Source organism: Sciurus carolinensis, chromosome 3 (assembly GCF_902686445.1).
Source record: "Sciurus carolinensis chromosome 3, mSciCar1.2, whole genome shotgun sequence".
NCBI lineage: Eukaryota > Metazoa > Chordata > Mammalia > Rodentia > Sciuridae > Sciurus > Sciurus carolinensis.
The window spans coordinates 55285460-55429638 of NC_062215.1; the positions used below are offsets into that span (position 1 = coordinate 55285460).

The following is a 144179-nucleotide window of genomic DNA, read 5'->3' on the forward strand; positions in this document are numbered from 1 at the left end:
CGGCGGGAAAAGGGGGTTTAGCGCGCAGGAAACTGGAATGTAGACCACCAGGCAACAACTGCGTGCGGAACTTCCCCGGGGCTTATTTCTCCTTCCTAAAATAATAATAACTTAATAATAATATTATTATAATAATTATTATTATTAAACTATTATTATTATTATTATTAAATACCAGACATCGAACCCAGGGGTGCTTATCACTGAACCACACCCCCAGTTCTTTTTATTTTTTTTATTTTGAGTGGACAGGGTCTCTAAATTGCTGAGGCTCGCATTGAACTTGTGCTCCTCCTGCCTTAGGCTCCTGAGTCATTGGGATTAGAGGTATGTGCTACTGTTCCAGGCTGCCAAGGATTTCTTGCATAGGCAGACACTACCAGGTAGTGGTAGGTGTTCATTTAATGTCTTTTTGAATGAATGGCTCAGCCAAAGGACTGGCTCTTGGCAGCAGGACTCATATTCTCTTGCTAACAGCAGGAGACTAGAACTCCAGCAAAAAAGAACTGCAGAGCTCTATGTTTACTAATCACATGTTCTGTGTGTTGTGCCAACCAGTAGAGTATCTGGCCCTTTCAGGCACTTGGCATTTGTTGACTGAATAAGTTAGTGCTTCTCAAAAAAAAAAAAAAAAAAAAAAAAAGGCTACAGAATGTGGATTCTCTTTATCCTAGTCGACTAAAAACTGGCAGCTTCATAAAATGTTTAGCATACACTTACCCTATTACCCAGCAATTCCACTCCTAGATTTCTACCAGAGAAAAATAAAAGCATATGATGACATAGGGACTAGTACATGAATATTCATAGCAGTATTATTGGTAATAGCTCCAAACTGGAAACAATCCAAATATCCATCAAATGATGAATGGATAAACAAAAATGTAGTTTATCTATGCAATTGAATACTATTCAGCAATAAATAGAAGTGAACTACTGATACATGCTAAATTTATGTAGACCTCAAAAACATTTTATTAAGTAGAAAAAGCTAGATGCAAAAGACCACAGAGTATATGATCCTTTTATATGAAATGTCGAGAAAAGACACATTTATAGAGATAGAAAGCAGATAGGTGATCGCCTGGGGCTGGAGTAGAAGAAACTATTAATTGCAGTTTCAAGACAACTTTTTAATGATAGAAATGTTCTAACAGTGGATTGTGGTGATGGTTGCACATTTCTATACATTTTCTAAAATTAACTGACATAAAGTAGGTGGATTTTTGTTTGTTTGTTTGCCTCAGCAACTTAGGTAGGCCCTAAGTAACTCAGTGAGACCGTGCCTCTAAATATAATACAAAAAAGGGCTGGGGATGTGGCTCAATGGTTAAGCTCAATGGTTAATGGTCCCTGGATTCACTCCCCAGTACCAAAAGAAAAAAGAAAAAAAAAAAAAAAAAGAAAAAGAAAAAGAAAAGTGACAGTAGAGTGGTAGTCAGGTGAAAATAAAGTAAAAGCAAAGTAAGCCTCAAGCAGAAAGCACTCTTAAGAGAGAGTGGGTCATTTCCAAGCAGAGAACTACAAAGGAAACAATGCTGTCTCCAAATTTATTAGTATTTGACATTTACCAAAGGAACTGGGGACCACCTTCTGTACTCTTTGCCAGTCAGGCATTCAATTCCTCCTTCGCGTTGGACAGTGGAGGTTTTTTTACCTTAGTTGGTCCTCCCTGGAACTGTCTTGGTGGTCACCCTATTCAGGGGGTTTCATCTACAAATCAATCCCATGTTAATGTGGGCATTAAGGTCAGTAGCTGGTCAGAAGTTACCTTTATAGGACATGCCACTAAAACATACCCCCTTTTAAGCTGATAGGAGACACTTGACACCATAACTTCTAGTTTTATCTTGACCTTTATGGGTCCTGTCAAGAGTTAGTCCCATAAGACCATAGAATGAATCCAAAATGATTTTCCTATGTACATATATAATACACTATAGTGAATCTCACTATTGTGTACATTTGTAAGAATGGGGTCCTAATTAGAATAAGATATAGTCCATGCTTGTATAGTTATATCAAAAATGAAATCTACTCTCATGTATAATTATAAAGAACCAATAATTTAAAAAAAAAAGAGACCCATAAATTTTTTTTCTTGAGGCACCCCCTCCATTATCTCTTTTACTTTTGTTTTTTATCCTCAAGGTTTGTGAACTGATATTTTTCTACAGGTTACCTAATAAAAATTATTTACTCATCTGCCTTGGCAGTAACTTGAAGAAAACTTGAAGAGTAACTTAAAGTAAACTTGTGATTTGCTATACAATCTACTGCTCATTGTTAGCTACTATCTAACACCACTGTTAGCATAAAAGTACTGAGCCGGGTACAAATTTCATGGGTCAGCAGGGCCTTTATTCAGCAATGGAGTCATGCCTCTGATGGACCCATTTTCCTCATGGAAAATGAGCCCCTGACCAATGGGGAGTCTGTGCTTACATAGGTTACCCTGAGAGGTGACTTAACTAATGAGCATGTCAGTTTAGGCACTCAGGAATTTGGAATCTGTTTTACTGGGCAAGATGGGAGGATCTGGGGTCAGCAGTCAATACCTGGGAAAGGATTTGTTTTGGGAGGGATCAATGCTTTGGCCTCTTCCCAGAGATTGTCACTCCAGACTTGATGGATATCTCTTCCCCAGGGCCTGTCTTATTATGGGAAAGGATCAATGTTGTCAGTGTATTGCCTTCTTCCTCACTCCCTCTCCCCAGGTCACACTCTTTTGGGGTTTGTTATTTTCCATATCTACCACACCTAGCTAAATAGGTGATTTTCATGGTATTGTTATACTTCAATAAAACTATACTTAATTCTCATTTGTCAGGTAACAGGTAGGCAAAACAAAATAGAAATGATGTGCTTTTGTTCACAATTCTGTGGGTCAGTTGGAAAGTTCTGGTTTGGCTGATCTTTGTGTCAGGTCTGATAGGTCTGCTGGAAGTAGGATGGTTCAGGATATCCTCACTCCCATGTCTGGAGGTATGCAGGTACTTTCGTTCTCCTTCACATGGCCTTCTATCCTCCAGTACGCTAGTTTGGGCTTATGCACATGGTGGTGGTCTCAGGGTAAGTCAGCAAGAGGGTAAGTCCCTCAGCATAAGGACCATTCATTGAGTCTCTGCTTGCAAGGTTGATGGTGTAACTCAGTGGTAGAATGATTGTCTAGTATTAACAGGGCCCTGAGTTTGATCCCCATTACCAAAAACAAACAAACAACAACTCTGCTTGCATTACATTTCTACTGTCCTATTGGCCAAAGTGAATCACATGGCCAAACCCAAATTCACAGCATGAAAATTACTGAGTCACATAACAATGTTATAGGAAGAATTCATGGTGCTTTGTTTTGTTTTGTAATATGTCATAAGGGAAAATGGACTAAGCAACTCCCTTACAGTTATTTCTATAGTAAGTTTTATGGCCAGTATTCTGGTACTTACGCTTTTACTCACTACACTGTATACTAAATGGAGATTTCAAGGAATGGTGTTTGAATGTGGCATGTGGGATATAGAAGGGTTCGATATGCAGCCAGGAAGGAATTTAGAATTTATTCTAAAATTCATTGGAAGATTTAAGCTGTTTGGCATTTTAGAAAGTTCTCTCTGATAATAGTATGGAGGCTGGACTACAGACTACAGAGGAAGGGGTTGGAGGCAAAGTAACTAGTGAGGACTTCATCGCACTAGATTGGGTTAGAGATGAAAGGAAGCTGAAGTGGCAGTGGGATGAAGAGAAGAGAACAGAGTCAAAAGACATTTCAAAGATAAATTGGGACTTTGCTGAGCAGTGATGGGGAAAGAAGAGGTAGGGTAACTGAAGGTTTTCCAGAACATCTGGGCTAGGGAGATGAGTTATTTTGTGTCTGTGTTGGCTCTAAAAGTCCTTTTAAGACATATGGACATAATATTCTTTTGCCATCAGCAGTCTCAAATGTAAGGTAGCAATCCAGATTTGGGAAATATTAGCATGGAGGGGATGGATGAAGCTACAGACATAGGTCAGATTGTGGGCTGGGCATAGTGGTACATACCAGTACAGCTACTTTGGGGGTTGAGGCAGAAGGACTTCAAGTTAGAGGCCAGTCTGGGAAACATATTGAGACCCTGTTTCTATACTAGGCAAGGTGGCACATGCCTATAATCCCAGCAGCTTGAGAGGCTGAGGCAGGAGGATCACAAGCTCAAAGCCAGCCTTAGCAAAATAAAAAGTGAAGCACTAAGCAACTCAGTGAGACCCTGTCTCTAAATAAAATACAAAATAGGGCTACAGATGTGGCTTAGTGGTTGAGAGCCCCTGAGTTCAATCCCTTATACTCCCCCAAAAAAGAGAGACCCTGTTTCAAAAAGAAAGAAAAGTATTTATGGGCATGGTCAACAGAGTCAAATTCAGCAGAAAGTTTAAAGGAAATCTAACTGAGGAAATGCTGTTTAACAATCTAATCACCAGAGACCTTTGCAGATCTTGGGATTTGAGTGGTCATGAGGGTCAGAGATGTATGACACGAGGATGAGATGTGACAGAGGCGATGAAAAAGAATATTCTTTCAGGAAGTGAGACGATTTGGACTTGGAAATACAAAGTATGCTCTCCATGTCTAGTTTTCATACTTTCTATCTAGATGATATTTGGAAAATCACTTAACCTCTGTTTTTTCTCCTTTGTAGAATGTGCTAGGGTAGGCAGTGGGGGAAAGGCTCAGAAGCAGAAGGGGGACTTGGGACAGGGCCACTCAAGGGCTTACTAGGGGAGGCCTAGAGTAAGTAAGGAGAGAAGGTGTTAGAAATGCTTAAGCTACTCTGGGGGCCTATTGCATATTGAGAAGGTCTGAGACTGAGTTCGGACAACAGAGACACAGTTTCTCTACGATACCTTTTTTTTTTTTTTTTTTTTCGGTACTGGGGATCGAACCCAGGGTCTTGTGCTTGCAAGTGTGGTGGGCGAGACCCGGGGCCCAGGGTTACGCCACATACATCCAAAGATGGCGACTGGCAGAGAGCCAAAGGGCGTGCTGAATGCGCCTTGAGAAAAACAGGAAGTGTTTACTATTGGCTGTATGATAATTAGTTCAGCCGCCTAGCGGGTGGACAGATATATCTTACATGTGTGCTTGAGCTCATGATCGCTTGACCTTTAATAGGATTGGATGGACATATCTGGTTATAATTGCATATGCATGAGACTGCTTATACATTTGAGGGTGTTATCTGAATAAAGGGGAAGCTGCTTCATGAACCTCTGAGGTATACGTGTCGTTTGTCCCACTGGTCGGCGGCAGGCGGCAAGCGGCGGCAAGCAACAGCAAGGCAAGCATTCTACAGACTGAGCTATCTCCCCAGTCCTCTAGGATACCTTTTATTTACCAACTGGTCCATCTCTACAGAAATGAACAAAATGTAAACTCTGGTCCCAATCTAGGTGATCTCTGGGGGCTCTACCTTTCGAATTGAGAGAGTTGACTCTGGACTCTGGCCTGTGCTCAGCAATGAGAGAAGTAACTGCCCCAGGCTAGGGCCCCCAGGCATAACTGAAGTTTCCAAACTGCAATCTCTCTCCACTCAGCACCAGTGTTCCAGGAAAAACCTTCTAAGTCCAGGACCTAGAGCCTGAATCCACCAAAAGGCCCTGAATGGACGAAGGCTGCCTTTAACTCCTGCTTTTAGGACCTGCCCAGAGCACATACTCCTCTCAGGAGTGAGAGAGTAGTTTCTTCCCGAAGGATCTTTGCTTCTGGGTTGTACATGTGTAAGGCTTCTTCCTCCATGTGGGGGGATTTGTCCATAGAAGAGAATACACCTATCTGATTGAACATGAATCAGGGATCTGAGTCTGCCAGGTCAAAGCCAGATCTGGACATTGGACAACTCACCATGTTGGCAGTACCCTCTATGATGAATTGTGGGATACCCACAGATTATGATAATAACCCAGCAGCAGGAGCAGCTGTGCTGCTTGAGCACTGACTGTGTGCTAGGAATAGAGTTCAACACGTCTGCAGAGATTGTCTCACTTGACTTTCATGACACCGTCAGTTAGGGACCAGTGTTTTCTCCAATGTTCCAATGAGGAAGCTGAAACTGAGAGGTGAAAGAACATGTTCAGCATACTGACAAGGCTGGAATTCTAACCCAGCTCCCTCTAACTCTGACTCTGGAGTGAGAGCTATACTTCTAACTCCATTCCCCTGCCAGCTGCCTGCCCTAAACCTCTATACCTTCAAAGACCATGTCCTGCCAGCTTTCCCCAGTCCACATCTGAGTCTGGCCTCACCCTGCAGTCAGACAAATATGCTCTCTCTAGAATATGTATGTAGAGCAAGAAACAAAATGCACAGGGATTCTTTTAGCTCAAAGTGCTCACACCCAGCTACCTTGAGGAAACAAACTGAGGTGGTGGTGGTGATGAGATGCATGTGCACGTGTGTACATGCATGAGTGTATTATACCCGGGAATCCCTATTGTTTGTCATCCTGGAAACCGTGACTGCTTTGAAACTGGCTGCTAAATTCCCCCTCCTGCCCTCCTCCCTGCCATACCCTGGCTTGGGGCAGGGAGGGAGAGTTGGGAAGCTGGGAATCTCTTCTTTCCTCAACAGAACTGCCCAAACTACAGTAGATGAAAAACCACCAAGTGTATTGTGACCTTGGCATCAGAATGTTCCCAGATCAGTGTCAGGTGTAAGGCCTAATTTGCCTGCTGAATACACCTTGCACTTCCTGCCTGAGGCAGCGACACTGCTGCCATACCCAGCCTCAAGATACTTCAGAAAGCTGATACCCAACCTCATCATCCCCATGCCAAGCCCCAGTCCTGCTGGGGATGGGGACAGTCATGGTTGCTAAACAGGGACAGAGTAAGGGAGGCTGAATGGACCTTGAGTCTAGCAGGTGAAGGGAGTGGGCAGCCAAGAATTTGTTTAGGGGACGTGAGGAGGCCTCTATGAGGGGTATCTCACATGAGCTGAGGTGCCCAGCCTCCCCAGCCTCCCATTCTGCCTCTGTGTGTGTTCCATTGTTCCATCAGACTTACAAAACACAAATTCAAAGGCAAAATTATGAGAAATTTCAAGACAGGGACTGACAAGCATTAAACCCCAAGCATAACGACCATGTGTACCTGTGCTAGTTGCACATCCAGCAAGCAGGCCCCATGCACACTCTATAATCCAGATCTAATTTAAGACTTGGACACCGACTGGTTCTTCACGATCATTGCTGAGGTTCTACATCCAATTACTAACTTCCCGCAATGGTTTTTCTCCTACTAGATAGAGCTTAAAGCTTTCAGTATCTCAGTTATCATTCTGGACTTTCTTACCCTTGGGGATTGGGTGGGGGTGGGAGTGTCCTTAATTTTCTTGCCTATTTTCTTCAACCCATACAGATTCCTGCTTTCTACACGTGATCTTCCTTAGTGGAAATAAGTTGGAACATATTTTAAATTTTGAAACAGAGTCTTATAAAGTTGCTCAGGCCTCACTAAGTTGCTAAGGCTGGCTTTGAACCTCCTGGCTGTGATCTTCCTGTGTTAACCTCCTGAGCTATGGGTTACAGGCATGCACCACCACACTGGGTGAGTTGGATCACTTTTGTTCTGTCCTCTTCTCTCTCTGAACTACCCCCAGAGAACAAGCTAATTGAACAAGATTCATTCTTCTCTTCCCTTCATTATCCTATCTACCCCAAGAGCCGAATCACACTGAATGATTAACAACCATGGGGATAAACCAGTACTGTGGCTTTTGCCTGAAATCCCAACAACTTGGGAGCCTGAGGCAAGAAGATCACAAGTTTGAGACCAAACTCCATGACTTAGCAAGATCCTGTTTCAAAATAAAAAAATTTAAAAAGGTTGGGGATGTAGCTCAATGTTAAAACATCTCTGGGTTCAATCCTCAGTCTCTCTCTCTCTCTCTCTCTCTCTCTCTCTCTCTCTCTCTCTCTCTCACACATACACACACACACACACACACATTCACACGAACCCATAATGATGATCCAGTAATTCCACTTCTGAGTATAGTCTTTTGCCTCATAATGATATTTTGGTCAAGAATGAACCACATACATGATGTGGACCCATAAGATTATAATGAAGCTGAAATAGTCCAATTACCTAGTGGTACTGTATGTTGTAGTGCAATGCATTACTTATATGGTTGTAAACAAACCTATGTGCTGCCAGTCATATAAAAGAATAGCACATACAATTATGCAAAATATGATACATGATAATAATAAATGACTATGCCACTGATTTATGTACTTACTCAACTATAATTTTTATCATTATGTATTTATTTTTCCTACATTTTTATTGGTCCATTATAGTTTACATACTGATGGAATTTGTTGTTACATATTAATACATGCACACAATATACAATATAACAATATAATTTGACCAATATCACACCCCAAAACTTTCCCCCTTTATCATTATTTTATAGTGTACTCCTTCTTATTAAAAGCTTAGGTTGGGCATGGTGGTACATGCCTATAATCCCAGTGACTTAGGCGGCTGAGGTAGGGGATCATGAGTTCAAAGTCAGTCTTAGCAACTTAGTGAGGCCCTAAGTAGCTTAGTGAGACCCTGTTTCTAAATAAAATATAAAAAGGACTGGGGATGTGGTTCAGTGGTTAAGTGCACCTGGGTTCAATCCCTTGTGTTTACTGTGCCTCTTGATTGCATCAAGGTGTCACATCAAGTGACTGACCTAAGTTTGTCTAAGTACATTCTATGGTGTTTACACAACAGTGTGTTATCTCTGTCTTTAAGCAATGAGTGGCTGTGTATTCAAATGAATAGAAAGCAGAGTCTCAAAGAGGTATTTGTACACCCATATTCATAGCAACATTATTCACAATAGCCAAAAGGTGAAAGCAACTCAAATATCCATCAACAGATGGGTAGGTAAACAAGCTGGTATACACATACAATGGAATATTATTCAATCTAAAAAGGAAGGAAATCATAACCCATGCTACAAGGAAGAACCTTAAAAACATGCTAAGTGAAACAAGTCATTCACAGAAGGACAATTATTGTATTAGTCCACTTATATGAAGTTCCTAGAGAGGTCAAGTTCAAAGAGACAGACAGTAGAATAGGGGAGAGAGGAATAAACAGTGTTTAATTGGTACAGAATTTCAGTTGGGGAAGATGAAAATTTCTGGATAGGATGCTGGTGATTGTTGCACAACAATGTGAATGTATTTGATGCCACAAAACTGTACACTTAAAATTGGTTAAAATGGTGGGGTATGTTGGTGCATGCCTGTAATCCCAGTGGCTCAGGGGGCTGAGGCAGGAGGATCATGAGTTCAAAGCTAGCCTCAGGGGGGAAAAAAAAAATGAGGTGCTAAGCAACTCAGTGAACCTTTGTCTCTAAATAAAATCCAAAATAGGGCTGGGGATGTAGCTCAGTGGTTGAGTGCCCCTGAGTTCAATCCCCAGTACCCCACCCCCCCACACGCAAAAGGGCTGGGGATACAGTTCAGTGGCTAGAGTGCCCTGGGTTCGACCCCAAGTAATTCCATAAAAAAAAAAAAGTTAAAATGGTAAATTGTATTTTATGTATATTTTTCTACAAAGATGCAGTTTGTTGTCCCCCAAATTATAATATCTGTAAATCAAGACCTTTGTAAATTAAAAGCAAAGGAAAACCAGCCACCAAAGAATCATGAAGCTCCTTTGGGTCAGCAATAAAATATATCATACAAAATATATTAGCAAATACTATTTAGATAAACATTCAGCCTTTCTTTCTTGGTCCCCATGGGTTACAAGGAGTGATGAGTCAAGTGGACAGTGAAACGGGGGAACCACCATGTTTGCATAAATGTGCCAAGAGATTTAATGACCAAGTTTTCAACAGTCTTTTCTTGAGTCTTGTACTTTCAACAGCTTCACCAGAGCTGTGGCGTATGGATGACTCATCAATTAGGGAAGTTACGGTCTGAAGGTGAGAGAGAGACCTAGGCCCCTAGGCAGTAGCCCTAGGAGTAATGCAAAGAAAATATGGGTGTCGCTGCAAGAGAGAATGGAGCCAGAGGGCTTCCTGATAAGAGCATTTGTCTACTCCACTCATTGCCTGCAAATGACCATGAACTTCATAACCCTAGGGGCTAAGTGGTCCCTGTTTGCAGCTCTGTCCACATGGCCTGCCACATGGTAACATTCAATAAACTTCATTTAATGAAGAGACTTGGGGCCTGGTTCCAAGTTCTGTTGCAATAACACTTCTGTAGTACAGTGGGTTATTTTCCACCACCTCCTCTCTCTTTCTTTCTTTTTTTTATACCAGGGATTGAACTCAAGAGTGCTTAACTCCTGAACCACATCCCCAGTCCTTTTTATTTTTATTTTGAGACAGGGTCTCACTAAGAGGCTTAGAGGCTTGCTAAATTCTGAGGCTGGCTTGGAACCTGTGATCCTCCTGCCTTAGCCACCCAATCTGCTGGGATTATAGGCATATACCACCACACCTAGTGACGGGTTGTTCTGATTAGTTCTGAGACCAGCCAAATCACCAGTCCAAGTGGAAGAACCTGGGATTTGTGCCAGTGGTGACTTGTCCAACTATCCCCAAGGATTCTCTCCTTCAGACAGGACTTATAAAGTATCTTTCTGTCTTTCAACACAAACACACACTCAAAAGGTTTGGTTGAGAAAAGAATTGCACTATAGACTGTGGAGTGCAATAAGAGCTAGTAGATGGATTAGGAGATGCATAGGACCTTCTGGACTTTATCCAAACTCAGTGATGGAAGTATCTGTGCTGATGTACAAGAGAGGGAGTCAGACCAGGGACCTAGAACTAGAGCTGGTGCTGGCTGTGTGACCTTGAGCCAATTCCTTTCCTTCAGAGGATCTCAGTTTTCCATTTAACAAGTGAAGGGATGACAATGCTTTCCAGGTGGGGTGTGATCAGTCCATTTCTCATTCTGGAGAAAACAGAAACCAGCTGTAAGGGAAGCAATTGAGCAAGAGAGATCATCATGAGAATATTCATGTCCTTTGATATAATCATCCCATCCCTTAATATTGATTTCAAGGCAACCATCTAAAAGAAAGAAAAACTTTCTGCAAGAGGATGTGTATTGCAGTACTGTTCATGGTGGGGCGGGGAAAGGAAGCAACTCGTTGGAATAAGAGGAGAATAGTTAATTGGCTGGGGTGGTGGGTGGGTAACCTGGGTTCTATCCCCAGCTCTGCAAAAACAAAACAAAACTGTAGCTACTGCATGAGTCATCCAGTCATCACAGATGAGTATCTTGAAAACACTTATGTGGTTGAGGGATTCTTGTGATGATCCAAATCAAAGTCAAAAGGTAAGATTTAAAAGGACAATAAAAAGAAAATAATGCTCCTACAGAGAAAGACTGGAATGAAAAGAGTAAAGGTGGTAATTTTTACCTTGTTCGGATGTTGTATTCATAATGACCTCTTTCTCATTTTTCAGATCTGTGTACCATTGATGTGTGTGTGTGTGTGTGTGTGTGTTTTGTGCAACAAAAGAAATTAATAGGTATAGCCTGTGATATTCTAATTGATGCCCACAAAGACTAAGGTCCTTATCCAAATGTCTGGATGGCCCCATATTGCTTAGCAACCACCTGCTGAACAGCAGTTGCTAGGAAACCAGAAACAGAGCTGCTCTCCTGAATAATAGTCCAGCATCAATACTACTGCCAGCCTCTTCCCCTCAAGTTCTCTCTGATTGTGTCTCCTTCTCCAGCTTTCCCCTCTGGGTTCCTACCTTCCTGGAGTTAACCTGCTAGTAGCACCCACTGGGATCCTACGATTGTAGAGCCCAGAGCACAGGTGATGACAGTTTACATAGGACTCTTTTGTTTCTGCTGCTCAAGGATTAGGTTCTAGACCAGAGTATGTACACGACTCTAAGTTTAACTTTGTAGTTATCCCATCATTGAAACAAGTATTGCCTATAGCCGCCAGAGGGTCATGGGCCTCTTCTCTGCCTGCTTCTTTGCCTGCTTTTACTTCCAGAAAGAGCATGGACCTCATTATGGGCCTCCACAACCCCAGCAGGCATCTGACTCAATGGAAGCATGAAAACCATGACTCTTGAATGAATCCTTTCTTCACAGAGGTCATGTGGACATCTCACTGTCTCAAGTAGCCCACTTTTCTTTTTTTTTTTTTTTTTTTTTTTGTGGTACCTGGGATTGAACCCAGGGGTTCTTAACCACACCCTCAGCCTTTTTTAAATGTTTTACTTAGAGAAAGGGTCTTGCTGAGTTGCTTAGGTCCTCACTAAGTTGCTGAGACTGGCTTTGAACTCACAATTCTCCTGCCTCAGCCTCCCAAATTGCAGGGATTACAGGAGTGCACCACCGTGCCTGACTTAAGTAGCCCACTTTAATTAATCTAAGGTGAATTCATCCAAACACAACAATCCTGAAAGACCCCCCCCAATTTCCCACCATTGTTAAGAATGATCCTGCACATGTAGATCCTTCTTTAAAATAGACCATATCTTATGCCACAAAGCAAATCTTTTTTTTTTTTTTTTTGCGGTAATGGGGATCGAACCCAGGGTCTCGTGCTTGTGAGGCAAGCACTCTATCAACTGAGCCATATCCCCAGCCCAGCAAATCTTAACAAATACAAAAAATAGATATACTACCCATATTCTATCAGATCATAATGGAATGAAATTAGAAATCAACAATAAAATAAAAAAATAAGCTACTCCAACACCTGGAGACTAAATAATATGCTATTGAATGATGAATGGATAGCAGAAGAAATCAGGGATGAAATAAAAAAATATTTAGAATGAGAATATCAATATATCAAAACCTCTGGGACGCTATAAAGGCAGTGCTGAGAGGAAAGTTCATTGCATTGAGCTCATTCATTAAAAGAATAAAAAGTCAACAAATAAATGACCTAACATTACATCTCAAAGTTCTAGAAAAAGAAGACCAAATCAACACCAAAAGCAGCAGAAGACAGGAAATAATTAAAGTCAGGGCTGAAATCAATGAATCTGAAACAAAAGAAACAATTCAAAAAATTGACAAAACCAAAAGTTGGTTCTTTGAATAAATAAAATTGATTAAACCCTTAGCCAAGCTAACAAGAGAGAAAACTCAAATTACTAAAATTCGTGATCACAACAGACACTACTGAAATACAGAAGATAATTAGAAACTATTTTGAAAATTTATACTCCAATAAAATAGAAAATCTCAAAGACATAGACAAATTTCTAGAGACATGACCTACCCAAACTGAATCAGAGGACACACACAATTTCAAAGAGATCAGTTTCAAGCAATGAAATAGAAGATGTCATCAAGAGCCTACCAAGCAGGAAAAGCCCAGACCCAGATGGATTCTCAGTCAAGTTCTAAAAGACCTTCAAAGAAGAACTAACACTAATACTCTTCAAATTATTCCATAAAATAGAAAAGGAGGAAACCCTTCCAAATTCATTCTATGAGGCTAGTATCATCCTGATTCCAAAACCAGACAAAGACACATCAAGGAAAGAAAACTTCAGACCCATATCCCTGATGAACATAAATGCAAACATTCTCAACAAAATTCTGGCAAATCACATAGGAAAACATATTAAAAAGATTGTGCTCCATGACCAAGTGGGGTTCCCAGGGATGCATACTTGGTTCAACATATGTAAATCAATAAAAGTAATTCATCACATCAATAGATTTAAAGAGAAGAATCATGATCATCTCAATAGATGCAGAAAAAGCATTTGACAAAATATAGCACCCCTTCATGTTCAAGACACTAGAAAAACTAGGGATAGTAGGAACAAACCTCAACATTGTAAAAGCTATCTCTCCTAAGCCCACGGCCAATATCATTCTAAATGGAGAAAAATTGAAATCATTCCTTCTAAAAACTGTAACAAGACAGGGATGTCCTCTTTCACCACTTCTATTCACATAGTCCTAGAAACTCTAGCCAGAGCAATTAGATGGAAGAAATTAAAGGAATATGAATAGGAAAAGAAGAACTCAAACTATCACTATTTGCTGATGACATGATTCTATATTTAGAGGATTCAAAAAATTCCACCAGAAAACTTATAGAACTAATGAATGAATTCAGAAAAGTAGGAGGATATAAAATCAATACCCATAAATCAAACACCGTCCTATACATCAGTGATGAATCCACTGAAAGAGAAATTAGGAAAACTACCCCATTTACAATAACCTCAAAAACAAACAAACAAACACACAAACTTGGGAATCACCTAATAAAAGAGGTGAAAGATCTCTACAATGAAAACTATGGAATTCTAAAGAAAGATATTGAAGAAGACCTTAGAACATGGAAAGATCTCTCATGTTCTTGGATAGACTGAATTAATATTGTAAAAATGACCATACTATCAAAAGCATTATATGGATTTAATGCAATTCCATTAAAATCCCAATGACATTCCTCATAGAAATGGAAAAAGCGATCATGAAATTCATTTGGAAAAATAAGAGACCCAGAATAGCCAAAGCCATCTTTAGCAAGAAAAGTAAATCAGGAAGTAAATCACGCTACCAGACCTTAAATATACTACAGAGCCATAGTAACAAAAATGGCATGCTACTGGCACCAAAACAGACATGTAGATCAATGGTGCTGAATAGAAGGCACAGAGACAAACCCACGTAAACACAGTTATCTCATACTAGACAAAGGTGCCAAAAACATTCACTGGAGAAAAGATAGTCTCTTCATCAAATGTTGCTGGGAAAACTAGAAATCCATATGAAGCAAAATGAAATTAAACCCCTATCTCTCACCCTGCACAAAACTCAACTCAAAGTGGATCAAATACTCAGGCACTAAAACAGAGACCCTACACCTTGTAGAAGAAAAAGTAGGCCCAAATCTCCAACACTTGTGAAGGAACTGTCTTCCTTCACAAGACTTCTAAAGCATAAAAAGTTATATCAAGAATCAATAAATGGGATGGATTCAAACTAAAAGACTTCTTCACAACGAAGGAAGCAACATGAAGAGAGAGCCTACAGAATGGGAGAATATCTTTACCATACACACCTTGGATAGAGAATTAATCTCCAGGATATATAAAGAACTAAAAAACAAACAAACAAACAAACACACACACAAAAAAACCCTCAACACCAAAAATAACAAATAACCCAATCAATAAATGAGCTAAGGAACTGAACAGACATTTCACAAAAGAAGATGTTCAATCAATCAACAAATAAATGAAAAGGTGCTCTACATCCCTAGTAATTAGAGAAATGCAAATCAAAATCACTCTAAGATTTCATCTCACTCTAGTTAGAATGGCAATTATCAAGAATACAAGCAACAATAAATGTTGGTGAGGATGTGGGGGAAAAGGAACACTCATACATTGCTGGTGGAACTGCAAATTGGTGCAACCAGTCTGGAAAGCAGTATGGAGATTCCTCAGGAAACTTGGAATGGAACCACCATTTGACCCAGCTCTCCTACTTCTCAGTTTATACCTGAAGGATTTAAAATCAGCATACTACAGTGATGCAGCCACAGAGATGTTTATAGCAGCTCAATTCACAATAGCCAAATGATGGAATTGACCTAGATGCCCTTCAACAGGTGGATGCATAAAGAAAATGTGGTACCTATACAAAATGGTATATTACTCATCCTTAAGGAAGAGTGAAATTATTGCATTTGCAGGTAAATAGATGGAGCTGGAGAATATCATACTAAGTGAAATAAGCCAAACCCAAAAAACCAAAGTCCAAATGTTTTCTCTAATATGAGGATGCTAATTCACTATGGGCAGGAGCACCTGTGATGGGCTGACAGCTCTGACTCCATGAGAATGTTATAGGCCAGACTCTAAGGGACATGACTAAACAGACTCCATTTTGCTCTGAGACTCCATGTTATGTAGGAAATAAACTTCTCCCATGGGAACACCCCGCCTCTGTACCCATCATCATTTACTTAGTGTGACATGTTTAACAATACAGAATGATAATTCCTATGTAAAGAAAAATTACTCTCTTTTGATTCTTATTGCTCCTAAACAATGTACCATGTGAACAGTGATTGTGTGGATATTAGGAACCATTCTTTAGTTTGTACCTAGGTAAGGGTCATTCTGACCCACTTCCCCCTCTGTCGATGATCTCATGATGTTAATGTGTAATTTTGAATCATAGCAACAGACACTTATGATTAATATGATTTTTGGTGTGGTTGGGGCTGTTCTCCCAATAGCCATTTTTTGGGGCAGTGTGAGACAGTCAGTTGGCCAGCTTAATAAAGACTCTCAAATTTGGACTTCTCAGTGGTGATTGGTCTGTTCTTAAGTTGCGCCCCATAATAGCACCTAGGGAAAAATAGAGCTACTTTATGTTAGGCAGAGGGCAGTGAAGGGAGGGGAAGGGGTAGAGGGATAAGAAGGATAGTAGAATGAACTGGACATTATTATCCTATGTACATATATGATTACATGATTTGTGTGATTCTACATCATATACAATCAGAAGAATGAGAAATTATACACCATTTATGTGTGATGTGTCAAAATGCATTCTACTGTCATGTGTAACTAATTAAAACAACAACAAAAAAAGAATGACCCTGCACTTGTTCCTATCATCTCTACTACCTTGCTCTACCATCACCTTCATCCTGAGGAAGTCATTTTCCACCTCTAATATCCACTGACTGCTCTGTTGAAAAAAGAAAAAAGAGTCAGAGAGATGGACCAGAGTAAACTGATGACAACTATGAAATGGAGCCAGAGAGCATCCTAGACAGGCCCTCCTGGGAATGAATAGTGGTGGCCCTCTTTTTCTAAGTGGGAATGTGAGTGAATGAACTCACCCTGTGTTCAGCCACACACTGGTTCCTTGACTTATAGAAGTTGCCCTGAAATGTGTTTTGGGTCCATCATTGGAACCTAAATTGCCTTTTTCTGACCTACTCACAGGTCAAAAGTGTCAGAGGTATCTCCAAAGTTCATAACCTGAGATTCTGAAGGATTATACATGTCTCTTAAGAACCAAAATATGGGAAATGAACCAGAGGAAAGACAGGTCCTATCTTCTAAGTGGGATGATGGCAAACCTGATTGTCAGTTAAAGAACTCCTGGGTCATGTGTGTTTAATATGCAAGGGTGAGAGGTTTCAAAGATTCAATATACTGCATTTATCCAAGATAACTGCTCCAATACATATGTCACATACTCTTCTCACAAAGTGACTGAAATACCAACCACTGAGAGGTTGGGGTTAAGTTCCTCCCCTTGAATCTTGGATGGGGTATGATTGCTCTCTTAGAGTATGGTAGAAGGGGTGCTATGTGACTTCCAAGGCTCGGTCATAAAAGGGTGCAGCTTCTACCTGTCTTGGAACGTTCACCCTGGGAACCCAACTGCCATGTTGTAGGGGAACTATGCAGGTGTTTCAGTCAGTAGCCCAGCTAACATCTCAACTCACAGTCAGCATAAACCATCAGATATGTGAATGTGCAGCCTCTAGATAACTCAGGCCCCCAGCTTTTGAGCTTCTTCAATTAATCTGAGTGGAACTGAGGCAAGTTCCCATTTTGCAGTGTCTGTGTACAATAAATGTTGTCATCATTTAATCCAGTAAGGTTTAGGATGCTTTAATATATAGCCATAATAACTGGAACAGTGGACAACTAGAAATAAAGTAGAGCATGGTTACATGAGAAACTAGATAAGAGTTTGGAAATCAAGAAGTGACACTATGCTGAGGTTTGTCCCTGCCATAACTCATGTTAAGGCTTAATTCCCCCACTGTAATGTTGAGGTGGTGGGGACTTTCAGGGGGAGAATTAGGTCATTGAACACCACTTCAGAAGGGATTAATGCCCATTTCGTGGGAGTGTGATAGATCCCAAAAGACTGAATTAATTCCCAAGAAAGTAAGTTATTGTAACCATCTAGCCCCCTTCTTTCCCTTTCTCTTCCTCATGCTACTGGTTTCTCACACTTGCTCCCATCATGAGAATGTTCATGATGTTGTGACTCAGTATAGGCCCTCTCCAAGTGCAATTGCCCCTCTACCCTTCAGAACTATAAGCCAAAATAAATATCTTTCTTTATAAAGTACCCAGTCTCGGGTATTTTGTTATAGCAATGGAAAATGGAATAAGAGCTGGATGCTATGGCACACTCCTGTAACCCCAGCAGTTCAGGAGGCTGAGGCAGAAGCATCCCAAGTTTGAGAGTAGTCTCAGCAACTTAGCAGGATCCTGTCTCAAAATAAAAAATAAAAAAGACTGAGGATGTGGCTCTGTAGTTAATGCCCCTGGCTAGGTTCCATCCCTGGTACCAAAAAAAAAAAAAAAAAAAAAAAAAAAAGAAGGAGGAGGAGGAGGAGGAGGAGAAGAAGGAGAAAAAGAGGAGGAAGAAGAAAATAAAATGGGAGAACCACCCTGAGCCTTACACAGCTGTACAGTATGATCTATGATCATCCTAATGGTGGTACAATTTTCCAGTACAGTTAAGGTTTTTCTATCCTTGGTAGACCAACATCTGGCCCCCAGGAAATTTTGTGGATTCACAGCTGTATACACATGTCAAACATCAAATTTTATTCATTAAATATATATATTAAGAAATTGAGGCGCGGGCACCTGGCGGGCGCCGCGGACACAGCAGGGGGAGGAGACACCGCGCCGGCCTGGCGTTCTGGAGCCGTGCTTGGTGTTCCTGAGCCAAAGCTGAACTTTTCCCCAAGAAGTCCCACATTTAGGGGCAGGAGGAGCGGGACAGGGGCGGAGAGCGGAGTTTCTGGAAGGAGCGGCAGCAGCAGCAGCAGCTGCACAACATGGCCTCCTCCACCTCCTCCTCCCCCGCTGGCGCGGAGAGCACCCCTCCTGCGCAGGGTGATTTTGGATCTTATTCACAAAGCTCTAGAAAGCACTTGGACTCGGAGCAACCACTGGGGCTCTGGGCGGCTGCCTGAGGAGGAGTTGCGTGGCGAGCTGTTTAGACCCAGAACTACCGTTTCTGCACCGGGGGGGTTGCCCGGAGGAAGAGGAGAAGCGCGGCGGGTTGCTTGGTATAGGAGTGACTGCATCAGAGCCACAGGCGGTTGCCAGAGGAGGAGGCGAGTGGTGAGTTGATTGGACTAAAAGCGACCGCTCCTGAACACCAGTGGCCTGACTGGAGGAGGAGTGTGGTGGGTCACTTGGTTTCAGAGCCACCGCTCCTGAACCCCCCCGGGGGGGCTACCCCGAGGAGGAGGAGGAGGAACAGGGCGGGTCACTTGGACTTGGAGTGACTGCCTAGGGCTACGGGTGGTTGGCGGGAGGAGGAGACGCGAAGTGAATTGCTTGGGCTCCTAGTGACTGCATCGGAAACCAGGCCGCTGTCCGGAGGAGGAGGTGTGTGGCGGGTCTCTGGGTATCGGAGCTATTGTACGGGGCTCCAGGTGGTGGCTCAGAGGACGGGCCGCATAGCCAGGCTAGGGGCAGAGCAGGGTCCCAGGAGCTAGGTGGCTTCTTGCTGGAAGAGCCGCACAGAGACACACCTAGGGGCGGAGCGAAGTTTCCAGGACTGCGGGCAGATTCTCTGGGAGAGGCAGCCTAAGGAGACTCGTCTGCGAAGGGTGAGGCTCCCAGGCCCAGGAGGTACGTCTGGGCCCCTGGGAACGTTGCAGAGGAAGACAGCCCAGCCCAGGCGGTAGTTGTAGATTGAGGGGAACCTCTAGGAGGGGAACTGATCAGCAAGACGTCCCCACCGAGTGAGTCTTCCCTGCCGGGTGAGGTTTTCCCACAGGGACGGTAAAACCAGAGACACAGGCACAAATAGGACTTGCCTCAGCCCGCAGCCTAGTTCCCCGTTGGATGACCATTGGTCAACAAGTGGAGGCACCTCTGCCCACTATCAGGGAATATACACCACCTAAGGGTCACCACCCATAGAGAGGCAGCTTCTTCCTGGAGCTCCGCATTATCAACTTCCTCCAAGACTTCAGGCTACTGAAGGATAAGAGGGGATATACTAGCAATCTTCAGGGACATTATAAGTCGATAGAGGAAATCTGCAATATCTTAATGACCCACTGATTCCTGAACAATATGAGAAAACAAGGGAAGAAAATGCCCCAAACATATCTAGATGGTACATCAATAAAATCCAACGACAGCATGGCAGAAGAAATGACAGAAAGGGAGTTCAGAATGTACATAATTAAAATGATTAGGGAAGCAAATGATGAGATGAAAGAGCAAATGCAGGCACTGAATGATGAGATGAAAGAGCAAATGCAGGCATTGAATGATAGCACCAATAGACAGTTAAAAGAGCAAATACAGGAAACAAAAGATCATTTCAATAAAGAGTTAGAGATATTGAAAAAAAAAAAAACAGAAATCCTTGAAATGAAGGAAACAATAAACCAAATTTAGAACTCCATAGAAAGCATAACCAATAGGATAGAACACCTGGAAGACAGAACTTCAGATATTAAAGACAAAATATTTAATCTCGAAAGCAAAGTTGAACAAACAGAGAAGATGGTAAGAAATATGAACAGAATCTGCAAGAACTATGGGATATCATGAAAAGGCCAAATTTGAGAATTATTGGGATTGAGGAAGGCTTAGAGAAACAAACCAAAGGAATGAATAATCTATTCAATGAAATAATATCAGAAAATTTCCCCAATATGAAGAATGAAATGGAAAATCAAGTTCAAGAGGCTTATAGGACTCCAAATACGCAAAATTACAACAGACCCACACCAAGGCACATTATAATGAAAATACCTAACATACAAAATAAAGACAGAATTTTAAAGGCTGTGAGAGAAAAGAACCAAATTACATTCAGGGGGAAACCAATACGGATATCAGCAGATTTTTCAATCCAGACCCTAAAAGCTAGAAGGGCCTGGAACAACATTTTTCAAGCTCTGAAAGAAAATGGATGCCAACCAAGAATTTTATACCCAGCAAAACTTACCTTCAAATTTGACGATGAAATAAAATCATTCCATGATAAACAAAAGCTAAAAGAATTTACAAAAAGAAAGCCAGCATTACAGAACATTCTCAGCAAAATATTTCATGAGGAAGAGATAAAAAACAAAGAAGCATATCAGCAAAGGGAGGAATTACCCTAAAGGAACTGTCAAATAAAGGAGGAACCAAGTTGTGTCAAAAAAATAAATAAATAAATAAATAAAATTTTAAATATGAACCAAATGACCGGGAATACAAATCATATCTCAATAATAACCCTGAATGTTAATGGCCTGAATTCATCAATCAAAAGACATAGACTGGCAGATTGGATTAAAAAGAAAGATCCAACAATATGTTGCCTGCAAGAGACTCACCTCATAGAAAGAGATACCCATAGACTAAAGGTGAAAGGATGGGGAAAAACATACCATGCACATGGACTCAGCAAAAAAGCTGGAGTATCCATCCTCATTTCAGATAATGTGGACTTCAAGCCAATGTTAGTCAGAAGGGATAAAGAAGGACATTTCATACTGCTTAAGGGAAGCATAAATCAGCAAGATATAACAATCATAAACATCTATGCCCCAAACAGTGGCTCATCCATGTATGTCAAACAAATCCTTCTCAATTTTAGAAACCAAATAGACCATAACACAATAATACTAGGTGATTTTAACACGCCTCTCTCACCACTGGACAGATCTTCCAAACAAAAATTGAACAAAGAAACCATAGATCTCAATAACACAATCAATAATTTAGACTTAACAGACATTTATAGAATATACCATCCAACCAAGAGCGAATACACTTTCTTCTCAGCAGCACATGGATCCTTCTCTAAAATAGACCATATATTATGCCACAAAGCTAATGTCAGCAAATACAAGAAGATAGAGACACTACCTTGTATTCTATCAGATCATAATGGATTGAAGTTAGAAATAAATGAAAGAGTAAAAAACAGAAACTACTCCAACACCTGGAGATTAAACAATATGCTATTATATGATGAATGGATAACAGAAGATATTAGGAAGGAAATTAAAAAATTCTTAGAGGTAAACGAGAACAAAGAAACATCATATCAAAATCTCTGGGACACTATAAAAGCAGTACTTAGAGGAAAATTTATTTCATGGAGTGCATTTAATAAAAGAAGTAAAACTCAAAAAATAAATGACCTAACACTACAGCTCAAAGCCCTAGAAAAAGAAGAACAGACCAATACCAAAAGTAGTAGAAGACAGGAAATAGTTAAACTTAGAGCTGAAATCAACGAAATTGAAACAAAAGAAACAATACAAAAAATTGACAAAATAAATAGTTGGTTCTTCGAAAAAATAAACAAAATTGATAAACCTTTAGCCACACTAACAAAGAGAAGACGAGAGAAAACCCAAATCACTAAAATTCGGAATGAACAAGGAAATATCACAACAGACACAACTGAAATACAAAACATAATTAGAAGCTATTTTGAAAATCTATACTCCAACAAAATAGAAAATTTTGAAGACATCAACAGGTTTTTAGAGACATATGAATTGCCTAAACTGAACGAGGAGGACATACACAATTTAAATAGACCAATTTTAAGTAATGAAATAGAAGAAGTCATCAATAGCCTACCAACAAAGAAAAGTCCGGGACCAGATGGGTTCTCAGTCGAATTCTACAAAACCTTTAAAGAAGAGCTCATTCCAATACTTCTCAAAGTATTCCATAAAATAGAAGAGGAGGGAACCCTCCCAAACTCATTCTATGAAGCCAATATTACCCTGATACCTAAACCAGACAGAGACACATCGAGGAAAGAATATTTCACACCAATATCCTTAATGAACATCGACGCAAAAATTCTCAACAAAATTTTAGCAAATCTCATACAAAAACATATTAAAAAGATAGTGCACCATGATGAAGTGGGTTTCATCCCAGGGATGCAAGGTTGGTTCAACATCAGGAAATCAATAAATGTAATTCACCATATCAATAGACTTAAAGTCAAGAATCACATGATTATTTCGATAGATGCAGAAAAAGCATTTGATAAAATACAGCACCCCTTCATGCTCAAAACACTAGAAAAAATAGGGATAGTGGGAACATTCCTTAACATTGTAAAGGCCATCTACACTAAGCCCATGGCTAATATCATTCTAAATGGTGAAAAACTGAAAGCATTCCCTCTAAAAACTGGAACAAGGCAGGAATGCCCTCTTTTACCACTTCTATTCAATATCGTCCTTGAAACTCTAGCCAGAGCAATTAGACAGACCAAAGAAATTAAAGGGATACGAATTGGAAAAGAAGAACTCAAACTATCCCTATTTGCTGATGATATGATTGTATACTTAGAGGAACCAGGAAATTCCACCAGAAAACTTTTAGATCTCATAAGTGAATTCAGTAAAGTAGCGGGATATAAGATCAATGCACATAAATCTAAGGCATTTTTATACATAAGCGATGAATCTTCAGAAAGAGAAATTAGGAAAACTACCCCATTCACAATAGCTTCGAAAAAAATAAAATACTTGGGAATCAATCTCACAAAAGAGGTGAAAGACCTCTACAATGAGAACTACAGAACACTAAAGAAAGAAATTAAAGGAAACCTTAGAAGATGGAAAGATCTCCCATGTTCTTGGATAGGAAGAATTAATATTGTCAAAATGGCCATACTACCAAAAGTGGTATACAGATTCAATGCAATTCCAATTAAAATCCCAATGATGTACCTTACAGAAATAGAGCAAGAAATTATGAAATTCATCTGGAAGAATAAAAAACCCAGAATAGCTAAAGTAATCCTTGGCAGAAAGAGTAAAGCAGGGGGTATCGCTATATCAGATCTTCAACTCTACTACAAAGCAATAGTAACAAAAACGGCATGGTATTGGTACCAAAATAGAAAGGTGGATCAATGGTACAGAATAGAGGACATGGACACAAACCCAAATAAATACAATTTTCTCATATTAGACAAAGGGGCCAAAAATATGCAATGGAGAAAAGATAGCCTCTTCAACAAATGGTGCTGGGAGAATTGGAAATCCATATGCAACAGAATGAAACTAAACCCATATCTCTCACCATGCACGAAACTAAACTCAAAATGGATTAAGGATCTCGGAATCAGACCAGAGACCTTGCATCTTATAGAAGAAAAAGTAGGTCCAGAGCTTCAACATGTCGGCTTAGGACCAGACTTCCTCAACAGGACTCCCATAGCACAAGAAATAAAAGCAAGAATCAATAACTGGGATAGATTCAAACTAAAAAGCTTTCTCTCAGCAAAGGAAACTATCAGCAATGCGAAGAAAGAGCCTACAGAGTGGGAGAAAATCTTTTCCAATCATACTTCAGATAGAGCGTTAATCTCCAGAATCTATAAAGAACTCAAAAAACTCTACACCAAGAATGTAAATAATCCAATTGACAAATGGGTAAGGAAATAAATAGACACTTCACAGAAGAAGAGATACAAGCAATCAACAAACATATGGAAAAAATGTTCAACATCTCTAGTAATAAGAGAAATGCAAATCAAAACCACCCTAAGATTCCATCTCACCCCAATTAGAATGGCGATTATCAAGAATACAAGCAACAACAGGTGTTGGCGAGGATGTGGGGAGAAAGGTACACTCTTACATTGCTGGTGGGGCTGCAAATTAGTGCAGCCACTCTGGAAAGCAGTGTGGAGATTCCTTAGAAAACTCGGAATGGAACCACCATTTGACCTAGCTATCCCACTCCTTGGCCTATACCCAAAGGACTTAAAATCAGCATATTACAGAGATACAGCCACATCAATGTTCATAGCTGCTCAGTTCACAATAGCCAGATTGTGGAACCAACCTAGATGTCCTTCAATTGATGAATGGATAAAGAAACTGTGGTATATATATATAATGGAATATTACTCAGCCATAAAGAATGATAAAATTATGGCATTTGCAGGCAAATGAATGAAATTGGAGAATATCATGCTAAGTGAGATAAGCCAATCTCAAAAAACCAATGTACGAATGATATCGCTAATAAGTGGATGATGACACATAATGGGGGGTGGGAGGGGTTAGTGTTAGGGTTAGAGTTAGGGTTAGGGAGGGGGGCAAGAATGGAGGAAGGAAGGACTGTATAGAGGGAAAAGAGGGGTGGGAGGGGTTGAGGGGAAGGGGAAAAAATAACAGAATGAATCAAACAATATTACCCTATGTAAATTTATGATTACACAAATGGTATGCCTTTACTCCATATACAAACAGAGAAACAACATGTATCCCATTTGTTTACAATAATAATAAAAAAACAAATAAGAAACAAAAACAAACAAACAAACAAAAAAAGAAATCGATATATGTATTTAATGAGTAAAATTAAAATTATGTGTTGATCCTATCTTAATAAAGCTGGACATCTGATTTTGTTTCTCTTGGGTCAGCAAGGAGAAGTAGAATGGTTTATTTTATAATCCTGGTTGACAGCACCATGAGAGTCTAATGAAGAATGGTGTGTGTGTGTCTGAGTGGGGGGATGTAGAGCTTCAGGGAAGTCCCACACTCTACAGCACAGGGCCTCACTCTGTGGTCTAATTTGTGGCTGACATTCCTGAATCCAGAGCCTGTCTCGTTCAGCCCCTTCAGAGACTCAACATCCAGCCTTCTGCAGGGTTAGGGGAGCAACATTGCCTTTGCCCTGTGGGCTGGCAAGAATGGGAGAGATCTGGGGCCTAACTCCTGGCTGCTCCTAATATAGACTTTGAATGAATCCTGCTGCTTTTGGCAACTCTGTGCCCATGTAGGAGAGACGCAGGACTTCTGGGTCCTGATCTTTCTTGGGTCCTGCAGTGCAAACTGGTTTCTTGTGAAACTCTGCAGGCTCAGGTTTAGCTTTCCCTGCTGTGCCACAGAAGAGCTTATATTCATCTGCTTACCATCTTCCAATATTTGTGTTGACATTCTTCATTTCTTACACTTTCCTTAGTTCTCATTATTCTGGGATTGTACTTTTTCTATTCTTCTATGGATATTTTAGTGGGATTTCAGGAGGGAACAGGGATAACTAAGTATATAGAATCCATATCAGGACTATCAAGATAGGTACAGGCATCACTACCATGGGGTCTTACAGGTGGAAAGATGGGGCACAACTCCAAATATAATAAGGAAAATTGTATATATCCATAACTAGAAGTACTGCTGATTTCTGTGATATAAATTATGTATATATATTCATTTATTCAACAAATTGTTGAGTTATTATCAGGTGCCAGGGCATGTGAAATGCATTAGTGATTTATACATTAAAAAGAAAAGCAGAAAAAGTGGGCTGGGGTGTAGCTCAGTGGTAGTGTGTGCTTTGCATGGAAGTCTGAGTTTGAAAATCGAAATAAATAAAGTAGAATAGAGGGAATTAAGAGTGTGAACGTGGAATATATCAGAAAGGGTAAGCTTGATTGAGAATATGAGTGAGAGTCAAGTCAAGTTTAAAGGAGGTGAGGGAGTTGGCCATGTGGCTATGGAGGAAAGAATATCCCAGGCAGAGAATATAGTGGAAAAGATGGAGGTGAATCTGTTAAGGAAACTGCATGGCAGGAACAGATGGAGAGGGGTTGGAGAGGTTGGGAGGCAGCAGGTAGAGCTTTGATATTTAATTCTATTTTATAAATTAATCAAAAACCCAGTGTGTGAGAATGTGGTATGTTTAAAAAAATGACATATGACAGTTGGCAAATTGAAAAGGCAGACTTTATTTAGGACTAATGGGGTTTTGTAGAAGTGGAGAAAAATTGGGCCCAACTCTGATTTATAGCCAAGGAACAGAGTGGGGCTTGTGGGAACCAGGGTAGGCCATGGATGGAAAATGATCAAGAAGGTAGGTGCTAGGTTTGAATGTGTCCCCCGAAGTTTATGTGCTGGAAACAATCCCAAAGCAATAGTGTTGAGTGGTGACTGAGCCATGAGGACTCTGCCCTTGTAAAGGGATTAATGCCATTACTTTGGTGTTATTTGGTGTTACTGGCTCAGTGACTTTTTGTGCTCTCCATCAGAAGAATCATATAAAGGCACAACTGTGACAGGGACAAAACTCTACTGGGACTTCTTTTTTTTTTTTTTTTTTTTTTTAGTTGTAGATGGACACAATACCTTGTTTCATTTATTTACTTATTTTTATATGATGCTGACGATCAAACCCAGTGCCTCATGCCTACCAAGCAAGTGCTCCACCACTGAGCCCCAGCCCCAGCCCTCTACTGGGACTTCTTGCTGGAGCAGAAGGGAAACAGCCCTGACCAAGAGAGTGTCCATCTGGTTCCCTGGACAAAGGAAGACAGTTGATCGTATTCATGGGAAAGCATTGCTTGCCTGAATGGGCTAGGCTCTAGGAATTTTAATTGGCTTTGGGCACATTTTCAAAGGTGTTTTCTTTGTGGAAGGGGGTTCAACCTGGAGCCAAATGTCCCATCTCTCCCTGTGTATTCTTCTTTGCCTTGGGATAAGGATGAGTCTGCAGTTGTTATGGAAACAGGTGGGGAATGGAAGAAAACACAAACCATGTGAGTAGCAGGTTAAGTGTCCAGAGAATTTGCTGTTTCAGTGATTCCTCAACATTTTTACCTTTTATGTTGTTCGTCCTTGCAGAGTCAAGGTGAGATCATCCTGGTTTTGTGATGCACCTGATTTCTGTAGCAATAAAAAGACTGAGAGTGAGAGAGTGAGTGAGGAGTTAAGGAAAAGCACACACTGTGCTCTCTTAATCACTAACAAGCTAAGAAAGCATTTGCCCTTCTTGGGTGGAGGTTGATTATACCTCATTCACCCCTTGGGTTTTTTACTCCCTTAACCTTAAGAGATGCTTCTTTTCATAGGGTTGGGGTGCCTACTATCTTAGTGATTGTGGGTGAGTTATCAAGGGAGTAGGTTCTTGATAGAAAGACGAGTTCAGGAGCCAGGTGCAATGGCACACACCTGTAATCCCAATGGCTCAGGAGGCTAAGGCAGGAGGATCACAAGTTCAAAATCAGCCTCAACAACGTATCGAGTCCCTAAGCACATGCAGGGCTGCAGGTCAATTGCTTCTTGGAAAAGAAGAAATGTGGGGGTCAGCACAGTGGGCCATTTTATAGAATTATTTTTTCAATCTGGTGTTCCCACCACTCGCACCTGTCTGTCCCCTAAGGTTGTTATCAGAATTTTTGTGTTTGTAAGGTATAAACCCATAGCAGTACTCCAAACAGCAAGAATGTCTGTGAGCAATGGTCTGACCTAAGTAACACCCGCTCAGAAAGATCCTTTCATCCTAACTAAAGTGGTGCACACAACCACTGAAACCAGAGTTTTGAGATGAGACTAGATTCCCCACTTCACCAATTTCCTCTGGGTTCTTGTCTTGCAAATTTTGAAGAATAAAATCCATGGGCAATCATGGAAGGGAAAAGTAAACAAATGGAGCAGGATTTATTTAAGCAAGAAAAGATAGAACTTTTGTTGACAGCTCAGTCCTTGTCCCCAATTGAAGGACATGGAAATGGCAACCCCCAAAACAGTGGCCTGGGAAGAGGGAGGGAGGAAGAAGGTGAAACATTGATAACTTTGATCCTTTCCCCATACATCCTTTCCCAGTGTCAAGACCAACCTTGGGAAGGAAGAAAACATACCCAGTGAAAAGACAATCCTGGAAAAGGGCAAGCATTGATCCTTTTCCAATAGAACCTTTCTCAGTGACAATACAATAGGCCCTCCATTCTTGTCCTGTAAAAACACTGCCCAGTAAAAACAAATTTCGAATTCTCACAACCTGTTTCCTGAATGCCTAAACTATGTTCTGTTAAAGTCTCCAATGGTTAAAGTCATCCCCCAGTGCGTAACCTACATAAACCAAGACCTCTCCAGTAATTGGGGCCATTTTCTACCCAGAAAGTGAATCCTCCAATGCCTGCCTCTGCTGCTGAATAAAAGGCATAGCTGATCCATGAAGCCAGCTCCCGTTCTAGTTATTTGTACTTTCATTATGGTGCCGAAACCGTTTTGGTTATTTTTGTTTACACCAATGCCAATCCAATAATGAGGACAAGGTTTGGAGAAAAAGGAAAAAGGTTTGCTCCTTTGTTAGCAGAGGAGAAACATAGGGGACGCCTATCAAAGGTTGTCGTTCAGCCCATCAGCAGGAACAGGTAGCTTTTAAAGAGGTAATTCAAAGGCTACATTCCATGCGTTCTCTGTCTGGAGTTGTAATTCACTTGTTAGTTTGTTAGACAGTCATTTATGAGATCTTCTGGTACCATCCCCAAAGTCTGGATTGCTTCGTTCCTGTGGTGGGTGTGTACTCAGGTGTAGTGGGTAACTGACCCAGGCCTGGATACAAAATAAACTAAGGACACTATAAAAATTAGTGTCTGGGAAAGGGTGAGAGTTCTCCTCCTCTCTCCTGCCAGCTGGTTTTCAGGGAACCTAATTAGCACCATTCACTCTTTCCTTTTGGATTGTAAAGGACTTTCCCTAGGACTCAACTACTTTCCTTTGAAGTGTAAATGCCCCTGTGAAGACTCCAGGCCCAAGGCTAGGGATTTACTGAAGGCCTTGTAAGAGTAGCCGGTTTCCTTACTGCACTCTGTTTCTGAAAACACGACTCCCACTTGAAAACTCTTACACACTATTGTATATTGATTTTTGAAATCTTGTGCACAACTATGTATCGTTTTAGACTAGAAAATTTATGACACTAGATAGCCTATAAATGTAAAAAACCGGTAAACCAGTTTTTTTGTTTTTTTTTTTTTCTAAAAAACTTCAGAATCTGAAGTGCTGATCTCCTCAGGGCCCACGGGCGTAAAATAAAATTTGGTTTCTCCTACTCTTCGAGTGCTGTTCCGCTTCTTGCCTGATTTCCCCCAACACAGGGACAGATAACTGCCTAGGATGGGGAAGAAAGGTAGTCCAGTTTCTCCTGAGATTAGGGAGGGGGAGAGATTAGGGAGGAGCAGGGAGCGAGGAAGAGAAACAAGTCCATTTTAAAAATAAATCCCATTTGTTTACAATAAAAATAAAATAAAATAAAATTCTATCTTAAAAAATAAAATAAATTGCAGTGGTAGAGCAGCAAGGACTATATTCAAAGCATAAAGTGGACTACTGTTACAGAACTCTCACCATGTGGGAGGGGGCCAGATAGAAGAAAAAAAAGCTTGTATATGGTTCTGGGTAGAGCATGGAGTAAAAACTATGTTAAATAGTCATTGAAAAAGTACCAGGGCTATCATCTTCCTTTCCATTTTCTTCCTATAACTTCCATCTGGGTTCACCCACACCTTCAGGTTTTCCAACTCTGAAACAAAGGAGTTGGCTGTAAGTGAACACCTGCAGGTGAGCCTCAAGGTCTTTTATATTAGTCCTTGAGGGTACTCATTAATGTCTACCCTTATCCTCCAGGTGCGATTGGGGTTAGGGGCCCATCATCTTGACTGCCTAGTCATTTTACTATCTATTCTATTTTATCCTCATTCACCACCATCTATCTCCCTCCTCAATTTTTTCCCCTTCTTTTTTTTCCCTTTGGCAGCACTGGGGATTGAACCCAGGGCCTTGTGCATGCTAGGCAAGTTCTCTTACACTCTACCAATTTTATTTTCTTAAAGTACCTCCCCATATCTGAAATGATTTTATTATCTATTTGTTTATTAACTAGTTCTTATCTCCTTGCCATTAGAATGTAAATTGCTAGAGGGCAGATACTGTGGCTTTATTATCACTGGAACCTAGAGCAGCCCAGGGCACAATGGAGGTAGGTTTGTCTAATGATTGTTCACTGCATGAGTAACTGTATAGGAACCTCACCTCCATTAGCCTTCATAATCAAACAACCCTTTGACTCAAGTACGAAAACTGAGGTTCAGAGAGATTTATATTGTTCCAAGATCACACAACTAGTGGACAGTAGAGCCAGTGATACCGACGGTTATCAGTGATGAGTTCAGTTTCCTCAAATGTTGGAGTTTGAACATTTGAGAAGCGCTGAGGCAAGTGTAGAAAGCAAATTTTATTTAAAAAATAGTAACACAGACTTCTCCCTGGAGGGAAAAGGGGGCCAAAGCTGGTGATGGATATGGAAAATGACAAACCCCAAAATAGTGTGGCCTGGGGAGAGGGAGTGAGGAAGAAGGCAATACATTGACAACATTGATCCTTTCTCAATATATTCTTTCCCAGTGACAAGACAGGCCCTGGGGAGGTGATATCCCTCAAGTCTGGAATGATAGTGTCTGGGAAGAGGCCAAAGCATTGCTCCTTCCCAAAACAAATCTTTTCCCAGATACTAACTGCTGACCCCAGACCCCCCCATCTCTTGCAGTAAGAACAGATCCCAAATTGCTGAGTGCCCAAACTGCCACCCTCATTAATTAACTCACCTCTCAGGGTAACCTATGTAAGCACAGACTCCACTATTGGTCAGAGGCTGATTTTCCACCAGGAAACTGGGTCCGGTCAGAGGAGTGACCATTGCTGAATAAAGGCTCTGCTGATCTGTGAAGTTTGCACCTGACTAGGTCCTTTGTTGCTAAGGGCTGGTGTCCTGGTAACCCAAGAAGTGGGAGTGTCCTGCCCCTTTTATACACTTAGGTTTTCTTTGTTCTCCTGTCCTCTTCCCCCTTCTCTCTCTCCTTCCTGCCTACCTACATGACTTGGCCCTGGAGATACCAGGTGGAATGGCCGAAAGGTGCGAAGCAGGTGGGCTGGAAGGGCCAAGGTGGAGTGAGCGGGAATGAAGCGGCAGCCCAGGGCGCATTAATTAGCAGCTCCCCATCTGTTCAGGGTGTGCTTCATTAATAACCTTCTGGGAGGAGCAACATAGGCAGGCCATCTTGGTAATCAAAGGGCTCTGGAGGCATTAACATTCCAACCTCCCAGGGGCGGTCTCCAACTTCCTGAACCCAAACCAGCCTCGTGATCTAGTTACCTATCTACACTGACTGCCTATCTTAATTCTTGCTTCACATTCACTATCTGTCCCTCAAAATCCCAGTTGTTGCTAATAGAATTGGAATCCAAAGCAGACGTGCATCTCTGTGTCTCCCACCCACACACACTTGTTTGCTTCTGGTCTTTCTCCTACTCCTAGACTGGCCCCATTTTGGAGCTGGCTGCCGTGGAAACGATTTGGAAGTAGATTTCTTCAGCCTCAGGACAACGAATGTTTGAGACAGGCTGGGGGAGGGGAAAGGAAGAAAGCTTCGTGGAAGGGGGCGGGGCTGGGTGGCCTTGGGAGGGTGTTGGAACTGCAGCTGTGGTGCCCCTCCTCCCGCTCCATCCTCTCTTTCTTCTCATTTCCCGCGCGCCTGGGGTATGTCTGCCTGACCGAGTCCGCTCGGCATGTGCGGACCCGATTCCCAAGGCGAGCGCAAGAAAACCACTCTGCGCCCCAGCACTCTTGCACCAAACCCGCTGCTCCGGTTTCCCCCGATTTCGTTCTCAGAGGTCCGGGGCCAGCCTCCCTCGTTTGCCACGAGAAAGCAGCTGGCCTGCGCCCTCTTATGTAGGCATCTGGGTGGTCACCCTAGGAGGTCCGGGCTGGATGCTCCAAGAAGACGCGGGAGGGCCCAGCGAACTGAATGTCTCTCACGACGTGGGTACCACCTTGTCCCCGGCGGTGCCCTCAGCTTCCATTTGTGTCCTTGAATTCAAATATTCAGGTCCACCGAGTCTTCTAGGCGAGTCGGGAGGGGCAGGCTTGGAGGGTGGGTGGGAATGAAAATAGGTGAGACTTAAGCGGCGTTTTTTGGGGCGTCATCTCGTGATTTGGGGGAACATTGTCTAGTACGCGTCTAGATATAGGTCTCTGGACCTGTTTGGCCCTTGTTTATTCTCCCAGTGAGTAAAGAAAAACTGGTGACTGATAACTGCAATCACCGGAATACGGAGCATTTTGCACCAGAACATCTTTTCTGACTTTATTTGTGGTCTGTTACTGAATCTTACTTTGTGTGCTCAATTGTTGTGTCATTTGAGGAAATATCCCTGCCTAGAGTTTGTTGGCCCACCAGGAAAAGAATGTTCGGGCGTGGGATGGGAGCCCCCAGACATAGTCCTTTGGAAGGTTTGTTCCGAAGCCGAGGGGGTCACCTCACCCTCCTTGGCCCCTTGGATGGGTGATGAGCTTGGGGTAGTGGGCTTGAGGAGTCCGGAAAGTAGAAACCCCCTTGTCCCTCTTATCAGCCTAGGAGCCTGTTGCTTTCCGTTATTGAACAGTCTGCAAGTCGTTGGGTAGGCTCCATGTCTTCCTGCAGAGCCAGATCCGGATAGCGGCCCTCCAGAGAGAGGGCCTCCTGGGGAGAGTCAACCCTTCCGTCCTGTGGGGACCAGAGCCTTGTAGTGCTTCATCGCCCAGAGGAGGAGCCAGTTGTGCCTCAGAGTTGACGCAGGCCAAGGGAGGATACCAGTGCTCAGCGGGTGCCCACCAGAGCGCTTGAAGTTTGTTGGGTTATAGTGCCTCACACCCAGGGGCTCGGGATGATGTGGACTATGCGGTTTTTGTTTAATTTTACCAAAGGCTTTGTCACTGCTGCCGAGCTTGGAGGACACTGGTAAGCCTGAGGAACCGTCCTCTTTGGAGGCCCCTGCTGGACATGTCCTGCATGTCTAGAGACTCGCCAGCTGCAGATCTCCCTGGACGCGGGCCTAGAACTCAGTTGCTGAGTAGAATGAGACTCTGGGAGGCCCTCTGGGGTAAGAGGGAGGGCTATCTTTGGGGACTGTGGTAGCAAGCCTGTGCAGGGATGGGAAGGACATTGAAATATTAAAAACTTATTCATTACTAAAATAGTTCAGGAGAGAAGTGGCATTAAGGAAGGAATGGATCAAACATGCACAAAGGGAGAAAAGACGGCCATATAGAAAAACGAGAGTGAGTGGAAGGAGTGGGAGTGGGGGTGGGGTATGACATACAACTTTTTAAAGAGCTTGGGATTCATTCATTGCTTGTCTGCAGCAAACTTCCACTTGTGCATGCACTTTAATAGGTCCTAATGGTGCACTCTGTGTATGTGCCTGTTTGGCGACAGAAGTAGTGGAAATAAAATCTTTGGATTTGCTTATTCAGGGGATGGGGTCATTACTCCCGGTCACTTCATTGTGCCCAGGGAATCCTTAATGAATGCATGCAATGCTGCTCCAGTTAGAGACCAGAGACTTTGTGAATGTGCTGTTCATATCCAAAGGGCATTGTATGGTGAAGAAATTGTCTTGTGGGGAAGTGAGCAATAATGCTTTGTTTTCCTATGCATTGATCACCTGAGCCCTTTTGCCTTCCTGCAGGCTGAGGACTTTTAGCCCTTGAGTAAAGAAAGGGGTTCTTTCCCTGGTCCGACTGTGACTTCCAAGGAACTGCCTCTTCTCAAGGGGACAGGATGCCTCTTGGAGCAAAGGCCACAGGGAAAATCTAGGGGTACCAAGGGGTTGACCTTTCAGGATTGCCTCTATTTTTTAGTGACTAACCCATCAGTATCTGGGCTCACCCTTTCTTGCCTCATCCCTACCTTTTTTCTCCTAATAATAGACCTTCTCCTGCCTTCCTATAGTCTGTCCTTGTCTTTCCATTAGAGCTCAGCACCTTCCTGTTCTGTTCCTCTGTATTGTCCCCTAGTAATCAATCTAAAGTCTAACATCTTCCACATATTCCTTGATTGTAGGTGCCCTGTTTACTCAGGGTACTACCTTGCTGTTTCCTCACTTAAGGAATGCAGTTTCCTGGTGTACAGGTGTCTACTCACCCCTCAGAAGATAGTTGGGGCAGGGGAGGTCACACTATGTAGTACCCATTTGGGCCCTCTTCTAACCTTAAATTGACAGGGGCTAACAGAGCCAAATTTAATGTTCTAATAAGGAGCTGAATATATTATATTAGTGGGAACAAAATAATGATTTAACGGATCCTGGAAAGGCATAATTGTTCATTAATTTTCTGCCTTTTCCAAAAGAGATTTGAAGGAAGTGCTTTTTTGTTTGTTTGTTTATTTGTTTTTGGTTCTCTGGACTCTTAGTTGCAAAAACTGAAAAAACATTGGAAATAACTGTCGGGGTTTCCGGGACCCCCAGCCTTGAGCACGGTCAAGATGGCGCCTGGCACTGAGCCAAAAGCAGCCAGCTATACAGTAAACAACCAGAGAATTCCAATGATTGGCTAGTTAACGATGTGATTAGAGCATGCCCCCCTCGTGTACCTATTCTATGCCTGCAGCTGTCCGCGGTTTACCTCGTGTGCCCCCCCCCCATTGGTTAAAGTGTATATAAGCCTGGTGGGTGGGAGAGTAAGCGGAAGAAGCTGAGGCACGGAAGAAGCTGGGGGCGGAAGAAGCTGAGGGCGGAAGAAGCTGGGAGTGCGCAGAAGCTGAGAGAAGAGAAGTTGGGAGTGCGCAGAAGCTGGGAGTAAGAGAAGTGTAGGAGAGGGACTGTGCATAATAAACTTCCAAAGCTTCAGACGTTTGTCGTGTCTCTCTCTGCGGCCAGAGGGAACGCGATAATAACTTGGGTAAAAAAGTGGATATGGTAAGGAACCAGAATGTCTCATGAACCCAAGGACACAAATGTAACTTGACTTCAGCCACACAGTGGAAGCAGGGCCTGGAAGGCTGGACAATGTAGGGTGACTACCATCTCCATCCCTCACCCCTGCCCACCTGCTTCATTTTCTTTTCTACTTCAAACTCCTATTCTGTTATTCCCAGGAAATGGTCCCTGCTAACATCTCCTCCATTACTATTCTGCTGGGGTAGGGAGAAAGGGTCAGTTACAAACACAGCTATTTCTGCTATCGTTTAGCATGCCGGGGAATGGAGCAGCTCCAGAGGTATCCATTATACTCTGCCTCTGACTGCCCCTCACGTGGGAACATACACACTCATCAGAACATACAAACATTACACCACCCACACAGCCAAGCTTTCCTTCATCCACACTATTTTAAAGATACCCTGGCTTAATATACCCCTCCTCTGTTATACAAACAGCAAATAGTTACTGCCCTTCGCAATGGAATGAAATCCCCAAAAGTCCATGTTTTTGCAAGCAGAGGTATAGTGGTAAACAGTTCCTCTGGAGGGACTGGCTGTTCTCTTAGTTATCCAGGGAAGTGATTAACTGTAAGGCAAGAGAAACTGGATCACCCCAAGTATTTCCTACAGGAAACATAAACCCACTTCCCACACCAAAGTAATTTTTGTCAGGTGGGTAAAATAGATGACAGCAGACAATTCTATGTGGGGCAAAATACGGATCCTGAAAATAGCTCTTTTACCAGTTAGCTACATACCACTGGTTAAAAGAAATTGGAGTTTCTTGGAATTTGGCGGATGCCACAGGAAATTTTAAAAAATGATTTCAGGGTCACAAAAGGGTGTAGAAGCCTATAGTTTTGCCAACTGCCTGCCTAAGAGTAAGAGATAATGACCTAGTCTCAAATTTATGTTCTTGCTCCCCTAGTGGGCAAGGACAAGTTCCAGGAATCTCTACATTGAATGCATTTCTAGGTCTTCAGTGACAGCAGGCTGTCTGTCCTACTGAGACTTGGGTGGGGATTCAGAAGTCAGCTTTCAAAGGGCTGAATCCCATCTCCACCATTTATTTTTCTGTGGGACTTTAGGGAAATTAGCTAACATCTCTCTGCCTCAGTTTCATTGTAAAACAAGGATGAGGATAATACCTGTCATCATGGGGTTTGTGATGATTAAATGTTTCAACGTGGCTGTGCCATGATGCCCACATTATTCTGGATGTTTCTGTGAAGGTGATTTTGGAGGAGACTAACATTTAACTTGGAGGACTTTGAATAAAGCAATTCTTCCAGCAGAAGAACATTAACTCCTTGGATTTCCAGTCTGCTAGCTTACCCTGCAAATTTTGGATTTGTCAGACTCCATAATAGTGTGAGCCAATTCCTTAAAACCTCTCTCCCCATTATATTGATGGTGTTTCTCTGGAGAATCCTGAGAAACACAGGGTCATGATTAGAATTAGATGAACTCTGCACATAACACTTCTTGAATAGGACAGGGGCGGGGGTCATGCTAACAGATTCTTACTTCAGTGTTCACACATATATTTGAACTTCAAGGATATCTGTGTTCTCTTGCTCTTTGAACAAATCCCAAAGTTACTGAAAATGCCCTGTTACCTTCAGCAAGGGAGCAAGAGACACTTGAGTCTCCCTGCAAAGTCAGACATTCAAAGGTGGCACAGCAGGAAGTTGGAGGCTGTCCCCAGAGACTGCCTGCAATGACTCTTGGTGTTGTAGCACCAACAATTGTGGCACCTCCAGCTGGGAGCTGCAACATGGAGGATAGTCCATTGGGCAGACCCTGACCTAACAGACTACACCTGTAACTTCCTGGTGGTGTGGATCAGAACTTCCTCTAGAAAGCTTCAAGTTTTTACCTTCAAGATGGAATTGATGTGGGGCACAGTGATGCACACCTGTAATCCAGTGGCTCGGGAGGCTGAGGCAGGAGAATCGCAAGTTCAAAGTCAGCCTCGGCAACAGCTATGTGCTAAGTAATTCAGTGAGACCCAGTCTCTAAATAAAAATACAAAATAGGGCTGGGGATGTGGCCCAGTGGTCGAGTGCCCCTAAGTTCAATCCTCAGTACCCTCCCCCCCAAAAAAGAATATATTAATTGATTAGAACTGATTAACAGGGGCTGGGGAGATAGCTCAGTTGTAAAGTGCTTGCCTTGCAAGCACAGGGTCCTGGGTTCGATTCCCAGCACCTCAAAAAACAACAACAAAAAAGAACTGATTAACAGGCACTGTTCTATGCAATTTGATGTCCAGTGTAAGGCAAAATAAGCAAATAGTTTGATCTCTCTGTGCTTCTGAAAGGTTTTTATGAGACCTTTGTTTATGTAGAGAAGAAGTCTAAGACAAATGTGGCCTCTCTTAAGATAGCTGAGGACATCAAATTCAGATGCAAGTTTTGTATCTGCCACATTTAGCAGAAAACTTGACACAGGGAGCTGATCTGAATTCCATCTAAATCATCAAATTTATTATGTATAGCTTTCTTGTCTTTGGAAGTGGAGAGTCAGAGTCTTAGGTGTAGAGTCCTGAGATGCTGTAGGAGAGTATACTGTTAGCAACAGAAAGTAGTCAGTTATCTGGATCTTAGGTAAAAACATCCTTGTCAAAGCATGAGACTCCTCTTCCATTACAGGGCATGTCTAAGAGCTGGGATACAAAAATTTGAGGACATTCTCAGAATCAATCAAATTTGTGGAACATGTTAACAATGTGGTCTGAGCAAGAAGGTCAATGAGTCCAGAAGGTGGCATTTCTGGATCATGCTTATGAGGCAGCTGGGACTAATGTCACAAGTGTGAAATCCTCCCTTTCCAATTTGTTTTATGCTATGCACTGATCCTCTTAGATTCTCTGTGGGGATAGTTGTGGGTGGTTGAGCTATGCTGACCCCCCTCACCTATCCAGTGAGCAGTGAAGCCAAGAGATTGTACCTACCCTTTATTGCTGCAGTAGTCCCTCCCTGCCACCCCCAACACGGTTTCACTTTCTGTAGTTTGTTATCTGAGATCAAATGTATCCCAAGGATATTAAATGGAAAATTCCATAAATAAACAATTCCTAAATTTTAAATTGTGTGTCATTCTGAGTAGCATGATGTAATCTCTCACTGTCCTGTTCTGTACAGCCTGGGAAGTGAATCATCACCTTTTTGTGTGTATACATGCTGCTGCATATGATATAGCCTATTAGTTACTCAGTAGTTGTCTGGGTTATCAGACCGACTGTACAGTATCATAGTCCTTGGGTTCACGTAACTCATTTTCCTTAAAAATGGCTCCAATGTGCAAGAGTAGTGATACTAACAATTCAGATATGCCAAAGAGAAGCCACAAAGTACTTCCTTTAAAAAAAAGGTGAAGGTACAATAAGATATTTTGAGAAAGAGGGACCACATTAATTTAACTGTCTATACACACATATTCTGTTTTATTATTGATGATTGTTGTTAATCTCTCTCTCTTTCTTTCTACTAGGGAATGAACCTAGAAGACTTAACCATTGAGCAACATCCTTAGTCTTTTTATTTTTTTATTTTGAGACAGGGTCTTGCTAAGTTGTTTAGGGCCTCGCTAAGTTGCTGAAGCTGGTTTTAAACTTGTGATCCTCCTGCTTCAACCTCCTGAGCCACTAGGATTACAGGTGTGTGCCACTGCACCCAGCTATTGTTAATCTCTTATTTAGCTAACTTATAAATTAGGTATGTATATATAGGAAAAACATAATTATCTATAAGATTCAGTACTAACCACAGATTCAGGCATCCACCAGGGGTCTTGGAATATATCCCCTGCAGAAAAGGGAGGACTTCTGTACAACTATATGCTTGAAACTGACTCTGAGCACCTGCATGAATTATCTCATGCAACTTAGATAAACCCTCAAGGTCAGGGACACCAAAGAAAAGATCCCCCCACCCAGAAACATCCTACTATGCAGTGGATGGGAAGGGAAGAGGGTGGGGGACTCAAGTGCAGTGGCTGACTGGGGAGGGTGATAAGATCAACTTGTGATTCTGAATCTTGGGCAGAGGTAGTATGAGTGAAGCTTTGCTCTCATGAGTCGAAGGCAACTTTCGTATGTTGTATGTTGTAATACCAATGGGTTTAATTCCTTTTTTCCCATGCTTCATGAATTTTATTATTTTTTAAAATTAAAAAAAAGTTTTTTTAATACATGACAGCAGAATGTATTTTGACATATCATACATACATGGAATATAACTCTCCATTCTTGTGGTTATACATGATGTGGAGTTCACTGGTCGTGTGTTATATACGAACATAGGGATGTTATATCCAATTCATTCTACTGTCTTCCCCATTCCCATCCCATGCCCCCGACCCGTCCAATCTGGTGAATCTCCATGCCCTGCTTTCCCGGCCTATTGGGAATCATTATCCGCCTTTCAGAGAGAACATTCAGCTTTTGTTTTTTGGGGATTGGTTTATTTCACTTAGCATGATGGTCTCTAGTTCCATCCATTTACTGGTAAATGCCATAATTTCATAGTTCTTTATGGCTGAACAATATTCCAATGGGTTCAACTTTTAAGATTATGATTCACTGGAGTCATGGGTGTAGCCCATTAACTTGGAGATTATTAGTAGGGTAGACTCTGGCATCACATGGATAATGTGATGATCAGTGAGGGTATTAAGGGGAATATCCAGAGAAAGTGCCTTCACCATTAACCTATTAATAAATCTTTACTTAATATTCCCCATGGGCCAGGCACTGTACTACGCACTGGGAAGGAATTGAAGGGCAGATCAGACATGGCTCCTGCCCTTAGGAAGCTAACCATTTAAGTGGGAGGAGATGAGCAACTGAAGTAGCAGGGATGATGCCACATCTGATGGGGCAAGAGGGACATAGGGTGCTGCAGGAACACAGGGTAGTGTGGTACCTAAACCTGATGTAAGGGCATGGAATCACTTTCTACAGGAGGACATCTCTCAGCTAAAACCTAGACTCCATTCGCCCTGTGGCCTCCTTCTCTATCCCTCCTGGCTCTAGGAATCCATTTAGAACCAATCTAAAAGCCAAGTCAACATGACAACTGGAGAGGCCCACAGTCCCAGCCCCCACTTCTTTATTTTTCTAAAAAACACAGACAACCTTGACTACTTGGTAACCTGGCCAGTTGCTTGTTTTCTTCTGAAGGATGGAACCCAAGGTGTCACTTTACCCATTCCTAGGCATTGATAAAATTGTCTAGATTAAACAGATCGAGTATGTGTCAAAACATGTAGAAACTATCCCTGGCCCTGAAATTTCATAAACTCTCACAAAAACTCCATGACCAAACACTCTCTCATGGATCTGCCCATATAGAACATTTCCTTTCCTGGTATTCATCTAGAGGATGTTGATACCCTCTATAATAAATGCTTTAGATAGATCACCCTGGCATTTAGTCCTTCCTTCTTTGGAACTCTAACCAGCTCTATCTTGGGGTGATTTGGGATAGTCCCTGGCAGGAATTCCCCTACCACCACTTTTGGGGAAACTGCAGCTGTGAGTTTGCTGGATAGAATAACTGAAAAAATAAATCTTTCCTCCTCCTATTCACAGGTCATTCAGACTCCTCAAATACACATGTCCATTTCCATTGTCTCAAGCCAGAGGTAAACAGTCCCATAGCCTCCCTATTCCTGTGTGCATCTGGACGGGACAAGGAGGATTCTGGGCTTGGCTGCTAGGGTCACAAGACCAGCCTCTTCAAGATCTGCAGGAATCTTGCCAACTTCAGAAGAACATTTCCCGAGATGCTGTTATCCCACCTAGACTGTAGGCTGTGAAAGTCAAAGGAGGTAGTCTGAGTGCCTGTGAGGCACTTCTGGGCAGGGATGCCCATCAGGGGGCATCATCCATAACTTTAGAGCTGGAAGGCAACTCAGATGACAACTTGTTTATAGATGAAGAAACTGAGACCCAAAGAAGGATCAGGCAGAGCCAGGACTCAAAGGTGAGTGCTCAGACTTCAGTTGCTGAGCCTGTCAGAGACTCCTAAGTCTTCTCCCCACTTCTCCCAGAGTTCCACAATCAGGTGAGGATGGATCTCCTTCAAGGCTCGGTAGAGCTTGTCTTTGCAGGACCAGTCCCAGGACCGGCTGAAGCTGAAGAGCTTGCGCATCTGACCTGGCTTGGTAGTCTCAGCCCGTACCTTCTCATACTGTTCTTCGCTCAGCACCTGTCCATGCAGCTTGTCCAAGACAGGGTCCACTGATGTCACTCGGGCCACCAGCTGCTCCCGATGCTGATCCACGAAGTGCAGTGAGCCTGAGGCATCTGGGGGTGAAGTGAGGCTGTCAATGAGCGAGGACAGGCTTCCACTGTAGGCTCTACCTCTGAGCCCACTATTCTAGCTCTTTTTTTATCTCCTCTGCATTTCTGGCTTTCTTCTCCCTCTGGAAAGGCATTTGACCACCAGAAAAGCACCTCAACCCTTCCTCATGCCAGCATCTACCCTCGAATTCTGATGGAGTAAGGAGGAAGGATTCATGATGGATTTTGTGACTGAGGGTGGGGTGCTAGGGCCTCCATGGGCAGGAGCAAGGTGGATGGGGAGGGCCTCTGCCCTGGGCCTGTGCCGCTCTTCAACCAGATCCCTGGTGAGGTTTGCAATGAGAAGGTCCCTTCCTTTCTCTCTTCCCTTCCCTCCAGGACCAGACAGTACACCCCAGGACACAGCTGGTTCCTGTGGTCTCTGACAGTTATTACTGACCTTTGGTGACTGGAGGGATCAGAGTAGCTGCAGGTCTGAGGTCACCTGGAGGAAAAGAGAGATGTAGAAGCATTTGTAATGGTTATAAACATATAGACACACCTTAAAACTCCCACCCACTTCTGAGATTCTTAGATTCTGAGAAAAAATTACAGACAAATTGTGGTAGAATCTGGAGTAAGGCCTGGAAGGGCTTTAGGGATTTATCTAGATGAATCCCTTCTTTATGCATATTGGGAAACCGAGGCTCAGAGGAAATGATCATAGACTAATAAAGAGGGAGAAATTGCTATTGATCGTTCAGATAATTTCTGAACTCAGAAATTAACATCTCAGACTCAAGGTTTTATCCTCTCTTGGCCTGCACTGACTCTCTGTTGGAGAACTATGCAACTCCCTTGTCAGATAGCTTAAACTATTTGACATTCTTATTCTGAGCAAAAATGTACTCTTTGTACTTGTTTGATATTCTATGCACACAGACCAAATATGTGTGTTTTGAATTTAGGATGTCAGAATCAAGAACAAGCAAACCTTTGCACATGGGAATAATGAGTGAATTTTAACGGGAGAGAGCAGCAGCAGCAGCAGCAGCAACAACAACAACAAAACAGCAGCAAATGAAGGGGCTTAAATAATTACTTTCATAGAGGGGAAGGGGAAGTTTGCAGTAGTTCATGTGAATGAGGTCTGAGAGTTTGAGGAGACCCTAAGTTTAGTGGACCCAAAGGGCAAGGAAATGGGCACAAGGACCCAGGCTGTGGTATTGGGGGCACTGGGTCCATTTGTATGGCAGGGTAGGTGTTGGGGGAGGGTGTTCCTCATACTTGATTTTGACTGAAAAATCTTGGAGTCAATTCTGACTCGTGCAATCTGGAGCATCTATTGAAGGTGACAGGATGGCCAAGAATTTAAAAACCCAAGTCTAAGAAGAATGATAGAGGGAACTGGATTGTTTAGCTTGCATCAGGATAGACATGAGGGAGGTCCTAAACTCACTCTTCCAATATCTGAAGATTTTCCCTGGGGAGGAAAGTGGACTTGTGTGGGCTTCAAGGGACAGAAGTAAGATTGATAGGAGGAAGAAGTTGGCTTAACATAAGGAAAAAGAACAACATTGCTACTATTTATTAAGGATCATTGCTTGAGGCATGCACAGACATCATTTTATTTAATCTTTCCAACAATGCTACCAGTTAGTCATTTTGATCCTCATTTTACAGATGAGTAACCCCAGACTCAAATGAGTTTAGTAATTTTCCCAAGATCACTCAGCAAGTAAATGCTGGGGTGGGATTCAAACCAGGTCTGAGACTGGGGCTGGTTATTTCTCCACCTGTGGTTGCACCCAAGACAAGGCTGAGTCCAGCTCATCCCCTTTCCACCACATTGTGGAGCCTGTTTTTGTCAGTCGAGTTGATACCATCGCCATTGTTTGACAGCTGGCAAGGGCTGGTTGTCCCTAGAAGTACTAATTATGGGATTTTGGTTTTGGGGGACATTGGTACTGGGCTAAGACACTGTAAGTTTTCTTCACCACTGAATGTTGGAAGCCATGTATAAATTATGGGTTTGTTTGAGCCAACATAAGGCAGGGAGGCTACTTTTTCTGGGAACTCACTGGTGAAATTCCCCAGTTGGAGAAAGCCCAAATTACGCTGGTGCCCCGCCTTAGCTCATACCCTAGATTCAGATGCAGCTGCCTGGAGATGGTCATAACCTGCCAAACCCCAAACAACTTGTTCTTCTCATCTTTATCTTGTTTTCCTCAAGAAGCCTGCCACACTGAAACTGATGTATTTAAATAAAGGATTTGGGTCTTTTTCCCTTTTTCAGTTCCAATTCCTATCAGGGCTGGAAGATCCACCAGGTGCCACACTTTTAAAACTATCTTCAGTCTATGGTCTTCTGTTCCTACTGATTATTTTTAGACATTTTATTTCCCCAGCCGGTTCACACCTCCAAGCTGGAATCTACTCTACCAGGGTGCTGGTAACCCTGGCACCTGAAAGTTCATTATTTGATTTCCCCTTGTCTATTTTGAAAATACTGACTGATCCTGTGGTGCAATGTCGGCAAAAGTGGCTTAATCCATCAATGGTAGAACCATCTAGGGCTTACTCTCTCATTTCCTATCCAAGCTATCATGAGCAACTGTGTCAAAAGCCTGGCAGATATCAAAATCTGCAGATTCAAGAGCAGTGTGGAGCCAGGTGTGGTGACTAAAATCCCAGCCACTCCACAGACTGAGACAGGAGGATTGCAAGTTGGAGGCCAGCCTCAGCAACTTAGGCAGATCCTAAGCAACTTAGTGATACCCTGTCTCAAAATAAAAAATAAAAAAGGACTGGGAATATGGCCCAGTGGTAAGGTGCCCCTGGGTTCAATCCCAGTCCTGAAACCAAACAAATAAACAACCTTCCCCCAACCAAAAAAAACCCACAAAACAAAAAGATCAGTGTGGAGATACAGCAGTACACAGGAGAGAAAATGGGGGCTTAGTAAGTTAGATGGATTTGAGTTTAAATTCTAGTTATACCAGATGTTACATAACTTGAAAAAAACACGTAACTTCTCTGGGCTATTCTCCTTAGTGAATTTTGAGCTCCCTGGCTACCCAACACTAACTTTCCTTCCCCCACCTCTGAGCTTTCTAGACTTGTCCTGGTTTTACCTGGTTTTAGTAGGGCCTTCCATACTATAGTTCCACCTTTCTTGTCTTTTATTTGCAACTTGATCCCTGATCCCAAGTGGCCAACGTAGAACTCAGAGAAGAGCTGAGGTTTTCCAGGGCTCCGATAGCAGAGCTCCAATTCCTGAAGAGACAAAGAGTTGCCATGTGAGAAGCCACTGTTCATCCTGCAAGTGAGGTCTTTCCTTATCTGATACCTTGTTGGCCCTGCCCAACCGCATAAGGTACCCCATTGACTATCTCTTTTACTGGAATCGGTCTCCATCTTCAGACCACAAATCTCCGAAGGATAAGGACACAGTTGGGTACCTCATGCCTGAGTCAGGGCTCATCCTAAAGGTAGTGCTCACACATCCTAAGGCAGATCTTTCACCTTCCATCTTGAACGAATCTTTCTTCATCTGTCTCCCCTATCTGGAATCCAAATCCCCATGTCTCCAGTCTAGAACCTTTCTTCCTGATAGATACCATACTCAAACCACTTTCAGTCAATAGAAAATTTATAGCCATCCCCTGTTGAAATCAAATCCAAGACAGAACTCATGATTCTCAGCTGTTTTCCAAACATTCCCCTCATATTTCCTCAAACTCAATTAATGGCTGTACAATCTATGGAGCACTCAGGTTCCAAATATAAGCATCATTGTTGATTCTTGCCTTTTTCTTCTCATACACACCAATCTACCAAGTCCTGTTGCCTCTACCTCAAAAATAGTTTCCTTCCTCCCTCCTTTCCTCTCTCCATACCACACTTCTTCCTTCCTTCCTTCCTTCCTCCCTCCCTTCCTCCCTTCCTTCCTTCCTTCCTTTCATTCTTTCCTTCTCTTTCCCTTTTTGTGGTACTGGAGATTGAACCCAAGAGTAGTGTTCTACCGCTGAGCTACATCTCAGCCCTTTCTATTTTGAGCTTGGTTCTTGCTAAATTGCCAAGGTTGGCCTTGTACTTGTGATCCTCCTGCCTTAGCCTTCTAAGTGTCCAGGATTAGTTTCCACCAAAATGGGTTTTGAGAGCAGTTAGACTAATAGTACTTTTTTTTTTTTTTTTTTTTTTTTTTTTGGTACTAGGTATTGAACCTAAGGGTACTTTATCATTAAGTCACATCACAGTCCTTTAAATTTTATTTATTTATTTAAAATTTTATTTATTTATTTGTTTTATTTTGAGGCAGGGTCTCACCAAGTTGTTTAGGGCCTCTCTCAGTTGCTGAGGCTGGACTCAAACTTCCAATTCTCCTGCCTCAGCCTCTGAAGTCACTGGGATTAGAAGCATGTGCTACCATGCCCCAGAGTCCTTCTTGTTTTGGTCATCATCTGTGTTTCAGTTGTCCTGAATCCATCAACTCTTCTCATCTCCATTGTTACGTCCCTAGTAGAACCACCATGAACTCTCACCTGCAGAATTGCAATAGCCTTTTGACTTGTTTCTCTGCTTCTAATCTTGCCTGCTTATCATCCATTCTCAGCCAGAGGCATCTTTATGAAAGTAAGCCAGGTCTTACATTATGTTTAAGACCCTCCAAGGACTTCCTATTGTGTGTAGAACAAAATCCAGACTCCATGCCAGGCCCAAGTGGACCAAAGAGCTTGGGAGACTTTGCCTCTGATCTTACCCCAACATTTGCTGCATGCCCTAAACTCTGCCACTGTCCTTCTTTCTGATACCTGAAGGTGTCAAACTTGCCCCACTTCTGCACACATTCCTTTCATCTGAAACACTGTTACAAATCCTCACATGCCTGAACCTTTCTTGTTACCCAGGTCTCAACTTAAGTGGCAAGTCAGGAGATGCCTTCCCTGACTATTCAGTCACTTTTTCCCCATGATGTACTTGCTTCATAGCACTTGGTGTCACTGTATTTGGTCACTGGTTCTTTAATTATTTGAACTTGGGATGTAAGCTTCCCAAGAGAAGGGATTCACCTGCTAGGGCCACTGAACTATCTCCATTGAAGCATATACTTGGCACTGGGCTAATGTTTGTTAAGTAACTGAATTTTGTCTCTCTCTCAACCCTCCTTAACAACTGACACTGCAGGAAAACTCCAAAATATTCATTCTCGAATTCATACTTTCTAACTCTAAAGCTAGACATCACAGCCGGGCACAGAGGTCCATGTCTGTAATCTCAGCACCTCAGGAGGCTGAGGCAGGAGGATAGCAAGTTTGAGTCCAGTCTTGGCAACTTAAGAGATCCTGTCTCGATTGTGGAACCAACCTAGATGTCCTTCAATTGATGAATGGATAAAGAAACTGTGGTATATATACACAATGGAATATTACTCAGCCATAAAGAATGATAAAATTATGGCATTTGCAGGCAAATGGATGAAATTGGAAAATATCATACTAAGTGAGATAAGCCAATCTCAAAAAACCAAAGGACAAATGATATCGCTAATAAGTGGATGATGACACATAATGGGGGGTGGGAGGGGTTAGTGTTAGAGTTAGAGTTAGGGTTAGGGAGGGGGGCAAGAATGGAGGAAGGAAGGACTGTATAGAGGGAAAAGAGGGGTGGGAGGGATGGGAGGGAAGGGAAAAAATAACAGAATGAATCAAACAACATTACCCTATGTAAATTTATGATTACACAAATGGTATGCCTTTACGCCATGTACAAACAGAGAAACAACATGTATCCCATTTGTTTATAATAAAAAAAAAAAAGAAATCCTGTCTCAAAAATAAAAAATAAAAAGGGCTGGGGACGTAACTCAGGGTTAGAGCTTTCCTGGCTTCTATTGTCAGTAACCACCCTCACCCCAAATCAATATCACTTACTCCTAACTATAGGACATCTATCTGTCTATTCATTAGATAGGATAATCAGGAATCTTTCAGAGGCTGCTGATTTTGGAAGTGGATAACTTCTGCTGAGATGTCAAAATAAGGTTTTCTCATCCCTCAATACCCTTTTCTATCCTTTTAATTCTACTACTAAATCTCTGTCTACAACTCCACTTTGACACCCTCTACAACATTAATATATTCTCCTTTTTTTCAGCCTGTTATTTCTGATTCCCTCTGTTTTCCTTCTATCACTTAAGGAAAACCAAAACTCTCTTAGACACTTTATAGCTACTGCTCTGCATTTAGCTGCCTGTTGGATCTACCAACCTCCCCCTTTTCTTGCAGATAAAAATCTCACAACTAGTCAAGGGAGAATTTTCACTATAGTAAATACTTCTTGTTGAATTTTCACTTGTTGCAATGGGACAATTTGTGACTAGGGAGTGGGGAACACACTGGCCACCAAACTTTCTTTAACAGATTCAGTTGGATTCTGATGTTTTGCTTGATTGGATTTCATAATCTGGGATCCTTTTGGTTTTGGTAATTGTAGTTGTCTGATATATCCTGTCCTGCGTCTTAAATGTTGGTACATAACCACTGTCATTTCAGATGGTTCAAAGACTCATCTTACACTCATCTAACCATGGTTCAACTATAGACCATCATTCATGGAGGCTTCTCTGATCCTAAGCAGCAAAACCTGGGCAATGATGATATCATGAATGAATGCCCAGTAATACGATCTCATCTGCTTTTGGCCAAAGGAGGACAGTGGTACTGAGAAAGAACAAAAACAGCTCCTGGTGTCAGGAGTTGATCTGATGCTTACAGCTAGACCTCAGTGTCATTATAAACTGATTTGATGCTTGCAGCTCAGCCTGGTGGACATACACAGGACATCTACCTTAGACAGGTCACTAGGCAGCCCAGAAAATACCAAACATCCCTCCACCACACACTAAATGACTGCTATTTCTTTAACAATTACAGTTTTATTATTTATTTATTTATTTATTTTAGTACTGGAGATTGAACCCAGGGGCACTCTATCAATGATCTACATCCCCTGCCCTTTTTACAAATTTTTATTGTGTAAGACAAGGTCTTGCTAAGTTGCCCAAAATGGTCTTGAACTTGCAATCTTCCTGGATTACAAGCATGCACCATTATGCCTGGATATATAATAATTGTTGTTTTCTTTAGTTTGTTTCTTAGAGATAAGATTTGTTGACTGCTCAGTCATAGAATTGCTCCTGCTTTCTGACAATATCCAATCTAGAGCAAATCTGTTTCCTTAGACATTCCCTCCAATTATGCATTTGAGACCCAGATCCTAAAGTAGTTTTTTTAACCTTTTACTGAGATGCCCTCATAATTTCCCATGGTGTGTAGTCTCCTGCTGCAACAAATAATAAACCCAGTGTGTTTGATTACAGGTGTGTTCCTGGTGCATTTTGATTGGAAGGCATCAATACCCTGTAGTCCAAACACTTACCAGTGCCCTCAAGTTGAACCCCATCATACTCCCCATCCCAAATGTGATCTCCCTCCCCCTAACTTCCTTTCTTCCAATCTTTGAAGCATTCTTACCTTAAATTCCACTTGCCTTCTGCTCAATCCCAATTCACCTGGTCCCTGGGAAAGCCCTGAGACCTTCCCCATACGCTTTCCTAAGCATGAGTTCTGATTCACTGAGGAGCAAACATCTGGAATGCTCACCTTAGGAATGATTTCCAGCTTCCTTGAAGCAGACACAGTATAGCGGGATCCCAGGTAAAGGGGTGTCACTGGAGGTGGCTTGTGTATTCGGACAAACTGGAACTTCTTTTCTTCATCATCTATGGCCTGAGGAATGTATAGAAAAATGACTAAGGGAGATCTGCCTTACAGAATCTTGTCTGAATAAAGTGAGATGCCTTCCTCTTCCCTGGTATACTGTCACATAGACAGTCCTATGCTTGGCCTCTGCTATGCCAGGGTAGAAATAGGGTCATTGCCAGAGAAGAAGGGAGGATAGAGAAAGGCCACAATTTGGGGCATGGAGGTTTTCTATCCTTTTGACTCTTAGAAAGAGGTTGCAAAAGAAAAAAAGGCTGTCCAGAGGTGAGTGGTGGAACAGTGAGCATAGTTTGGGGGGACTTGAGTGTTGGAAGACTAGTTCACATTGAGCAGAGGGCAAGATTATTCACCCCAATCAAGGTTCCTTCCTTCAAGAGTCCCATCCTTATACCCTGGATCCCTCTAGGAGGCTCTCTGGTTGCATCTCATGTTTACTGTCAGTCTACCTTGCCTTTTTGGTTCTTAGCCTCACCTTCTGAATGGAGCAATCACTAGGGATCAGGTAGAGGTGGAAGGAGGTGATTTCCTTGGGACGGAGTTGATGGTACAGCAGTGTGGTGGAGGTGATGGGGATGAAGCACAGGGCGGTGGGGATCATTCTCAGGAGGATTCCCATCGGGGAGAAGCTGGGGTTTTCCAGGACTGCGTAGTGTGGCTCCACCCTGGCTGGCTTCTCCAGGAACATCCCCTCCTCTTTAAAGTGGGCCACATAGAACAGGGAGATGTCCACATGCCCCCCTGTCAAAGAACCGATTTGAAGAGGTGAGGATTCAGTGTGCTCACAAAGTCAGGCTTGGCTGGGGTAGTAGGATACCTGGGTTTTGGCTCAGAGATCTTCCTGGGAGAAACCTAGAGCTATGGTCTGAATGTTTGGGTCTTCCAAAATTCACATGTTTAGATCCTAACCCCCAAGGTGATGGCATCAGGAATATTTGGGAGGTGATGAGGTCATGGAGGTAGAACCCTCATGAATAGAATTAGCACCCTTATAAAAGAGACCCCAGGGAGCCCTTCTATTCTGTGAAGTTACAACTAGAAGGCACTTTCTAATGAGGAAGAGGGCCCTTGCCCGACACTGAATCTCTGGGCACCTTGATCTTGGACTCTGTAGTCTCCAGATCTGTGAGAAATAAATTTGTTTTTTATAAACTATCAAGTGTATAATATTTTACTATAGCAGCCGCAAATGGACCAAGACACCCAGCATAAGGAAGGAGGGCATGTCTGGGCAGTTCGGGGAGGTGGCTTCAGTGGCCAGGGACAATACTGTCTCCAGGGTGGGAGCACCACAGGAGCACTGACCCTTGAGTCCCCAAACTCAGACACAGGTCCAGCTGCTGGCCCCAGAGCTGGGAAAGAGTCTGACACTATGGTTACCTGTGCTGGTGTGGATTCTGTAACTCTGAGGACCTGATGAGCGATGCTGGCAGGTTTGACTAGGTAGGTAGAAAACAAGGAGGAGGATGGGGTAGTGAGAAAATGGAGTGACCAAGGGCAGCCTACATTGTTCATCTGTTTAGCTACCATTCAAACTGTTATTTTGGGAAGAACCCCTTCCTCCACCATTGTGTGGGTATTGGCAGGAAGCAGCTACTCCCTGGCAGCTATGACACAGGTGTGTGACCAACACTTAAGTGGGTGCTCCTAATCAGGACTCGAGTCTAGAGGGGTGAAGTTCAGATGAAGAGATGGCTGGAAATAATTTTGGCAGTTGCAGTAGGGTCAAGAGTCCAGCGGTTCCCATGGCAGAAGGATCCCACAGGGACTATGATTGCAGTAGAGATGGTTTTGTATTTTCTTGGTGTGACCTTGGCTGTGTCCTTGGTTTCTCAGCATGGTTGGTTCACTGCTCTCCCTCCCTCCCCTTAGACTTGTTGTATAACCTTTTGTTAAGAATATGGCTATTCAAGAATATTCTAATGCATTTCTTTACTTCCTAAACAAACCAGAATTTCTTTCTTTGATTGTAATCTCTGACCAGTGTACCAGGTTGGCATGTCGAAGCCATAAGAGAGAGTTCCAAGAGATGAAGGCTGGGAATGGAAGCAACACTGGCTTAGAGATCAGGAGTTCTGGCTCCATCGCTATTTTGTCAGGCAACCACTGAAATGCAGGTGGTATCTGGGTAGCAAGACATCCATCCAGCTGGACAAGGTCCTTAGTTAGTGTGGGCATCAATCAGAACATTACTGAGTGATATTAATTCTAGAAGGGACCCATGAGGACCATCACTTAAGACCATGCACTTATTAATTGCATTTTTGGATGAAAAATATTACAGTGGTGTACTTCTGAAAAGAAAATCAAGAATTCACATATGAATTTCACCAACCAAGCAATACAGCTATTATGATCATTGTTGCCTTTTCCGTTACAGTCATTCTCTGCAACACTTTTCCCATATATCCATCCTAGTCCAGGTAGCTTTTTCTCCTGCTTTTCCCACAAGGGTTTAAATTGTTGCAAGCACCTGTCAGATCTTTCTCATAATCACAGCATGTGATCCCTACTAGTGGAGGCCTCTCTCTTGTAATTCACCATCTGCCTCTGGTTGTAGAGTTGAGTTTGCTTCCAAGTTTTCACCTTGATAAATAGTACTGCAATGCACATATTTCTGCAGAGAGCTTTTCTATTTCCTTTGGGTTATTGACTTGGAATCAATAAGCACCAAGGGATGAGAAGAGGATATGAAAGCATATGGCCTTCCCCAGCCTCCCAAATTACTATTCCAAGAGGTGGTGCTGTTTGCTTGGCACTGTCATCAGTGATACTAGGTGAATGGTCTCACCTGGACCTCCACAGAACCAGAATGTCTGAAATCCTGGGAGGGAAGCCAAACAGCCAGTCACAGCCCTGGTAACATATTCTGGCACTCTGACCATAGTCTGTAGCACTTACAGATGCTCTGTGCCATGCTGATTTTGGTTGAATTCTGGAAGGTGCTCTGCCTCTCCAACTTACCTTCTTGCTAGGATGTCCTGAGGAGTTTTCTGGGATGTAGAACTTCCAATGCTAAGACCAGGAAAGTTCTGGGTCATCTAAGAACATATATTGTCCCTTTTACAGACTGTAGCAAAATCACCTTCTCATATCTTCTTGATCAACAGTGTATTTGGAGGGAGAAGAGTAGCAGCAGAGAAGATTATGGTTTGAAGGGGAAGAAGCTTGAGGGATGACTGGGGCAAGTGTCATTGGCAGGAAGACCAGGGCCTTCAGTCTGAAGTTGCCTTTGGCTGGTCTCATTAGACATATTCAGAATAAGCCATCAGAGATAGGAGTGTTTCTATGGCAGGGTCTTGGGCCTGGGCCTAATATTTACTTATGGATGCTCCATGGATGTAGTTGGTAAGTGGGACAAATAAGCACTGCAGTGCTGGAGCTCATGGTTCAACAAGGAAGACAGACAGTGAATAGATCACCGTTGAAATGATCACAAGTACTCTGTCATGTGAAGCCCCTTAGCAGCCTCCTTTTTCCCCACCTTCATGCCCAGCGATTGCCTTGGTCACTGCTGCTCCCATCCTCTAGGTGGATCTTACTTCTTTGAACCCTGCCCTTGGGCCTGTGACCTGAGGCCACCCTGGCCCTGTCTTTCTGCTGAGAGTTGTCAGCACCTTCCAGGCTCAGGTGAACTGTTGACTCATGCTCAAGGAGGGACAATGGGATTCACATGTAAAGACTGTCCAGTAGAGCAGTTAAATAAAGACTGCCTGAACTCCACCCCCAGCAATGCAGCTCAGAGCAAACTATATAACTTCCCCATATATCATCTGAAAAGTGCAACCAAGAGTGTCTTCCTCCTATTGTGGTTATGAAGATTGAATGAGTTTGTGTCTTAGGGTAGCAGGGGCTTCCTTTATGATCATGGATGAAATGCAGCTTGACCACCTCTATCATCACTTAACTCTTGTGGTTCCTTCCTCAAACAACTTGGCTCAGTTCTCCTGGGAACCCTTGGGGTCTGGGACTGAAAAAGTAGTAAGATCTTTTGAAGATGCATTTTGCTGAACCTGAGTAGATGTGGGGCTCTCTACTGCTGTACAGTCAGAAGGTATTGGTTCCAGAGAGCCAATGTGGGTCCCAGCAATCTAGTCTGGATGAGCTTCTTGGATGGGTGGATAAAAGGAGTGAGTATAACACAAATGAGGGAATTCACCTTGCCATAGGGAAGGTAATGAGGAGAACAGGGGTCTGTGTGCCTGTTTATTTAATTTATTTATTTATTGGTATAGGGGATGGAACCCAGGGGTACTTTACCACTGAGCTATATCCTCAGCCTTTTTATTTTGAGACAGGGTCTCACTTAGTTCCTGAGGCCAACCTCAAACTTATGATCTTCCTGCCTCCTGTGACTATGTAGTCACATAATGGGTCTAGTATTGATTTCGCTATTCCTTTTTCCTCTCTTTCTTGCTTTGGATTTTTGGGATTTCTCATTCTGAGAAGTCTCATATCTCTCAGAAAGTCTACAAAAATGTTGGTAATTTCCTTTTTTAATATTGCATCTTTTCCATTCTCTTTATCATATTGCTCTGGAATTCCAAATAGATGTATATGAGACCTTCTTATGGTATCCTCCATGTTAATCTTTTAAAAAATTTTTTCTTTCACATTTTCTGTCAATCTAATTTGTTAAAATTTATCATTTTTAATGACTTCTTGCTCACATTTTATTTTATTTCTTGGTACCAGGGATTGAATCCAGGGTACTGAGCCACATTGCTAGTATTTTTATTTTTTATTTTAAGACAGGGCCTCACTATGTTGCTGAGGCTGGCTTGGAACTTGTGATCCTCCTGCCTCAGGCTCCCGAGCTGCTGGGATTACAGATGGACACCACTTGCCCAGCTTCATATCGTAAAGACTACTTATCTCTTTCAGCATGTTAAACACACATATTTTATTTTCTGTTTCTGATAATTCCAGTAACTGAAGCATTTAAAGGGCTGACTCTGGAACTTGAGGGTCCCTCTGGCTCTCACTTGTGGTGGTTAATGTTGGTGAGATTTTTGACCATGAGGATATAGTTCTTGGAACTTTATCTGTGGGAAGTTTTTGGAGGTGACTGAGGATGGAAGACTTTATGACTACTGTCTTATATTAGGAAGTCCATGACTTCAGCTTTCCAAAGAATTTCTTTTGTTTGTTTGTTATTTTGGTGATGCTGGGGATTGAACCCAGGGCCTCATGCATGCTAGGTAAGCACTCTACCAACTGAGCTATATCCCCAGCCCTCTCCAATGGTATTGGGCAACTCTGTCTTCTCCTGCCTATAGGGTTTGTAATGGTTTACCATTGTTGATAGGCCCTGGCTACTAAATATTCCTTGTTAGTTCACTAACCTTACTTTGACATCATCCTGTCTTTAAAAATCTCTTTAAAAATCTTAGCTGAGCATATCACCTGTTTCCTGCTGGGACCCTGAATGATGCAATCTATGTAAAGAACATTTAACATTAATATGCTAGTTAATCTTATAATTGAGGATTGATCATTTTCTATTTAGGGAAACTTTCAGGTAAACTTAGGTAAAAATAATTATAAGGCTGAGAGACATTTGTTTCGAAAAAAGATGTGTCCAGTCAAGAATGGAATGAGGGAGAACCTCAGTCTCTACCTCTGTAACCTTACCCTCTGCCTTAGTAAGGAAGCCATGAGCTCCCTTCCTATCATTGATTATTCTATATTCTCAGGCCCATTATTACCACCCTCCTCCCTATCCTGCCCTCATTACCTTGGAGGGCCACAAAGTGAGGTAGGTACACAGCGGCCACAGCTCCCCGCTCAGCTTTGATGTCAAACAGAGGCCCTGCCACCATCCAGCTGTGCAGTGGGACAGTGTTGCCTAGGAACTGGTCCCAGGCACAGAAGTCAATCTCGATGGTCACTGCCCTTCTCACCACAAAGCTGAGACCCGTGTTGGGCCAGTAGTAGGGACCAGCCACAGGGAAGTGAACTCTAGGAAGAAGAGGGAGATGATACTAAATTATACAAACTCCCTGAACACCTGCTGGATGTAGACCTGGTGCAGGGGCTTGTGGATACAGCAGAGGAGCTACAACCTCAGACTTTAGAGTCACAAGGTTTGGTTTGAATCCTGGCTCCTCTGCTCTCTGACTGTGTATCTCTGAGCAAGTTGTTTAGCCTTCCTAACCTCAGTTTCCTCATCTGTAATTAGGAATAATAGCAAAACCCATCTCTTAGGGCTGTGAGTGATGAGTAAACTAATGCAAGTCAGCAATTCATACAGACCTGGGAGCCCTTAGCTATTGCTTTTTTTTAAATTATTTTTTTATTTTTAAAGACTGAATTTTGATTCTTTGTACACAAATGGGGTACATCTTTTCATTTCTGTGGTTGTACATGATGTAGATTCATACCATTCGTGTAATCATGCATGTACATAGGGTAATGATGTCTGTCTCATTCAACCATTTTTCATACCCCCTCCCTCTCATTTCCCTCTGCATAATCTAAAATTCCTCCATTCTTCTCTCACCTCCACCCCCTCACCCCCATTATATATCATCATCCATTTATCAGGGAAAACATTTGGTCTTTGATCTTTTGGGATTGGCTTATTTCACTTAGCATGATATTTTCCAATTCCATCCATTTATCTGCAAATGCCATAATATTATTCTTCTTTATGGCTGAATAATATAGCTATTTCTATTACCATGATGACCATGATGAAATGGGCAAGTGTTCTTGCCAATTATTATTATTACTAAATGACCTACTTACCAGTAGTGAATAGCAATCTACATGCTGATATTAATGATAACTCTTGGAGCTAAAAACAATACTTTTTAGAGATTTTAAGTGACTTTTCACTTGGTTCTCCACGTGGCACATGGTCTGGTAGACAGATGCCACTTTCTGTAAATGCGAATTGGGAGTGATACTATCTCCCGTCTGAGAAAATGACTTGACAGTGTTTGGTGAGCGGTGACATATTTGTTATGTAAGAGATCATGATTTTGATTATAGACATTTATGACTCATGAGATACAGATGCTTGGAGAGTAGGCTTACCATATTCATCTTAGGGTTCCCCCTACCAGTAGGGTAATTATCACATAGTAGCTATTAATACAATGGAAGCATATAGATTAAAAGAGATTTAAGAGATATAATCAAATGTAATGAGCAGATCTTGTTTGTTCACCAGGAAGCATGCATTTTAGATAACTGAGCAAATTTGAATACAGACTGGGTGTTAGATGATACAAAAACTCATGTCAGCTTTGTTAGGTGTTACAATGGCATGGTGGTTATAGAAGAAAAAGTATTTTTGTTTTTCTGGGTATGCCAAATGAAATATTTAAGGATAATAACCCAATGTCTTGGATTTAAAATATTGTAACAATAATGAAAAAGAATGAAAGAGAATAATTGAATTTGGCAAAATGGTGACTGAAATTGGGTAATGGGATATGAATGTTCTTTGCACTGTTTTTTGTGTACAGTTGAAACTTTTCACAATAAAACATTTTTTTTTACATAATAAAAACTACACACCTAGTATCTAAGTCCAGTCCCTGCCTGCTGATTTGGTAAGGGGAGAGTACCTAGTGGGGAGTGGGGCACAGGAGACCAACCTGGGACAGGCAGAGACCCCTCACTCACCGGTACAGGCTCCTCTCTTTGTCCACCATCTCAGGAGCCACAGGCCCTGTGGGGCCCCAGAAGTTTTCTTCAGTTCCCACAGACTCTGTGTGCAAGTCCTCCAAAGAGGCACAAGAAGACAGATGGAAGGATTCCGCTTGTGCTACTTGTGGGGAGCCTCCCTCTGGAATAGGCAGGACAGTGGTCAGTGTTCTCCTAAGTGTTCTCCCTAGCCCCCTACAGCAGGCCTTCTTTAGGCTGGCCTGCCTGGACTTTGGCAGGGAGTGTGTCTGTAGTTCCCATTCCTGCTCTTGGGGCTGCCCACTATCTGAGCCTAATCCCTCCACTGACCTTTGACCCAGCCTCTGTCCACCTCCCCTTCCACACTGGTTCAGAGTATCACTCTTTTCAGAATGCCCTAAGTGGACGGCTCAAAAGATGGATGAGCAGGGATGGAAAGGTGACTCCTTGAACTCAGGAGCCCAGAATTGTAGTCTGATGCATGCCATAGACATTGGAGACAGGCAGCAGCAGCCAAGGCTGGGAGAGAGGGAAGCAGAAATTCCTCCAGGTTCTTGCAACCAGAATATCTTGCACAAGGCAGGACCCTTCTAGATGGGAAACCCCATCCTATTCCAGAGGTAGGGAGGTGGAGATCATCCCATGTCTCAGAGCTACCCATTTCATCATGAGGCTCCCAGTCCAGTCCCTTCAAATACCTGATTGTGATCTCTGCCGCTTGAGTGAGGACATGCTCTTACCCATCTCTCCTCCATCCAGGTTCCCAGTAGGGATCATCACACTTGGCTTCCTGCCAGAGAAGTTCATTTTCCCTTAGATCTTGGGGGAAGCTAGGGATGTCTACATGACATCCCCACGTGGGAAATTCAACTTATCTAAGTTCAAACCCAGTCCCATGCTTCTGTGGTCTCTGTCTCTGTGAATGGTCTCCATCCACCCATGCACCCATGCCAGAATTGGGGCAACATCCTGATTCCTTCCTCCCTGCTGTGGTTTGATGTGTTGATGTGTCCCCAAAAGATCATGCATGAGGAAGTTAATCCCCTGTGCAATGGTGTTGGGAGGTGGGAGCTTTTTAAATGTGATGAGGTCACGATGGCAGTGCTCTCATCTGTAGGTTGATGTCATCATCACAGGGGTGGATTTGTTGAGTTGAGGGTGGATTTGTTATAAAAGCAAGTTCAGCCCCTTTTTACTCTCTCACATGTACTCTCTGGCTCTTCTGCTTTCTTCCATGGATAATGCAGAGAGAAGGGCCTTTCCAGATGCAAGTTTCTCCACCTTGGACTTCCCAGCCTTTAGAACTGTAAGAAACAATCTCTGCTCTTTATAAAGTACCCAGTTTCATATATCCTGTTATGGCAGCACAAAAGAAACTAAGACATTTGCCCACCCTGATAGCTGATCACCTTGATAATACCTCCCAATAGCTCTCCTTTCTATTCTCTATTCTCTGCCTCCAGAGCCTCTATCCTAGTTCCAGGGCCTTGCATCTGTGGCCTGAACCACTATAGTATCCCTGCTTCTGCTCTGGGTCTCTCTCTAGCACATTTTCTACACAGTAGCTGATCTTAAAGTATGAATCCAATATATCACTACTGCTAAAGTCCTGTTATGTCTCTTAATTGCTTCTGAGGGAAATAAGAAGTTCTTAAAATGGTTCAATGGGCCTTGCTATGGCCTGTGTCCCTCTCCAACCCCACCTGTGCCATTTTCTCCCTACTCACTGATCTCTAGATCAGTGACTCTCAAACTGTGTGTGGGTGCTTAAAAATTGCATGGAGGGTTTGTTAAAACAGATTCCATTGAAGGAAAATGTCCCCACCCCAGAGATTCCAGTTTAGTAGGTCTGGAGTAGGGCCTAAGAATTTGCATTTCCGAGAAGCTCCCTGGTGATGGCGAGACTGATGCTGCTGGTCCATGGACAACACTTTGAGTAGCACTGCTCCACGCTCTGGTCTCCTGCTGTTCCTCAAAGGAGCTGAGCTGTCTCCTGCCTCAGAGTCTCTGCCTGGAATCCTCCCCTTCTCAGTTCAGCTGACCTGTCCCATCTTTCAGAGCTCAACTCAGCTCCTTGGACAAGGTCAAACAGGCCCATTAGTGCACTCACACCCACCCCAGGAGCAATTAAACAGACTTGTGGCAGAACTTGTGCCTGTCTCTCTGCTGGACTTGAGATAGAAAAAATAAAAGAAAGGAGTCAAAAGGAAGGAAAATGAGACTATAACATTAATCTGAAAGCCTCGTGCTAAAGTTCCTCACACTTCATGTCCCCAGCCACAATCCCTCCCAGGCCTGTCACTCCCCAAGCCCATTTTTTTTTTTTTTTCTAAGGCCTGTCACTCCCAAATTTCTAGGACATCTCCAAATATTTATTCACAATCTTAGTGTTACTGGAAATTCACTCATGAAAATGTGCCACGTACTTTTAGGACAGATGGAGCAAAGGGAGATATAATATTTTAAGCAATCTATAACATAGGGAATATTCCAAACATTATCTATTGATCAGATAATGCAGACAATGTCGAAGATCCTGAGAACAGCCAGACCACCATAAACCATCTTGCAATCATCAGAGGAATATCATCCACCCATACCTTTCCATGCTTACCGCTTACAAAATTTGTTTTTTCTCACAAAGTTTCTTTTAAAAGGAGAACACAAGCCCCCCCAAAGTGCTGTCTCATTTAAGATAGCCCACATTCTGTCTTGAATATATTCTCTTTGCTTTCCTGAATAAATGTCTTCTTGTACCTCTCTGACACATTGAAATTCTTTTCTCTGATGTATGTCAAGCACTTCATTATTCTGAGTTGAGATCCCCCATCTAGGACCTCCCTGCACCCCTTCCAGTGACAGACCGAGCTCCTGGAGATTGAACTGTGTCTTGTTCACTGCTGTGTCCTCAGTTCCCCAAATAGTACCTCATACACAGAGAATGTTTGTTTAATGAATGGATGACTCTGTGCCTTAAACCTAGGTGCCCTTTCCTTTCCATTTATGGTGAGGTACACAGCAGCCAAGAACTTGAGGACAGAAAGACTTCACTGTCAGGTGCTGAAATGTGCCAAACTAGGAGAACATGGGGGCCACAGTGCATTCCCTGGGGTGGAGGACGAACTCTCTTGCTCTGAGGTGCTCACCCAAGTCCAGGGGATGCATACAAGTGTGGGTGGAGGTGGTAATAGGGGAGATGAGATGGTGGTCTTTCCCTGAAAGGTCTCTGTGCCTTTGTCTTTGTCTCCCCCTTGTGGTCATCATTCCATCTATGGAACTGGCAGTCACTCCTTACCATGCTCTGCTGGGCTCAGGATTCACTCACTCACTCGCTCACTCACTCACTCACTCACTCACTTTTTTGTCTCCTTATTTGTCAAGTGGAAGAGCTTAAGCAAGCAGGTGATATGATTCTATTTTCACTAAACAACCACAAAACCGACCTCACTCTGGCTTCTGTGGTTTTCTTGGTTTCTTCCAGGCTCTGTTTGTCCCTCCCACCACCCCAAGACTCTTTGTCCACCTTTAGCTCTGGACCAGCTGCAAGGGCTCAGCCCTCGGCCTGGGTCAGCCGGAGAGGTTCGGGTTCACCCTTACCATCTGCTGGAGATGAGCAACCTGGGTGTCTCTTCTTCCAGGGCCCTCAGCTCTTCCCTCACTTGGTCACTCAAAAGGGTATAGTCCAACCTGCAAGCACAGGGGAGGTCTGGTTATCCTGGGATTCTTCACATGATCCCAAGACCCTCAAGGACCCAGATCCTGGGTTCCACTACCTGCTAAAGGAACTGTCACAGGTTCCCTGGGAATCAGACTCTGAGATGGAGATAGAGCGAGGAAGTTTATTAGGGCATGTTCTTGGGTCAACTCCAGGACAAGGGGAGAGAGAGCAGAGGTGGAAACTGCTGTGATGTCGTCTCATTGGTGGCCTTGGCTAGCTCATGGGGACTTCTGAAGCTGGAATGAAATGACCCTTTGGAACTAGGATGAGGGACTGGGACCTTACACCCCAACACGGGCAGGTCATTGGATGCAGGCTGTTTGAGGGAGGGGCCATGACCTTGGGTGAAGTGGTTGTCATTGGCAGAGGACATCCCTGTGGCCAGCTACCATCGGCATCTCCAGTGGTGGGGGGATGCATCTTCATTCCTGAAGGGGCTCTGGGCAACACTTCACAGTGTCCACCATAGAATGGCTATTCAGAGTGATTACCTAGGTCCTAAGTGAAGGATATGGAAATGATAAAACTCCCCAAGATAGTCAGTGACCCCGGAGGAGGGAGGGAGAGAGAAGTCAAAACTTTGATCCTTCCAATCGATCATCTCCCAGTGACCAAACAAACCCTGGAAAGGAGATAACCAGCAATCTGAAGATAGTAGTCCCTGGGGAGAGGGATCCTTTCCCAAATAAATTCTCTCTCAGTGGCAGTGAAACCACACATCAGTCTTGTCCCCATGTCAATACAATGACCCCAGAAAGTCAGACAAGCACTGGATTCTGCTCTGAACCCTCCATCCCTGCCCTATAAGAACTATGCCCAGTGAAAACACATTCCAGATGTTTGCAACATTTTCCTCACATCCTGTTAAAGTCTTTAAGGACTAAGACACCTCCTAATGTAACCCACATAAACCCATATCTCTCCTGTAATTGGGACCATTTTCTACCCAGAAAGTGAGCCCATCTGATGCCTGACTCTGCTGCTGAATAAAAGGCATAGCTGATCCATGAAGTCTGCTCTTATCCCAGTTATTTGTGCTTTCATTATGGTGCCAAAACTGTTTTGGTTATTGTTGCCTACACTTGGTCCTGGGATTTCCTTCCCAGAGGCTGGAAGGAGAGAATCCTAGGATTTCTGTTGTGTTTAAGGTAGTTACTGCCTTCTCTGGGCCTCTGTGTCCTCAATCTATAACCTGGAATTGGTTGCTCCTGCTCTGCCCACTGTGAGGCAGGGTGAAAGAGCCTACATCTGCAAAAGGCCATACATTGTCACCATTATTGCTGTCAGAGCTGTTCTTTGGGGGAGGAAGATGGAGTCCTTGAAGTTGAAGCTGGTCCCTGTTCACCAAGCCCAGGCTCCAGGAGCGGGGAGGCAGAAGCCATCTCAGGATTTCAGGAAGCAAGTTCTCCTTTGAGAAGGCCAAGGTTTGACAAGTAACCATTGATCCTGTATGCTTCGGGAGGGAAGGGTCCATTTCTGTTTGCTCACTATTGTATCCCTAGGGCCTAGGCAGTGCCTGACACATGGGAAACTAGCCAGGAATCAGCGAATGAGTAAATAATGGATGAAGCACTACCTGGAGTGAGGTGAATATGGGAGAGACCCTTAGAACATGCAGTCTCACCAATAATTATCAGGTGATCATGCTCATCTCTTCCTGGCACCATCTTTGTTTTTCTATGTAGTTTATTTCAGTATAATCTACAAGGTGGGCACAATATTCCCATTACATAGATGAAGAAACCATTTCAGATGAGATAGTGACTTGCCCAGGTCACATAATATGACTGGCACAGATGATAAGGAGTCCACACCACCTGGGCTATGCATTTATCCTTCTCCTTCTCCTGTCCTCTGGCACCCCACCTCCACCTCACCAGAAGGGACCCACAGGGCTCTTACCACAGGAGTGTGAGTTGGCAGGTGGGATGCTTGAGCCCCTTGTACAGCAGCCTCACACCATGGTCGCCCAGATCATTCTGCTGCAGGTCTAGCTCCGTCAGGCTGGGGCTGCAGCTGAGCACAAAGGCCAGGTCCTGGCAGCAGCTGGAAGTGAGACCACAGCTGACCAGCCTGCAGGAGAGATACACACAGGCCCACAGTCATTGTCTGGAGGAGTCATTCCTTTAGGTAACTGGGGTCTGGTTAATTACTGTGGCCCTTTGGTGTTCCTGGGTGACATTAAAGGAACATAAAGGTTGGGTATGGTGGCACACGCCTGTAATCCCAGAGCCTTGGGAGGCTGAGGCAGGAGGATCATGAGTTCGAAGTCAGCCTCATGGACTTAGTGAAGACTTAAGCAAATCAGTGAGATCCTGTGTCTAAATAAAAAAATACAAAAAAGGGTTGGGGATGTGGCTCAGTGGTTAAGTGAACCTGATTGAGTTCAAACTCTGGTACCAAAAAAAAAAAGGGAATGAAAAGACTTTCCTGGCTTGTGGTAACTTGGGAGGTTTTAATTATCCTCTCAGGAAAATTAATCACTAACTTATGGAATTTAATTTGCAACCCAGGAACCACTCAGGATGTAGGCAACCTCCCTTTCTCACTCCTGTGTGAGGCATACAAAATCTGCCCATGCACAATATCAATCTTGTATGAGCAATTTACTCAGTGTCCCATTGGTGTGTGTGGGTTTAGTTGTTAACCACATTGGCTCTGCCAAATACCCGAAGTCAGTGACACAGGATGCTCAGTCGAGGAGAAAAACTAGTGAGTTTCTAATATATGAACAGAATTCTACTGGAATTCTACTGGAATTCAGGGCCTATCCTGGATTCTCCAATACATATTGGGGTCTGGAGTATGTGCTGGCCCAGGCCAGGGCCATGTATCACAGGTAGCATGCTGCTCTGAGCAGTGCTAAGCTCTTTAGTCTGCCTTGTCTTATCTGTGTGGATAACTGTCTCCCAAAGTTGAGCTGCAGGTCAAATGGAATGAACATAGGGATCCATTGGTCAGCTGCTTCTGGACTTGGGGAAAGGCTCATGCTCCATGATGTCCAGAACAGCGTGATTCTTACTATTCATGGGCCAAGAATCATAGGGAGATGATGGGATTGCTCATCTGGAAGAAGCAAGGATGGTGGGGAAGGCTGGTTTTACTGTTTTTCCAAATAAAGTTCCCTTTTACCTTGCACTGTATTCTGAAGTGGGGTAGCTCAGACATGCCCTGAGAAGGGGCTGGTGCTGTGTGCTTGGGGATAACTTATTGTGGCCTATTTAATCTTGGTAAAAAATGCCCCCCCCTTGATAGATTCAAACTAAAAAGCTTTCTCTCAGCAAAGGAAACTATCAGCAATGTGAAGAGAGAGCCTACAGAGTGGGAGAAAATCTTTGCCAATCATACTTCAGATAGAGTGCTAATTTCCAGATTATATAAAGAACTCAAAAAACTCTACACCAAGAATACAAATAATCCAATCAACAAATGGGCTAAGGATATGAACAGACACTTCACAGAAGAAGATCTACAAGCAATCAACAAACATATGGAAAAATGTTCAACATCTCTAGTAATAAGAGAAATGCAAATCAAAACTACCCTAAGATTCCATCTCACCCCAATTAGAATGGCGATTATCAAGAACACAAGCAACAATAGGTGTTGGTGAGGATGTGGGGAAAAAGGTACACTTATACATTGCTGGTGGGCTTGAAAATTAGTGCAGCCACTCTGGAAAGCAATGTGGAGATTCCTCAGAAAGCTTGGAATGGAACCACCATTTGAACCAGCTACCCACTCCTTGGCCTATACCCAAAGGACTTAAAATCAGCACACTACAGAGATACAGCCACGACAATGTTCATAGCTGCTCAATTCACCATAGCCAGATTGTGGAACCAACCTAGATGCCCTTCAATTGATGAATGGACAAAGAAACTGTGGCATATATATATATATATACAGTAGAATATTACTCCGCCATGAAGAATGATAAAATTATGGCATTTACAGGCAAATGGATGAAATTGGAGAATATCATGCTAAGTAAGATAAGCCAATCTCAAAAAACTAAAGGACGAATGATCTCACTGATAAGCGGATGAGGACATATAATGGGGGGTGGGAGGGGTTAGCGTTAGGATTAGGTTTAGGTTTAGGGTTAGGGATAAGGAGAGTGGTAAGAATGGAGGAAGGAAGGACTGTATAGAGGGAAAAGAGGGGTAAGAGGGGTAAGAGGGGTGGGAGGGGTGGGAGGGGTGGGAGGGGTGGGGGGGAAGGGATAAAATAACAGAAAACAAATAAAAAAAAATGCCCCCCCTTTTTTGGCACCAGGGATTGAACCCAGGGGTGCTTAACTGCTGAGTCACATTCCCAGCTCTTTTTCATTTTTTATTTTTATTTTTTTTCAAAATATTTTTTTTTATTGTAAACAAATGGGATACATGTTGTTTCTCTGTACATGGAGTCAAGGCATACCATTTGTGAAATCATAAATTTACATAGGGTAATGTTGTTTGATTCATTCTGTTATTTTTTCCCTTCCCCCCACCTCTCCCACCCCTCTTTTCCCTCTATACAGTCCTTCCTTCCTCCATTCTTGCCCCCCTCCCTAATCCTAACCCTAACACTAATCCTAACACTAACCCCTCCCACCCCCCATTATGTGTCATCATCCGCTTATCAGCAAGATCATATGTCCTTTGGTTTTTTGAGATTGGCTTATCTCACTTAGCATGATATTCTCCAATTTCATCCATTTGCCTGCAAATGCCATAATTTTATCATTCTTTATGGTGGAGTAATATTCCATTGTGGGGAGATATATATATATACCACTTTTCTTTTTTATTTAGAGACAGGATCTCACTAAGTTGCTTAGGGCTTTGCTAAGTTGCTGAGGCTGGCTTTGAACTCGAGATCCTCTTGCCTCAGCCTCCTGAGTTGCTGGGATTACAGGTGTGCACCACCACATGCAGCTTCAACAATGTTCTCCTTAATTAGTACATCCTCTTTAGAAGGTAAAATTAGCAGTGCACATAGTCATTACCCAGAAATTCTCAGAATTTAATCTACAGATAATATACTGTGTCTCAGGCTACATAGACCTTCAAAAACTAATGGCAAATTCGTGTAGTGAAATTCCATGCTGCCATTAAAAAGAATGGACCAACTGTTATGTTTTGTTGTGGGACTGTCTCTAAGATCTATTTTAAATGATGAAGCAAGGTGCAGAACAGCATTTGTGACCTTTTATACAAGAAGAGGCTGTGCATGTGCAATATGTATATATAGACGTTCTCCTGGTGATGGCTGTCTGGAGATCTTCTGCTCTTGGCATCTCAGTCCAACTTCTGCCACCTTTAGCTTCCACAGCTGAATCCGCTCTGCTTGCAGCAGAAGACTCAGGATGTATCTGCTGACCAACCTGGTAGTGTGTCACTTAAAGGGCTTGGCTAAAAGGGGGCATTTGGCAAGTAGATTTTGATGTGGCTTCAAAACCCATTGCTACTGCTTCCTGCCTACACAGCTTTGTGAAAATAATTTAAACTTTGACTTCATTTTGTCATTTGTAGATGCAATAAGGACAAAATATTATGGATGTGACAGAGTTCCTAGCCTTCCAGGGATGGCTGATTCCTGGTGTTGGAAAGAGATCCTAGTGGCTTCCCTTTCCATCCTAGTATCCCATTCACCTCTTTGCTCAGGATCATTGAGTGGGGAAACAGGTAATGGCTCTGTGAAGGGGAAGATTTGACCTTGAAAAGAAGGGAAGGAAGTGCAAATAGGACTAGAGATGTGAACAAACAACTCTTGGGGCTCAGGCAGAAGCCAAAAGGAGACCTGATGGCAGCTGTGAGACCTGAGTGCATATGTGTGTGTAATTTTGTGCATCAGGGTGGGGATTCAGAGAGACTAGGAAGATGGGAGCAATCCACTTTTGTTTCCCTATGGTAGAGGGCATGGCTTTACCCCCCAGATGAAGACAGTAGTAAAAGACTGAGTCAGGTGGACACCAGTGAGTTCAGTTCTCTAGGACTGAACCCCATGCTAAGCAGGAGGACCTGTTATTAGGGAGACCATGGCAGGTGAGGACAGGAAAGCAATAGAAGCAAACACTGTCCTGAGCACTTCATCTCAGAACAATCCTATGAAGTCAGTGCTGTTATTATCCTCCTCTGTGGTAGATCGTGAAATGGCCACAAAAGTTCTGTCCTGGTTCCCACTTGCACCTGTGCCCTTTGGTGGTGTCCTCCCATCAAGAACTACAGTCTATTCTCTACCCCCAGAATCCTGGCTTCTAGATAACAGGGGATCTTTCACCAATAGGACAATAGCGAAGGCGACTAAAACGGGTGCTTGAGAAGGGCTTGTCCACTGGGACTTGGCCTCTCTTGCTGCTTGTGCAACCCTGAGGTTGCCCTCCTCAGTCCAGGTGTGGGTGAGCATCCCCTAGGGGAGTCTCCACAGTGAACTGAGTTTCTGCAGTCTCCTCCCCACACCACAAAGCAGACCCCCCTTTTCATTGCCTTTTTCCTTAATCTGCCTCATGGTCAGCTTCTCCCTCCACCTGTCCATGCCCACCCTCACCAGACAGTGTCCATCAAGGAGGAACAATTACCACAGTCGCTGTAGCTTGCAATGATTCTGACTCAGCTCCTGGAAAAGGTGCTGGGCTCCAGCGTCTGTTATCAAGTTGAAGTTCAGCTCCAGCTCAGTCAGGGTCTGGCTGGTGCTCAGCCCCAAGGCAAGGTCCTTGCAGCTCTCAGCAGTGAGGCCACAGCTGGCCAACCTGTGGGAGACACACACATCCATGACCTTGATTTTACCACCTGTGGTTCAATGTACACCCACAAGCAACCATGGAACACCTGCTGTGGGTCACACCTCTGGTCCAGGTGGAGGACCCCCTCTCCCAGGTCCCCAGAAATGCACATGCTATGGTGGGGATAGACTTAGAAACAAACAGCAGTAGGTCAGTTTTTGATCAAAACTCTACAATGCTTTCCCACATTACTCAGAGTAAAATTCAAAGTTCTTATCCTGGTCACCGGGATCCATCCTGATGACCTGGATCCTTGTCATCTCTATTCTCATCTCTTTTAGCTCCATTGTTACTACCTCCTCCCTATTTCTTTTTTTTTTTAATTCATTTTTATTGTAAACAAATGGGATACACTTGTTTCTCTGTTGTACATGAAGTAGAGGCATACCATTTGTGTAATCATACATTTACCTAGGGTAATAGTTTTTGATTCATTCTGTTATTTTTGCCTTCCCCCCCATCCCTCCCACCTCTCTCATTCCTCTATACAGTCCCTCCTTCCTCCATTCTTGCCCCCCTCCCACCCCCCATTATGTGTCATCATCCGCTTATCAGTGAGATCATTCGTCCTTTGGTTTTTTGAGATTGACTTATCTTACTTAGCATGATATTCTCCAATTTCATCCATTTGCCTGCAAATGCCATGATTTTATTATTTTTTATGGCTGAGTGATATTCCATTGTATATATACACCACAGTTTCTTTATTCATTCATCCATTGAAGGGCATCTAGGTTGGTTCCACAATCTGGCTATTGTGAATTGAGCCGCTATGAACATTGATGTGGCTGTATCTCTGTAGTATGCTGATTTTAAGTCCTTTGGGTATAGGCCAAGGAGTGGGGATAACTGGGTCAAATGGTGGTTCCATTCCAAGTTTTCTAAGGAATTTCCACACTGCTTTCCAGAGCGGCTGCACTAATTTGCAGCCTCACCTCCTCCCTATTTCTTAAACACACCAGGGCCTTTGCATTTGCTCCTTCTTCTGCGTGGAACAATCTGGAACAAATCAGTATCTTATGATTTGTTTCCTCATGAACTTCAGGTCTTTACTCGAAGGTAAGTCACTTGATGAAGTCTTGCTCACCACCCTGCCTATTCAAAATTGTACATCTGCCCCCAGACTCCCCACAACTTTGTTCTGCTTTACTTTTTCTATAGCCCAAATCATGCACAATGCATTTTACTTGCTATTTGGATTTTTGTGTTCCTTCCTCTTCAGAATATAAACTCCATGAGTCTTGCCCATTTTTGTTACTAGCCACACTCCCACCCCTTGGTTAGTGCACTTCATAAGTATGTAGATGAATGTATGGAATAGCGTCAAAAAGTGGGGAAGTCAAGGTCAGCTGAAGGAAGATGAATTAGTGATTAATTGTGAGAGAGGAAGGAGGGGAAGGTGTGCCTGCAATGAGTGACTCCCTAAGGTGAGGGTGGGGTGGTGGGGCACTCCTGGTTGGTAGGGTGGATGTGAAATCACAGTACATTTTTAGTTTAATTCTGTTGGCATAAAGATTAAGTTTGAGGATATCAAGATAGCAGTAGGTCTCAGATGATGTTATACGATACTTGGACTTTATTCAGTGGGCAGTGAAAGTGGGCCTGTGAAAGTTCTTGAGGACAGTTGTGATCTTTGTATTATTTTGAAAAGATCCCTGACAGCAAGTGGAGGATGCTGGGTGGGGCAATGCAAGAAGCAGGGGGTCTGGGGGGAGAATGAACACCTGGGTCATTGTCGTGGTTGTGGAGAGATGTTTCTGGGAGACCACATGGTGCTCAGTGACTCTTCAGATTTGGGTACCAGGGAAACTTCTAGATTGGATATGGAGTTGAAGCTACTGCCACTTATTGAGAAAGCAGATGAGAGAGGACACAGGATGAGCTTCTCAGGCCCACACTAAGTGTACTTGTCACATAGTGCCAAGTGCTCAGGAGGGCCAATGATTGGGCATACTACAGAGATACAGCCACACAATGATTCTTTGTGTCTGCCCTTTTGGATTTTAAATATGTCTATCTTTTTAAAAATTTTTTTATTATTATTTTTTATTGTAAACAAATGGGATACATGTTGTTTCTCTGTTTGTACATGGCGTAAAGGCATACCATTTGTGTAACCATAAATTTACATAGGGTAATGTTGTTTGATTCATTCTGTTATTTTTTCCCTTCCCCCCACCCCTCCCACCCTTCTTTTCCCTCTATGCAGTCCTTCCTTCCTCCATTCTTGCCCCCCTCCCTAACCCTAACTCTAACCCTAACACTAACCCCTCCCACCCCCCATTAAGTGTCTTCATCCACTTATTAGCGATATCATTTGTCCTTTGGTTTTTTGAGATTGGCTTATCTCACTTAGCATGATATTCTCCAATTTCATCCATTTGCCTGCAAATGCCATAATTTTATCATTCTTCATGGTGGAGTAATATTCCATTGTATATATATATACCACAGTTTCTTTATCCATTCATCAATTGAAGGACATCTAGGTTGGTTCCAGAATCTGGCTATGGTGAATTGAGCAGCTATGAACATTGATGTGGCTGTATCTCTGTAGTATGCTGATTTTAAGTCCTTTGGGTATAGGCCAAGGAGTGGGTAGCTGGGTCAAATGGTGGTTCCATTCCAAGCTTTCTGAGGAATCTCCACACTGCTTTCCAGAGTGGCTGCACTAATTTGAAGCCCCACCAGCAATGTATGAGTGTACCTTTCTCCCCACATCCTCGCCAACACCTGTTGTTGCTTGTATTCTTGATAATCGCCATTCTAATTGGGGTGAGATGGAATCTTAGGGTAGTTTTGATTTGCATTTCTCTTATTACTAGAGATGTTGAACATTTTTCCATATGTTTGTTGATTGCTTATAGATCTTCTTCTGTGTCTGTTCATTTCCTTAGCCCATTTGTTGATTGGGTTATTTGCATTCTTGGTGTAGAGTTTTTTGAGTTCTTTATAGATTCTGGAGATTAGTGCTCTATCTGAAGTATGATTGGCAAAGATTTTTCTCCCACTCTGTAGGCTCTTTCTTTGCATTGCTGATAGTTTCCTTTGCTGAGAGAAAGCTTTTTTTAGTTTGAATCTATCCCAGTTATTGATTCTTGCTTTTATTTCTTGTGCTATGGGAGTCCTGTTGAGGAAGTCTGGTCCTAAGCCGACATGTTGAAGATTTGGACCTACTTTTTCTTCTATAAGATGCAGGGTCTCTGGTCTGATTCCGAGGTTCTTAATCCATTTTGAGTTTAGTTTCGTGCACGGTGAGAGATATGGGTTTAGTTTCATTCTGTTGCATATGGATTTCCAATTCTCCCAGCACCATTTGTTGAAGAGGTTATCTTTTCTCCATTGCATATTTTTGGCCCCTTTGTCTAATATGAGAAAATTGTATTTATTTGGGTTTGTGTCCGTGTCCTCTATTCTGTACCGTTGATCTACCTTTCTATTTTGGTACCAATACCATGCCGTTTTTGTTACTATTGCTTTGTAGTAGAGTTGAAGATCTGGTATTGCGATACCCCCTGCTTCACTCTTTCTGCTAAGGATTGCTTTAGCTATTCTGGGTTTTTTATTCTTCCAGATGAATTTCATAATTGCTTGCTCTATTTCTGTAAGGTACGTCATTGGGATTTTAAATGGAATTGCGTTGAATCTGTATAGCACTTTTGATAGTATGGCCATTTTGACAATATTAATACTTCCTATCCAAGAACATGGGAGATCTTTCCATCTTCTAAGGTTTTCTTTAATTTCTTTCTTTAGTGTTCTGTAGTTCTCATTGTAGAGGTCTTTCACCTCTTTTGTGGATTGATTCCCAAGTATTTTATTTTTTTCGAGGCTATTGTGAATGGGGTAGTTTTCCTAATTATTCTTTCCAAAGATTCATCACTTATGTATAAAAATGCATTAGATTTATGTGCATTGATCTTATATCCCGCTACTTTACTGAATTCACTTATGAGTTCTAAAAGTTTTCTGGTGGAATTTCCTGGTTCCTCTAAGTATACAATCATATCATCAGCAAATAGGGACAGTTTGAGTTCTTCTTTTCCTATTCATATCCCTGTAATTTCTTTGGTTTGTCTAATTGCTCTGGTTAGAGTTTCAAGGACGATATTGAATAGAAGTGGTGAAAGAGGGCATCCCTGCCTTGTTCCAGTTTTTCGGGGGAATGCTTTCAGTTTTTCACCATTTAGAAGGATATTGGCCATGGGCTTAGCGTAGATGGCCTTTACAATGTTAAGGAATGTTCCCACTATCCCTATTTTTTCTAGTGTTTTGAGCATGAAGGGGTGCTGTATTTTATCAAATGCTTTTTCTGCATCTATTGAAATAATCATGTGATTTTTAACTTTAAGTCTGTTGATATGGTGAATTACATTTATTGATTTCCTGATGTTGAACCAACCTTGCATCCCTGGGATGAAACCCACTTCATCATGGTGCACTATCTTTTTAATATGTTTTTGTATGTGATTTGCTAAAATTTTGTTGAGAATTTTTGCGTCGATGTTCATTAAGGATGTTGGTCTGAAATTTTCTTTCCTCAATGTGTCTCTGTCTGGTTTAGGTATCATGGTGATATTGGCTTCATAGAACGAGTTTGGGAGGGTTCCCTCCTCTTCTATTTTATGGAATACTTTGAGAAGTATTGGAATGAGCTCTTCTTTAAAGGTTTTGTAGAACTCGGTTGAGAACCCATCTGGTCCCGGACTTTTCTTTGTTGGTAGGCTTTTGATGACTTCTTCTATTTCATTACTTGAAATTGGTCTATTTAAATTGTATATGTCCTCCTCGTTCAGTTTAGGCAATTCACATGTCTCTAGAAACCTGTTGATGTCTTCAAAATATTCTATTTTTTTTGGAGTATAGATTTTCAAAATAGCTTCTAATTATGTTTTGTATTTCAGTCGTGTCTGTTGTGATGTTTCCTTGTTCATTCCGAATTTTAGGGATTTGGGTTTTCTCTCGTCTTCTCTTTGTTAGTGTGGCTAAAGTTTTATCAATTTTGTTTATTTTTTCGAAGAACCAACTATTTATTTTGTCAATTTTTTGTATTGTTTCTTTTGTTTCAATTTCATTGATTTCAGCTCTGAGTTTAACTATTTCCTGTCTTCTACTACTTTTGGTGTTGGTCTGTTCTTTTTCTATGTCTATCTTTGAATATATGTTTTGGGAGCAAATTTGATGGAATAACAGAATCTTATCTTATGTATGATCTTATCTCAAGCCACTTTCCTCCTTCCCTGAGCTAGAGGACTACCAACTTCTCTGCCTCCTGGTGTCACAGGGCTCCAATTAGCCTAACCTCAACTCAGTGACCACAGTTACCCTCTGTTCCCAGGGGGGCCTGGAATAGGTATGGGGAAGATCAAGGTGGGACACTTAGAACCATGGCACATTTGGTGATTTGGTGAGAACAAGTCTCTTGCACATTGCTGATCTGGATACCTCATGCATCCTAGCAATACCCTGGAGGGAGTGGTTCTCCCATCTGCTGTGAATTGGGTGGTAGAACTATGGGCACATACATGCTATCTGGCTTGACTTTTGCACCCACTCTGGGGCATGGTGCATGGGTCTGTTGACTGTTGGGAGGGGAAACCTGGCATTTGGTGGGCTGTGTGCACATATTGAATTGTGGGTGGCGTCCAAAGGAGTCTCTTTTGTGGTCTTCCTTATCTGCAGGGATGCCCCTTCCTCAAATCCCAACTTCTCCCTATATCTCCAAGGACATCTGGCCTCAGGCTCAGTGAGGAGGCTAAGGTCATCTGGCTAGGGGTGGAGAAGTGGACTGGATAAATGTTCTGGAGTCAGACAAACATGGGTTTAGGTCTCACCTTTGTCCGTTACCAGTTGACTGTGGGCAGGTTTTGTTGTCTTTGAGTTTTATTTACTTACCTATAACATGGATTTGCTAAGTCTATTGTGCAAAGTAGTTGCAAAGATCTGAGAAGATAATGAGTGCTGTGAATTTAGGATAGTGCCTGGCAGTATTTAAAGGATGCTGTTGCTGTGGGACCTGAAACCCTCAGCACCCCTCAAATTCTCATCCTCAGCTGCCATGTTTCCACAGTCAGTCTCTTTTCCTTTGTTCCAGAGGAGGCCAAGGCTCCTTCTTCAGGTATCTTTGACCCCATGTCCTTCTTACCTTCTTCTGACTTTGCTCTTTCTAGATCTTTGAGATCTCTATCCTCTTATCTTACAACTTCTCCTATGTCTATGTGATATGCTCCACTTTACATGCTCATTAAAAAAATTTCATAGAATTCTTGGTTCTAGCCCATTCAATGTATTTCAAGATAAATAAAAAAAGACATGGTCCTATATTTAGAAAATCCAAAAAAGGCTTTTCACAGTGACATACACCTGTAATTTCAGCAGCTCATGAGGCTGAGGCAGGAGGATTGTAAGTTCAAAAGCAGTCTCAGCAACTTAGTGAGACCCTAAGCAACTCAGCGAGACCCTTTTAATAAAAATATGCACTCTGACAGATGAATGGATAAAGAAAATGTTAAATATACACAATGGAATATTACTCAGTCTTAAAGAAGAATGAAATTATGGCATTTGTAGGTAAATGAATGGAGCTGGAGAATATCATGCTAAGTGAAATAAGTCAAACCCCAAAAACCAAAGACTGAATGTTTTCTCTGATAAGTGAATGCTGATCCATAATGAGGGTGGGGTAGGAAGGAATGAAAGAACTTTGGGTTGTACAGAGGGTAGGGTAGCAGATGGGGGGATGGGAAGGACAGTGGAATGAGACAGACATTATCACCCTATACACATGTATGATTACACTACCAGTATAACTCTGCACCATGTTCAGCCAGCGGAAGGAGAAGTTGTGCTCCATTTGTGTACAATGTGTCAAAATTCATTCTACTGTCATGTATAACTAATTAGAACAAATTAAAAAAATAAATATAAATATAAATATAAATATAAAAAATATAAAAGGGCTGGGGATGTGACTCAATGCTTAAACATCCCTGGGTTCAATCCCTGGTGCCAAAAAACAAACAAACATACATACAAACAAAAAATCCTCAAAGAAGTCTACCAGGAGACTTGTAGAACTGATAAACAAATTTAGCAAAGCAACAGGATACAAGATCAACATACATAGATTTATTGCTTTCCTATACTCCAATAATAAATCTGTTGAAAAAGAAATTAGGAAAACTATCCCATTCCCAGTAACCTTAAACACAATCTGGGAATAAATCCAGCCAAGGAAGTGAAAGACCTCTACAATGAAAACTACAGAACACTGAAGAAAGAAATTGAAGACCTTAGAAGATGAAAAAATCTCCTGTATTAATTCTGCATAAGCAGAATTAATGTTATCAAAAATCGCCACGCTACCAAAAGTATTACCAGATTTAACGCAATCCTACTAGAATATCAATGACATTCTTCACAGAACTAGAAAAAAACAGCTCTAAAATTCTTTTATAAGAATAAGAGAAACAGAGAAACAAGATGTATCCCATTTGTTCACAATAAAAATAAATTAAAAAAAAAAAGAATAAGAGACCCAGAATAGCTAAAGCAATCCTGAGCAAGAAGAGTGATATTGGAGGCATCACAATATTGGACCTCAAATGATATCAGAGAGTTATAGTAAAAAAAATAGCATGGGATTGGTACCAAAACAGACATGAAGACCAATGGAATAGAGTAGAAGATGCAGAGACAAATCCACATAGATATAGTCATCTGATACTCAACAAAGGTGTGGAAAACATATGTTGGAGAAAGATAGCCTTTTGACAAATGATGCTGGGAAAACTGAATATTCACATGTAGAAGAATGAAATTTGATTCCTATCTCTCACACTGTACAAAAGCCAACTTAAAGTGAATGAAAGGCCTAGGAATTAGATCAGAAACTTTACAACTGCTAGAAAAAAATATAAGCTTAACACTCCAATGTATTGGGACAGGCATTGACTTCCTTAACAAAGCGTCTAAAGTGCAAGAAAGAAAACTAAGAATCATGTGGGATGGCATCAAATTAAAAAACTTCTGCACAGCAGAGGAAACAAGAATGTGTACAGAGATCCTATAAGAATGGGAGAAGATATCTGGGCGTGGTGGTACATGCCTGTAATCCCAGTGGCTTGAGAGGCTGAGGCTGGAGGATCATGAGTTCAAAGCCAGTCTCAGCAAAAGAAAGGTGCTAAGCAACTCAGTGAGCCTCTGTCTCTAAATAAAATGCAATATAGGACTGGGGATGTAGCTCAGTGGTTGAGTGCCCCTGAGTTCAATCCCTGGTAACTCCCCACCCCAAATAAGATTAAAAAAAAAAAAAAAGAATGGGAAAAGATCTTTGCTACCTGCTCCTCAGACAGGGGATTAATATCCAGAATATATGAAGAACTCAAAAAACTTTATACCCCTCCAAAAAAACCCCACCAAATCACCCAATTAATAAATGGGCAAAAAAAATCCAAAAACTAAATAGACACTTCTCAAAAGAAGAAACACAAATGGCCAACACATATGTGAAAAAATGTTCAGCATCTCTAGAAAACAGGGAAATGCAAATAAAAATTACATTAATACTTCATTTCACTCCTGTCAGAATTGCAGTTATCAAGAATACAAATAATAAATGTTGGCTAGGGTATGTGTGTGGGGAAGGTACACTTGTCCATTGTTGGTTGGACTGAATATTAGTATAACTACTCTGTAAAGCAGTATTGAGATTCCTCAAAAGAAGAAATGAAACAACCATATGATTCAGCTCTCCCATCCATGGTATATATCCAAAAGATCTAAACTCAGTGTACTATAGGGATGCAGTCACATCAATTGTTTATGGCAGTGCAATTCATAATAGTCAAGCTGTGGAACCAGCCCAGGTGGCCATCAACAGATGAATGGATACATAAAATATGGCATATATTCATAATGGAATTTTACTCAGCCATAAAGAACTAAATTATGTCATTTGCTGGTAATTGGATGGAACTGGAGAACATTATGCTAAGTGAAATAAGCCAGACCCAGGAAATCAAGGGTTGATGTTTTCTCTCATATGTGGCAGCTAGACCAAAGTAAGGTGGTGGGGAATGGAGGAGAGAATTCCATGAAAATAGAAGAGAAATTTGTGGAGTAGAGGAAGGGGATTGAGGGGCTGGGAGGAAGGACAAGAAAAGGGAGGAGTGGTGGAAAGAATCTGAACAAACATTCCTAAATACATATATGACTATACCATAGTGAACTTCACCTTTATGTATATCCATAATGCACTAATTAAAAAGACTATAAATAGAATAAAGATCAATAGTGTAGCGGAAAGGGAACAGGGGAAGGGAGGAGAGAAGTGAAAGGGAAAGGGGAAGCACTGGGGACTGAATTGGAGCACATTACATTTCATGCTTATATAATGATGTCAAAATGAACCCCAACAGTGACATAAGCCAGAATAGAAGAACACTGCATGATCTCACTTGTTTGTAAAAAGAAATACACAAAACAATAGAATGGAGGTTACACAGGGGAGTCGGGAGAGAGAATGCTATTCCCTCTGCTTGGAATGTTTTCCCTCTTGCTTCACTTAGTAAAATCCTCTGTGTTTTTTAGATCTCCTTCAAGTCACTTCCTCAAGAGGGTTTTCTCCACAGGAGCTTTTATCTGGGCCTGTTGTCATGTTTGTTAGTATAGTTCTTTAATACAAACTGGGAAAAGATTTCTGTGTGGCTGTTTACCATAGTAGTATTGGCATCTGTCACAGTGCATGGTCAGAGGGGATCAATGGATATGTGATGAATACAAAGACTAGTCTCTCATCCTAGACTCAGTTTCTGCCTCCCATCTCCCACCCATTCCTGTTTCAGTGCATACCCCAAGCCAGACTCACCGTAAGGTCTCCAGGTTGCAAGAAGATTGTCTCAAGGTCTTACCAAGATCCTGCACTGCAGAGTGACTTAGCGAATTTCCACTTAGGTCCAGCTCCTTCAGGCCTCCACTGATCCCAAGTGTGGAGAAGAGAACCTGCCAACTGTTGTTGGTGATTGGGGTCCACCTGGACCTGAGGGAGACAGAGAGGGGCAGGAGAGATGTGACTTGAATGTGCAGAGTCTTGGTGCGCAGCACTGCACAACAGAGTGGGGTTCTATCCTCCTGAACACCAGGCCTCAATTGGCAGTGCCATTGCCAGGACTGACCCACCTGCTCCACCAACCTGGTTAGGTGCCCCTTCTCTGTGTGGTACCTTATTCTACATCCCATACAAGTGGCATACTGATATCCTCTTCCTCTGCATCTATTTCTGTTTCAGCCTGGGGGTTCCCTGAGTGTAGAGGCAGATAGTTAGTATCTCTTTTTATCTAGTACTCAGTATAGGCCCGGCATAGAGGAGGAATTTGGTGATTTGGACCGCCATCCTCCCTTCAGTGAAGACATACTCTCTTTGGCACAAAATTTTGGAGTTCCAGTGGCTAGAAAGGAGATGGGAACAAAGTCTAAGAGAGGGGCTTGAGGATGATTTTGTGATGGGATGTTGGATATGATCATATGTATACTGCATATATACTGCTGTCCAAGTTGGTTTTCATGGGCCCCTGTACCTTCTAAGGATAGCAAGATTGGTGAAGTTCCATGGGAAAGAGATGGCAAAGGGAATGTTCTAGGAGAGAATATTTGCAACCCAGATGGGAGAGGATGATGGTTTTCATATGGGAGTTTTAGAGTAGACTCTGCCTTTTATGACTTCTGCCCATGTACTTTCTCCATTTTCACTTACTACTTTAATGATCTCATCTGCTTCTGGGGTGTTATGGTTGACTATGAGGTGTCCCCCCAAACTCATGTTAATGAAGTAATATTCAGAGGTGAAATGATTCAATCGTGAGAGCTTTAAACTTATCAGTCCATTCTAGTTTGAATGGATTGGGTGGTAACCATAGGCAGGTGGGGCGTGGCTGGAGGAGATACGCCCCTGGGGGTGTGCCCTAGAAGGCTGCATCTTCCCTGTGCCTCTCGCCCTCCCTCTCTTTGCTTCCTGACTCCATCCTGAGTTGAAAAGCTTTCCTCTGCTGGACCCTTCCCCCATGATGTGTTACTTTACTTTGAGCCCAGAGCAATGGAGTTGATCATCTATGGACCAAGACCTCTGAAACCATGAACCCTAAATAAACTTTTCCTTCTCTAATCTGTACTTGTTTGGTATTTTGGTCACAGAGATGCAAAATCTTACTGAAACACAGGGCTTCAACTGCTCAAGCTATATTCCATGTTTCAGAGTGACATTTCTGTTTTCTTGCCAGATGTCTCTATTATCACACTCCAGTTACTCTTTGACCCATTAATGTCCAATCTTAATTCATCTTTTCCCCAAAGCCTCCAGAGCAGTGCAGAGGTGTGGAGCAGACTCTGAAACCAGCGACCTGCATGGAAGTCCCCTTCCCTGTGCCTCATTCAGTCCCCTTAGCAAAATCAGGATAGCAATACTACCTGATGCTGCACAGGGTTTGTGATGATTACAAGATATTGCAGAATTGCTCCCAAATCCTAGTGCAGTTATAAACATTAATGACTTCAAAAATATAAGGGGCTGGGGAGATAGCTCAGCTGGTAGAGTGCTTGCCTTGCAAGCACAAGGCCCTGAGTTCGATCCCCCGTACCAAAAAAAAAAAAAAAAAAAAAAAAAATATATATATATATATATATAAATGCTGCCGGGTGTGGTGGCGCATGCCTGTAATTCCAGTGGCTTGGGAGACTGAGATAGGAGAATTGAGAGTTCAAAGCCAACCTCAGCAAAAGAGAGGCACTAAGCAACTCAGTGAGACCTTGTCTCTAAATAAAATGTAAAATAGGGCTGGGGATGTGGCTCAGTGGTTAAGTGCCCCTGAGTTCAATCCCTGGTATCATCCCTGCAAAAAAAATATGCTACCCATGCATCAAACAAAACAAAACAAAAAGATTCTCAAGGTGGCCAGTGTTGAATGAAACAAAATATTAAAGATGAGTTATTCAAGTTCCACAAAACTAAATAACTGTAAAATAAATCAAATAATTAAAGTTTGAAAGGATGGATTTTTTTTTCAACACATACATAGCATTTTATACCAATTGAAAGGAAAAATGTAGAATTTATTCTTCAAAGTGCATGATGCTTGATTACAAGTCAAAAAATGCCTGAAGCCTCTCATTCTGCTATCTTCATTGCCTTGCTATCTCTGGCTGTCCTCCTTTCCCTTTCAAAAGCCTTTGGCCAGCCTTGTCATTTCTTCCTGGAAATTTTTTTGGTGGACTCTAGTCTCCTTGCTGTTCTCCCTGGACTGGCTGACTCAGAGCCTCTCAAATCTCCCTCTCCACTTGTGGCAGAACCCTATCACTTTCCCATGGATCTTCTCCAGGCTCCATCTGCCACCATGTATTCCAAACTTTCTTTCTCTGGCCTGGTATCCCTGGTTCCCCTTGGCCCCCACCTGGCTTCTGCCTCTCCATGTCCCACAGGTCACTGCCACCAGTAGCAACTGTATCCACAGCCTTTAAGGGCAACATCATGTTTATAACCAAGAATAACTAGAAACAATCTAAAATGGCCATGAATAGGGGAATGGTCAAACCAGCCATAGAACTCTTCTGAGGGATTATTTTGAGGCTATTCAAAATGCTGTTGTATCAGACTTAATAGCACAAGAAGATTGTCTTGAGCTATTAAGAAAAAAAAGCTGATTGATATAAAATGTATAGTATATCAAATGACTAGAAGATAAACTCAATATTTTTTTGGTGCCAAGAATTGACTTCAGGGCTGTTTAACCACTGAACCACATCCTCAGCCCTTTTTATTTGTATTTTTTATTTTGAGACAGGGTCTCACTAAGTTGCTGAGGCTGACTTTGAAGCTGCCATTCCCCTGCCTCAGGCTCCTGAGCCACTGGGATTACGGGCGTGCTCCACTGTGTCCAAGCATGCAGAGGATCTTAAGTAAGTAGAGAATGGTGGTTGGATTGGGCAGTTAGAAATCATGGTGACCTCCATCCTTTTGCCCCTGGGACCAGGTCGAGTATGAGTGCCTCCAGTGCTCAGGATGTGTGGGCTTCATGGGACTGACAGGAGCTGATGAGAGGAAAGATCAAGATACTCACAGAACAATTCCAGGAGGCCTCCATGCTTGTCTCTTCTGTCTGCTCTCATTCAGCTGAAGTCTTTTCACGTGGCTGCAGAATTTAATGCAGAAAGTGAACACCAGAAGCTCCATGTCTGTCTGGACACACATCTTTGTTCCTTGGAAAGAGGCCATCACCTGCATTAGGAATTCCTCATCCTGAGTCTCATACAAACAGTGGAGAAACTCCAGAGAGTGTAGCTGCCCAGGTGGGGATTCAGCCTCGGCCCACCACAGCAGCTCCCATTTCCTTTTCTGAGACAGCCTGCAAGTGAAGATGTTCTCCATTGCTCTTGACCCCTGATTGCTTAAGAGGCCGAATAGGAAGCGCATGGTTGGTGCCCCAAAGAGGTTGTGCCTTCCATATGCTTCTAGCAGTTCTGCTATACCTGCAAGGCCATCAGGACTTTTGCTTCTTTCCTCCTTATCCCTCAAGGCATAGGATATTGCTGCAAAGAACTCCTGGAAACAGAGATGAATAAAGCTGTAGCTCAGGGAGTTGGGGTGCTTGTGAAGAACACCCATCTTCAAGAAAATGGTAATGATGGCTCCATTTAACCGGTGCTTCCTGAGGTCACCTGCACTGAACACTGTCTTTCTTTGCCAGATGCCTTCAGCAGCCAGAGAGCAGAAGTCCCTGAGCTGTGTCCCTAGGTGTGGAGCTGGGAAGGCCTGGAAAAGGTAGTGCAGACAGAGGGCTGTGGTGGTCTGAAAGGTGGGTGGGAGTGCTTCCCCCAACTTCATCTGCTCCTTCAGGCAAGTGCAGACCAGCCAAGACACCAAGGGCACGAGACACAAGGTCAAGAGCTCAGGATTTGATTTCAGCAAAGTTAAGGCTCTGTTTGCTTGGCTTTCGTCTGTGAAATATTTGTAGAAATATTCTTTCCTGCCAGACTCAGAGAAGCCCAGGACTTCTACCCAACGTGGTTGCTTCAAAGAAGGAATGAGTTTCTTCAGATCTGTGGTTCGAGCTGTGACCAGCAAGGAGGCCTCAGGGAGTATGGCTTTCCCCAGCAAACTGCCCAGCAGTGCATGCATGGGCTGCGGCTGGCTCCAGTGCACACAGAGCTCAGAACTCTGATTCTCCAAGACCCATTTTGGTTCATCGACACCATCCAAGATGAAGAGCAATTGCTCTGGCTGAGACAGGATCTGCCCAATGGGAGCTGCAGGGGCTGCCAAATCTTCTGAGATGAGCTCAGCCAGACTCACCACCTTGTACTGGGCCAGCTCTCTGCAGCTGAAGTAGAAGACATGCTGGAAGCGGTCCCTGTACAGCTGGCCTTCCTCCCAGGCTCCTCTCACCTGCCTGGCCAGTGTTGACTTTCCAATTCCAGCAGCCCCATGCAGTATAACAGTATGAGGTTCCTCCTGGATACCTGGGTCTGGGCCAAATAATTCGCTGATCTCAATCAAATGTCCTTGTTCCTCCACTACATCATGATGCCAGCTTTTCCTGGCCAGGGGATCCTGGCCTCCAGGATGAGGTTTTTGTAGAAGTACCAGCTGTGTGAATTTTTGGTGCAAATCATCATTTTTCCAGGACTGTGTGTGGCAGAACTTTTCTTTTCTCTGGTTTTGGTATCTTTCTCCGATTCCTAAATAAGGGAGGGAACAAGGGGACAAATGGTCAGAATAGAGTTGGTCATTCATTCATTTAACAACTGAATGAACTTAGGTACCTATTCCAAGCCACATACCACACTGGTTGCAGACAATGGTGTGTTCTGGCCAGTGAAGTGGAAGGAACATGGACTTTTGAGTAGAAAATTCTAGTTCAAATCTTTACCAAGTCATACTCCCTGATGACTTCATTTCATTCAAATATTTATCAAGGGCTTACCATGGGCCAGGTGCTACTCTAGGACTGGGAATAAAGAGTGAATCACCAGACACAACTCTCTGCCTTCATTAAACCTATGACTTGGGCCATTAGCTGCACTGAGCCTGTTTTCTCATCTGTAAATTGGACATTGTGATATCTCCTTGTAGGAGGAGTGGAGGAGATCATGGATAATGGAGCAGATGCTGTTGTCTACTGAACAGCATCTTTTCAACACCCATCATTGCAGGACCTGCCAATCACATCCTTCTGCAAGCAATTGTGATTGTCTGTGGGTTCTCTTGTGGCTCACAAGTGCTGTGTGCCAGAAATACTGCTAAGTTAAATCTCTGGGGAGACCATTAACTGACAACAGATGGGGTCTTCTGCACTCAGGACAGACAACTTTGAAGCATGTTCTGTATTGTCTCCTAGACATCCTCAGCAGCATCCAACTTCAGTTGCTGCTATGGTTTGGATGTCATTTGTTTTTCTGCAAAGTCACTGAAATTTGGTTACCAATGTAGTGGTGTTGGGAGGTGGGGCCCAGTGGGAGGAATTTTAGGTCATGAGATAGGAGCTCTCATGAAGTGATTCATGCATTTCTTGTGGATATGGGTTAGCTGTGGAGGGAACTTGACTCCCTTTCTTCTCTTCTGTAGGCTCCTGATTGCTCTTCTGCCCCCTGTCCCTCCTGCCACACATGGAGCAGCACAAGATCTTTACCAGAAGCTGAGCAGATGTGACCATCTAATCTTGGACATTTGGCATCCAGAACCAGAAAGAGATAAGTAAATCCCTTTTCTTTATAAAGAGGTCTCAGTTACCTGGTCTCAGTTACTTTGTTGTAGCAACAGAAAATGGACTAAGACAGATGCTTGCAGGGGTAGCCTGCTCCATAGTGTACCTTTGCTGGGATTTCCCCTCTCCTGACTCATTTACTTCTTCACTACCAGTGCATCTGGGGAATCACCTTCCCAAAAAACTACCTGCACACACATTTCATCTCATCTCATCTCAATATCTGCTTCTGAGGGAACCCAACTTGTGAAAAATGGAAAGATACCTTGTGGATGGTGAGAAGCTGAGCTCATGTAAGGGATTGTTCCCCATGGAGGGACCTCAGGCTTCTAATTTAGTCATTGTTACAATCTCTCCCCATCTTTCTCTTCCCAACAGTTTGAATGCCTCTCACTTTCCCCCTTAGATGAGGTTTAAAGGTGATATAGATAATTCATCTGGGATGGTGAAGCCCAGTTCATCCCAGAACACCTGCTGGGCTATATCTAGAGGTGAAGGTTGCTTCTTGTCTTACCTTTCAGGTGGGATGAAGAAAATCTGGGGAAAGTTGGGAGTGTGGAGTCAATTCATATTATTAGTCCTTGTGAGACTGCAGCTTCAGGGGCCAACTCACCTCTGAAATCGTAATCTATACGTCTGTCTTTATGGTTTCTTGTGAGAACATTTCTAGTAATGGGAGCATCTTCTAGGAACAACAGGATGGTTACCTGGGGCCATGGTTCACCCTGCTCAGGCTGTGCCAGTTGAGATGCCAAGAGAGGATTACCTCTTCTGATGTCACTTTTTCTAGAACCCCCTAGTTTTTATGGATCTGTGACCATGGACCACCCTTGAATCAAGTCACACTTAAAAAATATTTTCTTTCTTGAATTAAGTAATTCTTAAAAAAATTCTCTACCTTGAATGAATTTCATTTTAATGTTATGCCCCTGACCAGGTATTGACCAGTTCCATTCAAATCCACAAAAAACAGGAGGTTGGCTGGATTTGGCCTGTTTGCCAGTCCCAGACAGCCACCTGTTTTTGTACAAATTGCAAGCTGAGAATGACTGTTATACTTTTAAATGGCTGAAAAAAAATCAAAAGAAGAATATCATTTCATGTGGTGAAAATTATATGATATTCAAAATTTAGTGTTCATGAATACAGTGTCATTGGGACACAGTTATGACAGTGTGTTGGTATATTGTCTTTGGTTACTTTGAGGCTGTGATGGCAGGTTTGAGTAGTTGTGACAAAGACCACAGAGTTGAAATATTGTATATCATTTCCCTTACACAGGCAAATTTTCCTCCTTTGTTCTTGATCAATCAAAAAGTCTGCCTTGTGATTTTTGTACTTGTTGTGAAACTTCAACTTCTAACCTTGAAGAATTCCTTAAGAATCTATAATCAGGGAAAACTATTTCTCTTGAATTGGTCTTTTCTGGCCTTATTGATAATAGCTACTATGTAACCCATTATATTGCCCTTTATGCTCTGCTTACCAGGATGCTCAGAACTAAGGGAACCTTTAATTTTCCTTCATGTTTTTCATACTTGCTTTTTTCATTTTTTTATGGTTATTGCATTCTAGTAATATTGCATTGGTATGTTTCTGTAAGATGCCTCTATTCCTTCCTATTTTCCTGCCTTTCCTCATTTCCTCCCTCCCTTCTTCTTTCCTCTTTCCTTCTTTTTTTTTTGAATGGGAAGTGGTGTGACTAATTAAATCAGTTAATACACATTGAGCCTAGGCCACATTTTAGACCCATGAATTCTGTAAGTTAACTCCCAGTTGTGTGTAGAAGGAATCTTTTTAATTCAACATCTTAGATACCAAGGGAGCATCTCCTAACATGAGTTAAGACCATGGCACTAGGAGCCAGTGTGGCTGTGACTTTGGAATGACTGCTCTCATTGCCTTCATGGCAGAGGGAGTAGTAGGTTATAGGGGTTAAACTTGTGGACTGTGGTGATGGGGAGAAGGAAGGCTGAATTCCGCTCTGCCCCTAATTGTGAGACATTACTTTTTTCATCCTCAGTTTTCTCATCTGCAAGGTGGGACAATAACAGTGGTTGTGAAATTTAAATAGAATGTGCAAATGAAGCATTGGGCACAGGGCCTGATGTGAAGTGGGGTATCCCTCAAACACTTGCAGGCATGTGACTTTCTCTAGACCACTTCCAGTAGGGGTTGGTGAGAAGATCTGTGGACCTCAAATCGAGCTTTCCTGGCCCCAGGGCAGTGGAGTATGTTTCTTGTGCTGGAGAATACACCCACATTCTCATTTTGAGGGGCTTCCTGGAAGCAGTGCCTTGGTCCTGTGGTGAGATTCAGTGGCAGGGTTCCTAGGGAGCAGATTCAGAGGTTTTCTGGGTCCTCTGCTCACCTGCCAACCTGGCCCCCTGGGGCCTGATTTGTTCATGTCTTTGTACCCTTGCCCTGCCCCAGGAGCTCAGCAAGACCTCACCTGTGTAACAGTTTCCAGATGTTTCAGGCAGTAGCCACTCAGTCTCAGGAGCTCCCTGATGGCTTGGTTCTGGGTTGACCTGAGGTGGAGGTTCCCAGCCCCCCAGCACTGTGGAGGTTGGGGGATTGGGTGACTCTTGGTTTGGAGACTCGTGGTCTGTGGAGCTTGAAGGAGCTTGGAGAAGAAACAAGGAAGGGTATCCTGGGCAGGCAGTGGGGATGATAGAAAAGAAATGACTAGTTACTGAATATCTGTTTTATTTCAGACACATATTTTTAAAAATCTCTCTCTCTCTCTTTTTTTTTTTTTTTGTGCTACTGGGGATTAAACCCAGGACTGTGCATGATAGGCAAGTACTCTACCACTGAGCTATATCCCCAGTCCCTGGAAAGATGCATTTTGACTCTCACAACAATCTGTGGCATAGTTGTTAAAATCTTACTTTTAAAGTCATGTAAAGGTAGATGCAGAGTTTTCTTTTCTTTCTTTTCTTTTCCCCTGAGGTGTGTGCAAGGCAGAGTTTTATTTTCCTAACAGCTGGTCTGAAACATTTTGGTGGGAGTACAATGTGTTTAAGGTAGAAAGATTTTGATGAGCTGGGAGGTGGTGGATGCTTGTAATCCCAGCAGCCCGCTAGACTGAGGCAGGAGGATCATGAGTTCAAAGTCAGCGTCAGCAAATCGAGGTGCTAAGCAACTCAGTGAGACCCTGTCTCTAAATAAAATACAAAAATAGGGCTGGGGATGTGACTCTGTTGTTGAGTGTCCCTGAGTTCAAAACCTGGTACCCCCCCACCCGTACAAAAAATGATTTTGATGAACCTCTTGAGGACAAAACTCTCTATTTCAAGTAACCACAGTCATTGCAGCATCCTAGGGAGGGTGGGTCCTCTTTACTGCAGTGCACTGGTTTGCAAGGCACTGAAAACTCAGGTTATACAAGTTGGAGGTAGAGTGGAATTGTTCCAAGTAGTAGAGGGGGAAGAGCCAATGAGTCTGGGTACTGTGCTGGGCAACGGGAAGAGGAAGATGCCAACAGGCATAAATGGGGACCTTTGTGGGGAGACATGTGAGCAGTCTAGCCCCTCCTATAATATCTGTGGTAGAGTCTTTGCTCAAATTTTGTGCAAGTGGATTTGTGTGTGTGTGTGTGTGTGTGTGTGTGTGTGTGTGTGCGTGTGTAGCTCAATTCTACACTGTGGAGTTGGAGGTGGCACAAGGAGCTAAAACTAAGTAGCATGAAGTCTCTCAGATGAGGGTGGAAAGGCTTGTTCCACATCACACAATAAGCTGGTGAAGTCAGGATGAAAACTGAGGGCAATGGAGTTGGAGCCTTCGTTCCCCCACGCCACAGTTTGGGAGTAGAGGGGTGTGAGTGGGTACAGAGGAGGGGGAAGGGAGGAAGGGGAAGGTAAAGGGGTGCAGATGGGACTTTCACAAAGCAGTGGCAGGTTGGAGAAGAAAATAACTTCCCCAGGCATGGATTGTTCTGGATTCTAGCCCTGGCTTTACCCCTAAGTGCTTGTGAGCTTGAACAGGTGGGCTAATCTCTCTAGCTCTTCTGCACTGGCAAGAAGTGGCCATTTTGATGTTGGGAAGGGACAGGAAGAGGCAGGGGTGTAGCTGAGGTTTGTACCCTGGTGACCAAAATGGTGGAGAATAAAATAAGAGAAGTTAGGAAAGGGAACTGGTTGGGGCCAAGGAATGAACCTAGCCTCTTCTTGGGGTCCATCTGGAGAATAGAGCCCTCCTTTCTACTTCTGGACTACCCTGACCTCATGGATCTTCAGTAGCCACCAAGATTATGCACTGAGCTCTGCCTGGTCAAGGACTTTGCCACCATGAAATCAGTTGGGTAAGACTGATGCACATGGGTCTCATTTTCCCCATCTGCCAAATGGAAAGGGGAGCAGTCTCAGCACCAAGAGGTCCCTGAACAACCATTACTTCCAGCCTTATTGCGTTCACTACCCTATCCTGGCTCCTTCATCTTTCCTCATAGTACCCCCATCCAGGTCCCCATACAGGTACATGGTTACCTGTGGGGACCCACTGGCTGACTCACCCCTTTCTCCTGTCCCAGGGCTGTCAACTCAATTCAGCAAACCTCACCTTTCTGGATGTATTCAAGTGTGTCAGGAAAAATTCTTCTCTCTGATTCCTGGGTGCACCCCAGGCCAGAATAATCCCAGAGCTTCAGCACTTCTGTGGAGGTGGGCGAGCTGGGGGACTCCATGGTGGGTATACTTGGAGAGCTGAGGACTGAGGGAGAGTGGGCTATGGGAAGGAGACAGAGGTTGAAGGCTTGTCAGAGGGGCAGGGACAGGAGCAGACTGAGGCTGGGGTTCTTCATATTAATCAGGCCCCAATTCTTAACCAAATGAGGTCAGGAGAAATCCATGAGCCCACTAAAGACCTCCATAACCTCCCCCACAGACTCATCCATAGAATGATGGCCTCATAGTCGTTACTGGGCAAAAAAGTCCTGATCTGGGGTTCAGGAAGTTTGCACACCAGTCCTGGTTCTAATGTTATCTGTTTGGTAAGTTAACACTATGCTCTGAGCTTCTACTCTCCCATGTGGGGCTACCAGCTTCTGCCTGCCAGGGTTGCCAATACAATAATAGTAGCAGCAGCAATAGCAAGAACTGGTATTTATTGAGAATTTACTGTATATTGGACTGTGCTAAAGTTTTCACATGGATTATCTCTTTTAACCCTCACATGGGGCAAGGAGACAGGCTCTTACTTTCCCATTTTATAGATGGAGAAACAGAGGCAGAATAGTGAAGTGATGTGCCCAGGGTGGCAATGCTGTGGCAGGAGCCTGCCTCTGCCCAGCTCCCAGTCTGTGTTCATAGCTACAATGCTTTGCAAGGGCTTCTTGGGGAGCTGGGCTTGAAATCTGTGCCCACTCTTCTCTGTACCCTTCTGAATGCCAGCCTCTCCATCACCAGCTCTCCAAGGAGCTGTGAGGACCACATGGGGGATGGTAATGCACTTGAATAGAATAGGGTATAGGGAAAGGGGTCTAGCAAGAGCCTCCCAGTAAGCCTTCCATCAGCCTAGCCTGGCACCTGGATGCTCCTTTGGGCAACTCCAAGTCAACCACCTAGAGGTGGCTTGGTGGGAGGGTTCAGTGGTGGTAGTGGGGGGGTCCCAGTGGGACTGGGGTAGGGGTCTTTTTCAACTCACTTGATATCAAGGCTCTCTCTGCCATGGCCTGGGCACACAGCAGATTCAGGCCCATCTGTTTCCAGGTGTGGAGGGCCAGGTCCCAGGCTTGCTGCTCCCCATACTGAGCCACCAGTTGCGAGGACACCTCCATGCCACTTGCCTTCTCTGCTTGAGCTGGTGTCACCCCAGAAGAGCACCCAAAGAATGTTGTGTTGGATAGACGAAGCTGGAACTCCTTTAGCTCCTCCTTCTTCAGTAGCTCCAAGTAATGGGCCAGCTGGTCCTGGGTTCCTCCAGCCATCTCTGTCCCAGGCAGGGGAGCCTTGGGGATATTCACAGGGGTAGGTGATGGGTGAGTGAGTGGGTGGTGAATGGCATCAGGCAGGTAGAGAACAGTGTCTTCCTTTGCCTTGCCCCCTACCATCTCTCAATGCATGACTCTCAAGGGGACCATTTCTCTTGGCCTGGCAAACTCCTCTTCAGCATTTGGATCTCAGTTTTGTAAACTGAGGATATCTACCAATAGATAGTATTGGGAGGAGAGAGGGGAGAGGAGTGGTAGGAAAAACCACAGAACAGATGAGCCCCAAGGGGACCAGAAGACACTGGAAGAAGTCAGATTCCATGGAGGTGCTGGGGCAGGGCCCAGGGCTAGTCAGGGAGGGTGATGGGGAGAAGGAATGGAGGATGGAGGGGTGGGAAGATGAAGGATTGGGGAGATGAGGGTGAGGGTGTGACTGGCACTTACTATTCTGGATTCCTCAGATTCTTTCTTCTCCTGGGATCTGGACTCCTGGAATCAACCCTTGAGTTACAGCACCTAGAGGGGGTGAGGTGGGGGGCAAATGCCCTGCCGGGGTGGGTTCAGAGCCCAGGACTGAGCTCAGAGCTGCCCATTTGCAGGTCTCTCCAGAATCCTCCTGTTTGGTACATCTTCTAGTTGAGAATGACCCAGAGCAGGAAGGAAAATCACCCAGAGGGAACATATGAGGGGTGTGGTCAAGGGAGGGGATGGGCCAGGACAGGCCTATGCTACATCAAGGACACAGACACAAGCCTTGTACAGGTGCACATAGCACCCTGCCACCCATTACCTAGACCCAGGGTGCGGACTCTCCAGCAGGGCCTGGGGGCCTGGGCCCTGGCTGTCAGGGTAGGTGGCATCCCCCTGTGTCTGCCAGGGAAGCTCCTTAATGTAAAACATTAGAGTTGATACTGGAAGCATCTTTCCAGCCTCTCGTGGTTTGGGGGCTTCCTGGGCCCCTTTGCCCCTCCTGACATCTATCCATATATTCTATATCTATCTGGGATTATGTACATATATCCCAGACCTAGGGGACCGTGCAGGCTGCCCAGCACTCAGCTAGTAAACATCTCCACCCGAAAGCGGAACAGCCCCTGCCTTATCACCGCAAAGTCAGGCACTGGGAGAGTCAGGCACAGATGTCCTTCCTCTTTTGTCAATCAGCAGAGCTTGGGGACTCTAGGTTGGAGAATGAAATTGCCCAACTCGTTTGCTGTTGTGAAATAACACCAGGAGTTTTGGAAGATGCCTGATTTACCCTGAGCTGCCGGAGCTCAGGCTTCCGGAGCTTCAGTCCATGACTTGCTCAGACGCTGGCTCCTGGAGTGGCTGGTTCATTTCTGTGAGCTTCAGTCTGCTTGTTTATTAAGGGGTACATCAAAAGTTTGCCAGGAGCCTTCAGTTCAGCAAAAGTTCTTCAGACATCCTGGATCTGAGCTCTCAATCAGATCACTTTCTGCCTTGTTTCAGTAAATGACTGCTTGGGCCCCAAACATCAGGTCTTCTTTGACTCCTGTCTCTCTCTCAAACCTCACATCCAATCTAGCAACTCCTGCTGACATCATTTAGATAAATCTGAAACCAGACTCTTCTTCCCATAGCCACAGAGACTGCTGGACCAGCCAGCACATTCTTTTACCAGGATTACTGCTCTAGCCTCTAAACTCTTCTCTGTGATGCTGATGCTGCCCTTTTGCTGTTTACTTCATCCAGCAGCCAGAATTTTCCATCTAAAATTTGAATTAATTAAGGCCACCTCTCAGCCCCAAACCTTCCAATTCTCTCCATCTCTCTGTGAATCAAAACCAAAGTCCTCCCAGTGGCTCATGAGGCACTGTGATCTAGCCCTTGCTGTCTCTCTGGATTATATCCTACTCCCTTTCCCTCCCCCACTCTGCTGTGGGTCCTCTTAAGAGGCCTCCTTCCTATTCCTTGAACACACAAGAATATTCTCACCTCAGGGCCTTTTCACTGGCTGTTCCATTCTCTTGGAATGACTTTCCCCAGATATCCAGTCTTTTTACCTATCCTTTAAAGCTTTACTCCTTTCCTCTATAACCTTCACCCTGCTTTATTTTCCATTGACACCACCTGATGTTATAAACTTACTTTCTATTACCCTCACCTGAAAATAGAATGTTAACTTTTGGAAGACAGGATTTCGCCTGTTTTATTGAGTCTTACATTCCCTGCGTCTAAAACATTGCCTGGCTCACAATATCAGTACCATGAATGCTTACAGATCCTGAATGTCTTTTGACCTTTCCTTTTTCATCCTTCTAAGCAACTATTCATGCTGGCCACTAGATGGCAGTCAAGTACTTTCTGAGTGTTGACACTGCGTCAACACTCTCCCACTGAGGTTTTTTTTTTTTTTTTTTTTTTTTTTTTTAAGTTTTTAAAATTTGTTTTATTGCAAAAATAACTTCTTGTGGACCCAATTTAAAATCAAAGTATTCTATTGGGTTTTTAACAACATCAACCAAAAAAAAAAAAAAAAAAGATGTTATCTGTTCTCTGTCACTTGTGATCATGATGCTCCAGAGTCACCTGCATTCATTTTCTTAGCTGTCCTTTTAGACATTTGCTTTCACATTTCTAAATACACATTTCTACTACTAGTTCTTTATCATTAGCTTTAGATATCAGTTATTGACTTCCTACTATACATTATGAGGATTTAACTCTTTTCATGCTCTTCTTCATCCAAATACAATCTTTTTCTTGCTCCATCCCCCATCTTCCCAATAGAGATTTCCCGCCCCCCTAGGTAGCACATATAAATGGAATCGTGCAATTGAAAAAAAAATTCTCTTGGGGCCTGGGTTTTTAAAGTTCTCTCTGTTTCTGGTGCTTTGGGTCTTTGCTTTCTTTCACTGCAGGTTTTTAGGAGCTCATGAAAAACCCACTTTTATTCAAGTCATGCTATTTTCTATTAAAAAAGAACTGATGAGGATAATCCACATGTCCCCTACCCTACTAGAGTAAACCAATGCTTTCTTTTCATATTTAAATTATTGTGACTTGAAACCAAATCTCTGCAACTTTGGGGTGTATGTCTCTTTAACATTTGCTTCCGCCCAGCTGTTTCCAAGAGTGTCCCTGGCATGTCTTCTGGGGATTCGGAAGTCAGTCCCCGTGTGCCCCATGATCTCCTGGTCTTACTGCCTTGCCGTTGTCCCCATGATCTCAGATGCCATCTCTGTCTTCCTGAGATTGGTGGGCCTTGTGGTTCTCTTTGGTCCACTAAACCTGAGGCCACTGTTCTTTTCCTGTGCACTGCATAATGTGGGACAGGATCCCCTCGATTCTCCATGGCACAGCTAAGACCATGATACGAAGATAACAACTCTGAGAAGGACTCTCCTAAAGGATCATGGATAAAGGAAAGTAGATAGAGCAGAAGTGACTTACAGTGGCAGCTACTGGCAACGTTCTCAGCCCACAGGTCCAAGGCCATCCTTGGGCCCTCTCTCCCAGCTGGCAGTCTATAGCTCTGTCTGGTCTTCAGCTGACACAGATAGGTCATTCTTCAGCCCCAAGATTCTCCAGCCTCCATGCTTTGGAGGTTGGGTCCATCTGGCTTCAGGTCCCCAGGAAGAGAACAAGTTTTCCCCATGTCCAGATCATTCCTATTAGAGCATTAACCTCCTCTCAGGATGAGAGCTATGGAAAAATATCTATCCCTTTAGGTATGTGGTTAGCACTATGGACCCAGCAAGACAGTAGCTGACAATTCATCTTCCCCAAGCTGGTGTGTTTCAAGCTTAGAAAAAACTGTACACTGAATACCGGTAGTTGTAATTCTTTGTTAAAAAATGTAATCTAGTCCATCTAGTCTCCCTCATTCCCTGCACCTCCCCTTCCTCCTTCTTTTCTTGATACTGGGGATTGAACCCAGGGGTGCTCTACCACATCCCCAGCCCTCTTAATTTTTATTTTGTGACAGGGCTTTGCTGACTTGCTGAGACTGGCCTTGACCTTGCGATTCTCCTGCCTCAGCCTCCCCGAGATGCTGGGATCACAGGTGTATGCCACTGTGCCTGGCTCCTCTTCCACCTTCTAATTTTTCCTCCAGTTCAAAAGTGAAGGAGATGTCAGACTTGGTGTCTGCCCCTAACTGTAGTTTGCATTTAATATCTGTGAAATTGGACAATAGCAACATAAAAAATAAAAAAAAAGATTCTGCAAAGAAAATTGATATTTATTGAGAATCACAGAACAGTTCATGAGAATATCAAGGTATTGCTGTGGGAATATGCATAACATGGTAAACTATGGGTGGGATGAGGCAGCCAACCATGGTGGAACATCCCTGTCATCCCAGCTACTTGGGAGGCTGAGGCAGGAGAATCGCAAGTTCGAGGTCAACCTGGGTAACTTAGTGAGTCCCTGTCTCAAAAAAAAAAATTTAAAAAGGGCTGAGGATGTAGCTTAGAGCATCCCTGGGTTCAATCTCCTATACCTAAGTGGGGAGGAGAAAAAAAGGTCAGTTTTTTTTTTTTTTTCACATACGGGAGTTTATTAAGCAAACAGAGTGTCTCCCTGCAGGGTAAGAGAGAAAATGAGAGGAAAAGAGGAAGGAAAGAGAAAGGTTATGTGCTAGAGAGAGTGGAAAGCAAGGAGGAGAAAGAAAGTGAGTCAGGGGGAGAGAAAAGCAAGAGAGAAAAGATGGCGGGGGTAGCTACCCTTAAGCAGTTGAATTCTGCCGGGCTAACAGGGGACCAATAACGGAGAAGGATACTTGCAAGCTGACTGATGAACTAATAGCTAGCTAGGATGTTCACAGACTGACAGTAGTTGGGAGGTGGGAAAATGGCTGCAACGGAAAGGGTGGGGAGAGCAGCTTTGTACATTACATTCCCCCGTTTGTTTTTATAAGAAAATCTTTTGTTCTCCAGTTCTTTCCAAAGCCTTCTCTCTCCTTCCTGCCTAAGTGACTGGTGAGATGTCCATTCTCCCAGGGGCAGTCTTCAACTTCCAGACTTCCAGAGGCAGATGGTTTTCATGGACTTCATTTCCTTGATTTGACTGATCTCTATTTCTACACTAACTGCCTGTCCCCAATTCTGGCTTCATTCACCCCTAATTTTAGGAACTCCTTTACTGCTGTAGGGAAAGGGGGGTGATGACCGATCTGGCTTCTTTGAGCTGGAAGGGGCAGCATGGGGCAAGCAGTTTGGAGTTCCCTTTTTAGAAATTGGGTTAATCAAGGGGTCCATGGAAGAAGTCTGATCGGGGAAGAGCAGGTTGTAAAGCATTTGGGGATGGGTGCTTCTATGAGAGAAGAACAAAAAGACATGAGTACTGAAATGAGACTAATACAAATATAAATGCTGCAGAATCTGGAACATGCCATCAGGAATGTAAACACAACATTTAGTACTAGCAAACATAGATTAAGCCTACCTGTGTCTGTAGGCCTTAAACTGACTAAAATCTTCTGACTCTGGCAGTTTCTTTTTGATAGTTATCAGGTACATTTGCCTAAGAATCTCTATGATGTTCGCTCTTGAAGCAGTACTTCAATCTGAAGTCCGGTGTTGCATGCAAAAAGCTGAGCGTCCGGGCGAATGGAAGTGGGGCCATGTCCAGGGGTACTGGGGCATCGGATGGGGTTCCACTTGCCTAAGAGGCAGTGGAAGGACCCATCCAAGTCACGGCACCAATGTAAGAAATCCCACGAAAACCACACTGTACAAGGGAAATCACATAAGGGAGTTTATTAAGCAAACAGACTGTCTCCCTGCAGGGTAAGAAAGAAAATGAGAGGAAAAGAGAAAGGAAAGAGAAAGGGCGCATGCTAGAGAGAGTGGAAAGCGAGGAGGAGAAAGAAAGTCAAAAAGGTCAGTTTTTAAAAAGGGAAGTTTTCAAAGACAAAAATGGGGATGATTACATCAGATATTTTGAAACAATAATCCTTGACCACAATGATTAATAATAGGAGTGGTGTCAGTCTGAGGTTGAGCAGACAGTTAGACATTTGCTGGGCAGATGTCCCTGAAGAAGCACTTTTTATATAATGTTCTGGTGGGGTGTTTGGTGATACTAACTACCAGGGAGTCATGTATTGGAACACTTTATAACCTTCCTGCTTTATTTACATTTTGCCGTTGTTGTTGGGATTGACACAAGTGCCTCCATTTTTTTTTTTTTTTTTTTTTTGGTACCAGGGATTGAACTCAGGGGCACTCGACTACTGAGTAGTATCTCCAGCCATGTTTTGTATTTTATCTAGAGACAGAGTCTCACTAAGTTGCTTAGTGCCTCACTTATGCTGAGGCTGGCTTTGAACTTGTGATTCTCCTGCCTCAGCCTCCCAAGCTGCTGGGATTACAGGCATGCACCACCATGCCCAGCTGAGTGATTCCATTTTGATGGTAACACCATTCATATCTCTTTCATAGCAAGAATATACATGCTCACATAACCATTTTCCAAGAACACACAAAATCCAAAGGACACAGTTAATTTATATCATTTACACTAGAACATATCCTCCCACTCTGAATATTCTCATTTGACTGTCTTAATCGCATGTAAGTCTCAGTGAAGAACAATGATTGGTTCCTGTGTATGTCCCATAAAATCAACCATCACCAGGGTCCTCAAAGTGAGGCACACTGATATCTCCACCCCAGAAATCATGCGTAATTTTTAGGAATTCTTTTTACCTTGAAAACATTTCAAATTTACAGAAAAATGGCAAGAGTTGCACAGTGAACTTCCATATAAACTTTATCTAGATTCCCCCATTATAACATTTTGACATTCTCTTTCCAACTCTGTATGCTATTGTTCAATTTATTTTTATTTATTTTTGGCTGGTTATTTGAGAATAAGTTGTAGATGACATGCCCTTTTACTTATAAGGACTTTGGCAAGGATCTACTAAGAATAGTTATTTTCTTATATAACCACAATGCAATTCTGGAAATTTAACATTAATCTGATACAACTATCCAAATACACTTAATTTTTAAAAAGACAATTCTCCCTTGTTTTTTAAACTAATTATTAGAATAACAAAATGTAATACAAAAAATGTAAAGTAAAAAGTTAAAAAATTTTTTGGACTTCCATAACCTTCCCAACCACTTCCCAGGGGTAACCAGTATTATATGAATGTTACATGAATATTTCAATGTTACATGAAAAAAATCACATTTTTACAAGAATGTAGTTACTTCTCTATGTACTACATGTGCAGGACCTAATATATATTTTTTATAGCAGAGAATTCTCTTATTTTTTGAGATGGGGTCTCTCTATGTTGCTGAGGCTGTCATTTTAATTTATTTCTGGATTTTGATTTGAATTAGTTTCTCCAGTGATTCACTGTTCTTCTAGTGTAGTTCCTCCCCTTGCTGGTTTTCACTTTTATTTATCATTTCCTCTTTGTGAAATTTCTTATTGAATATGTTTTGCAGTGCAGGCTTTCTAGTTGTGAATTCTTTTAACTTTTGTTTATCATGAAAAGTTTTTATTTCATCATCAATTCTAAAGCTTAATTTTTCTGGGTATAGGATTCCCTGCTGGCCTCCATTTTCTTTCAGTTTTTTTAGTGTTTTGAACATGAAGGGGTGCTATATTTTGTCAAATGCTTTTTCTGCATCTATTGAGATGATCATGATTCTTGTCTTTAAATCTATTGATGTGATGACTTACTTTTATTGATTTACATATGTTGAACCAAGCATGCATCCCTGGGCTGAACCCAACTTGGTCATGGAGCACAATCTTTTTAATATGTTTTCCTATGTGATTTGCCAGAATTTTATTGAGAATGTTTGCATCTATGTTCATCAGGGATATTGGTCTGAAGTTTTCTTTCCTTGATGTGTCTTTGTCTGGTTTTGGAATCAGGATGATACTAGCCTCATAGAATGAATTTGGAAGGGTTCCCTCCTCTTCTATTTCATGGAATAATTTGAAGAGTATTAGTGTTAATTCTTCTTTGAAGGTTTTGTAGAACTTGGCTGAGAATCCATTTGGTCATGGGCTTCTCCTGATTGGTTGACTTTTGATGGAATCTTCTATTTCATTGCTTGAAATCAATCTATTTAAATTGTGTATATCTGATTCAGTTTGGGTAGGTCATGTCTCTAGAAATTTGTCAATATCTTTGAGATTTTCTATTTTATTGGAGTACAAATCTTCAAAATGCTTTCTAATTATCTTCTGTATTTCAGTAGTGTCCATTGTGATATTTCCATTTGCATCACAAATTTTGGCAGTTTGATTTTCTGTCTCTCTTTGTTAGTGTGGTTAAGGATTTATGATTTTATGTATTTTTTCAAATAACCAACTTTTGGTTTTGTCAATTTTTTGAATTATTTTTTTTCAATTTCATTGATTTTAGCTCTGATTTTAATTATTTCCTGTCTTCTACTACTTTTGGTGTTGATTTGTTCTTTTTCTAGGGCTTTGAGATGTAATGTTATGTCATTTATTTGTTGACTTTTTATTCTTTTAGTGAGTGAATTCAATGCAATGAACTTTCTTCTTAGCACTGCCTTCATAGTGTCCCAGAGATTTAGATATGATATATTGGTGTTTTCCTTTACCTCTACAAATTTTTAACTTCCTCCCTGATTTCTTCTGCCATCCATTCATCATTCAATAACATATTATTTAGTCCTCAGGTGTTGGAGTAGTTTATACTTTTTATTTTATCATTGGTTTCTAATTTCATTCCATTATGATCTGATAGAATGCAGAGTAGTATCTCTATTTTTTTATATTTACCAGGAGTTGCTTTGTGGCATAACATATGGTCTATTTTAGAGAAGGATCCATGTGCTCCTGATAAGAAAGTGTATTTGCTCATTGATGGATGATGACACATAATGGGAGGTGGGAGGGGCTAGTGTTAGGGTTAGGGTTAGGGAGGGGGGTAAGAATGGAGGAAGTAAGGACTGTATAGAGGGAAAAGAGAGGTGGGAGGGGTGGGGGGGAAGGGAAAAATAACAGAATGAATCAAACAACAAAAAATAAATAAATAAATAAATAAATATTGAAAAATATGCTGTCTTTAAGAGACTCATCTCATAGGAAAAAATATTCACAGACTGAAGGTGAAAGGATGGATGAGATAGTCTATATATGTGTTTTAAGTCTAAATTATTGATTTTATTATTTAGTTCTATAGTTTATTTTTTCAGCTTTTGTTTTGGAAGATCTATCCAGGGGTGAGAGTCGTTTGTTAAAGTCACCCAGAATTATTGTGTTGTGGTCTATTCGATTCTTGAAATTGAGAAGATTTTGTTTGATGTATGTAGATGCTCCATTGTTTGGAGTATAAATATTTATGATTTTTATGTCTTAATGTATAATTCCCTTAAGCAGTATGAAATGTCCTTCTTTATCCCTTCTGACTAACTTTGACTTGAAGTCTACCCTAACCCTACTTTTTCTTTTATACTTTTTCTGGTCTGATTCCAAGGTCCTTGATCCATTTTGAGTTGAGTTTTGTGCAGGGTGAGAGATAGGGGTTTAATTTCATTCTGTTGCATATGGATTTCCAGTTTTCCCAGCACCATTTGTTGAAGAGGCTATCTTTTCTCCATTGCATATTTTTGGCCCCTTTGTCTAATATGAGAAAATTGTATTTAGTTGGGTTTGTGTCCATGTCCTCTATTGTGTACCATTGATCTACCTTTCTATTTTGGTACCAATACCATGCCATTTTTGTTACTATTGCTTTGTAGTAGAGTTGAAGATCTGGTATTGCGATACCCCCTGCTTCGCTCTTTCTGCTAAGGATTGCTTTAGCTATTCTGGGTTTCTTATTCTTCCAGATGAATTTCATAATTGCTTGCTCTATTTCTGTAAGGTACATCATTGAGATTTTAATTGGAATTGCATTGAATAAGACAGCCTATTGTTGGATCTTTTTAAAAAAGTTCAGTCTGCCAGTCTATGTCTTCTGAATGATGAATTTAGGCCATTAATATTCAAGGTTATTACTGAGATATGATTTGTATTCCTGGTCATTGTGGTTTATTTTTGGTTTTTAACTTGACTTGGTTTGTCTGATTGATTTTTCCTTTAGTGTAGTTCTTTCCTTTGCTGATTTTTGTAGTTTTTCTTTCTCAGTTCCTTCTCATGGAACATTTTGCTGAGAATGTTCTGTAGTGAAGGTTTTCTAGTTGTAAATTCTTTTAACTTTTTTCTCATGGAATGTTTTTATTTCATCATAAAATCTGAAGATTAATTGTGCTGAGTGTAAGATTCTTGGTTGGTATCCATTTTCTTTCAGATTTGGTACATTGTTCCAGGACCTCTTAGCTTTGAGGGTCTGGATTGAGAAATCTGCTAAGATTCAAATTGGTTTTCCTTTACCTGTAATCTAATACTTTTCTCTTGTGACCTTTAAAATGCTATCTTTCTTTTGTATACTAGGCATTTTCATTATAATGTGTCTTGGTGTGGATCTATTGTAATTTTGTACATCTGGGGTCCTGTAAGCCTCTTGTATTTGATTTTCCATTTCACCCTTTAGGTTTGGGAAATTTTCTGATATTATTTCATTGAAAAGATTGTGTATTTCTTTGGTTTGAATTTCTGTGCTTTTCTCTATTCTAATAAATCTTAAATTTGGTCTTTTCATTTTATCCCATAATTCTTGGAAGTTCTGTTCATGATTTCTTACCATCTTCACTGTGTGGTCAACTTTATTTTCAAGATAATATGTTTTGTTTCCATTGCCTGAAGTTCTGTCTTCCAAGTGATCTAGTCTGTTGGTGATGCTTTCTACTGAAGAAAAAAAATTTTTGGTGCAAGGAATTGAACCCAGGGGCACTTAATCAATTAGCCACACCCCTAGTCCTCTATTGGATTTTTAATTTGATTTAGTGTTTCCTTCATTTCAAGGATTTCAATTTTTTTTCAGAAATTCTGTTTTTTTAATTTTTTAATTTTTAATTTTATTTTTTGGCGGTGCTGGGAATTGAACCCAGGGCCTTGTATTTGTGAGGCAAGCACTTTACCAACTGAGCTATATCCCCAGACCAGAAATTCTGTTTATTTTTAAAATTTCCTTATGGAAGTGATCTTTGGCTATCTGTATTTGTTCCTATACCATCCTTTACTTCACAAGTCAGTTTAACTATGTACATTCTGATCTCCTTCTCTGACATTTCTTCTAATGTGTTGTTAGTGGATTCTATTATTGTAGCATCTTGGTTTGTTTGGGGTGCTTTATTCCCTTATTTTTTCATTTTGTTCATGTGTATTCCCCAATAGGAGTGTGGATCCAAGGTATTACAATTTCTACCCTATAGACTTATAGTGTCCCTGCAGGTTTCCAGTACTTCACTTTTAAGGGAGAGATCAATGTTCATAGCACCCAATGCAAATAATATGCAGCCTTAAACCAAATAACTCCTATTAAGACATTAACAGTTTTGTTGCAACAAACAGAAATGTTGTGTTAAATTATTGTGTACAATATAGACAATAGGTTTGCAAAAGGGTCTACAATTTCTAATGGTAGACAAAGAGAGAACGGGTGGTGTATGATGTGATGTTTGTTAGGTGGGGGGAGAAGATAGAAGTATTAGATCTTAGGAAGAGCAAAAGAGGAATCAATAGAAGTTTCTGTTAGCAGCAGAAAAGAGAGAAAGAGAATCCTGGGAAACAGATAAGTGAGAATAAAATATAGATAAAGAGTAAAAATAAAAAAAGAAAAAACTAAAAAGAAGAAAAAATGTAAAAATAAAAGAATATACAGCAAAACTGACTACTATTCAAACATCCCAGTTCTCAATGGCTGGATGCATGAAAAGTACTTGGTTTAAGAAATGGTGGGGATGTGAAAACAGGCAAAGAAAGGAAAAAAAAAAAAAAAACCTCAAAGGAAAATCGAACAATTGTTTCCATTGGAGTTCAACAGTTCCTCTGGTTCCCTTCTCATCTGATAGGTGGGGTTGTTTGGAGTTTACTGGTATCTCCACCCTCAGAAAGGTGAGGGTTACTAGGGTGGGAGGGTTAGTCTTGGAGGTGGAACTCCTGGAGATGAGGTATAGCAATTGTCAGTCTCTATTGGAAGAGTGAACCCCAGGAATCTCCTTTGGGGTCCATCCATGTGATGTTGGAGCCTGATCTTAGCCCCTTATGTCACTTGTGGAACCCACAATTCCTGATCTCTACTGTAGCCTCTAAACTGTATCTCTTCTGCTCCCACCTTTTTGAGTTCCGCATCAGGTACCTCTCGCCCTGGAGGTCCTGAGGGCTGAGTGCTGGGACCTGTGTGCCTGCCATGGAGAGCTGTTCTGTATTGGGCAGATCAGGACCAGGCATTGAGAGCTGCCTGGATATGTAGCTGCAGGCACTGGGCCAGGTTGGTGGCTAGGGAGGGGTTGATTACCAAGCCAGTGGGACCAGGGGATTGGTGGATGCCAGACTGGGGAGGTAGTCGGGTACTGGGCTGGTGTCAGGTCCCAGCAAGTGCTGGCTTGAGTAGGCCCTGGAAACCCAGTGGATGCTGGACTGGTGGAATGGGAAAGAGCAAGATGCTCTCACACCCTCTTCTGATCTATTGACCCCATGCAAGGTTTTTTTCCTGCCTCTGCAGCAAGATGGTGGCTATTAGCACACCTAGCAGGGAGATCTCAGGTGTTACCAAGCCTGAAGGTATTGATGATGGTCTTCAGGCCCTGGTTGGTGTCCCTAGATGGAAGTGGTCATGTCCCTAGATAGTGGTGGTGGCAAACCTGTAGATGTCTTGATATTGTGCTTCCAGGTCCTGGCCAGTGTTCCAAGATGGAGGCTGCTGCAACTCAAGATGGTGATGGCAGTAATGGAGGTAACCCAAGATGGCAGTGGAGGTTCCCAAGATGGAGTGTGCACTAATGCACACTTTCAGAAGTGCATTAGTGAGGTTGGGCCCTGTGGTGACTGTGGGTGGTCATGTTCAGAGATGCAGAATTGCGGCAGGCAGCACTGTGGTGGGCGGCTGTCTCCAGGCCCTGTCTGGTGGCCCAAGGTGGAGTGTACCACATTGAGGTGGCTATGATGGTGGCTGTGGTGTCCCAAGATGAAGGCAGTTGCATTGGGAGATGGGCAGCAGTTGCAGGTGGCTCAGTGATGGTGGGTGGCTGCATTGGTAGATGGGGAGCCTGCAGAGTGGTAGCTCTGTGTTGTGTGGTAGCTCTCTCATCTCTTTATTTATTTATTTATTTTTTATTATTGTATACAAATGGGATACATGTTGTTTCTCTATTTGTACATGGAGTCAAGGCATACCATTTGTGTAATCATACGTTTACATAGGGCAATGATGTTTGATTTATTATTTTTTTTCCCTTCCCCCCCACCCCTCCCACCCCTCTTTTCCCTCTATACAGTCCTTCTTTCCTTCATTCTTGCCACACTCCTTATCCCTAAACCTAAACCTAACCCTAAACCTAATGCTAACCCCTCCCACCCCCCATTATATGTCCTCATCCGCTTATCAGCGAGATCATTCGTCCTTTAGTTTTTTGAGATTGGCTTATCTCACTTAGCATGATATTCTCCAATTTCATCCATTTGCCTGCAAATGCCATAATTTTATCATTCTTCATTGCGGAGTAATATTCCATTGTATATATATGCCACAGTTCCTTTATCCATTCATCAACTGATGGGCATCTAGGTTGGTTCCACAATCTGGCTATGGTGAATTGAGCAGCAATGAACATTGATGTGGCTGTATCTCTGTAGTATGCTGATTTTAAGTCCTTTGGGTATAGGCCAAGGAGTGGGATAGCTGGGTCAAATGGTGTTTCCATTCCAAGCTTTCTGAGGAATCTCCATACTGCTTTCCAGAGTGGCTGCACTAATTTGCAACCCCACCAGCAATGTATGAGTGTTCCTTTTTCACCACATCCTCGTCAACACCTATTGTTGCTTGTGTTCTTGATAATCGCCATTCTAATTGGGGTGAGATGAAATCTTAGGGTAGTTTTGATTTGCATTTCCCTTATTACTAGGGATGTTGAACATTTTTTCATATATCTGTTGATTGCTTGTACATCTTCTTCTGTGAAGTATCTGTTCATTTCCTTAGCCCATTTGTTGATTGGATTATTTGTATTCTTGGTGTAGAGTTTTTTGAGTTCTTTATAGATTCTGGAAATTAGCACTCTATCTGAAGTGTGGTTGGCAAAGATATTCTCCCACTCTGTAGGCTCTCTCTTCACATTGCTGATAGTTTCCTTTGCTGAGAGAAAGCTTTTTAGTTTGAATCTATCCCAGTTGTTGATTCTTGTTTTTATTTCTTGTGCTATGGGAGTCCTGTTAAGGAAGTCTGATCCTAAGCCAACAAGTTGAAGATTTGAACCTACTTTTTCTTCTATAAGATGCAGGGTCTCTGGTCTAATTCCGAGGTCCCTGATACATTTTGAGTTGAGTTTTGTGTAGGGTGAGAGATAGGGGTTTAATTTTATTCTGTTGCATATGGTTTTCCAGTTTTCCCAGCATCATTTGTTGAAGAGGCTATCTTTTCTCCATTGCATATTTTTGGCCCCTTTGTCTAGTATGAGAAAATTGTATTTATTTGGGTTTGTGTCCATGTCCTCTATTCTGTATTCTGTCTACTTTGGTACCAATACCATGCCGTTTTTGTTACTATTGCTTTGTAGTAGAATTGAAGACCTGGTATTGCAATACCCCCTGCTTCGTTCTTGCTACTTAGGATTGCTTTAGCTATTCTAGGTTTTTTATTATTCCAGATGAATTTCATGATTGCTTGCTCTATTTCTGCAAGGTACATCATTGGGATTTTAATTGGAATTGCACTGAATCTGTATAGCACTTTAGGTAGTATGGCCAATTTTGACAATATTAATTCTGCCTATCCAGGAACATGGGAGATCTTTCCATCTTCTAAGGTTTTCTTTAATTTCTTTCTTTAGTGTTCTGTAGTTCTCATTGTAGAGGTCTTTCACCTCTTTTGTGAGATTGATTCCCAAGTATTTTATTTTTTTCGATGCTATTGTGAATGGGGTAGTTTTCCTAATTTCTCTTTCTGAAGATTCATCACTTATGTATAAAAATGCATTGGATTTATGAGCATTGATCTTGTAACCTGCTACTTTACTGAATTCACTTATGAGTTCTAAAAGTTTTCTGGTGGAATTTCCCAGTTCCTCTAAATATATAATCATGTCATCAGTGAACAGGGATAGTTTGAGTTCTTCTTTTCCAATTTGTATCCCTTTAATTTCTTTGGTTTGTCTAATTGCTCTGGCTAGAGTCTCAAGGACGATGTTAAATAGAAATGGTGAAAGAGGGCATCCCTGCCTTGTTCCAGTTTTTAGGGGGAATGCTTTCAGTTTTTCACCATTTAGAATGATATTGGCCATGGGCTTAGCGTAGATGGCCTTTATAATGTTATAATGTTATAATGTTTATAATGTTAAGGAATGTTCCCACTACCCCAATTTTTTCTAGTGTTTGAGCATGAAGGGGTGCTGTATTTTATTGAATGCTTTTTCTGCATCTATTGAAATAATCATGTGATTCTTAACTTTAAGTCTATTGATATGGTGAATGACATTTATTGATTTCCGAATGTTGAACCAACCTTGCATCCCTGGGATAAAACCCACTTGATCGTGGTGCACTATCTTTTTAATATATATTTGCATGCGATTTGCTAAAATTTTGTTGAGAATTTTTGCATCGATGTTCATTAAGGATATTGGTCTGAAATTTTCCTTCCTCGATGTGTCTCTGTCTGGTTTAGGTATCAGGGTGATATTGGCTTCATAGAACGAGTTTGGGAGGGTTCCCTCCTCTTCTATTTCATGGAATAGTTTGAGGAGTATTGGAATGAGCTCTTCTTTAAAGGTTTTGTAGAACTCGGCTGAGAACCCATCTGGTCCCGGACTTTTCTTTGTTGGTAGGCTTTGATGACCTCTTCTATTTCATTGCTTGAAATTGGTTTATTTAAGTTGTGTATGTCCTCCTCATTCAGTTTAGGTAATTCATATGTCTCTAGAAATTTGTTGATGTCTTCGAGGTTTTCTGTTTTGTTGGAGTATAGATTTTCGAAATAGCTTCTAATTATGTTTTGTATTTCACTCGTGTCTGTTGTGATGTTTCCTTGTTCATTCCGAATTTTAGTAATTTGAGTTTTCTCCCTCTTTCTCTTTGTTAGTGTGGCTAAGGGTTTATCAATTTTGTTTATTTTTTCAAAGAACCAACTGTTTATTTTGTTAATTTTTCCAATTGTTTCTTTTGTTTCAATTTCGGTGATTTCGGCTCTGATTTTAACTATTTCCTGTCTTCTACTACTTTTGGTATTCGTCTGCTCTTCTTTTTCTAGGGTTTTGAGCTGTAGTGTTAATTTGTTTATTTGTTGATTTCTACTTCTTATTTTGAATGTGCCCCATGAAATAAATCTTCCTCTAAGTATTGATTTCATAGTGTCCCAGAGATTTTGATATGATGTGTCTTTGTTTTTGTTTACTTCTAAGAATTTTTTTATTTCCCTCCTTATGTCTTCTGTTATCCATTCAACATATAATAGTGTATTATTTAATCTCCAGGTATTGGAGAAATTTCTGTTTTTTATTCTGTCATTTATTTCTAATTTCAATCCATTATGATCTGATAGAGTACAAGGTCGTATCTCTATCTTCTTGTATTTGCTAACAGTAGCTTTGTGGCATAAAATATGGTCTATTTTAGAGAAGGATCCATGTGTTGCTGAGAAGAAAGTGTATTCGTTCTTTGTTGGATGGTATATTCTATATATGTTCGTTAAGTCTAAATTGTTGATTGTGTTATTGAGATCTATGATTTCTTTATTCAATTTTTGTTTGGACGATCTATCCAGTGGTGAGAGAGGTGTGTTAAAATCGCCTAGTATTCTTGTGTTGTGGTCTATTTAATTTCTGGAATTGAGAAGGATTTGTTTGACGTACATGGATGAGCCAATGTTCGGGGCATAGATATTTATGATTGTTATGTCTTGCTGATTTATGCTTCCCTTAAGCAGTATGTAATGTGCTTCTTTATCCCTTCTGACTAGTTTTGGCTTGAAGTCCACATTATCTGAAATAAGGATGGATACTCCAGCTTTTTTGCTGTGTCCGTGGGCATGGTATGTTTTTCCCCATCCTTTCACCTTTAGTCTATTGGTATCTCTTTCTATGAGATGAGTCTCTTGCAGGCAGCATATTGTTGGATTTTTCTTTTTAATCCAATCTGCCAGTCTGTGTCTTTTGATTGATGAGTTCAGGCCATTAATATTCAGGGTTATTATTGTGATATGATTTGTATTCCCAGTAATTTGACTCATATTTGTTTTTTGACATGATTTGGTTTCTCCTTTATTTGGCTATTCCTTTAGGCTAGCGCCTCCTGATGCTGATTTGCATCATTGTTTTTCATCTCTTCCTCATGGAATATTTTGCTGAGAATGTTCTGTATTGCCGGCTTTCTTTTTGTAAATTCCTTTAGCTTTTGTTTATCATGGAAGGATCTTATTTCATCGTCAAATTTGAAGTTAAGTTTTGCTGGGTATAAGATTCTTTGTTGGCATCCATTTTCTTTCAGGGCTTGGTAAATGTTGTTCTAGGCCCTTCTAGCTTTTAGGGTCTGGATTGAAAAATCTGCTGATATTATTATTGGTTTCCCCCTGAATGTAATTTGATTCTTTTCTCTCGCAGCCTTTAAAATTCTGTCTTTATTTTGTATGTTAGGTATTTTCATAATAATGTCCCTTGTTGTGGGTCTGTTGTAATTTTGTATATTTGGAGTCCTATAAGCCTCTTGTACTTGGTTTTCCATTTCATTCTTCAGATTTGGGAAATTTTCTGATATTATTTCATTGAATAGATTGTTCATTCCTTTGGTTTGTTTCTCTAAGCCTTCCTCAATCCCAATAATTCTTAAATTTGGCCTTTTCATGATATCCCATAATTCTTGTAGATTCTGTTCATGATTTCTTACCATCTTCTCTGTTTGGCCAACTTTGTTTTCAATATTAAATATTTTGTCTTCAATGTCTGAGGTTCTGTCTTCCAGGTGTTCTATCCTATTATGCTTTCTATGGAGTTTTTAACTTGGTTTATTGTTTCCTTCATTTCACGGATTTTTGTGTGTTTGGTTTTTTTTCAGTATCTCTAACTCTTTATTGAAATGATCTCTTGCTTCCCATATTTGCTCTTTTAACTGTTGATTGGTGCGATCATTTAATGCCTGCATTTGCTCTTTCATCTCATCCTTCAATGCCTGCATTTGCTCTTTCATCTCCTCGTTTGCTTCTCTGATTGTTTTAATTATGTACATTCTGAACTCCCTTTCTGACATTTCTTCTGCTGTGCTGTCATTGGGTTTTATTGATATAGTATCTAGGTTTGTTTGGGACATTTTCTTCCCTTGTTTTCTCATATTGGTCAGCTGTCAGTGGGACCCTGAGATATTGCAGATTTTCTTTATTGGCTTATAGTGTCCCTGTAGATTTCCAGTGTATCACCTCCCAGCCTTCAGTAGCCTGAAGTCTTGGAGGAACTTGATAATGCAGTGCTTCCGAAGAAAGCTGCCCCTAGCCCCCTACTGGTTCCAGGGCTTGGAGCTGGCTCTGTGCGGAAAGGCTCTCACTGGGGGCCTGCACCGTGCAGCTGGCTGTGTTGGGGGAGCCCACCCCCGGAGTGTGGAAGGCTACCTGGGGAAGACTCTAGCTGCCCTGCCCTGCTCTGATAAGCCTCGCCTATCTGTGCCTACCGCCCAGGCCAAGTTTCGCCCAGTGGGGGAGACTCACCCTGTGACTCTCTTTTTGTCCAAGTCTCTCAATGCCTCCCCTTCTTGAGTCCTGGGTTCTGGAGCGACTAGAGATGCAGTCACCCTCTAGGCCACCATCTTGGATCGCTCTGTGGAAAGAGCCTGCGGCTGGAGTGGGCAGAGCCGCCTGGAGAAGTCTCTGGCTGCCCTGCCCTGATCCCAGAGGCTGCTTGCGGATCAAAGCTCTCCGTTGGCTCGGGGACTTGTGGCTGGCTCTATGTAGAAAGGCTCTCACTGGGCGGTCTGTTCCGAGAAGCTAGCCTTGAAAGGCGCCTCCCACCGCAGGGGGCCGGGCTGCTTGGGTAAATCTCTGGCTGCCCTGTCCTCTTTCCTGAAGCCCCTTGTGGGCCGGAGCATGCCGCGCTGGCTCTGGGACTTGGAGCTTGTTCTGATCAGAAAGGCTCTCACTAGGGGGCCTGCTCCGAGAACCTGGAATAGCTGGCTGTGTGGGAGGGGCCCAGCGCCGGAGTGCACAGGGCTGCCTGTGGAAGACTCTAACTGCCCTGCCCTGCTCCGATAAGCCACCTCTATCTGGGCCTGCCACCCGGGCCGAGCTTTACCCAGTGGGCAGACTCACCCGTGGTTCTATTTTGGTCCGAGTCTCTCAATGCCTCCCCTTCTTAACTCCTGGGTTCTGGAGCGACTGGGGATGCAGTCCCCCTCTAGTCCGCCATCTTGGATTGCCCTGTGGAAAGAACCCTCATCTCTTTATTGAAGTGATCATTTGCTACCTGTATTTGCTCTCTTCCATCATCTTCTACTTCACAGATCAGTTTAACTATGTACCTTCTAAACTCCTCTGGCATTTCTTCCACTGTAGTGTCAATGGATTCTGTTCTTGGAGTATCTTGGTTTGTTTGGGAAGATTTGTTCCCTTACTTTTTTTATGTTGCTTGTGTGTCTACCCATATGACAGTCTGAGGCAGTAGAGTTTCTACCCTATGAACTTAGAGTGTCCCTGAAGGTTTCCAGTATCTCACTGTTTAGGGGAAGACAATAACAAAAATGAAAGCAAACAATACACAGTACTAAACCAAATAGTTCATACTGTGACATCTACAATGTTAATTATCACAATAAGCAGAAATGATATAATCAGTTATTGCCTACAATAAAAACAACAAATTTCCAAAAGGGTTTACAATTTCAAATGGTGGACAGGGAAAGAACAGAAGTGGTATAGGATTAGATGTTTAAGAGAGAGGAGGAGAGAAGATGGATGTAAAAAATTAAAGGAAGAGTGAAAGAACAATAGAGATTGTTAGCAGAAGAACAGAGAGAAAGAGAATCAAGGGAAATAGCTAGGTAGGAGAAAAAATATATAAATTAAAATTTAAAAAATTAAAAAAAGAATATAAAACAAACCCAAAATATACTAATCAAAAATTCTAGTCCTCAAAAAAAAAATGATCCATGAAAAATAACTGGCTTCAAAAATGCTAGATGTGAAAAAAAAACACAACAAATATGAGTATGTATAAATGTCCATGTACCATTAAGTTCACAATTTAACAGAGAAAAGAAAAAGAAAAAAGGAAAAAAGAAAAAAAATCTTGATGAAAAGTTAAAGAATTCTTTCCATTGAAGTTCAAAAGATTCTCGGCTTCTCTTCTCAGCAGTTTGAGGTAGGACATCTGGAGTGTGAGGCTCCACTCTCTGGATTGCTGCAGTGAGAGGTGATCCCATAGGTGGAGTTCCTGGAGGCAGGATTTAGGCCTAGAGGGGCTTCAGGTTTTTCCCTGAATGCCAATTAGTTTGGAGATTTTAAATCGGTGCACCTCCAGTGCCTAGTACTTGCAGGTCCACACTGGAAGTCTGTACCCCAGGGATCTCCCCTGGGTTCCACTCCCGTGGTGGAGGAGCCAATTCTTAGTCCCTTACATCACCTACAGACCCCACATTTCCTGGTCTTGGGTTCAATCTCTCCTTCTCTGCCATTTCAAATTCCCTGCCAGATGTGTCTCTCACAGCTGGTCCTGCAAGCAGCTAACTGGAGGAATGGGGGTAAATCTGGGTGGGTTTCCAAGGCCAGTTGTCCCCTGTGTAAACCTCTCTCCATGTTTGATTTTCTCCTGGTTACTTAAACACACTCCATGTCGTGCAGTGTGTGTTTACTGGGCCTGTACTTTGGACCAAACCCAGGTTGACAGGAATTGGATCCCTTAGCTGCTGGCCCCCACGCTGCAGTTGCAAAATGTTCCTTCCTTTGTCCTCCACATGCCATCTGGAGAGATGGCACTTCTTTCCTGCACAAGGATATTGTGCAGTGCTCCTTTCAGTTTAGTTGGGCAGTGTCCTTGATCTCTAAATACTCCGTACCCAGACATGCCTCAGGCTCCCTAAAAATGCAGGTTCCTTTAATTCCCTTATCCCTCCACTTTGCTTGTGGAGGGACTGCTTTGGCTGGTGCTTCTGGCCTGATTGCAGCAGGGGCTGTGCTGCCAGGAATTTCTTCCTTATATTATTATGTCCAACCTCCTGAGTCCTCCATCTGCTTTGAATGTCCAGTTTTAAATTCCAGTAGAGTCCCCTGACCCTTTTTTGTTCACCCACCTTGCTGAGAAGCTGTCTGTCTGCTTTCTTGGTTTCACACCACGGAGCAGCCAGGAAAGTGACCTCCTCTATTCTACCATCTTGAAAACCTCCCCAAGACTGGCTTAGAAATGGAGATCTTGCGTTGGCCTCCCGAATGTCTGGGATTATAGGAGTGTGCCTCTGTATCTAGCAGTACTTAATTTTTTAATGAATTGAATTTTTTCCTCTTAAAGTAGTTTACAGACCCCTTGGTGTTAGTATATATTGATCTAAGTCGTTTTTCCCCTTTCCCCTTTTTTTGTAGTTATATAATAATCTGGATGTATAATTTAAAAAATCAATTTGATGGCAATCTAGCTTGCTTTTATTTGCATTTCTCTGCTACAAATCATGCTTTTCTGACCAACTTAGAGGACTTTTTTGGGGGTGGTGTGGGTGTTGAGGGTGGAAACCAGGACTTCATGCATGCTGTCAATGCTCTACCATTGAGTTACATCTTCAGCCCTATGGTCAACTTTGTACACGCATATATCTTTTCACATATGTGTGAGTACCTCAAAGGGATAGATTCCAAGAGAAGAAATTTTGGGATGAAGGGATCACACATTTAAAAATTTTGGTTTGGAAATGTGCTTTTCTGCAGAACTTACTCACTTTTCTCTTTGAAGCACTCTGTCAAAGGACTGGAGATGTATATGCATACTTCTTTGGTTTGTCTTCTGGGAAGTGTTTTGTGTCAAATGTTTCATCCCTCTCTTAAAAATACACATAAAAAAATACAGGGAAAGCTGGTTTGTAAGCCCAGTGTCTCAGGAGGCTGAGATAGGAGGATCACAAGTTCAAAGCCAGTGTCAGTAAAGTTTGTGAGGTCCTAAGCAACTTAGTGAGACCCTGTCTTGAAATAAAAAATAAAATGACCAGGGATGTGGCTCAGTGGTTAAGCACCCCTGGTTTAATATCCCATACCAAATATATATATATATATATATATATATATATATATATATATATATATATATATATATTTTCCCCCTTTTTTCCCCCAGTCTCAAAGGATATGGTTCCTATACCGTCTACATTCTGGTTTCCTCTTATCTTCTCCTATTTCCTCTTATCTTCTCCCTATTTTCATTTTCATTTTGTTTGATATGTGTACTAACTTAATATATGTTTAATTTTTCTTGTATCTTTATATAATGTAACTTTTTTCCTTCCAGAAAATTCTCCATTGAACCATTTTTCCTTGTGCAGGGAGGGGACAGACAATGGTCTGTTGAGAGGGCTCTATTACCTGCAAGCCCTCTGCAGAGCCAGCTTACCTTGCTTTCCTAACACCTTCCTAAGACTGGGATCTTAGGTGCAGATGAGAACCGATCTACAAGTCTTCGAAGTGTGGTCCTGCACATCATGTTGCCTTCACTGTGTGGAAAGGTGTGCTCTCAGGGTGACGGGCTAGTATATCCACCTACAACAGGCATATGCTTCTGTCACTCCCAAGGCTGCTTCTGAAAGGCAGTTGGAATGCAGTTGGGATGTGAACCTCAGGTTTGCTGTGACCCTCACACTGGGGGAACCCTGACCTCTTGGACCACACCTGCATTCATTGCATTAAGATGACTGTCACTCATCCCCTCCACCTAGATTTTGAACTAAATACAGAGACTGGATGATGACCTCTGTGTGTATCCAGATTCATGGATGTCAATCAAAGCAAAAGGGTTTTAACTGTAGCAGGAGGGACTTGGGTAGAACTGCTGCAGAGTAGGACTTCTGCTCAGGGAGAGGTGCTAACTACAGAAACAAGTTAGAGGAGGTGAACATGGAATTCCCTTCAAGTGCCCTTTAAGAATAAGCCCGATCTTCAACTGTCTGAGACTTAGTGTGGGTGATTAATGAGTCCCCTGTGACAGCCCTGCTAAACCTCCCTAGAAAACTACAAATCCACAACACCAACTGGTCATTAAACTCCACTACTCCAGGCTCTCTTTTTTTCAACAAAATTTGGCTTAGGCCACCAGGTGGTGATAGTTCAACAGAAATAAGACTGAGTTACAAGTGAGAGCTCTGAGGCCAAGAAAGGAAAATTTTTGTGACTACAGTGGCCCCACAGACTGGGCTGGTTGAAGGAAATTTGGAGGCTAGTTCCTCCTGTGCAGGTGCTAGGGGAAACTGAAAAACAGACTGAGGAGGAAGCAGATGCCACTCATGGTGGCCTCCTTGGACTTTCAGTGGTCAGCCAGTCTTCCCTGTGTTCACTCTTGGTCAGATTCAGAAATCAGGACCCTGCTGACAAAGGATCATGGGCAGATGAAATGTGTGACCTGGAATGATCAGACTAAGGCCCCACTAATCTGCAGGGTCTGTCCCAGATCAGGGAGGTCTGTGGTTACAGGAGAAAGCCTGAAGGAGATGCTATTGATCCTTTATGAATTCTTGCCTTTCTATCCCCTGGACTGTAAGTTCTTGAAGGCAGGGATTGTGTCTACTCTGTGTACGACCATACTCTCAGCACTGAATACAGTGTATTAGTTCTAAGTGGTAGAAGCTCAGGGTTTATTGGTTGATACAAAAGAATGATTAGTAGGATAACAGTGGGTCTTCATGGAGCTGTCCAGGGTTCTTACCAGGACTTGGTTTCCTTTGGTGGTTTGGTCTTTTGCTTTCTTACCTTTTCCCCAGGGCTTTGCCACAAAACCTATTCCTGATACACATTTACTGAATTGCATCCTCACTTAACAGTCTTACTGTGCCCTAGAGACCCATTAAGTAGTCTGCTAAGTCAGGTCCAAATAAACATGTCTCAGCACAGAACCAAATGGGTTAAATGCTTCATTCCTCCTCCATATTGGTGGCATTTTTGATTCTCAATTTATGCCCCTCCCATGTCACTGTAGTGAAGAATGCATGGTGGGAAATTAGCAAGGGATGATGCTAGAGGAGTGAGTTGTGGCCAGATTGTGAAACCTTGAGGTGAGAATTCAGGGCAGGGCATATGTCTTGTACATCTCAGAGTGCACACGGTGTCTTGCACAAATTCCAGGCACAAAACAAGCACTCAATAAAAGATGTATAATGTCTAATTGTGCAGACCTGTGAAAGGTTATGAAAATGTGGACCTGGTTCTAGGCTCAGTTCCCTGGAATGGCTCAGTTAATACTCTCAGAGGAGAGGAGGATGGATGAATATTCCCTATTCCCATTTATTTTTCCCTGGCATTTATTTACATCTGGATTGATTAAAAGAGCCAGTTCTTTGTTCTTTTGTGTTGCTTCTGTCTTAGACTCACATACAATACAAGGTTAAGATAGGGATGGGGAAGGTAAGAATCAGGAGCACAGACGGAGTTAGGGGAGCGAATCCCAAGAATGGGGACTACAGTTTCAAAAACAGACTGTAGGGAAAGTAGGTATCTACTATCCAGCTCAGAAACCAGTGGGTGAAGAAATTAGATTTCAGAAGTATCAATGTAGATGGACCAAGAGGTAGATGCAGGGAGGGATTTGGAGAAAATGACTCAATCTTGCTCTGGTATGTTGTGGGGAACCCTGATGTCAGTGCCCATTTTTACCTGAGCAAAAAGCTTTCCAAGGATAGAAACCATCCAGAAGGGCTTTGGGTGCAAAAGGCAAGCCTCCTACTTTTTGCACAAACTGGAGCACTCAGTTGGAGGACTCTAGGCACTGCTCTGGTCTCCACAGCACCTTGGAGGTACACTAAGTTGGAAGAAGCCCAGTGAAAGGCCATGAGTCAGGTGCCCTGCATCCCTCCATCTTTTCCCACAAGTATTTGTCCCCGAGACATCTCCATTTTCTGCATCTGCCCTCTTCTCCATCCCCCCGATCACCATCCTTTCTTCCCTAAGTCGCTATAATAATCACCTCTCAAATGCTTCTCTCCATGTCTGATCTGACAACTTCCAACCCACCCTCCACAAAGGCAGCAAGAGGGATTCTTTTGGAATCCAATCTTAATCATATCACACCCCTTCATAAACCTGTTCAATAATTCCACACTGCTGGGTGGCACTCAAGCTTCTTTAACCGTGGTTCACATTTCAACCTTACCTCTATCCCCCTCCTCAGGTGCTCTCTACTCCAGCCTCAACCTCACAGTGTTCTTGGAATCACCATGTTCTGTCACCCACTTGGTACCTTTGCTGATACTTTTCACTCTCTTGGGGATGTCTTCCTTGTCTTTGATGAACTCCTCTCTAAGATCCAGTTCAAATGTCACCTCTTGCTAGAAACCTCTCATTTCCCAAGGCACAGTTCCTTCTTTTCTTTCATGTAAACTATTTTCCTACTTTTCTGTGTTAGTCAGCTTTCTGTCACTGTGACAAAACACCCAAGCAACTAAATTTAAAGGAGGAAAGATTTATTTTGGTTCATGGTTTCAGAGGTTTCAGTCCATGGTCTCTTGGTCCCATTGCTATGGGCCTGTGGTGATGCAGAATATCATGATGGGGAGCATGTGGCAGAACAGGCAGAGCAGAGAACAGAGGTATTCACTTCATGACCAGGAGGGAGGGAGGGAGGGAGGGAGAGAGAGAGAGAGAGAGAGAGAGAGAGAGAGAGAGAGAGAGAGAGAGAGAGAGAAGGGGAGAGGGTTGGTGACAAGATATACCCTTTGAGGACACACTCCCAGTGACCTACCTCCTCCAATTAAGCCCAACCTCCTAATGTTTCCCCCATCTCCCAAGAGTGCCACTAGCTGAAAACCAAAACTTGAACACATGAGGCTTTGGGGGACATTCCCAGATCCAAATTCTAATGATATTTTAGAGGGCTTGGTCCTTCTCTGTCTCCCCTGTGGGGCACACCAAAGACTCCCTGAGAATAATTAATTCGCTTTCTCTCCGTGTTCCTGTCTCCCCACTGCCCAGCAGAGTGTCTGGCAGTTTTTTGGTGCATGATGAGTATTTTGAGATTTGTAAATTCAATTGAGCCCATTGGTAGACCCAAGGCTTCCCTCTGGGGACAGATCCTTCAATCAAAAAGGGTGGAAGGTGAGACAGGGCACAGCCGAAAGCTCTAAAATACGAAGGCAAGTAGAGGGCTGCACGAAGCTCACATCTGTCTCTGGGGCTGGTTGTTTCCCCCTCTGCTTATAGACTCATCTGTTCTCTCTCTCTCTCTCTCTTTCTCTCTCTCTCTCTCTTATTCTTTATTTTACTTATTTATTTTTATGTGGTGCTGAGGATGGAACCCAGTGCCTCACACATGCTAAGCAAGTACTCTATCACTGAACAACAACCACAGCCCCCTTGTCTTTCTCTTAAAAGTTGTGTTCAGGCCATTGGCCACTGGCTTCTGCATAGGTTTGACTGGAGATTAGAGTGTGGGAAGAAGGGAGAAGCCAGGAAAGCTCCCCTGTTCTCTCTGCTCTGGGCAAAGAGAACATTTTCTGGTCTGGTTGCATCTACATAGCTGTTCCCAGTTCCCTCTGGACAGCAACTCCTTCCATGGTCTCACCTCTTGCTGTCACTCACACTGGGTGACCCTGCCTTTTTGGTTTAGTTAATTCCATTATTCCTCATGTCCTGTAATAGTGAAGCAGCACTAACTTCCTGCTGCTGTTAATTCTGATTACTTCACACTCTCTGTTTTGGTGTCTTAGTCTTTCCATACTCATTGTAACCCATTTTCTCTATTAAATAATCTATGATTGAAATATTGGGGTGGTTTCAGTTTTTTCCAAATAGACCCTGACTATTACAGTCTTTTAAAAAGTGTATTTTAATATTTATTTATTTATTTGTTTGTTTGGTGATGATGATGATGATGATGATGATGATGATGATGATGATGGTGATTTGTAGTGCTGGGGATTGAACCAAGGGTCTTGTGCATGCTAGGCAAGTACTCTAATATTGAGCTATTTCCACAACACTTTTAATTTTATTCTGATATGAGATTTTAATAAGTTGCTCAGGCTGGCCTCAAATTTGTGATCCTCCTGCCCCAGGCTCCTGAGTAGCTGGGATTACAGGTGTGTGCCACCATGCTCAAATATTTTTATTTAAAATTGATACACAGTAATTGTACATATTATGGGGTATTACAGTATTCTTGCTTGGATTAGCTGAAGGTTCTAAGGTTCCTGGACCAACCTCTGCCCTTGGTTCTATTAACAGGAGTCCCTTGCTTTGATCATAGTGTCCCTGCAAGGCAGCCATTGGTGGCCCTTATGAGACCCAACTTAGTTTCTCACTGTTGGATGCTTTTCACTTCCCACTGGGTGATTTTGGTGATCTGGCTCCTTGGTTCAACCAATCCTTCCATGCCCTTAAGTTCTTATGAAGAAGGAACTTGAATCTTGGAAGAACAATTTGGGAGGCTTGGTGCAAGACCACAACCTACTTCCAGGATGCTAATGATGTTTTGTGCCCTGATGCTTGGAAGAAAAATGTTTGAAACACATTCAGAGAGTGGTAAACTTCAACAATTCATTAAGCCAAGAGTCGATGTCAACAGGAAACATAAAACCCTTCCTGAGAGGCCTGGCTGAACTCAACAATTGATCTGTATAGTACTATTAAGGCAAATGAGCCTGTTGCATGATCATTACTGCTATGGAGCAGTGATAAAATACCTTAGGGAAACCTGAGTCAGACCTGGGCTTGGTGGACCAAAGCTGATCACCTGGTGGTTTCCAGGATCCTTTTCAGGATGTAGCAGGCTGAAGAGACTCCACAACCTCTGGTGGAGGAGTTGAGATTCAGGGAGCAGGGCTGAAGAGGAGATGGATGGGCCACACTGAGGAAGTGGCTGGGACCAGGTGCAAGCTTCCACTGGAACTGAGAGATGAAAATATTTAAAGCTTCAGTTTGATGAGTAAATATGATTCCCACTGAGCAAAGAGAGAGGAGGCAAGAAAGAGTTAAGAGAGAGTGAGAGAAAGAGATCTGGGACCAGAAAAAGTGAGGACATTTCTACAGAGGTCATGGAGGAGCTAGGATAGTAGAAAAGATAGGAATCCAGCTTGAGGGGCACTGATACCCATTTTGCCAGCAGAATATTTCGACTCCAGGCATTGGCCCTCTGCATGCCCAGTACGTGACAATGCAGAGGTGGTGAAGTCTGTGGTTTTCTTTGGAACTCACACCTCTGGTTGTGGAGACTGAACATAAAGCAGGTGACTATGGATCAGTGTGATAAGTGTTCTGGTATGTGCCCATTGCTGTGGAAGCTTGAAGGAGGAGCACCTGCTGGGCAAGCTTGGTGACAGGGATTTCTGTGGGGTTTCTTGAAACATGGTCTGTGGTTCTGCAGGAAGATAGGAAGCAGTGAGGTGGGGAAGGTACTGCAGGCATCTGGAGACTGGTATCCAAAAGCCTGTTGTGAGAGGGAGAGCGGGATGTGTTCTGAGCACTGCTGTGGGCATGGGCGGGTGATGTTAGGGGAGGATGGAGAGCTAAGTGGTAGAGGAAGGGGCTCTGAAGTGCCTGATGTGATTCTGGGAGTCTGGAATGTTTTCCTGCAAGCAGTGGGGAACTGTAAAGCAGTATGGCAGAGGGATGATACAATCACATCTGTGCTTTAGAAAGATTATCCTGGTTGCAACAGGGAAGCAGGAGTGGAGAGGAATAAGAGTGAGACAGGGAGATGAACACAGGTGGTTGTTATTATGATTCAGCTGCGAGCTGCTTCCTGCCACCCCAGGCTATGCTGTGGACCCAAACAGTCCAGTTGTAACAACCAGGCAGAGAGACAGGGATTGTCCTGTTCCCAACCAGGATCTCTGGGGCTCATTCTGGAGTGGAGAGAGGGGTCTCAGGGAGCAGTTTTTGGGACAGAAGAGTAGAGGAATCAGCCTGCCAGGCTCTGAGATGTACACCCCAAGCTTGCAGGTGGAGTACTGTGTCCTCTGCAGCCCATTGCAGGCCGATGTGTGAGTCAGTGGGACGAGAGCTTTGCAGGTGGAGGCAGAGGTTTAATGGCTGCTGATGAGTTGTGAGAGTGAGGATTTTTCGGGAATGTATGTGAAGGAGGCATCTCTATACAGCTAAATTCCTTTATTAACTTAATGAGTTTGGCTGCTTTCCTGGAAATGCAAGTGCCATTTGGCACCATCGCTGCTGCTTCAGAAAGGGTGTCATTAAACTAAGAATCTGTAGGAACGCACAATAGCGATAAACGAAGCTGCTGGGGAGATTGCACAGCCTCACGCAGACTTTGCAAGGACCTTCAAATGGAAAAGGCACTGTACTCAGTTAGAGGCTGCAGATGGAGGTAGCGCAGACTCCAGTAATTATCTGGACAATCCATTTGTGCAGGTAATGTTGGGTGATGCTGGGAGCACTAATATTAAAGCCATTTTGAGGTTGAAGTAGAGACTTCAAAGGGATCAAAATGCAGGTGTATTGGTGCACACCTGTTATCCTGGCTCCTGGGAGGCTGAGGCAGGAAGATCACAAGTTTGAGGCAAGCCTGGGAAACTTAGTGAGACCCTGTTACAAAATAAAATAAAAAGGACTGAGGATGTACCCAGTTGTAGAACACGTACTGAGCATGCACAAGTCCATAGGACTACTAAGAAAACCCAAAAGGGATGGGGCTTAAGACACCTTCCACCTTTCTCTGTCCCAGATGTATCCTCAAGTCTGGGTTTCTTTTTCTTTCTCCCTCCTTCCCTTCTTCCCTATCACTCTCTCTTTCTTTCTGTGCTAGGGATTAAACCTGGGGCCTTATGCATGATGGGCAAGTACTCTACCAATAAGATATAGCCTTAGCCCAAGCCTGAGTTTCCAAGGACAGGACCCAAGTGTCTTTCTTTGTTCTATGTCCCAGCTTTGTATCACTTGTCTTGGTGGTTCCCAAACCATGGAGAGGGAAACCTGAGGCAAATTACTTCTTGCAAATCCTGGATCAGATTTTGAACCCCACAGGCTGGAATCAGATCAGTGGGTAGAGTGAAAACAGCACTCTGACTTTTGTTCTTTGGGAGGAAACTTGAAATTAGGGCTGGGGACAAGAAGTTTTGAACTTTTGAATTGATACTATCATTGTGAAACCCTCTGTCTCTAAATTGACTTTGGACCTGAAAATTGGACCTGGACACACCGTGACAATAAAAACTTTCCTGATGGTGTCAGCCAAGAAACTTTGCCTTAATTCATGGGATGTCAGGTCCCAGGAGTCACTGCTGCAGAGAATGGGACCCAATGGCCATAGAACTGCCTCTTCCTGACACTTGCTACATGCCAGTCATTGTCTCTAGCACTGCAGCTAGTCTGTGGTGGTGGTGTTAGTCCTTTACAGGGGCCAAGTGGAGACTCAGAGAGAGATGAAGACACTGGAAAAGGCCTTTCCCCTGGTAGGGGAAGGAGCTAGGATGGAACTCTGATTATCTTCTACCAAAACAAATGCCTTTGCCCACAAACCTTCCTAGTCCATGAGGAAGATGTACGTTGGGGACCCACGTGAAGTCAGACTCGAGCTCAGCCCAGCTGAGAAAAGCATCTGTGACTCCTTCCACCCCCTCTTGGCTCCCATCCCAGGAGCGGATTCCACATGGTTGAGAGCTTTTATAAAATTTTTATTTTTCAATTACATGCTCATTGTAACAAATTCAAACAACATAAGGCAGAAAAAGTAGGTGGAGAAAGGCCTTGCCTCCCCCTCTGGGCCAGAGACTTCCTTAGACTCCAGCAGGCGGAGTGTGATGGGAGGGGCCAACTCAGGAACCAGCTTGCCTGGTTCCTCTCTGCACTCTGCCACTGGGTACCTCCACAACCTTTGAAATACTGCTTAACTCCTCAGTGCCTCAGGCTCTTCATCTGTAAAATGGGACAAGAGTACTTATCTCATGAGGCTGCTGCAGGGATTAAATATTTAGATAAGTGTCTGGCAAAGAATAAGTACTTGATAAATCATCAACTATTTTTATTATATATGTTGTTTAAAAACTAAAACAAGTATGAACACTACACATATTGTGCCTCAGCCTCCTTTTTTCACTTTACAATATGCTGTAGATTCCTTTCCAAGTTGGTACATATGGTACTTCTTTAATGCTTGTGTAGAATTTTATTTGTAGGGATGTACTATAATTTATTCATCCAGATATGGATATTTATATTGTTTCTACTTTTTAAAAACCATTACAAGTAATGTGATCCAGTGTTCTTTACATGGCCTTATGAGCAGGATAGAGTTCTAGGGTGGGATCACAGGATTCTCATATATATATGTTAAATATGATTATAGATTTATAAATTTTTTCCAAAATACAGTGCCCATTATATTTTCACTGATCACATAATAAGAAAGCCTGTATCCTTATCCTTAACCAACACTAGATTTATAACTGATGGATTAAAGAAATATCCAACTAAATGTTTACATAAATTGTAAGAAAGATGTTCATATCAAAGTGACTTAGTCATCTACTTTATGCCACAAATTATGCACACACAATATAAAAGAGACATCAACCCAAGAAAAAGATGGCAAAGGTCGTGAGATCCCATTGGCACACCTTTGTACTAAAATTTGGTGTGTAGGCATCACTACGCAGACATGCTCAAATCCTCATGATACCTACTCAATATCACCCCCATTTTTAGAGATGAGAAAACAGAGGCATGGAGAGATTAAAAAGTAGTTTGCCTAAGATCGGGCAGCTGGTGAGTGGCAGCTTAGGAGTAGAACCCCTACCTCCCTACACCAGGATCTGGTCTGTTCAGCCATGCAGTCTCCATGTAGAGGTTCACACATACTTTGGATTTGAAGAAATTGTTGAGGCCTCAAAACGGTGGGACCTTCTGTAGCCTGAGATGCAGAGCTCTGAATGGTTTGATTCTGCCATGCTTCTTGTGTGACTTTAGACAATTTCCCTATCAGAGGGGCCACACAGTAATAGGGAAGCATCAGGGTTGACATAAAGCATTCTTGATCCCCTTCATTCCTCAGGATGGAGAGACTGGGAGGTAAGTGGCAGGACAGCTCCTCCCAGTGAGACTATATTAGCATCCCTGTATATTTTTATCAAATAGCCCATAACTCCTTCTTGCTCTCATTTCTGTACATACCTATCAGTGTAGTAAATCCTGGGCATGCCTGCCTGCTTTCCTTTTCCTTTTTCTTTTTTAAAATAAAACAGAATCAGAGCCTTTTGTGTTCAAAAGCTAAGTGTCTATAAATCAGTGCTCCTTGAATGGGAAGATGTATGTGGATCCATGAATACAGGGCTTTGAATTATTTATCAAGAAGAGATGCTTCTTGAAAGTCATGTACACCTCAGCCCACAGCAAAGCCGGTGGCTTCTCAAGATGTCTTTGTGGTCATGAGAGAGGATGATGTGAATTTAAAGAATTATGCATGAGATCCCCTCATCATTTGGTGCCTGCTCCCACTTTTCCAACCTCCAGATGTCCCAAGCTGCAGCCACTCCCAGGTGCTCATGGATTCCTGATGCATTATGTTCACACGTAGTGTTTCCTCCCCTTGGATGCTCCTTTCCACTTATCCATTCTGCAAACTCTTATGCATCTGCCAAAAGCCAGCATTCTTTTAGAATTTCTCTTTCCCTCAGTCAGGGTCAGTAGCTTCCTTCTTTGTAAGTCTGGCAAGATACAGATCATTTCAAGGGCAGAGCTAGTGAGATCTATCTATCCAGTGGTAGAACGAAGTCAAGCACATAGAGCTTGAGTTGTTGAGTGAGGGAATGGTTTGGTGTCAGTAGGGAGACATCTCTGCTGGTTCTGCACAAGGTGTCTGGCACATGATACTCATTCAATTTCCAGCACATTGTGCAAAAACACTTCCATGAGTGGCTTGAATGAAGATGCTAGGGACAGATGCTTCACTGACTCTGTGGGTAATGCAACCTGGAAGTGAGAGTGAGCACACAGAATGATTACTCAGTATTTGAAAAGATTTTGAAAGGTTGGCAGAATTGCCTGAAATTAACAAAAGGCCACTGAATATGGATAAATTGCAAGTGTTACTCATATAAAAGTGTGAGAATCAATGGCTTTTGTGACTGGAGAGTTGGGGAAGGAAGATTCACAGGTGAGTGAGGTGTGAAATAGTCCTCTGCATGTGCTGTGGTTTTTCATACCCCAGCATAGGGGAAGCTGAGAAGCTTGTCTGGAAAGAGACAGGGATAGGCAGAGTTTTGTTCACTGCCTCCTCTGTGGTTGTAATGATGCCTGCTACTTAGCAGGTGCTCCATAAATATTTGTTGAATTATGAATGAACACTCTAACAACTTTGCATTTACTCTCCACTTGAAATATCCTCAGTCTTAAAATTCTTATTAGTCTTCAAAACTAAATTCAGGGCTCCCCAGATTTAGGGCACTTTCCCATGTGGATACTTCTCCACTGGGCTGTTAGAAAACTCTGCTTTAAAATGTAGGACTTATTAAACTGTGTTCCTAGTATGGATCCCTCGTTACACTCAGAGTTTGTCAGAAGCAGAGACTGGTTTGATTGATCTCTGATTGAACAATGCATTCCATATCATTGGTGTTCAATATGTTTGTGGAATGAATGACTGAGAAGTGCTGACACACGATGCTTATTTAATTTGCAGTAAAGTTATGAGAATTAGAGATGGATTAGAGAGTAAGGTACTTGACCATGAGGGCAAAGCTGTAGGGCATGGGTTCAAAGGATCCCAGCATGTTGCTAAGAGCAGAATGGGGTTCACAATTTGTAAGGGGATAAATAAAACAGGAATTGGGATATTGGCCTGTGAAAATAAGTAGGTTTGATTTCCAAGCTCAAATCAAGCTTCAGGAGCTTGTTTATGAACTCAGGTAATCTGACTCTGAATCTAGTGCATTGTTTGTTCTTTACAGTTATGTCCAAGACATTGGAGGTGCAGTTCAGAGTTTTGACAGGGTCCCAGCCCTCAGAGGCAGTGGAAGAGAGGAGAATGTCATTGGAGTTCAGTAGGCTGAAGAGCCAGCTATATGACAAAACACTAGAGGAGCATCATTTTGGATATTGAATTCATCTAGGGATAGAGTACAGAGCACATTTTAAAGAATTCTTCAGAATGAAAATTATAGAAACCAACTTCAAAGAAGCTTAAGTAAAAAAGGATAATTTGTTGACTTTCAGTATCCCAGAAAGGGCAGATCAGTAAAGATCAGTGGGGAAGGCAGGGAAGTGCTGGATCTTAAGAACAATTGGAACCAGGAATTTTAGGGCCAACAGGCTTCCCCCACCTTGCCTATTGGGCATTTTTGTTTTATTTGTTGTCTCCATGATAAATGACTTTCTTCATGTGGCAGGACACATGGCAGTTCTTCTCTATCTTATTTATCATAGCTGTAAACATCAAAGAGAATGCTCCTCTAGGACTGTGATGGTTAATCTTGATTTTCAACTTGATTGGATCCAGAGATGCTTAGAAAATTAGCCACACACACTTCTAGGTGTGTCTGTGAGGGTATTTTCGGAGATGATTGGCATGTGTGTCAGTGAACTAAGGGGAACACAAGCTCTAGAAGCAGAAAGTCTCTCAGTGTGTGCAAGCTTGATTCTTCTCGAGTGGGTACAATTTTTTTTTTTATTTTTTTGGCTGCTACTTCACCTGTGGACATCAAACTCCAGCTTTTTCAACCTTCGAATACAGACTCACATCAGCGCCTCTCCAGGGAACTCCCAGTGCTTCAGCCTTCAACTGGGGCTACATCATTGATCCCTCTTGTTCGGAGCCTTCAAGATTCATTAGCAGCTACTAATTTCCTCACTCTGCAGTCTGCAGATAGTGTTGTGGGACTATCCAGCCTCAGATTGCGTAAGCCAATGTAATAAACATTATTTTATAATTATATCTATATATACACACATGTATATGTATGAGTGTGTATATATATGTGTATATATATATATGTATATCCATATATATATTTACATTTATATTCTATTGGTTCTATTCCTCTAGGGAACCCTGACTATTACAAGGACATAGGTTTTTAATTCCCAAAGAATAGACCCATTGGCTCAGAGGCAGAGAGGTGTCATCCCTTGACCAGTACTTGCCATTAGGTAGGATGGAAGAAGAACTCACAGAGAGGAGAAGCATAGCCATTTAAGAGACATTTATTCTTCATTTTATGAGAGAGATATGGCAATTGGGATGACTTTGGCTGCAAATAGAAGAAACCTGACTCACACTGGCTTAAAGAATAAGGGAATTTATTGGTTCATACTGTGAAGTCCAGGTTATAAATGGTATAGGGATCAGTTTAATCCAACAGCTCCAGTGTCCATATTTCTGCACTTCCCTCTTCTTGCTTTGTTTTTGTCTTCAGGCTGCTTCATTTATGGGACAAAAAAGAGGCAGCAGTTTTCAGCTCTACATTCACATATCAAATCCAGAGAAAGAGAAATCTTTTAGAAGATTTTTCATAATAACAAGGAAGCTTTATTCTCAGAGTCTTTCAGCAAACCTCTGGATGGTTTCCTTAGCTCGATAATACCTGGCCCTGAGGAGGCAGGTGCTGAGCGCTTTGCAGCACTGATCTCAGTCCTCACAACAGTACTGATGTGGCAGGTGCTGTTCTTATTCCCACTGCAAGTGAGGCAACTGTGGCCCAGGGAACTAAGCCACACGTTCAAGTTCACAGAGTTAGTAAGTGAAGGAGCCAGGGCTTGAAGGCAGGGTTTGGAGCCCAAAGTTCATGCTCCAAGACTCTTGGCAGAGCATGTGTGCAATTCTTGGCAAGTAGCAGCAAGCCTTCATGCGTTTATGATGGTGGCATTCCAAAGCCCTCATCATGAGGCTCTCCATACTCAGTCTCTCTCTGCCACCACCCTTTAGCACACATGAGAGATCAGGGCTGCAAAGCACCCAGCACATGTCTCCTCAGGGCCAGGCACTACCACTTTTCCAGATCCTGAGGGCAGGAAATCTGGAGCAGAAATTTAGTCCATGCCCCCAGAACCCAGTCCAGGACTCTGTTGGCAAGAGGTATCTCCATTCAGGCCTACTCTGCCCAATACTGATGTAATGGGTGCTGCAGCTCCTTGCACTTCAGAATTCTATCCCCTTTCTCCTCCTCCTCCTTGGTTTTCATTTTGTCCCAGCCAAATCTTGGATTCTTCAGACTGGAGAATCAGAGACAGATGAGCTTAAATTCCAACTTTTCCCCAAGGTCTTGGGAAAGTCATTTAATTTCTCTGAACCTATTTCCTCATCTGGAAAACCCAGTCATGGCTAGTTACATGTTTCACATATTTTAATGAATCCCCAAAAGTACTTGGGGACCCTATATACATGTATGACTACACTACTGGTGTCACTCTGCACCATGTACAGTGGAGGAATGAGAAGTTGTATTCCATTTGTATACAATGTGTCAAAATGCATTCTACTGTCATGTATAACTAATTAGAACAAATTAAAAAAAAGTACTTGGAGATAGATACTATTAGTTTGTTTATTTTAGAGATGAAGAAACAGGATCAGTGAGGTAAGACCAGTTGTAAAACACAAACAAACAATAGAACACCAAAACAACAAAACAAAAAAAAAATCCCTATGCCCCTAACAAGTAGCAAAGTTGCAGCCATACCTGGTCAGAGCTGATCTCAAAGCTCACACTTAACCACTGTGTTGACTAGCACTGAGCTACCAGCACTGTGCTAAGCCAGTGTTGAGTCATCTAGCACTTTACTAACCAGCTCATTTTATCTAGCCTTAAGCTGGGCATGACTGGGCTTTCCAGCCTTGTGCTTACCAGCATTAAGTTACTCAGCCTTGATATATCCAGCCCTGTGCCATCCAGTCCTATGTGAGGTGCCAGAGGAGTGGGAACCCTCAGATCTGTGCAAAAGCCAATGATTATGGGAAGTGCTACCAGTCTCAATTACCTGAAGGACTGCTGGGAGAAGAGGGGTTAGGCTTATCTGCTTCTTCTCAGGGTTGAAATTTGGGGAACAACACTCTGGAGACAGTTGAGAATTTGGTACCGAATGAACACCCCCAAAAATGATTGTTGTGGGTTCTCCTGCCTGAATCTGGCAGTGCCACCCAGACGCCCTTGAAGGGTGTATAGAAGAAATGAGCTCCAGACCTCCAAAGACTCAGAGTCTTCTTCAGCAAAGAAGAGCAGATTTGGGCTCTCTGAGGGGCAAACTCCAGACCTCCCCATTCTGGGAGCAGAATTCCCATCAGTTCAGATGAATCAGGTTGGATCATATGCACACTGTACTTTTATGCTTTTCACACTGTGCTGTGAACCTCCAGTGCCTGTGCCAGGCAAATAGGCAGGGGCTGAGCAAGAACCGCATCCTCCCTCTGAGGCAAACATTCCTCACAAACCTTTTCCTCCCCAAAGTCATTAATAACAGTCTCCATCCTTGCAGCATCTGCTAACGATTTATTATTACATGGGTAGTATAACATTTTCATATACCCAACATTTTTCATGCTAGGTTGAGTTAATTACAAACGACTCACAAGCAAGAAGCATTTCCTCCAGCAATCCATTGCAAACAATGATGCTTTGTTCCCTCTCGCCACCTGAAGCAAGACTTTACCAACCTCTTGGCTTCCACAACCTTCCCTAATTTATCACTATTGCTCTTAATGAGTCACACGAATCCATAGGAAGGGCCTCTGAAATTTTTGAGTCAGTGACTGCTTTTTGCTATAAAAGTAACTTCTATTTTTGGAGCATAAAATAAGGTTATATTTTTCATATTAAAATATACATAATTGTACCCAGAATTTAGGTATCCAACTACATATAGGTTTTTCAAGAATAGAGTTGCTTGGATCTTTTTGAATGGCATCCCAGTTCCTCATTCAGGGCAGAAAGAACTTTCCTTCAGAAGTGTCTCTTAATACCCATGTCCATGGGATGTAGAAGAAATTGGGGGATATCATGGAGATGACCGAGGGACCTTAATGTTCATTAGGGAGGTGACAGAATGTTTCTATGTGGGGGCAGAGCTGTACCAAGCATGTCTTTGCAAATCAGTGCATCTCCTAGAATTAAAAATAGTAAGTTAACAGTATAAGTTTATGTAGTTCTACTGAGTGCCAGGCACTAAGTCCCACTTGTATCTTTTACATATATACATATATTTAATATATATAATAGGTAACATTCTTGTAGTCATTCTGAGATAACAACTATTAGCGTTCTCACTTCACATGTGGGGAAACAGAGGTGCAGAGAGCTAAGTGACTTGCCCAACATCCTAGGGCTGGGAAGTGTTGGAACCAGGATTCAAATCCAGGTGATGTTGCTTTTGTCTGAACTCTTAATCTTCTCTCCAGCCTTCTTGGAATGTGCATACTGTTTATTTTAATATGCCGCTATGATGACTCTGAAGACTATAAAGAAGAGATGTTGAATGAATCAATGTGAATGAAGACCATGAGTTTGTAGAAAAAGGCAGCCAAAGGGCAGCATTTTTCTAGGGCTCCCTATCCCTTCCAAACAATTGTAAAAAGCCCCCCCTACCACACCCAGTGGAATCCTTTCCATCAGCACTGCGTCTGTGAGGGAGCTTGGTGGAGGGGACATCCTTGAAATTGGAAGATCTGTGTTTGAGACTTGGTGCCATCTCTTTCCAGTGATGTAGTGTGAAAGGAATACCAGTCCACTAACATGGCCTTCTACTAACTAGCTGTGTGCCCTTAAGACTTGTATTTTCCCTCTCTGGGCCTTAGTTCTGATATCTGCAAATTAGGAGGTTACCTGGATGATAACTAATGTCACATCTTGCTCTAATGGGGGCAATTTTAGGGTAGGAGGCAAAAATCACTTATTTGGTAAACAGACCTCAAACCATTCTGGTGGTAGCCACATGAAGCACATTCTGGAGAGTAATTCTGTGTTCAAATTCATGCTCAGAGGAAGGATGCCTGGAACTATTTGAGTTTGTCATGTGTAGGGGTGCCAGGCTAGCTCAGGCACAGGTAAGGGCTGCAGAGCCAAGACCCCCAGACTCCAGGAGTTGGGTGAAAGCAGGCTTGTGGCGAGCAGCCTACAAACTCGTTTATTGCAGGAACAGGTATACATTTTATAAGTTTCTTGCCCAATCACAATGTGCCACGGGGGATCAGACCACCAAGTTCCTATACAGGTTTCCTTGGTAACACTAGGTCAACTTGGGGCAGTTGTTTACATTCTTAGGTGGTCAGAGCAGAATGCTCCTCTCTGCAAGTTTACACACTTGAGACATTAAACTGCTGTGAGCCAAGGACTAGGATTTCTCCCAACAGTCATGGACTGTGAGGGGAAGTGGTGACAGTTGTAGCAGGTATTTGACATTCTAGTCCCATAAATCTCATTATTTTAAAAAATATCTTTTGTTGTAGATGTAAGCAATAACTTTATTTTGTTTATTTTTTACATGGTGCTGAGGATTAAACCCAGTGCCTCGCACATGTGAGGCAAACACTGTACCACTGAGCCAAAATTGCAGCCCCCATAAACCTCATTCTTTAGATGTAGAAACTGAGCCTAGAGTGGTTAGTGACTTCTCTAAAACTTCATGAAGAGGTAATAGTGGAGTTGGAATTGAAAGTCAGTTCTTCTACTTACCTGCCACTGAAAGGCACAGTAGAAGAATTGGTCCAATAGTGAATAGTGACTGACATTTGTTGAAAACTCACCATGTCCTCACTATGTGTGATAGATTAAATTATTGTTCATCACTCATTCCTTGCCTCTGATCTCACTCACAGGCGAGCAGGTAAGAAATAAGTGCTTGTGTAATACTGAGATTTTTGTGGTTGTTATGCAGCAATAGCTAACTGATACAGGGATTGATGTATGAAGTGGAAAGTTCCCATGACAAGAACCTGAAATATGTGATGTTGGCTTTGGGACTGGGTGGCAGGTGGTGAGGAAAGTGTCATAGAAGGCTAGTGAAATTGCACTCATGTTATGTAATAGCAAAACATTTGTAAGACTGTCACTTGGAAAAAACTGGAAGATAGAAAATACGCCTGAGGCATTTGTCAAATTGGATGAAGGCATTTTGAGGCAGGATGTTGAAAGTATGAGCTGGCTGCTGCTAATTACATTTGGAAGTGAAAAACTCAAGAAGGAATTGGCCAGTTTGCAAGCAGAATTCCAAGGGACCTACACAGTACAGAAATTACCCTGGGAAAGCAAAATGATTTTTCACCATACTGAAGGTGTGGCCTCAACAACACAGTTTTGGGGGATGAAATTTAAGGTTTTGTGGGTCATTTTGCAGTAATAGCAGACTAAGAGTTGCTATGCATACGTTAGCTCATTTTTTCCTCATAATAATCACAGAATACAGATGCTATTATTTCCATTTCATAGACCATGAAACTGAGGTTTAGAGAGGTTTAGAAACATGCCTAAGACATGAGGCAGATCCACAGTTGAAACTCGATAGATCTAACTCCAAAACACATTCTCTAACCCAGCAAGCTCTTCTGCCTTTTAATGTTTGGTTTTTTTTATGTGTAAGTTTGGTAGGCAGAATAATGGACCCTCAGCTATGTCCATATCCTAATCCTTGGAGATGGCGAGGGGGACTTGAAGTTGCAGATGGAATTAGGTTTGTTGATCTTCAGGTGGGAGATTCTTCTGGGCTCTCTGGTGGGCCCAAAGTAATCACCAAGGTTCTTATGTATACAAGAGGGAGGAAGAAGAGTTGAGTCAGAGGGACATTTAAACTTCTATGCTTTTATTTTATTTTTATTTGTTATTTCTAGATATACATGATGGTAGAGTATTTTTTTTCAAAAATAATACTCTACCACCATACATACATACAATATACATACATACATAGGATAAGTATAACTCGTTCCAATTAGGATCCCATTATTGTGATTGTACATGATGTGGAGTCTGATGCTCTACCGACTGAGCTATCTGGGCTCCTCATGATGTGGAGTTACACTGGTTGTGTATTCATATATAAGGATAGGAAAGTTATGTTTGATTCTTTCTACTATCTTTCCTATTCCTATCTTCCCTCCCTTCCCTTCATTCCCTTTTGTCTAATCTAGTGAACTTCTATTCTTCCCCTCTCTTGTTGTGGGTTAGCATTCACATATCAGAGAGAACATTCTACCTTTGATTTTTGGGGGGAACTGGCTTATTTCACTTAGTGTGCTAGTCTGAATTGTTAAATGCTGCTGATTTTGGAAATGGAGAAAGGGGCCACAATTGAAGGAATGTACGAAGCCTTTAGAAACTGGAAAAGACAAGGGAACAGATTCTCCCCTGGATCTTCCAGAAGGAATAATCTTGTTGATATTTGATTTTAGCTCAGTAGACCCGTTTTGGAATTCTGATCTCCAGAACTGTAACATAAATTTGTGTTGTTTTAAGCCAAGAGGTTTGTGGTGATTTGTTATAAAAGCAATAAGAAACTAATAAAAATGAGTATTCCTAAATGTGTGCTTTGTGTGGACAGGCACACGTGCTTTTCTAAGTGTGTGTATTTCATCAAAATCTGATTGTCCTTGAGGGAGGCAAGCCTCTTTGGTAACCAAAAGGGTAAAGAAGCTAGAAAATTCCTGGGAGGGCTACAAACTTCCCACCTGTTCCTTTACTAGTTGACCAGAGCCCAACACAACATTGTGATTAAATTCAATAAGTGCAATGTGTCAGAGGATCTACAGGTAATTGTCTATGTGAGTGAGAGGGAGCTTGCATCTGTGTTTTGGTGCTCATGTGCACATGTGTGGTTGGGCATGTGCCATCCTTGCTCGTGGATGCCTGTAGACTGATGTGTTTACATTTATGTATGAGTATGAATCTCTGCAGGCATGGGTGTACCTGCATGAGGTGCATGAGAACACATCTGTGCACTACTGTGTGTTCTGTGTGCGTGTGCAAATGTGAATCTCCAATTCACTTGGAGATTTCAGGTTTGAGATCAGAATTTTCCTAACCTGAGGATCTGGCACCTTTCTAAGCCAGATCCCTGGCTGAGGGGTAGCACAGGAGCCCTTGACAGGAATCACTAATTTGCTCTTTTCTCCCTGGGGCTGGAGTAAAATGAAGCTTGTTTTCCATTTCTACACAATGAGAAGAAATGTATCGATTTTTCCTCACTTCTGATTGTTCACATTAGAGGCTTGTTTCTAAATAATTGGCACCAGGATCATTCATTTTACTGCACAGACATATTTTACGGGTCTCTTTTCCCTTTGAGACACAGTCCTGGGTGAACCCCAAGCAAGTCCCTTTTGTAGATTGGTGTTTCTCTGCTTGGAGAACATCCCTCCAAGGGTATGTTCAGCTGCTGCTGTGGTCCCCTTTTAATCGCTCATTTTCTCACATTAATTTGTCCAAAAGATTGTATCAAATGCAGTGGTGTGCAGATCAAATCCAGGCAGTGGGTGAGGGCTGTGGTTGAGGGGCATCAGCTGGTTTTTGTATACTGACTGTCAGCCTGCAAGGAAGTCTCCCACCATCCTTCTCAGTAAGCAGTGAAGAAATTCAAGGGCTGAGGGTGGAGGCATGGGAGAGAGGGAGGGACAAAGAGTCAAAACTCGAGGCTAGCAACGTCCCTTCTCCTCACTGTGCTCCTGCCATGCTGACATTTCAAAGGATGCTGCCCCATAATCAACCTGTCCCATAATTAGAAAGTAACTTATACCTCCCTCCTTTAGGCTTCTCTGAGCTCTCACACTGGTAGGATGCTCCCTTCCATAGCTCCCTCTCTCCCAAGTCAACATCTGAACCTCTTTTTGCACATTCCTTTTTTTTTTGGATAGTGGTTTTTTATTTTTTATTTATTTATTTATTTTATTGTAAACAAATGGGATACATGTTTCTCTGTTTGAACATGGAGTAAAGGCATACCATTTGTGTAATAATAAATTTACATAGGGTAATGTTGGTTGATTCATTCTGTTATTTTTTCCCTTCCCCCCACCCCTCCCATCCCTCTTTTCCCTCCATACAGTCCTTCCTTCCTCCAATCTTGCCACCCCCCTTAACCCTAATTCTAACTCTAAAACTAACCCCTCCCACGCCCCATTATGTATCATCATCCACTTATTAGCGATATCATTCTTCCTTTGGTATTTTGAGATTGGCTTATCTCACTTAGCATGATATTCTCCAATTTCATCCATTTGCCTGCAAATGCCATAATTTTATCATTCTTTACGGCTGAGTAATATTCCATTGAATATATATATCACAGTTTCTTTATCCATTCATCAATTGAAGGGCATTGGTTCCACAATTTGGCTATGGTGAATTGAGCAGCAATGAACATTGATATGGCTATATCTCTGTAGTATGCTGATTGTAAGTCCTTTGGGTATAGGCCAAGGAGTGGGATAGCTGGGTCAAATGGTAGTTCCATTCCAAGTATTCTAAGGAATCTCCACACTGCTTTCCAGAGTGGCTGCACTAATTTGCAGCCCCACCAGCAATGTATGAGTGTATCTTTCTCCCCACATCCTCGCCAACACCTGTTGTTGCTTGTATTCTTGATAATCACCATTCTAATTGGGGTGAGATGGAATCTTAGGGTGGTTTTGATTTGCATTTCTCTTATTACTAGAGATGTTGAACATTTTTCCATATGTTTGTTGATTGCTTGTAGGTCTTCTTCTGTGAAGTGTCTGTTCATTTCCTTAGACCATTTGTCGATTGGGTTATTTGTAGTCTTGGTGTTGAGTTTTTTGAGTTCTTTATAGATTCTGGAAATTAGTGCTTTATCTGAATTATTATTGGCAAAGATTTTCTCCCACTCTGTAGGCTCTTTCTTCGCATTGCTGATAGTTTCCTTTGCTGAGAGAAAGCTTTTTAGTTTGAATCTCTCCCAGTTGTTGATTCTTGCTTTTATTTCTTGTGCTATGGGAGTCCTGTTGAGGAAGTCTGATCCTAAGCCAACAAGTTGAAGATTTGAACCTACTTTTCCTTCTATAAGATGCAAGTTCTCTGGTCTGATTCTGAGGTCCTTAATCCATTTTGAGTTTAGTTTCGTGCACGGTGAGAGATATGGGTTTAGTTTCATTCTGTTGCATATGCATTTCCAATTTTCCCAGCACCATTTGTTGAAGAGGCTATCTTTTCTCCATTGCATATTTTTGGCCCCTTTGTCTAGTATGAGAAAATTGTGTTTATTTGGGTTTGTGTCCATGTCCTCTATTCTGTACCATTGATCTACCTTTCTATTTTGGTACCAATACCATGCCGTTTTTGTTACTATTGCTTTGTAGTAGAGTTGAAGTTCTGGTATTGCAATACTCCCTGCTTCATTTTTCCTGCAAAGGATTGCTTTAGCTATTCTGGGTTTCTTATTCTTCCAGATGAATTTCATGATTGCTTGTTCTATTTCTGTAAGGTACGTCATTGGGATTTTAATTGGAATTGCATTGAATCTGTATAGCACTTTTGGTAGTATGGCCATTTTGACAATATTAATTCTTCCTATCCAAGAACATGGGAGATCTTCCCATCTTCTAAGGTTTTCTTTAATTTCTTTCTTTAGTGTTCTGTAGTTCTCATTGTAGAGGTCTTTCACCTCTTTTGTGGATTGATTCCCAAGTATTTTATTTTTTTCGAGGCTATTGTGAATGGGGTAGTTTTCCTAACTTCTCCTTCTGAAGATTCATCACTAATGTATAAAAAATGCATTAGATTTATGTGCATTGATCTTATATCCCGCTACTTTACTGAATTCACTTATGAGTTCTAAAAGTTTTCTGGTGGAATTTCCTGGTTCCTCTAAGTATACAATCATATCATCAGCAAATAGGGATAGTTTGAATTCTTCTTTTCCTATTCATATCCCTTTAATTTCTTTGCTTTGTCTAATTGCTCTGGCTAGAATTTCAAGGACAATGTTGAATAGAAGTGGTGAAAGAGGGCATCCCTGCCTTGTTCCAGATTTTAGGGGGAATGCTTTCAGTTTTTCACCATTTAGAATAATATTAGCCATGGGCTTAACGTAGATGGCCTTTACAATGTTAAGGAACGTTCCCACTATCCCTATTTTTTCTAGTGTTTTGAGCATGAAGGGGTGCTATATTTTATCAAATGCTTTTTCTGCACCTATTGAAATAATCATGTGATTCTTGACTTTAAGTCTGTTGATATGGTGAATTACATTTATTGATTTCCTGATGTTGAACCAACCTTGCATCCCTGGGATGAAACCCACTTGATCATGGTGCACTATCTTTTAAATATGTTTTTGTATGCGATTTGCTAAAATTTTGTTGAGAATTTTTGCGTTGATGTTCATTAAGGATATTGGTCTGAAATTTTCTTTCCTCGATGTGTCTCTGTCTAGTTTAGGTATCAGGGTGATATTGGCTTCATAGAATGAGTTTGGGAGAGTTCCCTCCTCTTCTATTTCATGGAATACTTTGAGGAGTATTGGAATGAGCTCTTCTTTAAAGGTTTTGTAGAACTCGGCTGAGAACCCATCTGGTCCTGGACTTTTCTTTGTTGGTAGGCTTTTGATGACTTCTTCTATTTCATTACTTGAAATTGATCTATTTAAATTGTGTATGTCTTCCTCGTTTAGTTTAGGTAATTCATATGTCTCTAGAAACTTGTTGATATATTTGAAATTTTCTATTTTGTTGGAGTATAGATTTTCAAAATAGCTTCTAATTATGTTTTGTATTTCAATCGTGTCTGTTGTGATATTTCCTTGTTCATTCCAAATTTTAGTGATTTGGGTTTTCTCTCGTCTTCTCTTTGTTAGTGTGGCTAAAGGTTTATCAATTTTGTTTATTTTTTCGAAGAACCAACTGTTTATTTTGTCCATTTTTTAAATTGTTTCTTTTGTTTCAATTTCGTTGATTTCAGCTCTGAGTTTAACTATTTCCTGTCTTCTACTACTTTTGGTGTTGGTCTGTTCTTCTTTTTCTAGGGCTTTGAGCTGTAGTGTTAGGTCGTTTATTTGTTGAGTTTTACTTCTTTTATTGAATGCGCTCCATGAAATAAATTTTCCTCTAAGTACTGCTTTCATAGTGTCCCAGAGATTTTGATATGATGTTTCTTTGTTCTCATTTACCTCTAAGAATTTTTTAATTTCCTTCCTAATATCTTCTGTTATCCATTCATCATATAATAGCATATTGTTTAATCTCCAGGTGTTGGAGTAATTTCTGTTTTTTACTCTTTCATTTATTTCTAATTTCAATCCATTATGATCTGATAGAATACAAGGTAGTGTCTCTATCTTCTTGTATTTGCTGACATTAGCTTTGTGGCATAATATATGGTCTATTTTAGAGAAGGATCCATGTGCTGCTGAGAAGAAAGTGTATTCCCTCTTGGTTGGATGGTATATTCTATAAATGTACGTTAAATCTAAATTATTGATTGTGTTATTGAGCTCTATGGTTTCTTTGTTCAATTTTTGTTTGGAAGATCTGTCCAGTGGTGAGAGAGGCGTGTTAAAATCACCTAGTATTATTGTATTATGGTCTATTTGGTTTCTGAGATTGAGAAGGATTTGTTTGACATACATGGGTGAGCCACTGTTTGGGGCATAGATATTTATGATTGTTATGTCTTGCTGATTTATGGTTCACTTAAGCAGTATGAAATATCCTTCTTTATCCCTTCTGACTAACATTGGCTTGAAGTCCACATTATCTGAAATGAAGATGGATACTCCAGCATTTTTGCTGATTCCATGTGCATGGTATGTTTTTCCCCATCCTTTCACCTTTAGTCTATGGGTATCTCTTTCTATGAGGTCAGTCTCTTGCAGGCAACATATTGTTGGATCTTTCTTTTTAATCCAATCTGCCAGTCTATGTCTTTTGATTGATGAATTCAGGCCATTAACATTCAGGGTTATTATTGAGATATGATTAGTATTCCTGGTCATTTGACTCATTTTATTCATTTATTTGTTTATTTTTGAAATGACTTGGTTCCACTTTATTTGAGAGTTCCTTTAGGATAGCTCCTCCCTTTGCTGATTTGCTTCTTTGTTTTTCATCTCTTCCTCATGGAATATTTTGCTGAGAATGTTCTGTAATGCTGGCTTTCTTTTTGTATATTTTTTTAGTTTTTGTTTATCATGGAAGGATTTTATTTCATCGTCAAATCAGAAGGTAAGTTTTGCTGGGTATAAGATTCTTGGTTGGCATCCATTTTCTTTTTTTTTTTTAATTTTATTTATTTATTTATTTTATTATTGTAAACAAATGGGATACATGTTGTTTCTCTGTACATGGCGTAAAGGCATACCATTTGTGTAAACATAAATTTACATAGGGTAATGTTTGATGCATTCTGTTATTTTTTCCCTTCCCCCACCCCTCCCACCCCTCTTTTCCCTCTATACAGTCCTTCCTTCCTCCATTCTTGCCCCCCTCCCTAAACCTAACTCTAACCCTAACACTAACTCTTCCCAACCCCCATTATGTGTCCTCATCCACTTATTAGCGATATCATTCTTCCTTTGGTTTTTTGAGATTGGCTTATCTCACTTAGCATGATATTCTCCAATTTCATCCATTTGCCTGCAAATGTCATAATTTTATCATTCTTTATGGCAGAGTAATATTCCATTGTATATATATATCACATTTTCTTTATCCATTCATCAATTGAAGGACATCTAGGTTGGTTCCACAATCTGGCTATTGTGAACTGAGCAGCTATGAACATTGATGTGGCTGTATCTCTGTAATATGCTGATTTTAAGTCCTTTGGGTATAGGCCAAGGAGTGGGATAGCTGAGTCAAATGGTGGTTCCATTCCCAGTTTTCTAAGGAGTCTCCATACTGTTTTCCAGAGTGGCTGCACTAATTTGCAGCCCCACCAGCAATGTATGAGTGTATCTTTCTCCCCACATCCTCGCCAACACCTGTTGTTGCTTGTATTCTTGATAATCGCCATTCTAATTGGGGTGAGATTGAATCTTAGGGTGGTTTTGATTTGCATTTCTCTTATTACTAGAGATGTTGAACATTTTTCCATATGTTGTTGATTGCTTGTAGATCTTCTTCTGTGAAGTGTCTATTCATTTCCTTAGCCCATTTGTCGATTGGATTATTTGCATTCTTGGTGTAGAGTTTTTTGAGTTCTTTATAGATTCTGGAGATTAGTGCACTATCTGAAGTATGATTGGCAAAGATTTTCTCCCACTCTGTAGGCTCTTTCTTCGCATTGCTGATAGTTTCTTTTGCTGAGAGAAAGCTTTTTAGTTTGAATCTATCCCAGTTATTAATTCTTGCTTTTATTTCTTGTGCTATGCGAGTCCTGTTGAGGAAGTCTGGTCCTAAGCTGACATGTTGAAGCTCTGGACCTACTTTTTCTTCTATAAGATGCAAGGTCTCTGGTCTGATTCCAAGATCCTTAATCCATTTTGAGTTTAGTTTCGTGCATGGTGAGAGATATGGGTTTAGTTTCATTCTGTTGCATATGGATTTCCAATTTTCCCAGCACCATTTGTTGAAGAGGCTATCTTTTCTCCATTGCATATTTTTGGCCCCTTTGTCTAGTATGAGAAAATTGTGTTTATTTGGGTTTGTGTCCGTGTCCTCTATTCTGTACCATTGATCCACCTTTCTATTTTGGTACCAATACCATGCCGTTTTTGTTACTATTGCTTTGTAGTAGAGTTGAAGATCTGGTATTGCGATACCCCCTGCTTCACTCTTTCTGCCAAGGATTGCTTTAGCTATTCTGGATTTTTTATTCTTTCAGATGAATTTCATAATTTCTTGCTCTGTTTCTGTAAGGTACATCATTGGGATTTTAATTGGAATTGCATTGAATCTGTATAGCACTTTTGGTAGTATGGCCATTTTGACAATATTAATTCTGCCTATCCAAGAACATGGGAGATCTTTCCATCTTGTAAGGTTTTCTTTAATTTCTTTCTTTAGTGTTCTGTAGTTCTCATTGTAGAGATCTTTCACCTCTTTTGTGAGATTGATTCCCAAGTATTTTATTTTTTTCGAAGCTATTGTGAATGGGGTAGTTTTCCTAATTTCTCTTTCTGAAGATTAATCGCTTATGTATAAAAATGCCTTAGATTTATGTGCATTGATCTTATATCCCGCTACTTTACTGAATTCACTTATGAGATCTAAAAGTTTTCTGGTGGAATTTCCTGGTTCCTCTAAGTATACAATCATATCATCAGCAAATAGGGATAGTTTGAGTTCTTCTTTGCCTATTCGTATCCCTTTAATTTCTTTGGTCTGTCTAATTGCTCTGGCTAGAGTTTCAAGGACGATATTGAATAGAAGTGGTGAAAGAGGGCATCCCTGCCTTGTTCCAGTTTTTAGAGGGAATGCTTTCAGTTTTTCACCATTTAGAATAATATTAGCCATGGGCTTAACGTAGATGGCCTTTACAATGTTAAGGAATGTTCCCACTATCCCTATTTTTTCTAGTGTTTTGAGCATGAAGGGATGCTGTATTTTATCAAATGCTTTTTCTGCATCTATCGAAATAATCATGTGATTCTTGACTTTAAGTCTATTGATATGGTGAATGACATTTATTGATTTCCTGATGTTGAACCAACCTTGCATCCCTGGGATGAAACCCACTTGATCATGGTGCACTATCTTTTTAATATGTTTTTGTATGCGATTTGCTAAAATTTTGTTGAGAATTTTTGCGTCGATGTTCATTAAGGATATTGGTCTGAAATTTTCTTTCCTCGATGTGTCTCTGTCTGGTTTAGGTATCAGGGTAATATTGGCTTCATAGAATGAGTTTGGGAGGGTTCTCTCCTCTTCTATTTTATGGAATACTTTGAGAAGTATTGGAATGAGCTCTTCTTTAAAAGTTTTGTAGAACTCGGCTGAGAACTCATCTGGTCCTGGACTTTTCTTTGTTGGTAGGCTTTTGATGACTTCTTCTATTTCATTACTTGAAATTGGTCTATTTAAATTGTGTATGTCCTCCTTGTTAATTTTGGCAATTCATATGTCTCTAGAAACCTGTTGATGTCTTCGAAATTTTCTATTTTGTTGGAGTATAGATTTTCAAAATAGCTTCTAATTATGTTTTGTATTTCAGTCGTGTCTGTTGTGATATTTCCTTGTTCATTCCAAATTTTAGTGATTTGGGTTTTCTCTCGTCTTCTCTTTGTTAGTGTGGCTAAAGGTTTATCAATTTTGTTTATTTTTTCGAAGAACCAACTATTTATTTTGTCCATTTTTTAAATTGTTTCTTTTGTTTCAATTTCGTTGATTTCAGCTCTGAGTTTAACTATTTCCTGTCTTCTACTACTTTTGGTGTTGGTCTGTTCTTCTTTTTCTAGGGCTTTGAGCTGTAGTGTTAGGTCGTTTATTTGTTGAGTTTTACTTCTTTTATTGAATGCACTCCATGAAATAAATTTTCCTCTAAGTACTGCTTTCATAGTGTCCCAGAGATTTTGATATGATGTTTCTTTGTTCTCGTTTACCTCTAAGAATTTTTTAATTTCCTTCCTAATATCTTCTGTTATCCATTCATCATATAATAGCATATTTTTTAATCTCCAGGTGTTGGAGTAATTTCTGTTTTTTACTCTTTCATTTATTTCTAACTTCAATCCATTATGATCTGATAGAATACAAGGTAGTGTCTCTGTCTTCTTGTATTTGTTGACATTATCTTTGTGGCCATAATATATGGTCTATTTTAGAGAATGATCCATGTGCTGCTGAGAAGAAAGTGTATTCCCTCTTGGTTGGATGGTATATTCTATAAATGTCTGTTAAGTCTAAATTATTGATTGTGTTATTGAGCTCTATGGTTTCTTTGTTCAATTTTTGTTTGGAAGATCTGTCCAGTGGTGAGAGAGGCGTGTTAAAATCACCTAGTATTATTGTGTTATGGTCTATTTGGTTTCTAAAATTGAGAAGGATTTGTTTAACATACATGGATGAGCCACTGTTTGGGGCATAGATATTTATGATTGTTATGTCTTGCTGATTTATGGTTCACTTAAGCAGTATGAAATGTCCTTCCTTATCCCTTCTGACTAACATTGGCTTGAAGTCCACATTATCTGAAATGAGGATGGATACTCCAGCTTTTTTGCTGAGTCCATGTGCATGGTATGTTTTTCCCCATCCTTTCACCTTTAGTCTATGGGTATCTTTTTCTATGAGGTGCGTCTCTTGCAGGCAACATATTGTTGGATCTTTCTTTTTAATCCAATCTGCCAGTCTATGTCTTTTGATTGATGAATTCAGGCCATTAACATTCAGGGTTATTATTGAGATATGATTTGTATTCCTGGTCATTTGACTCATTTTATTCATTTATTTGTTTATTTTTGACACGACTTGGTTCCTCTTTATTTGAGAGTTCCTTTAGGATAGCTCCTCCCTTTGCTGATTTGCTTCTTTGTTTTTCATCTCTTCTTCATGGAATATTTTGCTGAGAATGTTCTGTAATGCTGGCTTTCTTTTTGTAAATTCTTTTAGCTTTTGTTTATCATGGAAGGATTTTATTTCATCGTCAAATCAGAAGGTAAGTTTTGCTGGGTATAAGATTCTTGGTTGGCACCCATTTTCTTTTAGGGCTTGAAAAATGTTGTTTCAGGCCCTTCTAGCTTTTAAGGTCTGGATTGAAAAATCTGCTGATATCCGTATTGGTTTCCCCCTGAATGTAATTTGGTTCTTTTCTCTCACAGCCTTTAAGATTCTGTCTTTATTTTGTATGTTAGGTATTTTCATTATAATGTGCCTTGGTGTGGGTCTGTTCTAATTTTGTATATTTGGAGTCCTATAAGCCTCTTAAACTTGATTTTCCATTTCATTCTTCAGATTTGGGAAATTTTCTGAAATCATTTCGTTGAATAGATTGTTTGTTTGGTTTTTTTCTCTAAGCTTTCCTCAATCCTAATAATTCTCAGATTTGGCCTTTTCATGATATCCCATAGTTCTTGGAGATTCTGTTCATGATTTCTTACCATCTTCTCTGTTTGTTCAACTTTGTTTTCTAGGTTAAATATTTTGTCTTCAACATCTGAGGTTCTGTCTTCCAGGTGTTCTATCCTATTGGTTGTGCTTTCTATGGAGTTCTTAATTTGGTTTATTGTTTCCTTCATTTCAAGGATTTCTGTTTGGTTTTTTTTCAATATCTCTAACTCTTTATTGAAATGGTCTTTTGCTTCCTGTATTTGCTCTTTTAACTGTCGATTGGTGTGATCATTCAATGCCTGCATTTGCTCTTTCATTTCATCGTTTGCTTCCCTTATCATGTTAATTATGTACATTCTGAACTCCCTTTCTGACATTTCTTTTGCCATACAGTCATTGGATTTTTTTGATGTAACATCTAGATTTGTTTGAGGCATTTTCTTCCCATGTTTTCTCATGTCGTTCAGGTATCAGTGGACTGCTGAGATGTTGCAGATTTCCTCTATTGACTTACAATGTCCCTGAAGATTGCTATATATCCCCTCTTATCCTTCAGTAGCCTGAAGTCTTGGAAGAAGTTGATAATGCGGTGCTCCCCAAGGAAGCTGCCTCTCTAGGGGTGGTGGCCTTCAGGTGGGGTATATTCCCTGCTAGTGGGTAGAGGTGCCTCCACTTGTTGACCAATGGTTATCCAAAGGGGAACTAGGCTGCGGGCTGAGGCAAGGCCTGTTTGTGCCTGTGTCTCTGGTTTTACCGTCCTTGTGGGAAAACCTCACCCGGCGGGGAAGACTCACCCGGTGGGGAGGTCTCACTGGTCAGTTCCCCTCCTAGAGGTTCCCCTATGTCCACAACTACCGCCTGGGCAGGGCAGCCTTCCCAGGCAATGTTCCCAGGGGCCCGGACCTACATCCTGGGCCTGGGAGCCTCACCCTTTGCAGACGAGTCTCCTTAGGCTGCCTCTCCTCAGAGAATCTGCCCGCAGTCCTGGAACTTTCGCTTGGCCCCTCAACTTGTCTCTCCAGCTCTTCCACTGAAAAGCCGCCTAGGACCTGGGACCCTGTTCTGCACCTAATCGCCTCCCTATGCAGCCCCTCCTCTGGGCAGCTGCCGAAGCCCAGCGGGTTACTCTGAAACCAAGTGCTGTGCTGAGCAGCTTCCTCTGCAAAGTTCCCAGTGGCCCATGTTTACCGCTCCAGCGGGGGGAGGGGTGTCTCGCCGGGCAACTCTACTTCACAAAGTTCCCTGCATTCCGGGGCTACCGCCCCATCCAGGACGCCTCCCCAAATGGGACAGACTCACCCGGCGGCTTTGAGTTGGTCCCAAGTCACTCACTATCTCCTCTTTTGAATCCTGGGTCCTGGAGCAACATGAAATGCAGTCGCCCTCTAGTCCGCCATCTTGAAAACCCCTGCACATTCTGACTTGGGTTTCAAGGCAAGTTTCTTTTGATGTAATTTTTTTTGAGATTGGAACTCACCCTTGACTCCCTGTCTCTGGCTTCCTTCCCCAAGAGGGGTTTTATTTTTCAGTACTGGGGATTGAATCCATGCCCTTGCACATTCTAAGAGGGGTTTCTGATGCTACCACTTATCTGCTTGGATCACCCTCATTCCTTGGGATCACAAAATCCAGATATTAGCTGAAATGGAAAAGGTGACCCCACCCCCCCAGATAAGGCTGACCATCTTGACTCTCCTCCACCCTCATCCCTGGTTGAGGTACCCCACTTGGACATCTTGGCTGGATCCAAAGCTAATTTTCTTTTCTCAAGATGGTGCTAAGAGTAAGTTCCTGGTAGGGCTGGTCTTTGCATGGAGACATCAGGTGTCTAAGTTTCAGTGCCACCAGTGAAGGAAGAGAAGATCCAGGCCAAAAGAATTCCAGCTTTCCATTAGGTGACCTTCAAGATGAATTCCATGTTCTAAGGATGGTAGAGCAGAAAGAACAAGAATCCTGACTCCCATTTACTATGGAATACTTTCTATTCCTTAACTCAGTATTTCTGTATATGAGAGAGAAATCAATGATTTCCACTTTCTCTTACTAGTTTCTGAATGCAAATCCTGATATATGAGGCTATACAGTTATAGCTCTTACCAAGAATAGTTGGGTATTCATGGTCTGGGTGGCTCATGCTCAAGTAAACTACTGATTTTTAAAAATTCTATCACTAAAACCTAAACATGCTCTTTCTTTTTTAAAAAAAAATTAGGGTAGATGGACACAATATCTTTACTTTATTTATTTATTTTTACATGGTGTTGAGGATTGAAACTTGTGCCTCACACATGCCAGGCAAATGCTTTACCACTGAGCCACAACCCCAGTCCCACATGCTCTTTCATTTTCAGCAGAGCATTGGGCCTCAATTTCTATTGGCAGTCTTAATAATGCTGTGCCAGCTTGATTTTAATTGAAGGCTTATAGGCATTTCCACAATTTGGGGATAGTCAGGTGATCAAAAGGAGAAAACCTTATTATAAAGTGGCAGATGCAAGGGGAGTTCAGAACCCAAAGACTTTCTCAGAGATTCCTCCAAAACAGGTATCCTAAGTAAAGCAACAATTAGCATAGGTTAAATGTGCCCAGCACAGCTAAGCAGCCAGGCTGTGCAGCCCAGCAGAGCTCACTCCACTCTGGAGGCTGTGCATGCACACGTGCAGCTAACTGTCAAC

General features: G+C 42.2%; 1 protein-coding gene, 1 long non-coding RNA gene and 1 other non-coding gene across 6 annotated transcripts; all 3 read right to left on the reverse strand.

The window, feature by feature from the left end:
- Window positions 1-5451: 5451 nt before the first annotated feature.
- Window positions 5452-31534, reverse strand: LOC124980745 (uncharacterized). 2 transcript variants are annotated; one of them, XR_007107866.1, is made up of 3 exons: window positions 31404-31534; window positions 27616-27681; window positions 5452-6083 (listed from the first exon to the last, which is right to left on the reverse strand). It is a non-coding gene; the product is annotated as an uncharacterized LOC124980745 (long non-coding RNA). The 2 variants fall into 2 exon arrangements; XR_007107865.1 differs by lacking the exon at window positions 5452-6083 and adding an exon at window positions 9576-10972.
- An 8374-nt stretch (window positions 31535-39908) lies between these two features.
- Window positions 39909-90032, reverse strand: Nlrp1 (NLR family pyrin domain containing 1). 3 transcript variants are annotated; one of them, XM_047544901.1, is made up of 17 exons: window positions 89861-90032; window positions 89131-89434; window positions 88048-88212; window positions 85937-86137; window positions 80842-82459; window positions 77601-77771; window positions 67529-67699; window positions 62866-63036; window positions 60843-60932; window positions 57986-58035; window positions 57246-57408; window positions 55348-55571; window positions 50086-50351; window positions 49494-49619; window positions 44964-45105; window positions 42290-42334; window positions 39909-41853 (listed from the first exon to the last, which is right to left on the reverse strand). In XM_047544901.1, the coding sequence occupies exons 2-17, from the start codon at window positions 89411-89413 to the stop codon at window positions 41546-41548; spliced, it is 4194 nt and encodes a 1397-aa protein (XP_047400857.1). In that variant the 5' UTR covers window positions 89414-89434; window positions 89861-90032; the 3' UTR covers window positions 39909-41545. The 3 variants fall into 3 exon arrangements, with proteins under 3 accessions (XP_047400857.1, XP_047400856.1, XP_047400858.1); XM_047544900.1 differs by having other exon boundaries at window positions 57944-58035; XM_047544902.1 differs by lacking the exon at window positions 44964-45105 and having other exon boundaries at window positions 41718-41853; window positions 57944-58035.
- Trnaa-agc (transfer RNA alanine (anticodon AGC)) lies at window positions 54770-54842 on the reverse strand. The gene has a single exon. It is a non-coding gene; the product is annotated as a tRNA-Ala (tRNA).
- Window positions 90033-144179: the final 54147 nt, after the last annotated feature.

Coding starts and splice junctions, on each gene's coding strand:
- Nlrp1 (XM_047544900.1), bottom strand. CDS start 89,413: ATGGCTGGAGGAACCCAGGACCAGCTGGCCCATTACTTGGAGCTACTG. Junction 58,036..60,842: donor TTGCTCATCTCCAGCAGATG/GTAAGGGTGAAC, acceptor CTTCTCTGGCAG/GAAGCCAAGTGTGATGATCC. Junction 41,854..42,289: donor GATCCCTCCAGTCACCAAAG/GTCAGTAATAAC, acceptor CTTCACCCCCAG/ATGCCTCAGGCTCACTGCAC.